Consider the following 144,179-nt stretch of genomic DNA (forward strand, 5'->3'; position numbering starts at 1 on the left):
CTGAAAAAATTCGCTGATCTGCTCCTTCGACCTTTTAAGGTTCATAGCTAGGTACTAGGCTATCGGCCCTTGGGCCTATACAAGCCCAACCAAAAAGGTACCCTGGCTTTTGCCACCCAAGAAAATTATTTTCCTGTGCCACTGTCTAGCAGAGCCACAGAAGTGATCCCCAGGATGAATTTCCTATTTCCCATCCAATCATCAAGATTTTTCTTGAAGAGTGCTAATGAGGAGCTTTGTTTGATATAGATAGGTAGTTTATTCCAGAGTATGGGAAGTCTCTGGGGCAGGAATCTATCCCTCCAGCATGTTCTGTTTATTGTTGTGACAAGGTTTAGGTCCCTAGAGTGTGCAGCTCAGAGGGATTGGGACTTCTTTAAATGGAGCATGTCCAACAGCTCTAGGTTTGACATAGCTTTGTATGTTAGGCAGGGTCTATATTAGAACATCGAAGTTTCAGAACTTCGAATGTTCTAATATTGACCCTTAATAAGCGAAAGCTGAAAATAGCGAAGTTTCAGAAAACCAAATTCTGTCCTAGGGAAAGAATTTGGTTGTCCGTTCCTGTCGCTTCACTATTTTCAGCACTGTGGTGGAAGGTTATGGGTCAGGTTCAGGTAAGTGTGCGATTGTGTGGACGTAAGGGTTAGGGCGGGTTAGGTGAGTTAGGGTTAGTGTGTGGGTCAGGTAAGTGTGCGAATGTGTGGACGTGAGGGTTAGGGCGGGGTAGGTGAGTTAGGGTTAGTGTGCGGGTGAGGTGTGTGTGCAATAGTGACGGACCTTAGGGTTAGGGTTTGGGTTAAGGTAAGTGGGCAGATAGTGGTGTATGTACAGTTTAGTGTAGGGTTAGATGTATGATTTTAGGTGTATGTGTGTAGATTGCTGTTTGCTTAGTGTGTTTGTGTTGTGTGTATGTGTTTTGGAACAGCAAATTTTTTCCCTAGGAATAAATTCGCTGTTCTGAATTTTTGATGTTATTAGTTTTCGGTTGCTAGAGGTCGATATTAGAACATTTGAAGTTCTGAAACTTCGATGTTCTAATATAGACCCATTAGGCAGAGATCACCTCTGAGTGGGCGATATGCGATGGAGTAAAGCTGGAGTTTTTCGAGACGGTCTGCGTAGGGCATCTGTTTGAGGCCAGTAATCCTCTTTGTGAGATATTTCTGCAGACTTTCCAGTTGTTGTAGATGTCTTATGAGGTACATACCAAAAGGGGCATTGTACTCTATAATGGGTCTAATGAGTGATGAGCAGTGGGGAACAATGACCTCTTTTTTTCTGGATAAGAAACATTTTGTCAGGAGGTGTGCCACATAGAAGGATTTCCTGACTACTGTGGTGATGTGAATATCAAAGGAGAGACTACTGTCCACCAGTGTCCCAAGGTCTCTTATCACACTTTCGGTGTTAAGTATACTACTGCCTACATTGTAGTTCATGGGTACAGATATTTTACCAAAGGGGATGACAATGCACTTTTTGGCACTGAGCTTGAGGCCATGGCTTTGACACCAGGCATCTGTCTCAGTGAGGCCCTTTTTGTAGGATGTCCACATCGTTAGGAGTTTCGATTATGGCTCCTAGTTTGCAGTCATCTGCGAACTTCGTTAGCCAAAGACCATCTATGTTAGCCTGTACTTCAGAGAAGTAGATACCAAACAGGAGAGGACCCAGGACTGAACTATGTGGTACTCCACTTGTCACTGGTCTAAAGTCGGATTTGGAGTCTGCTACTTTCATAGTGTGGGTTCTGTCAGTGAGCCAGTTGGCAACCCATCTTGTGACATAGGGATTTATACCTTGTTTAGTGAGTTTATCTATAATTCCAGAGTGGGGGCTGGTGTTGAAAGCCTTGGCAAGATCTAGATAGACTGTGTGAACCACCTTACCCTCGTCTATGGGTTTGGTGACTGCTTCAAAGAAGTCTATCAGGTTTAGGAGACATGATCTGCCTTTTACAAACCCAGACTGGGTGGTGTCCAGAGTTTGGAGATTACCAATTTCTTTGTTTATAAGTTCCATGATGATACATTCCATGGCCTTACAGACCAGGCTCATCAGGCTAATGGGGCAGAGGTTCCTGGGGTCCGTGGTGGCTCTCCCCTTGTGGAGTGGGATAACTGTCGCTGTGCGCCATTCAGCAGGCACAAAGCCTGAGGTGAGGCTATAATTGAACATGGTACTTAGGTGGGGTGCCAGTTCGTTCTGTAGTTCATGAAGATTGCAGCTTGGATGTTGTTTGGTCTCATGGATGCTGTGTTCTTGGCTTTGGAGAGTGTGTTTTTTACCTGTACAGCCATGATTACAGGAACTTTGCATTCTTCTGGTATAGAGATGGGCCCTTTGAGGGTGAGAGGGGGGTAAAGTTAGCACTGAATCTATCTGCCAGGATGTTGGCAATATAAGTTGGGTCTGTATATTTAGTGCCATTGTGCTGTAACTCAGAGCAGATCTGAGTGTTGCCATTGAGATTCTTGACATAGCTATAGAATGCTTTGTGGTTGTCTTTAGAATCAGTGGCGATTTTGTTTTCATAACTAGCTTTGGAGGATTTTATCAGAGATCACAGCTTCTTAATGAAGCTGACCAGGGAGCTCCTCCACTCATGGGATTTTTCTCTCTTTTGCAACAGTTTCTTCCTTCTGTTGTACAGTTTGTTTATGGCAGGGGACCACCAGATTTGCTTCCTTTTTTGGAGGATAGCACCTTGGTTCTGTTTGGGATAACACGATCCATGCACTCATGTAAGTGCTTATAAAGTCCAATTTTGCAGGATTCAGTAGTCGTAACTGTATTGTCCATCTGCATGGGTGTCGTGAAGTTCACCACTTCTGTCTTAAGAAGCATGAAGTTGGCTTTGGAGAAATTTTTTACCATGGTTTCCTTAATGGGGGGGGGGGGGTGGGGGCAGGATGTGGATATCTAGGGCAATTATCTTATGGTCGGATTGGACCAATGAGACGTTGACTTCATGGGTGGAACACCGGTCACTCATGTTGGTAATGACTAGATCTAGGATAATGTTGCCCCTGGTGGGGGTGTGAAGAAGTTGATCCAGGGCATTGGAGTTTATGAATTCCAGAAAGCGTTGAGCGAAGGAGTTGGTACACGAGTAGTTTTCCCAGTTAATGGTGGGGTAGTTGAAATTGCCCATTATTAGGGTGTTTGGTCGAACCCTAATATTTTCCAGTACATCAAGAAAAGAAGAGTGGGAATCCTGGAGCATGGTGGGGGATCTGTAGCAAGCTACAATTTGGATTGCAGTTTTGCCCAGAGTTAGTTGCACTTGGATAACCTCAGATGCATTATGCTGAGCAACTAGCCTGAAAGTGTGGATATCCTTAATGAATATGGACACACCTCCCCCTTTGGTGTTCTGGTCCAGGTTACATGGCCGAAACGTGTGGTATGAGTTATAGCCTGGTAGTGCAGGGGTGCTCTCTGGTGACTTGAACCAGGTCGCAGCCACTGCACAGATATCGATGTTCTCCATTTTAAGGAGTGCCTCGAGTGAGTGCATTTTGAGATTTAGACTTCTAGCATTGAGTAGCATCACCCTCAGTTTTTGCTTGCCTGTTCCTGTTATGGTGGTGAATTTGTCATTTGAACCTTGCCTAAAAAAGGCACTATAGAGGTGGCAAGAACCTTAGCCAGTCTCCAGAATCCCAGGGGTGACAGGTGCAGGCCATCTCTGGCAAAGTATCGTGGTCTGTTGACCATGTCATCCCAGGCAGACAGATACTGGATCCCTTTAGAATGACACCAGAAGCTTAGCCAATTGTTGAAGTCAATCATTTTGTCCTTGCACTATGGTATCATTCTGGGTGATGGCAGAATGCTACTCAGGGCTAGAGTCATACCTGCCTGGGCTACAAGATCGGAGAGCTCTTCCATGTCTCTTTTCATGTAGTCCAGGGAGGTACATCTTAGGTCATTCACACCAACATGGACAATGATAGAGTCATATTTGTACTTGTGGAGTGATGTGAGTGCATGGGTTATGTGGCGGATCCTGGCACCTGACAGGCAGCTGACAGTAACCTTCTCCTTGTTTAGCCTGGTGAGTGGGACATCAGTGAGCCTGACTATAGAGTCACCTATGACTAGTGTGTTGGGTATGTTGTTTTGCCTTATTGGCTGTGGTTGCGTGGCACATGGAGTTTGCGGGCTATGTGTCATTTGGGTTGTGTTGGGGGGGTGGAGGTTGCTTGCATTTCTGCTTTGGAGGTCTCTGTTGCTTGAGCAGATTATTATTGAGAGCCTCCGTGAATGTTTTTGTGTTTCTATGTGTGGATTTTGGTGGTGTAGATTTAGTGAGACTATGTGATGAGTGTGGTGTGTGTGTTTTGTGTTTTTAAGTTCAATAAAAGAGTGTTCGCTATTTTTAGTGTTCGATCTTCTGATATAGACGCCTTGTGACACAGCTGTTTGGAATGTTGCTTTCAATGGTTCCTGTTGAACTAGAGTTTGCACTGTTGTTGGTCTTATTTCACATTCTGCAGATGACATTTCTCAGTGCTGTTTAACCATAGTATGATATCCAGTATTGCAAGTTTTAATGTATTAAAGTGTAACTTTCTGTAACATTCCTTCTCTCTGGAAAGAAATCACACATTATCCCTTTGTACAAAGGAGAAATTCAACAGACATTACTGACTTTAGACCTATAGCAATCTTATTCCCCCTCTCCAAAATACTTGAAAACATGTATTCAAAAACAATTGCTAAATTATCTCCTGCAGGAAAAATTCCTGTCCCCAGTGCAGCATGGCTTCTGTTCTTTCCACAGTACTAACACTGCCCTTCTAACTTGTATAGATACTGTCAATAAAACTAGAGATAATAGCAAACTAGTTTCCTCCTAATTTCTACACTTGTCTAAAGCCTTCCACATGGTTTGTCACAGCAAACTTCTACTTCAAATGTCCTCATTAAGTCTCTCTTAGCCCACCATTCTGTGGTTCAAAAGCTACTTTTCTAATATGTATCAGTCAGTAAAATGGCACTCCTTCCTCTCTCCATACCTCTCAGTCACTTCTGCTGTACCACAAGGCTAAATCCTTAGCTCTCTCCTCTTTAACATGCAGCCTATAGTACTGATTAAACCACAGTAAGAGGCATATGTCAGACTGGATTAATGCACTTGCAACCCAAACTTTGTTAGAAATATGCAAACTGTACCTCAAACTCTATATTTTTTTTAAGAAATAAAAATTGCCTTCTTCATCTTAGTAAAAGTAGTGATTCTAAAAGCCCTGGATGTCTGCTTATTTTTCACTGAATTTGAAGGTCTAAGTCTGAAAAGCTATGGAATTTGATGGTTACATTTCCTCAGTTTAATTTTGATTTAGTATCCTGCCTTGCTTAAACATGTCTGATTTAAGGATTAATATGGTCAGAAACTGAAAAAAACCCCCATACTTTTTAACTTGTAATGTTCTGCATAGTCCAAACCTACCAGTAGCACTGGGACGTCAGGAGGCATACTCACTGTACGCATTTCAGTACAGTGTTTGCATGGAGGGGGTAGCACAAAGGAGACACTATGACCTAGGAGAAAAAGCTAAAGCAGCATCTTCTCCTTTAAGGAGGGTCATGTGTGTGTCATACGCACGCTAACACAGATGTAAGCATATTTTGCACTTGCGTGCGCAATTTAAAATAGCCATTCCATTGAGACAGAAGGTAAGTATGTAAAATGAATGGTGTGTGTGTGTGTGTGTGTGTGTGTGTGTGTGTGTGTGTGTGTATGTACAATTATATTAATTATTCTAGATGTTCCATTTGTTTCTGTATGAAAGAGAAAGTGTGTGTGTGTGTGTGTGTGTGTGTGTGTGTGTGTGTGTGTGTATGTAATTTGAACTAGCCGCTCTGTGTGAATGAGATAAGTGCATGTGTGTGTGTGTTAGTTACTGTGTGAGAGTAGGTGTGTGTGTGTGTGTGTATGTGTGTGTGTGTGTGTGTGTGTGTGTGTGTGTGTGTGTGTGTGTGTGTGTGTGTGTTAGTTACTGTGTGAGAGAGTAGGTGTGTGTTAGTTACTGTGTGAGAGAGTAGGTGTGCATGTGTGTTGTGTGTGTGTATGGAATGTAAACTAGCCGTTTGTTTGAAAGAGAGGGTGACTGTGTTGGTATGTGTGATAAGGTAGGTAGGTATGTGTGTGTGTGTGTGTGTGTGTGTGTGTGTGTGTGTGTGTGTGTGTATGTGTGTGTGTGTGTGTGTGTGTGTGTGTGTGTGTGTGTGTGTGTGTGTGTGTGTATGTGTGCTTAACATAGCTCTCAACTGTCCAGCTTTAGCATCATGGTTTTGGTCTGTTCCTCATAAAATGTGTGGTTTTCTGGCAAATCACAGGGGACTGAAGTCACTAAACAATACCATATATATATATATTCATATTCTTTGGAAAATATATAGTAGCACAGATCTTGTTATTCTATCAACTTTCTTAGTTAAAAGAGCAATATTTAAAATCTATCCCTTCATACCTTTCAACTGTCCAGATTTTCACAGAATGTCCAGATTTTTGCCTCATATTTTTGTTCCATTTCTCCTAAAATGAGTAGTTTTCTTGTAAATTACTGGCTAACCACTGAGAACTGAAGTGAGAAAATAATGGCAGGCATTTGAGTTTCAAACTTCATATGCTTCACAAAATTCATGCTAATGCAAAACCTGCAATTATATCAACTTTCTAAGCCTAAGGGCAATATTTAAAATGTTTCCGTATTTTTGGGCCTTTGTACCCCCATTACTACTGGCTTTGCCCAGATTTCTTGCTTGAAGAGTTTGAGAGGCATGATCCATATTTTGGGCCATTGTATCACCATTATTTCAGGCTTTGTCCAGATTTCTAGCACTAAGAGAATGAAAGATATGTGTACCTCTCAACCGTCTAGATTTTTGCAGAATGCCCTGATTTTTTATTTATAGTTTTGGCCTATTCCTCAATATTTGTGGCTTTCTGGCAAATCACTGATGATTGAAATAAATAAATGTCATACATTTGAGTTTGACTTCATTTTCTTTAGAAAATGCATGCTAAGACAAATGCTGTTATTCCAACAACTTTCTAAGTCTGTAAGAGCAATATTTAAAATCTGTCCATATTTTAGGCTTTGTCCAGATTTCTTATGCTAAGAGATTGAGAGGTATGAAGGTATGGTGTGTAATGCTCCAGTTAATGTGAGGGTAGGTTAGTAAATTAACTTGATCAGGCTTGACCCTGTAACTTGGTTACAGGAGACAGAGACTGAATTCTCCATACCAGCTACCAGACTGCTGAAGGAATGGTGAGCTCCAGTGGCGACAACAGCCTGACAACCAGACTGCCAAAGGAATTGTGAGTTTGAATTTCAATACATTTTCAGGGCATTATGAGTTTCAGTGCATTTTCAAAGAACTGAGTTTCATTTCATTTTCATGGACTTGTGAGTTTCAAGGGAAGATAAATTTACTGTTGCTCATGCTAAGTCTGTTTTCAGTGTACAACTAACTGTTTTGTTTATCAAATGGCAGTCACAGTTGGTGTTGTAGAATTTGAAAGCAGCGTTAGTAGCATAATTGCCTTTGGTGCAGATGGCTGTGGATTCTACTCCACACCATGTAGATGGAGAGCTGGTATTGTAGTGCCGTTTTGATTGTGGATTATTTGATGCATTTTAAGGGGGTATAGGGGTTCTACACTCCTGAGTGTGTCCTCCTTTGTATAAGATGCCTAGTAACTATGAACTTGTTGTTGGTTTCTCAGTCATTCCCTATTGCAATATTACCACCTTCCAATTTTAATGTAACATAGGCAATTAATTCTTCAATGGCAGCAGGCACTGACTGTAGATGAATCATTGAAATGCAAAGTTGTTTACCGGTAGCAACCTTTTCATTAGTTACAGATCTCATTAATGTAGAATTATCTGGATGACATTTACTTCTGCAGAGATTGTGCTTTTTGTGTAATATTGGTGGATTGTAACTACAGAAGTTTGATTGACATTCATGGATGAAATTTTCTGAAATGGGTAGTTTTATCATTATTGTTTCATTGCTTTCGAGAAGAATGTTTATAGCTACAAATTTAAAGCATTCTGACAAATGGTGATGTATTATGCAAGGAATATTTATCATGAGGGTGAATCAAAGAACACATACATGTGTGCATGGCCCTATAAATGTGTGCAAGGATACACTTAATCTTCCACTATCAGATGTATTTATTTTAATGTGGGTTTTCATGCCTTTTCAATGAATGTGAGTTTCAAGGGCAGAGAAGTTTTACTGCTCATGTTAAGTCTGTTTTCATTGCGAGACTGTATTGTTTAGCAAATGGCTCAGTGTTTGTGCTATGATAATTCTTTCCATGGCTTTACATACAAGACCAGTCAGACTTATGGTCTGTGGTTATCCAGGTCAGTAGAAAGCCAAACCTTGTGCTAAGGATTAACTGCTGCAGTCCTCCATTGACTAAGCATGAAGCCAATTAGTAGGCTAATGTTGAACAGTGATTTTAGAGTGCATGATAGCTCATGTTTCATGCTATCCAAGAGGTATCCCAGGATATTATCAAGCCTCATTGAGGTAGTATTCTTTGACTTTGAGAGTGCACAGAAGACTGGTTCGCTAGTGATAGCCAGAGGATTTATGGTTGAGGGTGTCTTCTGAGAGGTATAGTGGGGAAGAAGGGGTGAAACTGGGATTAAATTTATCAGCCAGTAGGTTTGCTATATCCTCTGATTCCTTTTAGGTGGTTCCATTTACAATTTGTTCAGCACACTATCGTGTTACCTTTGAGGTTGTGAACAAAGCTGATGAAGGCCTTGTGGTTATCCTTTCTCTTTGAGGATATTTCTGCCTCAGATGTGGCTTTGGTTGGCTTGATAAGATATCTAAGCTGCTTATTGTCAGTGGCAGTATGACTGAACCCAGCTAAAATGTATTTGCTGTTGGGAATGCAAGGTTTACCATTCCAAAAGGCTTAGTGTGAATGTAGGCCATAGGAGTGAACAGCCATTGCCAGGTGATCCATGCAGGTGGAAGAGAGGTAGATGTTCTTCGTGGTTCACTGTTGCAGTTATGACTGTAGGGTTCTTCCTGCCAGCAGCAGCCCCCGATCGGCCAGAGTCCCAAAGTCTGGATTGGGCGTCAGCTGAGGTTACATTTATCCTGACGTCAATGCACCAGATGGTATAAAGACCTGAGCTGATGCCATTTCCCCAGTCTTTCTTGCCGCGCGGTGCCCTTTGCAGTTCACTGATGCTGGTCGGCCTGTTCCTGTTTGTTTTTGGATTTAATCCAAGGATTTTCATTTTATAAGATAAGTACCCCATTGGGGAGGTCTTTTTCTTGCTCCAGTCAGATGTCAGAAAAAGTTAATAATTGTATTTCTTGTGGGAAACAAATACCTCATAGGGATTTTCACTCTTACTGTATTCCCTGCCTGGGTCCTGACCACGACATTGCTAATTGTGCATTTTGTGCTAGATTTAATCAGCGTACTATTAGGCGTAGATATAACTTTGCCTTTTACTATTTTGTAAAAAGGTTTAATTATAACATGTCTTCTGATTCTTTTCCGGCTTCTGGGGTGTGTAAGAGGTGCAAGGATGCAGACAAGCCTCCGAGGTCCACAGCAAAGGATGTTACTCAGTTATTGCCAGTTGCTGGTTCATCGGTCGTCAGTGAGGTGCCTTTGCAGCCCCTGTCGTCCGCCTCGTTTGAACCAATTGCCTGTACCAACTCCGGTGTGGAGCTGATGGAGTCTTCAGAATTGCCAGGGACTGGACCTTTGGATACTGCTCCCTCAGTTGTGTCCGGAGCCAGTAGGCAGGTACCAGCTTCTGAGGGAGTTCTCAGGCCTTCGCAGCTTCCTGTAAATGTGGATTCAATTTTACATTCAAAGACAAAGTCTAAGGCTCCAGCTAAAGTGAAATGGCAAGCACAGGCACCTTTTGATCAGGGTCCTAGGCCTCAGAGGCAGATGCTTAGGATGGCTGAAGATCTCTTAACTATGATCAGGGGTTCACAACCCCCTCCTGACAAGAAGCCTAGATTACAGTCCGATTATGATTCTTCAGACCAAATTTCTGTTTCTTCTGCTTCTTTCCTTGAGTAGGATTATTCTTTTCCTCCTTATGAGGATTCTGATGCTGAAGATTCCTTTCCTTCAGCTTCTCCTCCTGAGGATTATTCCTTTGGTGAAACTTTGCATGATATGAGGGTGCATTTTCACTGGGAAGGGTAGGAATTCTCTGAATCCAAGAAAAGGCTTAGGGATTTTCTTCTTCTCCCACAGCATAGGCCTCTGGCTATTTCCCCTGTATTGGACATTGTAGATGATGTTTTTTCGGAAGCTTCTCTCTCTCCTGATTCTTTTCCCCCTGCTCTGGTCAAACTGGATAGGTATTATAGGGTTCCAGATTCTCACAAATTTCTTTTTAAGAATCTTTCACCTGATCTGGAAACAATTTCTCAGGGTCCTAAGGGTGTTAAAGTGGCCTCTGCTAAAAATCCTATTGCCTCTGACCGAGAGTCCAGGGCTTTGGAGAGATGGGGTAAAAAAGTTTATACTTCTGCTACATTGTCTATTAGGGCTTTGAACTGTCAATTTCATATGCTGAAGTATCAACAATACCTTTTGTCTGTATTTAAACAAAAGATGTCAGCTGTTTCTATTGGTGCGGATAATCAGGAGTTACAGGATTTATTGCATGCTATTGAACAGGTGGGTAAACATACCCTGCATTGTTGTTTTGATTCTTTGGAAGCTTCTTGTAGGGCTGCAACAACTGGCGCAGTTATTAGAAGACATGCTTGGTTAAAGGAACAAAGCTTGCCGGATCAGGTTAAAGCCAAACTTTTGGATGACCCTTTGCAGCATGATGTTCTGTTTGGGTCCAAAGCTGAAGAGGTATTAAAGAAAATGGAGGACAAAGCCAAATCTATGCAGATGGTTAAGGATTTTCTACAGGTGCAACGTCCTAGATTTAGCAGACACTGGCCAGCTAAACCTTGGTCCTTTCCGGGCTCGGACAGGTCTCAGAGAGGCAGATTCAGGCATTCCAGAGGTAGGGGACAGGCACAGACCCATTTTAGGAAATGGCAGTGGAGTGTCCCCTCTCCCAAGGGAGGTGAAGATAAGTCTCAACCCTACTGAAAACAGTCTTTATGACTCTCCCTTTCTGGTTCCAGGGGCTCCTCTCCTGGAAGCACCTTTGGGAGGAAGGATTTCTCTTTTTTATCAAAATTGGAGCCACATAACCCGGGACAAATGGGTTCTGGACATAGTCTCAAGAGGTTACAGATTTCATTTCCACACCTTGCCAAAACTGAACGGTTGGCCAGATCTGCCAAATCATCAGTGGGCAGAGGTGCAATGGCAGGTTCAGTCCCTCCTGGCTACGAGGGCCATAGAATTGGTACCAAATTTAGAAATAGGGCAAGGTTTTTATTCCAGACTTTTCCTGGTTCCCAGGAAGGAAAATTTGTGGAGACCAATCCTGGACCTTTCTGTACTAAACACCTTCCTAGATATACCAAAATTCAAGATGCTCACTCTGCAGCAGCTGCTGCCTCTGTTGGGCAAGAACACTTGGATGGTGACTTTGGACTTAAAAGAAACTTACCTGCATATTCCTATAAGGCAAGAGTGCAGAAGGTTTCTGTGTTTCAATGCGGGCTCGAAGCATTACCAGTTCTCTGTGCTGCCCTTTGGCTTATCTACTGTGCCCAGGGTCCTTACAAAGTGCCTGGCACCAGTAATGGCGTTTTGCAGATAGAAGAGGATTCAAATATACCCTTATCTGGACGACTGTCTTATTCAAGTGGACGACAAAGACACTCTACTTCGGCATCTAGCTTTTGTGCAGCATCTTCTTCAGTACCTCGGTTTCACAGTGAATCTAAAGAAATCAAATCTGGTACCCACACAACAGATTACTTTCCTGGGTGCTCTTCTGAGTACTACAACCCAGATGGCTTCCTTGACACCAGACAAAAAAGTGCAACTGGCTTCTTCTTTCCGACACCTGGCTTCAATGAAACAGCTGACTGCAAGAAAAATTCTGCAGGCTTTGGGTTACATGGCTTCCTGCATTCTACTAATACCATATGCAAGACTGCATATGAGGAAACTGCAGTGGTACCTCAAGAGTGTATGGTCTCAGCATTACCACAGTTTGGAAACAGTGATCATGATTTTGCCTTGTCTTCAGCAAGAGTTTCTTTGGTGGGCTGAAGCCTGTCTACAGAACAAGGGGAAGCCTTTTTGTCCACCATCGACCAACCAAGTTCTGACAACGGATGCTTCAGATTATGCCTGGGAAGCCCACATGCACGGGAGATGTCTTCAGGGTGTTTGGACAAAGGCACAAACACACCTGCACATAAATTTGAAGGAGATGCTAGCTGTACAGAATGCCCTGATAGCCTTCAGGGACCTTCTTCTACCAGGACAATTGTTGATACAGACAGACAACACTACAGTGATGTGGTACATAAACAGGCAGGGGGGGCTCTCACTCTTACCCCCTGTGCAGATTAGCCATGACTCTATGGTACACTGCTCTGACCTGCAGTGTCGACTTACAAGTGCAATTCGTGCCAGGAAAAGACAACACTGTGGCAGACACATTGAGCAGACACATTTCGGATCCACACGAATGGATGTTGGATGTTCGGATAGTCAGGATGATTATAAAGGCGTGGGGATATCCAGACATAGATCTCTTTGCATCCCCTCAGAATCATCAACTTCCGACATTCTGCACAAGGACCTACCACAAACTAGCATGGAAAGTGGATGCCCTCTCATTCAGTTGGAAACACCTCTCAGTATATGTTTTCCTCCTTTACCTCTTCTACCTCGGGTACTTCTGAAGATAAAACAGGACAGACCGCAAATGGTTTTACTGGCTCCCAACTGGCCTCGGCAATTCTGGTATTCCACTCTGATGAACCTGGTTCAGGAGCCTCCCTGGATTCTGCCTCAAATCCCTCATCTACTGTCTCAACGGGATGGCCGGATACTGCACAGTCATGTCAAAACTCAGAATCTAGCTGCCTGGTGGATCCAGGGTCTGTAAACACCTCTACCCTTTCCAAACAGGTTATGGATGTAATCCTTGAAGCTAGACGGCCCAGCACTAGAAAATCTTATGCGGGTAAATGGAAAAGATTTTGCTCCTGGAATCAAGTCTAGGGTGGTGATTCTGCTGTTCCGAACATTCCTCTGATTTTACAGTATCTGACAGAGTTGTTACATACGGGCCTATCTTTTTCGTCTGTTAAGCTTCATGCCTCTGCTATTTCTGCACATTACAATACGGATCCTCCGATTTTTTTCTCATCCATTACTTAAACAATTTCTTAGAGGGGCTAAAAATATTCGGCCCCCTATGAGGGCTCCTGTTCCCACTTGGGATCTTAACTATGTTTTGGAGAAATTAACCTTTTCTCCTTTTGAACCTGCGGCTTCCACGGATTTGAAATTTTTGTCTTGGAAAACTGATTTTCTTTTAGCTATTACCTCTGCTAGAAGAATTTCGGAATTGCAAGCACTCATGGCTGTGGAACCCTTCCTTATTTTTCATCAGGACAGGGTATCTCTACGGACTAATCCCACCTTTATGCCCAAGGTGGTTTCGGCAGTGGTCTTGAATCAGTCTATTCATTTGCCTACCTTTTATCCTAATCCTCAAAGTGAGGAAGAAAGACTTTTGCACTCTTTAGACGTGCACAGGCAGCTTTGTTTATACCTGGACAGGACCAAGATATTCCGGAAATCTGATCAGTTGTTTGTCGCTTATGCTCCTACTGTTCAGGGGAAAGCAATCACTAAGCAAACTATTTCCAAGTGGATTGCCCATTGCATCAAGTTCTGTTACTCTTATCATGGTAATCCAGTTCCTGTTAATGTTAGGACTTATTCTACCCAGGCTACTGCTACTTCAGCAGCTTTTCTTTGTGGGGTTCCTACCAAGAATATTTTGGAGGCTGCTACTTGGAGTTCTGTACATACTTTTTCTAAGCATTACAACCTCCTTCTCTATTCTAAATCCAGGGCCGGTTTTGCTTCTGCGGTTTTGCAAGGTTTTGTGACCGCTCCCTCTGTTTCTCCTCCTGCCACCCTTTCTTAGCTTTGGGACTCAACCCTACAGTCATGACTGCAACAGTGAACCACAAAGGACATAGTACAGTTGTGTACTCTTACCATAAATGTAGATGTTTGAGTGTGTTCACTGTTGCTGTCTGGGTTACCCTCCCTCCTACCCCCTCTTTTGTTTTTTCTTTGAGTATTATCTGTTATGAGGTATTTTGGCTGATGAGGTTTTGGGCATGGTTTCTTTTTTAGCCTTTTCTTTCTGGGCACCTGACATCTGGGGCAAGAAAAACTGGGGAAATGGCATCAGCTGAGGTCTTTATACCTTCTGGCGCATTGATGTCAGGATAAATGCGACCTCAGCTGACGCCCGATCTAGACTTTGGGACTCTGACCGATCGGGGGCTGCTGCTGGCAGGAAGAACCCTAGAGTCATGACTGCAACAGTGAACACACTCGAACATCTACATTTATGGTAAGAATAAACAACTGTACTTTGTGTCTCACAGCCTGGGTGTTACCTAGGGAGAGCTCTATATTTTGTGCCTACAGACCACAACACTGTGGAGCATGTGCTGCCTAGAGCCTGCCAGTCCTTTAGTCAGCAGCACTACTGGAGCTCTAATGAGCTAATACAGGGGTTAGGAGCTGCAAGGGGAAGAAGAGTAATCTTGGGGGGGGGGGGGTGCAAACTGATCTGTCCTAGTGTAAATGGAAAGGTATTTTGTTTTTTGACTTGCAGAAGATGTACATTTGCAATGAAATGTTCATGCATCATATAAGCAATTACTACCCTGGCATATACATGCAAGTGATCTGTTCAGAGATCAGCAATATGAAGGGGGTGTGGCTTGGTCAGCAATGTTAATGTGGGTGTGGCTTGTTGAGGGGGCAGGAGTCTCGGAGCTGTGAGTACAAATTTGAAAATTTTTGTAGTTAAATATTTCTTTCACATTTGCCTAACAATCTGCTTAAAGGACTTCAGAGAATAGAACCAGTTTTATATATATGTGTGTGTATATATATATATATATATATATATATATATATATATATATATATGTATATATATATGGTTCTACCTCACATAAACGAAACACCAAAACACCGACAACGCAATCACCGAAACCACATAACCGACAGTACAAAAACACGAAATTCCACATGCCCGACAACGAAATAACCGACGGTACACAAACACGAAACCTCATACACTTCACACACCACAATCAACAAACAAAACACATTCCCCGTCCAAAAACCACATACACAACACAAGCACACCAAAATCCCTACAAACCCACACTAAACCTCACATACACAACTACCTACAACCCTAACCCAAACCCTAACCCTAAGGTCCGTCACTACCGCACACTTACCTGACCCGCTCCCTAACCCTAACTCACTTATCCCACCCCTAACCCAAACACAATCACTACCGCACACTTACCTGACCCGCTCCCTAACCCTAACTCACTTATCCCGCCCCTAACCCAAACACAATCACTACCGCACACTTACCTGACCCGCTCCCTAACCCTAACTCACTTAACCCACCCCTATCCACACTTACCTTACTCGCACCCTAACGTCCGTCACTACCGCATACTTACACAGCATTTTCCCATTTCGGCATCCTCGGCGTCGGTGCTTTCATCCGTCGGGTCGGTCTTCTGCTTGTCGATCTTCTAGGTCCCGTCGCATCGGTCTTCTGCACTGTCGATCTTCTGGGGCTCGCGATTTCCCTGTCGATGTTCCGGCGTGTCGTTGAAGTGAGGTAGAACCATATATATATATATATATATATATATATATATATATCACAATTGAAACTTGTCTGCAACCTAATAAGCAGATACTTTATTTATTTATTTTTTTCACACTGAATGTAATTAGGGAGGCAGACTTCTTAATGTGACATTGCTATCTTGGAACTCATTTTGCCAGTAGTATAGAATGAGTGTACAGATGATAAGATTGATTCACCTTAGTCTCCCTGTCAGTTTTTTTATTTATCTATCCTTTGGTGATGGGGCAGATCCTAGTAGGGTATTGGCCTTTTTCCACAGGAGACCTGAGGCAGTATTTATGCCACCAGAGGAAGATTTGCCAGGGAATGAGGAACTTCTTCTAGTCTTTTCAATAGGTGCAATGTGGCCTTTTAGATCTAACTGAACTATCACCAGCTTAAGCAGATGGGTCGTCAGGTTTATGACTGTCGAATGGAAGTAGTGAGAAATACTGTATAGTCTGAAAATCTTTAGTAAAATGTCAGTGTCTACTTTGTATAAAGAGATTGAAGAAATGTAAAGAAATAGCTAAGATAGCATTAAGTGAAACATCATTAGTTTCATGTCCTGCTTTTCTCCACCCATATTCTTTCTCTGAGTCACCTATGGTATAATATTTCTTAACTTGCAAAATTCAGATAATTAGTAAATTTCCTGTATATCGTTAATCAGATTTCATTAGCTTCAGATTACAAAATGCTCAATTGGATTATGACCCCCCCCACAAGGTAGGACAAGAATTGTAACTATTCTGTAGGGAAGAAGTTATACTCTGAGGACATATCTGGTCTTTAAGTATTGTATTCTTTTCCTAGCTGTCCATCTTCCAGGTTATTTCATGTGATATTAAATATAATCTTGTCTCCTTCTTCAAGGTGATTTTCTTCAATGAATTTGATTATTCTTCTATCAAACTGTGATCTTTCCCCATCAACCATTTTCCTTCCCCCCCGGTCTTGCTAATTCCCACCCTCCCTGTCCACTGGCCCTTCTAAAGGATTAAAACCAGACCTTAAACTTGCTGTGATGTAAATATTCAGTACAACTCTGTGGAGGCCTCAGACATAACTGACTCCTTGGACAATCTGATCTCCTCAAAATGCAGGCTCAAACCCTGTTTTCTACTTGTGCCGTATTTTTAACACCAGCCTATTTTCAGGGATGAGTGATTTGGTGTCATAGTTGACAAGCACTCCAGCATACTTGTCATCTGGACATGTACATGATTTTCTTATACCCTCATATATAACTAGCTGCACATTTACTTTGTTTAGTTAGGTGGCCTAGATACTAAACTAGATGCCATGGCTATGTTTATTGCTTTACTGATTTTGTTAAATATTTTTTTTCAGAATGTATGCTTTTTATTTACTTATTTATTTTAATAAAATGTAGGTTGTGCATAAACATGTACTGACAGATGCACATTACAAATGTTGGTGTACAATTTGGTGTACATTTCCAGAAATCTTGGTTACATTCCTGTTGATGTCCAGGACACCTTCAAGTCTATACGGGTAATACTTAGCTTAGGCAATACCACTGAACTTGCCACCAGCCCACTTACCTGCCATCTTCCCTGAGATTTAATACCTGATCTTGCCTCACTGCTTAAACCATTTTACATTGGCTCTGCTAAATGATTGCAATCTTTTTTGGTGACTGCATTTTAAGCTGGCATATATACTAACTTTAGTCTACAACACCATGCCTCACATTTTGGACTACCTCATTAAGTGTCCTCTTACTGCAAGACCTAAGACATATTATCAAAATAAAACATAGTAAAACCCTTGCTTGCCAACATCTCTGACAGGTGAAATAGCCTCAACACCCTTCCAAATTCCTTAAGTGATTGTAGTCCTATTATTTCATTCCTCTGTTGAAACAAAAGATAACACAGACGGCATTCCTTCCCAGAGTGTAATCACATGGTATTTATTTCCCACCTTACTTCTTGTGACTTTTCTTCCATCTGCAACATAACTGACATGATTCATGCCCTACTTTAACAACATGCCTTCCAGTATAGAATACCTTGTACCAGTGGGATAGCTAGGAGGTGTGAGGGGCAGTCCGCCCCGGGCAGCACTTTTCCCATCCATTCACATCAAGTCTGTTGACATCCAAGTCCACCCATGGATGTTTAACATTAACGTTACTTCGCCTGTGCGCCAGGAGTCGAGTGAATGTCTACTTGTTTACATAGTGAGTTCTGTCGATGAGTGTGGATTCAACTGCAGTCAACTGCAACAAGTAAGGAGATTAGTAGTAGTGAGCGTATTTATTTTATTTATGCAGCTTAAGAAGAATCACATATTTATGCTCACACTCACTGACTACAGTACATGTTCATGATTTAGCTGAGTGGATATTTACTTATTTACTTAGCTGAGTTCCTGCAGTTCTCAGCGTAGTAGTGAGAAAATCTTTATGTAGAGAGAGAAGTAAGTGTATATGCAGAGAGAGAAGTGTGTGTGTGTGTGTGTGTGTGTGTGTGTGTGTGTGTGTGTGTGTGTGTAAAATGCCCAGTTAGGTATACCTGGAGGTTAGTGTTACTCAGGGTCAAACCCTGTACCTTGTGTACAAGAAACAAGAGCCTGAATTCTCTACCCATTCAAGGAGTTGAGTCCATGGCTCTCAACTGTCCAGATTTTCACAGAATGTCTAGAAATGTTTGGCTCATAATTTTGGTCTATTCCTCTTAAAAATTGTGGTTTTCTGGCAAATCAATGAGAACTGAATTTACTAAATAATGACATTTAAGTTTCAGTCTTCCTATCTTTCAGGAAATGCATGGTAACACAAAACATTTTATTCTAGCAACTTTCTAAGATTATACAAGCAATGTTTAAAATGTGCCCCTGGTTTTGTGGATCCCCCCCCTTCCAGATTTCTTGTGCTGCAAAGTTGACAGATATAGTTGAGTGTCAAGTGGATTTTACAAAGAGCTGAGAGCTTCAGGGGAAGAAAAGTTTAGTGCTGCTTATAACATCCTGTTTGCATTGTTAATAGCCCAACAGGTAGTATGCAGACTTTTAATACAGAAGGCTGTGGGTTCTACTCCTACAGTTTATAGATGGATTGCTGATACTGTATTGTTTGTACTTTAAAGGGGATGGATGCTGCAGTCCTGAAAATGTCCTCATTTGGAGGAGACACATAGTAACTATAAACCTGTTATCAGTTTGCTATCCATTTCCTATTGGAATATTACTAGCTTATTGTTTTTTAATGTAACATAGGCAGTTTATTCTTCAAGGGCAGAAGGCACTTTATTTGTAGATGAAACAATGAGATATAAAGTTGCTCAATAGCAGCAACCTCTTAATTAGTTACAGATATCTTTGATGTTGAATTATTTAGATTACTTTTACTTCTGCAGAGATTGTGCATATTTACTGATATAGGTGGATTGTAATGACATAAGTTTGAGTAAACTTTTATGATGGAAAGGTTCTGATTTTGGGCAGTTTTGTCATTGTTGGTGCATACATTTTATTTCATTGCTTACTAGAAAAAATGTTCAAAATAATAAATTTAAAATGCTGTCTAACAAGTGTGCTGTATTATACAAGGAGTGTAATTTAATGCAATCAGGAAGGTGAATCAAGGAACACACATATGTTTGCATGGTCTTAAATATGTTTGCAAGGGGCCTATGTTTGAAAACAGCCCAAATATAAACTTGATCAACCACTGGCCAGATACATTTTCTTTGAATGTAGGTTTCAATTCTGTTTCAATAAATATGAGTTTCAAGGATAGAGAAGTTTTAATGCTAAGTTTGTTTTCATTGAGAGGTTGTATTGCTTTGTTTAGCAGATGTCTATCAGTGTTTGTGCTATAACATTTAAAATAAAAGTTTTAAATGAAATCCAAATAATCATTGTAGAAGTAAAGAACAAAGCAGTGCATTACAGTGTTTATGGTAAATGGGGAGAAATAGCCAAGTAATGGGACACTGGAATGGCTGCAGCAGGGGAGGGCTGTGTATGGGGGGAGCTCCATTTGACCATGATTTTGTGAGGGGAAGGGGTGGCAAACTCAAAGACAACCCTGGGCGGCACAAACTCTAGCTACGCCACTGCCTTGTACCAAATCAGGCCTTATATTATTTGCATGAATGTCTGTCCCAAGGTCACCTGTATGTTAAAAAAAAATCTGATGAGATCCAGAGACAGAGATTGGTAACAATGGAATTGCTCACCGACACAAATGTTCTCCAGGAACAACTGACACAGACAAACAGCTGGTGCCAGAACCATGGACTAAAACTAAATACCAAGAAATGCATAATGGTATTCTTTGGGAAGTCATTACCCCCTGGGAACTATCAAATCAACAACACACCCCTAAGAATTGACCCAGTAGTCAGGGATTGGGGACACACACATAGTATTCTAGCCTTTGACCACCACATGTCTACAGTAGTGAGGAAATCTTTCTATGTTGTGCAACTAATAAACAAAGCTATAGCATCTAGGTCCAAGGAAGTCATTGTTCCATTGTATTTGGCATTCATCAGACCTACCATTGAGCACAATACCCCCTTTGGTATGTACCTAACCAGACATATCCAACAATTGGAATGTCCACAGAGATTCCTCACTAAAAGAATACAGGAATACAGGACATAAGTAACATGTCCTATGCAGACCACCTCAAGGCCCCATCCCTGTATTCTGTCTCCTACAGGTTCTTAAGAGGAGATCTATGCCTGGCATACAAGATATTGTCAGACCCCACTTTGATGGACCTCCTGCATATCCACAAAACAAAAAGCACCAGAATTACCCATTCTAAAGATTTAAATCTTGCCTGTGATATAAATAGAATCTGCTGGAGATACAGGTATTTGTCCTAGAGACTACCCACTTCTCTAGAACAGCCTCCCCATCCATGTGAAGCAGAGTTTTTCCCCCAATCCAATTGGATGGGAAACAGGAAATTCATCCCGGTTTGGCACTTATGTCTCTAATGGACGCAGGCAGCCTGTAAATGGTTCAACTCACAGGCTCCATACCTGTCAACTGTACAGATTTTTGCAGAATTTCCGAATTTTTGACTCATGTTTTTGGTCTATTCCTCATAAAATTTTGATTTTCTGGAAAATCAGTGGGATGACCTGAGGATTGAAGTCATTAAATAATAACATACATTTGAGTTTCATACTTCAAAACCTCCAGAAAATGTATGTTAACACAAACCCTGTCACTCTAGCAACTTTCTAAGTTTATAAGAGCAATATTTAAAATCTGTCCCTATTTTTGGTCCTTTGTACTCCCATTTTGTCAGGCTTTGTCCAGATTTCTTGCACTAAGAGGTTGAGAGGTATGCCCCTGCTTGTAAATGTTTCACCTCCCAAGCCCCTGCTTACACTTGTCAGAAAATTGGAATGCATGGCTAGGCTTAAAAAGGCCTTTGTGGTCATTAGCCTAGAACACCTATGAACTATCCTTGCTTCATATTATCAAAACTTTTCTGCTTTTTGGAGTGAAGTATGAAATGTTGATAAAAAGGCCGTATCTGTCAAGGCAAAGAATATTTACTTGGCTACCCAACATCTTACCATTAAAAGATTCCTATGTCTTGCTAAGATCTTAGATCTTCTTATTTAAATATCTTCTGGTCACATGTCCCACAACACTCTCATATGTTGTGTTGCTAGTCTTAAGTGTTTTTTCTTCCACAACATCTGTTTGTTATCCCCATTATTCCCCAATGCTGTCATATTCTTCCTAATCTGGACATTTTTGCTGACTTCCCAAAGTTTGGATAAAGAGCATTATCAGTAATTTCTGTCCTGGACTACCTCTCTGAAATATTGATTGTGGCCCTTTTTCACTCCATTGCTGTTCTGTTATACCCTAAATACATGCACTAGCAGAGATCTGCAATCTTTCTTTGTGTCAGGCATGTAGATACACATAATTGGGTATTAGCTAAAATTGTACTATCTCTAAATATAAACAAATCCTCTACACTTTCAGTCAATAGCCAGAATTCTTTCTTGTTAAAATATTAAAAGGCTTCAATAACAAACAGATGCTAAGAGTTTTGCAGGACTTGATTGTAATACTAATGCTGATGTTTTAGGCCATGCACAAGACCTTTACAAACATGGATAGTGACTTCCTTCTAGGTGCATTGTGTATTATTAGGTCTGTCTTTTATTAGGATGGCCAATATTTTTTTTTTACTCCACGCTATTTCCTGCCAAGTTTTCTAACAAAACTGTTACATTATTTTCAAGTTATTGAATAGACTGGATATTCATTATCCCGTGCAGAAACATCCCCGATCTGGGGTCCCTCCAGGATCTTTACTTACTGTTGTACTTCTTTATTTCTTTAGGCTGACCTGCCTGAAATTAAATGTATTTTCTGTGGGGATGATCAACTCCTACTTAAAAAAGCAAAAGCAATAAAATATCTGGAATTTCTTACAGATTTAGTTCAATAATGTACTCAACTTGTTTCTTGAAAACAGACTTCATTAATTCTACCCAAACCAGTTATGTGCTTGCTGGCTTAGTCTAGCAGCTCTACCCCTTAGGTTCATAGATCAGTACTAGGCTAACTGCTTTTGTGGGCCTTTTTAAGCTTAGCCAATTATTCCATGTGAGGATCAAACCCTGCACCTTGCATCTGTAAGGTAAACAACTTGATCTTGATGCCAAACTCCCACTCCTTCATTTCTATTTGTGTATACCTTGGAGTTATTTCAGGCCCCTTTATAACCTTATCTCAGCAGGCTTAGCACATTGTGAAGAAAGTCCTTTTCCTGCCCATCTAAAAGTTTCTGATAAGAGTATCTCTCCTGTCATGACTAACCCACTTTCCCATCAATAAATACATTTTGATTCCAAAATATAAAGTACACCCTCCCATTCGATACCATCTGTTCCGCTCATCATTCTAGCATAGTTTAAGTGGCACTTACAAAATATATATAGATAGGGAAAGTCTTGCTAATGAAAGCTAACACAATAGCTATGTTCTTAAACATTTTAATTTTCCATCAATTACTGAAAATGCCACTCTTTATTGGCTATTATGATTTATAAACTAATACATTTCAGTTTATATCCCATCACCAGTGAACCAGAAGGCTTACAGTGTCTATGTCACACTAATTCCAAAGACATGTATCTGGAGCATTTCTCCCCGGGCCTCCGCTGAAAACAGGCTCTGTGGAACCTAGTCGGACATTCCCGGTCAACAAATGTTAAATAAAAAAAAAAAAAATAATGCCTTTCTTCCTGGACCGTGGAGATTTTCAGGTTGAAGATCCCTGTTTCTATATGTCTTTAACAGAAAGGACATCCTATATGCTGGCATCTGCAATTTGAAACTCCCTCCCAGATTTACTTTTATTAATCACATCTTAGCTGAGATGCAAATGCTCATAACTAAAACATCTAACTAACTTATTTAACTGCACATCCAAATGAGAGAAAAAAAATCACCAAATACTACAAACAACCATTTTTGCAAGGAATAAGCCTACCTGTACTCTTTAATGTGGAGATCTGTCCTCAGTCTCTCAGCATACATAACCTCTTAGTGCAAGAAATCTGGACAAGGCCTAAAAATAATGTGGGAGAAAGGCTCAAAAAGAGGGACATATTATAAATATTGTTCTTATAAATAGAAAGTTGCTAGAATAACAGGATTGGTGTTAGTATGTAATTTCAGAAGCACTTGAACTCAGAAACTCAAATGTATGTCATTATTAAGTGACTTCAGGGTAATTGGCTAGCCTTAAAATGGCCCACAAGGGCAGTTATGAACCTATGAAAAAGTAGACTGTCATTTCTTAAAGGAGACCTAGCATATGAACTTTCATTAAAAGAATGACAGTTATGTGTAATCCAGGTTTAACTTGTAAAAGTGTAAGTGTTACTCTAATTATTTCATATCGTTCCAATCATAACTTTTATATATGTAAAAATCTATATAGTTTATATTTTGTTTATAATATAGCATGTCTTTCCTGGGTGCTATTGCATGTCAAGTATACTATCTATAGCCCTCTACTGCATCATTTTAAGAACCCAGAATGTAACTTAACATGGGTCTTAAGTGTCATTTGTGGCATCTTGTGTTATTTTTAATAGTACATTACACAGCTATGCCAAGATATCAGAAAGTGTGCCACTTAACATAAGTTTCATCATAATAATGATTAACTTTTAATAAGATGAATAGTTTAGCCTTTTAAACTCTAAATGAAAGTAAGTGTCTTTAATTTCATATATAGCTAAAAGAATCGAACTCTAACATTTAAATGGAGAACTAGTAACTATGTGAAGTAGGGAAAGAAACAAATTATTTACCTTTTAAAAAGTAATATGCAGCACCTGTTCATAAGTAGTCAAGCACTTATTTAAATTAATAAGAATTCAAAACCATGAACTACATTAATTTTATTTTGTCCTTCAGTTTTTTACTGTTTTTTTCTTTTTAACCAACAATCATTATTCTTTAAAGAAGTTGATAGATCCCAGTCCATTTCTTCTGTTTTTCTATGATTTTATTTTTCTGTATAAAGTCCATTACATCTTCCAAGGAGTTAAAAATCTTCTTTACTTCTGGAAGGTGAATCCTTATTTTTGCTGGAAACAAGATTTGTGCTTTAATATTATTTTTCTTTAAACTTGTAACAAATTGCACAAATGCTTTTCTCTTGGACATCACTAATGTAGAATAGTCATTGTTAAATTTTTTAGTATTTCCTGGATAATTAGTCCATGCAGTTTTTAAGACTAAATCTTTACCGTGACTTGAGAAAAATATTATGATCACTGACCTTGGTGAAGGTGATTTTTTTAAGATGAGTTAGAGAATGATCTATGTGCCCTTTTGATGCCAAAGGGAAAAGCTTCAGACAGGTTCAAAGTTTTAGGCAGCCAGGTATTAAGGAACCAAGTCATATTGTCTCCATCCACTTTTTCAGGAATCCCATAAATGCTGATGTTAATCCTTCTAGATCTGTTCTCTAAGTATTCTATTTTGTCCTGGAATAAGTTGTTTTGCTTCAGAAGAAATTCAGTGTTATTATCATTTTCAAGTAATCTTCCATCAAAATCAGACATCGCCTCTTCTCTATACTCGAGATTTGTGATGATTGTTGTTTAAGGGGTTCACTCAGCACTTCAGCTTGTTTTTTACATTCATCTTTGAAATTGTCCATTTTGATTTCTAATTTATCTGTCTTTACAGATAACTCACGGATGTTACTTAGTATAGCCAGTATGTTTTTTTCCATAGTACTGTCCTGTACACTGGCTTAGAGTGGCTCATTCTGAGACAATTAGTTATTTCTAGTTTTCTTGATAGGAAAAAGCACTTAAAAGAGTTTCAAACTTGTTATTTGTTGTAGTAAATGTTTCAGCAGATGTTCAACTATAAATCCATCAGGTTTTGGAATGTTCTATTTGAGTTTTCTAGTAAAAATCATGTCAGAGATGTTAGAATGAAGTAGAGCTAAAAAAACAGTGCTGTTAACTGCTCACCATCTTCCTCTGCAGACTGCAATTTGTCTTCATTGCAATTACTGGCAAAAAATAGTTATGGTCTTTGGAAAAGCATACACTTTCAAGTATCACCCTCTTCCTGTTTACCTACCAGGCAGTTGAACATCTTTGGTATAAAAAGAACAGAGAATATATTGCTTGCTAGTGATACCATTTTAATTACATCTGTCTGATTGCAATGAGGCCTATAAACTTGTCTGTGTAAGTTTGTTAAATAGAATCATGTTATTTACAAACCAATAATTCTGGGCATCTTGTGAGCAAAGCACATGCAGTCTTTTACCAGAAAAAGATGGAAATATGTAAATAACCTTACCTTAATTATGGTAACTGACACACAATGTTTTGCTTCATACTAACCTATAGATACAACTCCTATTTGAAAAGAAAATATTTAAAATGATTTAGTTTAGTTTTGCAGCCACCAGGATCTTTGTTTTAAAGGTTGGGGTTGCCAGTACTATGCATGCAGTCTGTGTCACCACATATGTATGTATGTTACACTCACAAACATTTTAAAATCATAGTTACAGTTTCCCATGAATACAGTAACAATTATTATATCACAACTACACCATAATACACATTTTTTGTTGTGCATTACTCAGTCTGCCACGTGTGACCTTTTACTATGCATTACTTGTCTATTTTCAGTTAGGTACAGCTTGATCTGTGCTAATTCCACTGATGGTGGAATACATTAGTACTACTTTACCCCTACTAATCTGAGACGCATTTTCTGTATAGTCATTTGCAGTGTGTTGTAAATTAATGATGACAATGGATTTTACTACCCAGTCACACTGTAGACAGTGATAGAATTTGAGAGCTTTTGGAGACCTAGCCACAGTTAGAATGTGATGCAGTTGTGACAAGAAAAACCATTAAACTTTGAAGAGGCAAATTGAAGCAGGACTGTTATCGACCAATATTACTAGAACCAGTGAAATACTTTAGAGCGATACAGTAAGTTAAAAAGTAATAAAACTAAGGCCTCTAACAAGAAATGTGAGCAAAAAGGATGTGACTTAACTGCTATTCAGAACCAAGTACTGTAGTTAGAGAATAAAGTTTATATATAAGCTGTGCAACATATAAACTGGGAGAATATTGCAGCTTTATAAATTAATGCCAGTATTGCATTGCTATTTGTGTAAGTTGTACTATCAACTGTAGCAAGCAGCTTGCAACAGTTGCAGCATGTTAGAGCCTTTTTCTTTTGGTCTTCAAATTTTAGAGAGCTTTTTTCATTTGCTCCTCAACTTAAGATTAAGGAAGGAGCACCAGATTATGCTAAAGCTCTGGGATGCTGCCCGAAATAGCCAGGGACATGCCACTGACTAATATTCTGCCTATCATTCACCCCAGTAAATGATGCTATTGCAGCTGACCAGCCTGTTTCACCCCCATCACTTAAGAATTGGCCCTTCAGAGCCAGTTTGTCTTAATGATAAGTTCAGTGGCTGGGCTACTTGTCTATTACAGGCTATCTGGGTCATGGTCAGGGCATTATTGCTGTGCACATTGGAGACAACATATTCATCTTTGTTTCTAATCAGGCTAGGTACTTTATAAGAGTAATAACATTTTAAACTGCATAGAGAGTAAGACCCTAAGCATTGCTCCAGTAAGTCTGGTAGTTGTTTGGCATATGGAGCAAATATATAAATCTGAACATAATTTGTCATTGAGTGTCACCTGAATCTTAAATGTATTCACTTTCCTGACGTCTTCTTTATTTCTGTTATAACTCCCTTTTCATTTTTTTTACCTTGCAAAAGGACACACACTGTATTTTGTTTTCCTAAAAGATAATATGTGTAGACCAACCCAGTCTGCTGCTTAGCTGGAGCTAAACACAAGACAGAGATGTCATCATAACCATTAATTCTTGAACTGGGCCTAAAATAGAAGTAGGGGGTGCAACAAAACTGAAAGTATTCTAGTCATTTAACATATGGTCTGTCTTAATAGTTCATATTCTCACTGACAACCAAACAGCTTCTTAGTCTACCGGAATATGGGAAATATTTACTCTATCCAATTTTCTTAACAAAATGCCATATTGAACATTCTGAAATACTCTCTTAAAGATGACATAAACAACACCAGAATAATCACTTTTTCCATAGCTTGATGACTATACTGCATCTGTCTCAGTTTGACAGAACTGATCGTCTTTTGTACCTTTATTTTATAGTGTTTGTAGACTAAATGCTTAACTGTGTTTGTAGTATAAGCTCATGACTGTGTGGTTGTAAGATATACAAGTAATAGTTGGAGGACCCCACAGTAAATGAGTATAGTAAATGTATGTGCACATACAGTAAAGGACAGATTAACACAAGGAGGCGCCTTGTGTCGAGGGTGGTACCCTCAGGATTGAAAGGTAAGAAGTATGAGAAATGTTTTTATTTTGTCAATATATGAATGTATGAGAGAAAGAAAAGAAAAAAATGAAAAGTTAAAAATAAAGTTAAAACAAGTTCATGAGCCCACTGCATGATTGGGATGTAGACTGTAAAGTTAAAGCAAGTTCATGAGCCCACTGCATGATTGGGACATATACTGTAAAGTGAAAACAAGTTCATGAGCCCCCCCACATGATTGGGACATAGACTGTAAAGTTAAAACAAGTTCATGAGCCCCCCCGCATGATTGGGACATAGACTGTAAAGTTAAAACAAGTTCATGAGACCCCTCACATGATTGGGACATAGAATGTAAAGTTAAAACAAGTTCATGAGCCCACTGCATAATTGGGATGTAGACTGTAAAGTGAAAACAAGTTCATGAGCCCACTGCATGATTGGGACATAGACTTTATAGTTAAAACAAGTTCATGAGCCCAGCGCATGATTGGGACGTAGACTGTAAAGTTAAAACAAGTTCATGAGACCCCCCCCCGAATGATTGGGACATAGACTGTACAGTTAAAACAAGTTCATGAGCCCACTGCATGATTGGGATGTAGACTGTAAAGTTAAAACAAGTTCATGAGCCCAGCGCATGATTGGGATGTAGACTGTAAAGTGAAAACAAGTTCATGAGCCCCCCCTGCATGATTGGGACATAGACTTTAAAGTTAAAACAAGTTCATGAGCCCACTGCATGATTGGGATGTAGACTGTAAAGTTAAAACAAGTTCATGAGCCCCCCGCATGATTGGGACATAGACTGTAAAGTTAAAACAAGTTCATGAGCGCACTGCATGATTGGGATGTAGACTGTAAAGTGAAAACAAGTTTGTGAGCCCCCCCGCATGATTGGGACATAGACTTTAAAGTTAAAACAAGTTCATGAGCCCACTGCATGATTGGGATGTAGACTGTAAAGTTAAAACAAGTTCATGAGCCCCCCCGCATGATTGGGACATAGACTGTAAAGTTAAAACAAGTTTATGAGCCCCTCGCATGATTGGGACATATACTGTAAATTTAAAACAAGTTCATAAGCCCCCCGCATGATTGGGACATATACTGTAAATTTAAAACAAGTTCATGAGCTCACTGCATGATTGGGATGTAGACTGTAAAGTTAAAACAAGTTCATGAGCCCACCGTACCAAGAATAAAATGTGTCATTTGTTCCCCACTTACTTTGCTTTTCTTTTCTTCCAAAATTCCTTTCAATGTCAGCAATTTAGTCTTATAATAAGTTCGATTTAATGGAAATACCCCACCAGCACAATTCATAGTAAGTTGAAACCAGTCATGCATATATTTACAACTTTCCTTCCCATAGTTAAAATACATAAAATATGCAGGTGTTCCCTTTTCAGGGATTTGATCTTGCTTACTTATTTTTGCTCCCAGTTTTCTTATTTTATAAATCAGTAATAATAAAAATGTTAGGCTTACCTTACAACTCCTAGATTCTAGCAATTCAGAAGACAGAAAATAACTGTAGTAATCCACACACCATACAGGGAGGGAAGGGTAGGACGTCTGTCACTGTGCAGCAACAGAGAAGAGGTTTCAATTGGCCTTTTCCCACAGCAACCCCTTGCTTTCTTCCCTGCGCAAGCTCAAAAGTTATAGCTCCAGCAGTGTGGTCGAGATAATGGGTGGATAGGTACTGTGTCCAGAATTGACCACTCTTTCGGACCCTCTAAGGGTACTTTCACACAATCACACTGCTAAGTCCCAACGTGCTTTTGGGCTCATGAATTTATTTTAGCATACTTCTATATCCTATCATGCAATAGGCTCATGAATTTGTTTTAACAGTAATAGTCTATGCCCCAATCATGCTATGGTCTCATGAACTTGTTGTACATTCTACATCCCAATCATGCGGTGGGCTCATGAACCTGTTTTAAGTTTACAATTAATGTCCCAATCATGCCAGTGAAGCACTTAAAAGGGAAAAGGAGTCAGCATTAAGAGGGTTGCAGGATGTTAATAAGAAATTGTTGCAACAAGTAAAAGAGGTTAAAAAGGCAGTACAGACCAATAAAAAGGGATCCCTTTATCCTGTCTTAGCAGGTTTGGAACAAACTGAGGATGGCCAAAAAGCAGAAACTTCTGAAGAGGATGATAATCCTCCAGTAGCTACTGCACCCCCACCCCCATATGCACCAGTACGGGTACTTCCTGTACAAGACTCCGTTGTTTCTCAGACTCCTACCTTTTGGTCTACTGTCCATTGGACACCCAGTTCACGTGATACTGGTACATCTCAGACTGGTTCCCCTGTTCAGTCTTCATCTTTTGAACAGGCATCTGCAGTCAAGGGGGGTTCTTCTTCCTATCTTTCTCAGATAGCTTCTACTACTTCCTCATCAGGGTATTAGTATTTGACTCTCCTGTATCTTACCATACATGCGACTCAACTCCACAGAGAGACAAACTGTTAAAACACAAAAAGAACGCCACCTCCCAGTCTAGTAAAGGCTAGGCTCTAGTCATAAGTCCTGCAAGTTGTTGAAGTAATAAGTCCAGAAGACGTACTAAAAGGAACGCTTTTATTTATGACAAAAAAAGAGCGTTTTCGTAATGTTACTATTGTAGACAATTTAAAAAACTTTGACTCTAATCTTTTAAAGTTAAAAAGACTACAACTTGAAGTTAAATACTTTAGACAATGCCAGTCTGAAAATTTGATCCCTAAGGGGTTGAGATCTTCTTTCTGCCCTACTGGATTATTTTTTGACCTTGATTTTAATAAGGAGCTGGCATTATTGTTTGACGCTCAAGGTTTACAGCTCCTTGATGTTTTGATAAAGCACTACAACATCCAGATTGACAAACTGACTAAGGAAGTGTCTAAATTGGACAAGTATTAAGAAATGACTTAGATTTTGAACGTTACAGGTTTGACTATGCTCGTATTTTTACGAGCATAGATTTGTTTATTGAAAAATCTAAAGTAACTAAGAATAAAAAACTACTGAGGGACAGAGCAGCATATTCTAACAACGCAGCCTATACAAAACTAAGTGTCCCAATTAACACTACTGCCAAAGACTTAATGAATGGGAGACTGGATCAGTATCCCCCTTTGAGTGTGAACAATTCTGATCATGCCCTTGATGATGCAGAAGGTCTAAGTCTGAGACGGAGTAATAGAATACAGGACAATATTAACAAAAATGGGCCCCCTCAGTATGTGAACAATAGACAGTACAACTACAACAACAACTCCAATAATGGCCGTTTTTTAGGGCCACGGAATTCCAAGTTCCAGCAGAAGAAATGGAACAAAACCAGAAATTAACACCTCCAATAACTTGTAGTTTTAGTAGTCCTACTGTAACCTCAGAACCAATGGCTGCACTAACTGACTTAGAAGTAATAACAACAGAAGGCACTTGCAATAATAATTTGAAATTATTGACTAACAAGAAAGGAGATTTTAAAATCTATAATTTTTCAAGTGTGCAACTGGACCCTTGTTTAATTGAACTGCTTGCTTATGGGAACACTTTTGTTCCCACAAGGAAATGTAACATTCCCAAAACTATTATAGACTTAAAATGTTTTGTGAGGAAACTCAACCTGCATATTTTCTTTCATAACACTAATATTATGTATGATTGTAAATTAAAACTAGCTAGCACGTTTAACCCTCTTTTACACACAGCGCTAGCATCTTTTGAGAAAACATGTGAGGTTGACATCAGGAGTTTATGTCAAGAAGATAGGTCATTAAAAAAGTGTGTAGAATATAACACCTCAGTTGAACAAATGGAATGTCTCAAACAACTTTGTGCCTCAGCAACCAGAGTTATTAAGCCAGACAAGGGAGGGGGTTTGGTCATTTTTGATAACCACTCCTACATAGAAAAGATGGAATGTATACTATCTGGTCCAGCTTATATTACATCGTCGATTAATGAGATAAATATTTCAAAGACAAGGATCAGAAGTTATTTTAGAGACATGTTCATTGGGGGCAAAATTGACTTAGACACATTTAACTATATTGACATTAATATGCCCAAGAACCCTGTGATCTTCGGTATTCCGAAAATTCACAAAGATTTACACAATCCACCACTACGTGCATTAATTGATGGCTGTCTATCTATTACTTATCCTTGTGCACAACTAGTAGAAACAATCTTAGCTAAATATTTGAAACTAATTCCTCAAATATGCAAGGATTCATGGTCTTTCCTTAGCAGCATGAACAACATTGACTTTGACAACTCCTAATATTTCCTCACGGTTGACGTGGTTGACCTCTACACATCCATACCACACCTAGAAGCAGTGGAATGGGTTTCTCTTATGCTTAGAGAACTTGGTGCTTCAAAAAATGAGATGGATATTGTCTCTGAACTTTTGGACATCATATTGACATCTAAATATTTTATGTTTAATGAGAAAGTGTACTTACAAACACAGGGTGTAGCAATGGAGTCACTGTGTGGGGCCACGGTCGCCAATTTGTTCATGGCGTACTGGGAAAAGACGTATTTATTTGGGAACACCATTATGGAGAAGATCAAGTTATACACTAGGTATCTTGATGATGTGTTTATTCTTTTTGCCGGGGACACAGCTGAAGCTATGGCACTAGTAGAATATTGCAATAACTCCACCCCCTTTTTAAAATTTACATCCACTTTTTCTACCACTGAAATAGATTACTTAGATGTCAAACTTTCTAAGGATGCTACTAATTTTGAATATATTTCTACAATACATAGAAAACCAACATACTGTAATTCCCTTTTACATTTCAAAAGTTCACATCCTTTTAGACAGAAAAGAGCTATTATTAAAGAACAATTTATAAGAGCAGCCAGGATGTGTAACAGGGACACAGCTTTTTATAATGAATGCAACAATCTTGAAAGTATGTTTACAAGTAGAGACTACCCATTAGATCTGTTTTTAGAACTTCTGAGTGAAGTTGACAACAAACGATCGAATGGTTTGTATGTCCCTCTTCTTAAAAAGAGAACTATTGAAGTGGATGTTTCTACAACAGCCACTGAAATGGGGGAGTTGGTCATTATACCAGAGAATATTAACAGCAGCAGTGACCTTAAGAGAGCTGACCCCCTTAAAATTAGCTTTATTTCTACCTTCAGTAGTAATTCCCCGGACATTCAATTGATCTTAATGAAAAATTGGCATTTCATCCTTAATAAATCAAAAAATAAAAACACAGAACCAATAAATCAGTCACGAATGGCAAAGGCAAAAGTGAATCTGGAGACCTCAGATGCGACAATAAATGCTGAATCCAAAAAATAGCGTACAAATCTCTTTAATACACGCTTTCATCTCACGACTTCATCAGAATACATTCACTTCCACACATCCTATTGTTTAAATACACAACTAATTAAACAATTATCATGCTCATTAAAATTATTAATTTAAAAACAAATTTGTTAAAACAACAGTGCCTAACTACCAAATAAATGGAACACATCACATTTCTTGTTTATTCCTAATTTCCTATATTTTAGAAAACATCTAACATTAATTGCTTCATTTAAACCAGGAAACTTATCAGAATTTAACCTTACTTGCCATATTGTTTCCCTCTGTTCCAAATAATTTTTAAAATCACCAGCTCTATTGTCAGGTTCACATATTTCTAAAACAGAAAATACAAATTTCTTAAAACTAGGACACACTATAGAATGCTTATATAAAGCATTCTTGTCATCCTTACATTTTATGCTATATAAATGTTCTTTGATACGGGTGCCTAAGCTACGTGTCATCATTCCTATATAAAAGGCGGGGCATGCTGTACACATGCCTACATATACTACCCCACATGAATTACAATTTGCAAAACCTGGAACTTCAAGTATTCTTTCACTGTTAGCTAAAGAAATACTAGAACCTACCGAAATAAATCGGCAGATTTTACAGTCTTGACAACAAAACATACCTTTTTTATTAGTAATAACTTTCCTAGATTCATAATTATTATATTCTAACATTTTCTTAAAATTATTAGAATTCCTAAAGACAAAACAAGGTTTATTCCCCAAAATTTGTGTAATGTCATGATTGCCCTGAATAATTTTCCAATTTTTTGTAAGTATCAATGTTATCTCGTCCATATCCCCACTGATGTCAAATGAACACATTACCTCAGTATTTAAACACATAGTTTTAGAATGTTTTATTGTATTTTCATTAACAGAATCATTTAATATGGCTGGGAATTGGGACTGATGTTTACTAAAAATTTCATTCCCATTGGTAATTAAAACATTAACATCATAACCCCTATCTATAAATAAAGAGGTTATAAAATGAAATTCCTTAATTAAATCTTCACTTTTACTAGTCATACGGCTTGCTCTTATAAATTAGCCTCTCGGGATATTTTTGATTATATGTTTAGGATGATTACTATTGTAATGTAAATATCCATTAGTAAAAGTACGTTTCCTATGAATTTTGCTATGAAACCTATTCTCATTAAGATCCCACCACAAACAAATGTCCAGGAAATTCACCATCAGCCCAACATCACCTAATGTGAATTTTAAAAAATCTGAATTTTCATTAATTTTTGATAGAAATGTTTTAACCGTAGAAACATCACCTTCAATTATGAAAATTAAATCGTCGATAAATCTACAATAGAAATCAATATGAAATTCCTCTTTTATCACTGTTAATACCTCTGACTCCCACCATGCCATGATTGTATTAGCAAATGAAGGGGCAGCAGATTGTTCATGGCAATTCCTCTTTTCTGCCTATAATACTGGTTATTAAACATAAAGAAGTTGTTTTCGAACACAATTTCTAGGAATCCACAAACAGTTGAAATGATATCATTAGAAAATAATTTTCTTCCAACTAAGTAACTACGTACTGCTTCAATTCCATCAGCATGTGGAATACATGTATACAGTGATATTACATCCAAAGTAAAAATAATACATTTCTTGGGATCAAAATTCTTATTTTTAGCATAATTTTTCACTTTTTCTAAAAAATGCCAAGAATCTTTTACAAAAGATGGAGTATCACATAACGCAGGTCCTAATAAGGCATCTATAACCAAAGAAATACCTTCGGTAATAGAATGGGGGGACGACACCACAGGTCTAAAAGGGGGGTTTTTGGAATCTTTATGTATTTTTGGGATTCCAAAAATCGCCCCTATTTTAGGTTGCTGTACTGAACAAAAATTATATAGATCTGTATTAATATAACCAGACATGAGTGCATCATATAAATATGAATCAATAAATCTAAATTGTTTATAAATGTCAATTAAACTTATTTGCTGATATTCATCCTGATTGTTTAAAATTTCTAGCATATTAGTCTGATATACTTTTTGCTCCATAACAACTATATTGGAGCCCTTATCACTTTTCATAAACCTTATAGTACTTCTTAAAGTTTTAAGATGCTCCAGGGCCCTTCTTTCTTCTTTACTTAAATTATCATAATTATTCCTTTTACTATTTAACAACTTATTAATATCCTCAATACATACTTGTTCAAACATTTCAATGGTATGATGTAACCTAGGTGAAAAAGTTGAAGGTTTAACTAAAGCCTTATCAGATTGGGGAACATCATGCAATAAGTATGTTAAATTCAGGTTTCTAACAAACTTTTTTACATCTATTACAGTTTTACTGTAATTTGCCTTACAATGGGGAACAAAATTAAAACCATACTTTAACACTTTTAATTCTTCATTAGAAAAAACATGTTCAGTTAAATTAATAACATTAAAACAATCAATATCACTCATCATGCTTCGTCCCCCGACGAATTCGACCCCAAAAAAGTACGGCTACCAGTCAAAACAGTTGACTTATTGCCATTACTAAATTGATTTCTTTTTGTCATTAAAGCTTCATTAATAGTCTTTTGTTTAACACTGTTCACTTGTTGGACATTAGCTGGTGATAACCCAGTTGTAAGTGTTCTTTGCTGTTTAGTAACAGAATCACAGTTACTACTACTTTGACTGTTATCATCTGGAATATCAGTCCTTGCTGTATTTAGGACCATGTTAACTTTTCTTCCTTCATTACTAACTTCTTTGTTCTCAGTGCATAATTTTGCTCCAGCATCAGAAGTAGCAACAAACTCACTAAAAGAACGCTGATTGACTTTTTCATTTACATGCATTTTATTCTCAGTAAAATTATTACCCCTAATATTAAGAGCAAAATTATTGTATGCAGTCTTGTTTTTATATGCAGTCATATCTCGTGCCAACTTGGAATGTTTCCTATTAATAACCTCTATAGCATGTGTGTTCACCTCATGCGATAGAGCCTTGAACAGTGATTCAAATCTTTCAACCGCTAATTTACTTTTAACGTTAGCCTCAATGTCATTAATTTCTGTTCTTATTAGCTCCATTTTTTGTTTGTTATTATCACTTAACAATTTTAAAAAGTTTAGTCCCGCTTGATTGAAAAACGACACCAAAGTCTCAAACATAGGATTCCCCAAGCCAACCCCATTGGGGCACTTGAAGAACCGTAAACCTTTCGGAACAATACCCAGCTCAATGCATTTTAAAAAATAGCAATTTTCAAGCTGCAATGATTTGTACCTTTTCAATAGCTTTAAAAGTTGTTCCCGTTGCGATGCTATCGAACCATAACTGCCATTGTCAGCCACATCCTTTAAATTGTTAAATGGGTTATCATTCCCACCTAACAGCTGTTCACAGCATACCCCTGCTGTGTTACGGACTGGAAACTGCAAACGTTTACTCTTTGCTCCTCGTCCGTTGCTTTCCAATGTTGGACTTCCGAGGTCAATCACGGTGTCCTCCTCATGAAACGATGCTACGGGACTAGACGTACGACCAACTGCCTCGCGTCTGTTACTTTTAGTGATTAAAAATTTTAAAGAAGCTTGTATGTCCATTAATGTTGTTAGAAGAACGTTGTTCACGTTATCCCCCATTGCTGGGGGTGTAGGGTGTATAGACAGATTGAGCAAAGACTCATCTGCAACTTCCGCCATGCCACGCCACAAAATTCACAAATAAATCAAAAAATAAAAACACAGAACCAATAAATCAGTCACGAATGGCAAAGGCAAAAGTGAATCTGGAGACCTCAGATGCGACAATAAATGCTGAATCCAAAAAATAGCGTACAAATCTCTTTAATACACACTTTCATCTCACGACTTCATCAGAATACATTCACTTCCACACATCCTATTGTTTAAATACACAACTAATTAAACAATTATCATGCTCATTAAAATTATTAATTTCATCCTTAATAACGAAGAACTATTTGAAAAACTAGGTGATAGACCTAAATTTGTATATAAAAGAGGGAGTAACTTGAAATCTATTCTTGAAAGTAACAATAGGTCCAACAACAATGTTAAACTTAAGGGGTGTATGCAGTGTGGTCTCTGTAAATATTGTCAATACATTAAAAATTGTAGCACTTTCCAGATAGGTGGTAATAGGTATTATATTAATTGTAAACTCAATTGCATTTCTAGGTCTATAGTTTACCTGGCATTATGTAATTGCTGCAAAGCATACTATGTAGGTAAAACTGACCGTAGATTACGCGACAGGGTATATGAGCATTTGTATGCAATAAGAATGAAAAAATGCGAAAATGCCCTGGCAAAACACTGTGAAAAACATGAGGGACATAGTTTTAGTTTTATGGCCATTGATTCAGTACCACAAACTTTGAGGGGAGGACCTACTAATATTCTTCTAGAGGTCCGCGAGTTGGAATGGCAGCTTCGCTTGAATTCCTTTTGTTTTCCAGGATTAAACGAAAGTTGTAATATTTCTTGTATATTAAGAATGAGGAATTATTTGAGGCAAAAATGTAATAAGGGTCGATTGCTATAACACTTGCTAATTTTAGACCTTGTTCATTATGTGTTAAGGTTTATGAATTAATTGACTATTTTTATTACGTCATAATTTTTCACACATATATGTATAAACACTAGTATATTTATTTATATATTATTTTATTTATTTGGTTTGGCTTTTTGTAAACTGTTGTATTAGTTAAGGTATCTTAATTGGTACCTAGGATAAAATCCTTTAGTTTGCCAGTTACTGAATTTTTTATCAGATAATCTGTAGACTTTCAACGAGGTGTTTTTTGGGCACCATAAATATTTGTATATATTTACTTAATTTCTTGCTTATCTTAGTGACATGTTTTTATACGAATATTTTCTTATATATATTTTTAACAGAGGGCATTTCTAAATGATTTCATTATGAAAATAGTATTATGACTGCAGCTTGTGTGTGCATATTGCGTGGTTTTGGTACAGTGGTTCTTTAAATGTACGATTTCACCTAACCACGTCATGCACCTTGTGTGTATTTAATTGGCGTTTTTTTCAAAAAGTGGTTTTACTCTGAAGAAGCTGTGGTGATACTACGGCGAAAATGCTCTTTTTTTGTCATAAATAAAAGCGTTCCTTTTAGTACGTCTTCTGGACTTATTACTTCAACAACTTGCAGGACTTACGACTAGAGCCTAGCCTTTACTAGACTGGGAGGTGGCGTTCTTTTTGTATCTTACCATACATGCTCACATCACAGAGTACAACAAGAAGTGATTACGACCTCTGGAGGGGATCTTTTGGGACCTCTCAGGGAAATTTTGGGGGCTAACAATAGGGAACTTGTTCATCGTCCTTGGACCCCTGCTGATTTGCATACTATGTCTAAAAATTTTCCAAATATTAGAGAAGATCCATTAAAATTCAAAGAAGAATTAAAATCTATAATGGAATGTTACAATCCTACTTTGACAGATTTAAATCAACTGCTGAGGGTAGTTACTTCAGATGAAATAAGAAAGCAGTTACTGGAAAAGGCTGAAGAAACAGATTTCAGTCTCATAGGAAATGCATTAATAGATAAATGAACAGCATTGTTAAACAACATTACAGATGTGTGTCAAGTTAGGACTGACTGGTCTAAAATACAGGCATGTCAACAAAATAAAGGGGAAGCCCCTGCAGACTATTTGAGTCGCCTTAAAACAGTATTTGCTAGACATTCAGGAATACCAGACCAAGAAGAGCAAGCTAAGCCAGCTATTGCAGTAGCCTTTGTGCAGGGTCTGCAAGCCCCTGTACAAAATCAAATAAAGCAGGTGCTCATAGACTGGCAAGGGAAGGACTTTAGAGTCTTTATTAAGTGTTGCAAATAACTTTAAAGAGTATCAGGAAAAATGAAGGAAAGATACCGAGGATAAGCTGTCAAAGCCATGGCCTCAAGCATTGTCATCCCTTCTAGTAAAAACTCTGTACCCATGAAGTACCACATAGACAGAAGTCTGCTTAACACCGAAAGTGTGATAAGAGACCTTGGGACACAGGTGGATAGTAGTCTCTCCTTTGATAATCACATCACCAAAGTAGTCAGGAAATCCTTCTATGTGGCACACCTCATCACAAAAGGTTTCTCATCCTGGAAAAAAGAGGTAATTGTTCCCCTCTACTCATCACTCATTAAACCAATTATAGAGTACAATGCCCCTTTTGGTATGTACCTCACAAGACACCTACAACAACTGGAAAGGCCACAGAAATACCTCACAAAGAGGATTACTGGCCTCAAACAAATGCCCTACGCAGACCGTCTCAAAAAACTCCAGCTTTACTCTGTTGCATATCGCCTACTCAAATGCGATCTCTGCCTAACATACAAAACTATGTCAAACCCAGAGCTGTTGGACATGCTCCACTTAAAGAAATCCCAATTCCTCTGAGCTACACGCTCTAGGGACCTAAACCTTGTCAGCACAATAAACAGAACATGCTGGAGGGATAGATTCCTGTCCCAGAGACTTCCCATACTCTGGAACAAACTACCTATCTATATCAAACAAAGCTCCTCATTAGCACTCTTCAAAAAAAATCTTGATGATTGGTTGGGAGATAGGAAATTCACCCCAGGGATCACTTCTGTGGCTTTGCTTGACAGGGGCACAGGAGAATAATTTTCTTGGGTGGCAAAAGCCAGGGTACCGTTAGGTTAGGCTTATATAGGCCCTAGGGCCAATAGCCTAGTACCTATCTATGAACCTATGAAGTTTACAAATCAGGCAGCTGGAAATCCCAAGGGGTCAAGGTAGAAGCAGGGGAAGGGGTAGAGGAATTGAGGAGTTAGGAAAAGTGCTGGTCGAGGGGAACAAGGTGCAGCTGGTTGGCAACAATGAGCTGGCAGTGCCCCTCCAGCTTCATCTAATACATCTTGCTTTAACTGTGGAGACGCAGGACATTGGAGAGGGGAGTGCCCACACAGGCAGATGCAGAGAGCCCAAGATACTTGGACTGAGTGGCAATCAAATTATAATAATGCAGTTTTTCCTCCACCACCTCCTCAAACTGGAAGGAGTCAAGAAGCTCCATACTGACTAGGTCAAAAAAATAATACAGAAGTGAATCTTAATCCTCTACTGCCAATAGATCAAAATGGGCCCTATGCTAAGATGAAAACAAATTCAAAGAAAACCCCATTTCTGGTGGACACTGGAGCTACTAGGTCAGTGGTAAAAATTACTTCAGATAATCAAATACCAGTATCAGAAAAGAAAGTAAAGGCAGTTGGAGTAACAAATACTATGGTTAGATATCCTGTTTCAGAACCCATCCCCATTTCTTTAGGTCCAATTGAAGAAAAGCATTCTTTTCTTCTGAGTACTACTGCACCAGTAAACATATTAGGAAGAGATGTGTTATGTAAGCTGGGTTGTACTATTTACTGTACCCCAGAAGGGGTGTATCTAAATGTTCCAACAGAATCAGAGGGGGAAGTATTGGCACTTTTAGCAAAAGCTGAGGAACAGCCTGTTGGAAGCATACAGACCGATGGAGAGTTACAACAGCAGGTACCTGCTAACTTGTGGGCTAAGCATGCAAATGAAGTAGGCATGCAAATGAAGTAGGCATACTGAAATCAGCAGAACCAGTAAAATAAAATTAAATCCATCAAAATCTCTCCCCAGAATCACACTAAAGCCAGAAGTAGAGCAGGGAATCAAACCTGTAATTCAGTCTCTAATACATCAAGGGATAATACTAGCTAAAAGCCCTTGTAATACTATTATTTTTCCAGTGAAAAAGCCAGGAAAGGATACTTATAGATTTGTCCAATACTTAAGGGCTGTAAATAATGCAGTACTACCTACTTTTCCTGTTGTTCCAAATCCAGCAACAATACTGAATTGCATACCACCCACAGCTAGTTACTTTTCTGTAACAGATTAATGTTCAGCATTCTTTTCTATACCTATTCACCCTGACAGTCAGTTTCTGTTTGCTTTCACTTATCAGGGACAGCAATATACCTGGACACAGTTGCACCAATGATATACTGAATCTCCTTCATTATTTTCTCAAATTCTAAAAAAAGATTTGGGGAATGTGACATTTCCGGGTCGGTCTGTGTTGGTACAATATGTAGATGATTTGCTAATAGCAGCAAACTCCTTTCAGCAATGTCAGCAGGATACCTTGCATCTTCTGACTATCCTTGCAGAAAAGGGACACAAAGTGTCTAGAGAAAAACTACAATTGTGGTCACCTCAGGTACGTTATCTTGGTCATTTAATTTCCCAGGGTAGCAGGCAAGTGTTACCATCTATAATTGATGCAATATCTAAGGCCCCACGTCTGACTACTCAGAGACAGCTTAGGTCTTTTTTAGGTATGACAGGATACTGCAGGCAGTGGATCCCTAACTATTCAGAAATTGCCAAACCTTTGACAAATCTTTTAAAGCAGATACACCAGAGCCTCTCCTTTGGAATAGTGAAGAGGAAAATTAATTTCAGAACTTGAAGCAAGCTTTAGCTACCACCCCAGCTTTAGGGTTACCAGATTATAATAAACCTTTTATTTTATTTTGTCATAAAAGAAATGGATTTGCTCAAGCATTACTTGCACAAAAACATGGGGACAGTAGCTTATTACAGCACAGCACTTGACTCTACTGCAAAAAGGTTTTCACCTTGTTTAAGGACAGTTGCTGCCGCTTCCATTCTAGTTAATCTGGCACAATCGTTGGTGATTGGGAATGATCTCGCAGTAGCTGTCCCTCATTCTGTATCATCTCTTTTGCTTAAAATGAAAACTCAACCACTCTCGACTGCACGTCTAACTAGATATGAACTTACACTTCTTTCTGATCCATCTATTTCTCTGATCCGCTGTCCTGTTCTAAATCCTGCATCTGTGTTGCCTACTGCTGAGGATGGTGAAGAGCATGATTGTGTGTGTGTAACTAACTGCTTTCTCCTGGGAAGGACTTAAAGTACACTCCTATACCCAATGCTGACATGCATCTGTTTGTGAATGGCTCCTGTGAAAGAGATCAAACAGGAAAGTTGATCTCAGGAATAGCAGTCTGCACTGAGGAAACAATATTGTTGCAACAAAGATTAGAGGGTGTTCACTCTGCTCAAATAGCTGAGCTAGTGGCTTTGCAAAAAGCCTGTGAGTTAGCCCAATACAATGTGGCCAATATTTTTACATACAGCTGTTATGCTTTCGGGGTGGTACATGACTTTGGGCAAGATTGGAGAGAGAGAGGGTTTTTAACCTCTTCAGGAAATCAAATTAAAAATTCAGGGTACATAAAATCATTGTTTGATGCACTTTTCTTACCTAAAAAGCTGTCTGTAATCAAATGTTGTGCATATCAAAAGCTGATAAATCTTGTTACAAAAGGTAACAACTTAGCAGACCAAGCTGCTAAACAAACTGTAGTGAATTGTTGTAAACATCTTTGTATGTTGACAGCAACAAACTACAAGAGTAATTATGTGTTTGATGTTGCAAAATTGTCAGCCTTTCAAGCTGAAGCATCACAGGGAGAATTTCTGAGGTGGTTCAAGGATGGATGCAGAAAATCCTTTGATGGCATATGGCTACATCCGGACGGCCGACTGGTGGTGCCTGCCACTTTACTACCTTACCTAGTAAGGACATATCATCTACCAGCCTATACAGGTAAGACAGCTTTATTTAATCAAATTACCCAAAGTTGGTTTGCCCCTCATGTCTCCTCTTTGATACTTCAGTATGTACAAAATTGTAGTATTTGTTTGGAATATAACATAAGCAAACATGCCAACATCCAAATGCCTAAGAATAATAATTTACTATTTATTTTTGTGGTAGTGTGTATGTTTTCAGCATGGGTGGAAACTTACCCATGTCACAAAGCTGATGTAGTCACAGTTATTAAAAAATTATCTGATTATATACCGAGATTCGGTATACCCAGCATTGTTAACAGTGACCAGGGAACTCATTTTAATAATAATCTGTTTAAAGAGTTATGTAAAGCTTTTAAGTTGAGTCTTCACTGTCCCAACCATCCCCAGTCATCTGGATTAGTGGAAAGGGTAAACAGGACTCTTAAAAATAAAATTTCAAAGATTTGTGATGAAACCCACTTAAAGTGGCCCGAAGACCTTCCCTTAGCATTGATGAGTATGAGGGCCTCACTGAATCAAACCAGGAAATTGAGTCCATATGAAATATTAATGGGGCAACCCATGGCCCTTCCAGCTACCCCTCCAGTGGGAAATGCCGATTTAACTTTGTCAGATGATGCTATGATTCCTTATAGTAGGAGACTCCTCAAAATTTTACAGCAATATCATCAAACAGTAAGAGCAGCATTACCAAAGCCTCCTGACCAACCCTGTCACCAACTACAAACAGGTGAATGGGTTCATGTTAAAACTTTTTAGAGGAGAAACTGCCTGAGCCCGAGGTGGAAGGGGCCTTTCCAGGTCCTGTTCACCATTGTAACCACAGTTCGCTGTGCAGGACTACCAACGTGGATCCATTCATCTCATTACAAGAAGACCTGCGTGTGGGGACCCCAGATGAATCATCGCAGCTAACAGAGGTAGATTGAGGTGTGACAGATAAATCATCTGCCCAGTGAGAAGGTCAACTTCAGTAGCAGTCCATGATGAATCCAGTGACAACAGGTACTTTTGCTTTGTTTCTGCTGCTGTTCCCTTCTATAAACTGGTCGAGAGAAAACAGTTTCTTGCTGGTCCTTCGACAATATGCCAAAAATCGAAACAAAATGAACTGTTGGGTATGTTCGCATTTACCTTATCATTCCAAGGCAGGGATTCCCATGATTCCCATTCCTACATCACAGGTGTCATTTGAAAAGGACTTTAATGACATCAGGTTAACCTGGCGTAATGTAACTAATTTTTCAAAGGTTGTGTTTCTTCAACTTGCAACCACACATCATGGAGACACATGTTATGCCAGGAATGGGACTGTACTGGTAGGGAAAAGCAAATGTAATGACACCAGGCATGAAAGTTTGTTAGACTCTTTGCACTTAAAAAGCTATGACTGGGGGCATGGCATGGGCATGACAAGTGACCGTTACTACATCTGTGGTGATCGTGCCTACCCCTGGGTGCCTACAAACTGGTCTGGATGTTGCTTTATAGGCTATATTACTCCTACTATTCAACATTTGAAACACACACCAGCAGGTAGACTGAGAAATAAGCAAGCAATCCACTGGACTGAGCAATTATTTTAAATTTTTAATCCTGGGTATGGAGTACAAAGGACAATGCTTGAAATCACCATACTTGCCCAAATTCTGCAAGAGGTGGCCAACAAAACTTCACATCAGGATGGCAAATCGAGAAATGACTGAAATGCGAACTCTAGTGTTACAGAATCAAATGGCACTTGATATAATGCTTGCTGCAAAAGGGGGGTCATGTGCCCTCATAGGGAGCCATTGCTGTTCATATATTAGTGACTATCATGATGAACAGGAAAAACTGGCAAACTTCATGGAACAAAGGGCCAAAGAGTTGGACAGCACATCCAAAAGTTGGACACTTTTTGGATGGCTGGGCAGTATTTTTGGCAACCTGGGAACTAGCATAATCCAGGGTATTGTCATTGTACTTTTTATTATATTTATAATCATTTTAGCATTTTCTATTCTAAAGGCTGTGATTACAAGATGTTTAACCTCACCTGCACATGAAATGCCACTGCATGCACAAATCAATGACAGTTATATTTTGACAAAAAATGATGATGACTACTATGATGCTGAGGCATATTTTATCAAGTTAATAAAAATAAAAATATAATTATATGGTATGACACTGATAGCGTCAGAGGGAGAAAACTGTTATGGGACAAGACCAGCTTATTAAAATGTATATTAATTTCAGTTTATTAATGATCCTATAATATGAATGTTAAAAAGCAAATATAATTTGTATGCAGGGCTGGGAAAAATACAGCTTCATAAGCCCATAGTATTGTTGTTTTTTTTACTGCATTCTTTTAGTATGTAATAAGAGAGAATAGTACGTGTTGCATGAAGTGAGGCATGTAGCTATACAAAAAGGAATTTGTTAGCCTGACTCCTCCAGGCTAAGAGTGCATTGTTGCTAAAGCAGGTTTGAAACAGCCAAGGTCAGAAACAAAACCCTTTGGAAGCAGGTGAATCATGTATAGGAAGGTGTTCACGTGAAGTCTAAGGCGAAAATCACGAGGGATGAGGACATTTGCAAAGTTTTCTATAGGGCATAGTCATTATAACGTCATGAAACTGCATGAGCAGTTTGATAAGAAAATGTATAACATTACAGTTTTTGTATGTAAAGTGAGAATGCTTCATCAAAAATTATGAAGAATAACTCCCAGCGCTGTAAGAATAAAATGTCGGTGGTTTGCACATCCTGAAGTGTTGCTCCTGACTAAAGGCATATAAGGTAAATTATTAATGTTATTTATTTATGACTTTAACAAGATCGAACAACATTGCAGTAGTAGTTTGAGTTATCCAATCATGAAATGGCTTCCATTTCAGAAGAAATACTGGTAATGCTAATGTTTATCACAATAGAGTTTTACTAGCTGACAAAACTTCATTTTTATAATGCCATAGTCTGACACTATCACTGGATATATTCATGGACTGGAACATGATACAGTATTCTTTATGTATGTAACATCTGTATAATCTTGCCCAAGTACCATATTCCACTGAAAATATGTATATTACACATCATTGTGTCTTACTTTCTTTACATCAATAAGCCCAAATACATGCATGCATTTCTCTAAGTGTCTGCAGTCCAGAGACATCGTCTTTATTTCCTACGGTGTTCTAATCTGCAGCTACTTCCATGCATCCTTAATGAAAGGCTATAACCTTTCCCATGACATTCTTTATATCTTGTGTCACTGCTTTTGTTGAAGTATATAGTGCAGCCAGTGTAATTCTTACAGCTTCCAAAATCCTCTCACAGTGATAAATCGTCACTACGTGTCCTTGGTCTGTATTCCTTCTTTATTCCTAACCCATTATAACTAATATTTTATTATTTTTATTTATATTTATTTTATTTTACATTTGTTAACCGGGCTAGTCTGGCTGGATACATGTCCATTTTCAGCAGAGGCCCGAGGAGAAAAGCTCCACTATCAGACTAAGACAATACATGAGGAATACTTTACTAAATATATCAATTTTTTAAAAACAAAAAACAAAAATGTACAGAGACAAAATACAGTTTGCCTGGACTAATTTAAGTAGGCAACAAATAGAGTTCACATTATGTGGCTGAGGAGTTAAGCTCAGGCACAAAAATATAAAGTTGAGTTAAGGATATCTGTAGTCAAGCTAAGTAATTTAATCATCGGTCAGTAGGCTAGAAGACAGATTAGGTAGTTAGCAGAGGGAAAGAAACTGATGGTAACAAGTATTAAAAAAGCAAGTTAGAAGGTAAACAGGTATATAGGTAGTAAAGCTATGGGAAAAAGGGTAGAAAAGATAGATAGAAATTGTGGATAAAATATGGTTACGTAGGGTAAAAGTATTTTAACATAGATAAATGTTATGAAAGTCAAGTTGAAAAGGAGAGTGAGGAAGCAGGATAGAGATGACATGCTATGGTAGTAGGATAAAGATGGTCTAGGTATGGCTGGAAAGAAAATAGAGAGAGGATGGCTATACGGTGAAGTAGGCAATAAGATAGGAGAAAAGAGTGAAGGTCAAGTGAAGGGGCTGAGGATGTTAGTCTAGGTAAGAAAGGGAGTGGAAAGAAGTGCAAGTAGCAGACTGTATATAGTAATGAACAGTACTATGCTCAGTCAGGATTGGAGCAGGGCATAGCCAGTGAATTAGTAGGTGGTTTTTATCTGTTTTTGAAAAGGTGACAAGATGTTAGGGAGGTCAGTTCAATGGGAAGTTTATTCCAGTAAGAACCGATAGTGTTTGCAAATAGGGAATCACCTGATTTGTTATGAGATTTCAAGGTAGTAACTAGTAGCTTGTTGGCTGATCTGAGTGTCTTGAGATTTTTATAAGGTGTGATGAGCTTATTTAGTATGGGTATATTGGAGGGTAATGAAGAATTTTGAAAGTGATGATTAGTTGTTGTAGGAGTATAAGGTTCGGGAGTTCAAGCCAGTTGAGTTTCTTTAAGTTAAGACAGTGGTGAGTTTGGAAAGGTGAGCCAGTGGCAAATCTGGCTATACTGTGGTAGGCAGTATTCAGTTTCTGAAGATTGCTTTTAGATAAGTTGACAAAGGAGGGGAGGCGTAAGTTAGTGTAGAGATAAGGTGAGTTTGGGCCAGGGCTACTCGGGAGGTTGAAGTGAGATAGGGCTTTAGCCTGTATAGGGCACCAATCTTTTTATTGACAGTTTTGATAGTTAAATCAATGTGACAGTCAAAATTTAACTGGTTATCTATGGTGACGCCTAGGAGTTTAGTGCAGTTGTCAGGTTTGATGATAGTGCCATTACAGGATGTTATAGAAAAGAGATAGGGTGGATTTAGAGGTAGGGGTAAAGAGTAGTAGTTTGGTTTTTTTTGGATTAAGGAGGAGACAGATGTGTTGAAACCAATTTTCTGCTGCAGTGAAGACTGCTTGGGTAGTGGAGTGGAGTTCTGCTGGGGTAGAGGCAGAGCAGATGAGAGTGGAATCATCTGCATATTGTATGCATGTGGATATTGGTAGGGAATTGGGCAAATTATTGATGAAAATGGAGAAAAGTAGGGGCCTAGGATAGATCCTTGTGGGACACCAATAGTAACAGGGAGTTGAGTGGATAGATGGCTGTCCCACAGGACAGCTTGTTTTCTATTAGTCAAATACGAGTTGAACCACTGTAATGCTTGAGAATCCAGTGATAGAGATTTTAAGGTATCAAGGAGAAGTTGATGGTTGACCATATCAAATGCTTTTGAGAGGTCCAGAAATAGTGCAGATGAGAATAGGTTTCTATTTCGATTTTTATTTATGGTGTCAGAGAAGGAGAGAAGGGCAGTAGTAGTGCTGTGGTAGGGTCTAAAACCATGTTGAGAGTCTACAAGCAGGTTGTTATTTAAGAGATAGTTTAGTAGTTGATGGTGAATACAGCGTTCCATTATTTTGGATAGAGGCGATAGAAGGGCAATAGGTCTAAAATTGGATAGTTCATTAGAGTTTCCACCTTTATGGAGTGGAATAATGTGGGAGATTTTCCAGCAGGATGGAATTTTGGATTCTGTTATGGTTCTGTTTATTAAGATGGATACTGGGTAGGCTATTTCTTTTGCAGCTAATTGAAGGTATTCAGCTGGAAGTTTGTCAGCTGAGGGGTGCAGGGTTTTAGTTTAGAAAGTAGTTTCTGTATATAGGTAGTTGAGACGGTTTCAAGTTTTAGTGTATAGGTATTATTAGGGATAGGGGTAGTTTGGAGGGAGGGGGGTGGAGTCATGGTGCTTGCAAGTGAGTTTACAGTTTGAGAGAAGAAATTGTTAAAGGTATTGGCTATGATGTTAGGTTGTTTTTGTGCTAAGCTAGCTGGGGTAGGTGTTTTGGTGTTGCCTGGGTGGAGTAGTTTATTAATTCCTGACCAGAATTTTTTGGGTTTTGGTTTTGGTTTTGTTGGTATTGAAAGTTGTAGTTTTTTGTCTAGGATGACAAGTTTCTTTGTTTTGTTTCTTAGATGTTTGAAGGTTTGATGGTCAGTAGGGCTTTTAGTGGATCTCCATTTTGACCATGATTTATTTCTCGCTCTCATAGTTTGTTTAGTTATAACAGAGAGCCAAGGAGCTGCTTTGGATCTGATTCTGACTAACCGGGATGGGGCATGTTGGTTTAGAATTTGTAAGAAGGTGTTGTTGAAATGCGTTACTGCTTCATCTATTGGGAGGTATTTTAGAGTTGACCAGTTATATTCTTTGAGTTCAGTTTGAAAGGATGTTAGATTGAATGCTGTTTTGTTGTATTTAGTTCGATAAGTAGTTTGTTTAGGAATGTTGCATTTTGTTTGGTGATAAAGGTAAGGAGGTGGTCACTAATATTGTCAGGAGTATACCTGTTTTATAGGAGAGGGGATTGTTGTTGGTCAGTATCCAGTCTAGGATCGTTTGTTTGTGGGTGGATTTATGTATTCTCGTAGGGGAGTTAATGGTTTGATGAAAGTTAAAGAGGTTAAGGTGTGTGGTGGGTTTGGGAGATATGCAGGAGTTCCAGTCGATATTAAAATCACCTAGGATTATGGTTTCCTGGGGGAAGGTGCTAGAAATCCAGCTTAGGATATTTTCCAGGGTGTGGATGTTCTTGCCTGGGGGGATGTAGGAACATATTATGTTTATAGCTTTGGTTTTGTTAATTTGGAGTTTAGTGGAAAGAATTTCAGCATTTCCTGGTGTGGGGGGGAAGGAGTTAATTAAAGCCACCTGAAGTTGGGATTTGAACAGGAGGGCCACTCCTCCACCTTTTTTATTAGGACGGTCTTGTCTTAAGGTACTATAGCCTGGGGGGGTGAACTCATTGTCTTTGGTACTAGGTTTAAGCCAGGTTTCTGTGAGACAGATGATATCAAAGGCATAAAAATCAATTAAGGCATGGAGTTGAGTGACTTTGTTGTTAATGCTACGAATATTAAGATGAGCAATAGAGAGGGAGTCAGAGGAAAAGGGTGGGTTAGAATAATTGGTAGTTTGTTTTAGAGGGCTTTGATTTTGGAGGGTATTGGGGCCAGGGTTGGGGTGGATATCTCCATATATAAGTAAAAGAGTTTGGGGTGGTTGCAGGGGTTTTGTATATTTGACTGGTATTAGAATGAGTCTTTTGGAGGTTGTGAGTTGGTAGTGGTGGGCTTTATGGTAGAGAGGGGGGAGGTAAGGACAGGTAGCTAGTATATTAATATGTGATTGTTTGGGTAGGGGAAGTGTAGTTGTAGTATGTTTGGTTAAAGTAGGAGTTTGGTAAAGTTTGAGATTTTCATAGGAGGTAAGGGTGTAGTAGTAAAGTAGGATGTTTAGGAGAAGAAGAGGAAAGAGATATTTAAGGGTTAAGGGCATGTTTTTATAGAGTATGAGGTTAGAGATTATAGGTTTGCAGGAATAGGAGGGTGGTTTCAAGAGAGGGTGTGGTTGAAGGAGTGAGGAATTAATTGGTGGATATGTAGGAGAGAGGTTATAGGTTGCTGTTTAGTTGGGGTGTGTCTAGGGAAGTATAAAGGTAGGACCCTGGGGTGGGTGGGAATTGGGGGTAGGGAGGGAGCGGAGTGAGCCAAGAGGGCTTAACGGAGCGGGTAGAAACAAGGAGAGTAGGAGAAGAGCAGGAACAATCAGCAGATTGTGTAGTTGATGAGAGGTGAGTAGGGAAACATATAGTCAGAAGGACAGAGGTGGTAAAATATGTGAGACAGAATAAACCGGGCAATTTATAGTTTACAGAGAGAATCAGTAGTGAGAGAAGTAGTCAGGATTAGTGGTAAGAGACTGCCATCTAGTGGACAAATGGAGAAATGCAGGTTATAACCCACCTGGGCAGACCCTGGACTGGATAGGCTGAGGGGAGATAGGAGCTAATGTAAATCTGGGATCTGGATGTAGAGGGAGTGCAGAGATACAGTAGAGTAAGGGCTTGGCTGCTGGCTATTCAGGCAGGGGAGCACACTGAACACCTAATTGGGCCTAAAAAGCAATAAAATACACAAATTAGCAGCAGATGTACATACTTCCTTGAGTCCTTCTGGGATAAGCTGGTTCAGTACATAGACTTTACTTGGTTAAGCAGCAGGATGAACAGCTGGTAAAAATGGTTGGGCCAAGTGTTTAGCAGCAGATGTACATACTTCCTAGAGTCCTTCTGTGATAATTTGATTCAGTACAGAGTGATGTACTTGGTTAAGTGGCAGGTTGAACTGCTGGTAACAATGGTTGGGCCAAGTGTCCACCTGGACGTAACAAAGTGGGTAGTTCAGGATGGGACAGGGCAGCTGAAGAGCAGGAGAAAAAAGTTGAGAGAGGAATTGTAGATTAGTGATACAAAAACATAACTTGAATAGTCAAAGTTTACAGTATCAAAGTATATAATGCAACTAGCAATAGTAAAAATCACAGTATCACATGGTTTGAAGACAAAACCTATAGTCCAAAATATATAATGCAACTAACAATAGTACAAGTCACAGTATCACACGGTTTGAAGACAAAACCTATAGGCCAGAAGGTTATACCATCCAAGCAATGTCTGGAGAAGATAGGACAGATATGGCCTTCTTTACAGTTAACTAAAGATACATAAGTATAGTGCTAGGAAAGTAATAGATACAATAATTCTATTACTAGCCTCTGGATTGCAAACTTACAGAGGGACAAAATGGAGAACTGAGCGCTTCCTATAGGCACAATTAAACTAGTCGGCGTGGTAAAATGCAATACAACGCACTTAGTAAGGCATGTGCGAGAGCTAGCATATGCAGAGTGAAAGTAAACCCTTTAAACCCGATAGCGTTTAACAACAGCTAAAGGCTAAGCAAGGGACAGTCTTACACAGCTGATTCTGTGTTAGTATAACAAAATAGTGCAGCCAAACAACTGGGTTGTGTATGCTACATAGATACGAGGCGTTCCAATTAACGCTTGTGCAGACAAAAGGCAGAATGCCAGTTATACGAATTACTGTTTCAATAAGCAACGCTCATGCGGACAAAAGACAGAATACAAATTAAATAAGGATTCCTGTTACAATAAGCAACACATTCTATATAACACGGCACATGCAAGAGCTAGCATTTGGAGAGTAAAAGTAAACCCTCAAACCCGACAGCGTCTAACAACAGAATGAGGCTATGAAAGAGATAATAACCTTACACAACTGATTATGTTAGTATAACATAGTAAAGCAAACCGCTAGTTTGTATATGCATAGATACGAGGCGATCCAATTAACACTTGTGCAACAAAAGGCAGAATCCAAGTTAATAAGGATTACTATTTCTGTAAGCAACACATTACAATAAACGTACAGAAGTCAGAAGGCAGTCATGTTGGATTACTTACATATCATTCGGTATGCAAGGATATCTAGCAGTAGACAACAGTTAAAAGCAGGTAGGAACAAACATTGTACTTACTAAAGGAGTAGACGCTCCGCCAAGAACGCACAGCAGCCGAACGTGAGCAGGGTTTAAAAATGGCGCCCAAAGGTTGGGAGAGTTTTTAAAAGTTTGGGAGGTAGTTGGGGAGAGGGGGAGGAGCAGGGAATAGGGGGAAGCAGGTAGGAACCGGAACAGCTGTCAATCAGTGGCTAAGGGGAGTAGCGAGATTAGCAGAAATCTCAGTAGATGGAAGGGTTCAGAGAATCAGGAAAGAATCCAAGTGGGGCTAGGCAGAGGAGAGTAGTAAATGTGCAGGCTAGAATATAAGATGAAATGGGGAGGAGAGAGATGGAGGAGATACAATACAGTAAATGCAGATTAGTTTATAAAAGGGATGGGGTGGGTGGAGAGCAAAAAAGCAAAGGAGCACAATGTAATAGCAGGAACAGCAGGACCTATGAGAGTAGGAGAAGAGCAGGAACAATCAGCAGATTGTGTAGTTGATGAGAGGTGAGTAGGGAAACATATAGTCAGAAGGACAGAGGTGGTAAAATATGTGAGACAGAATAAACCGGGCAATTTATAGTTTACAGAGAGAATCAGTAGTGAGAGAAGTAGTCAGGATTAGTGGTAAGAGACTGCCATCTAGTGGACAAATGGAGAAATGCAGGTTATAACCCACCTGGGCAGACCCTGGACTGGATAGGCTGAGGGGAGATAGGAGCTAATGTAAATCTGGGATCTGGATGTAGAGGGAGTGCAGAGATACAGTAGAGTAAGGGCTTGGCTGCTGGCTATTCAGGCAGGGGAGCACACTGAACACCTAATTGGGCCTAAAAAGCAATAAAATACACAAATTAGCAGCAGATGTACATACTTCCTTGAGTCCTTCTGGGATAAGCTGGTTCAGTACATAGACTTTACTTGGTTAAGCAGCAGGATGAACAGCTGGTAAAAATGGTTGGGCCAAGTGTTTAGCAGCAGATGTACATACTTCCTAGAGTCCTTCTGTGATAATTTGATTCAGTACAGAGTGATGTACTTGGTTAAGTGGCAGGTTGAACTGCTGGTAACAATGGTTGGGCCAAGTGTCCACCTGGACGTAACAAATATTCTTTCACTATCCATTTTTGTGCCAGAAAAAAAAATCCCCTTCCCACTTTTCTTTACAAAACGTTCATTTTTTTTATGATTCAGGCATTTCCTATAATATTACTGTCTATGTATTACTATTGTAAGTATAAGTCAGCAACTTGTCCTGTTTTTTTTCCTGTCTACCAACTCATTAACACTCCAAATTAATAATTTTTCAATTGTACGACAGTAAAGTCTACATTTTATTCTACTTAACTTACATCCTTTACTTTTGTGTCACAAACTGATCTTTCATAGTCTGCTTCTATCAATTTTTGTGTTACTTTTTATACATTTGTGTAATTTCGTCTCACTGAACATGATGTGTTATTAGAATACACAATTCCCTCAAAAGCAAACAAATAAGCAAGTCACTGAAACCTGGCTAAAGCCTAACATACCAGACTCTGAATTCCTTCCTCCCAATTATAACTTGCTCAGGTCAGATAGAACCCAAAGGAAAGGTGGAGGCTTAACTTTACTCTATACTAATAACCTTAACATCACACCATGCATAAATTATACCCCTGCTTTTTCCTCAGCAGAATTGCTGATATCCTTCATAAACCTTAACAATTCAAAGAGAATCTGCTTAATTGCTCTCTAACATCCACCCAGGTAATAACACCCTTATTCTAGAAGGCATACGTTCTTGGACCTCCCAAACATTTCAACACAAAACCATCAGTTTAGGAGACACCAGTATAGACTGGCAAACTATCACTTCCCAAGTGCCCACTAGCAGGATCAACCTGTATGGCTTTTCTCAACTATTCTCCAGCCCTACTAGGTGCAACAAACTATTCATTCAACATTCCACCTTGTCTGGATCCTGGTATGACACCCTCCTAAATTTACTACAGCTGGTACATATCCAAACACCCTTAGTGACCATCTACCTCCCTTCGCTTCTCAAGTTAACAGCCATCCTCCAAAATCTCACACCCTAAAATCTTTTCATAATCTCTCTAACTTCTCTAATGACAGGTTCAATGACCTACTATGCAAAATAAACTGGACTCCACTAAAGGTACTACTACTAGATGAAGCAGGACACTACTTTAATAACTCCTTCCTTAATCTACTAGGTACCCTAGCTCCAGTTTGAACCCACAGAACAAAAACCAATCACATGCCCTGGCTAACTAAGGAATGTAAAAACCCAATGAAAAAGAGCGATGCAGCCTGAGCTCTATGGAAACAAAGTAATAGAGAACATGATCAAATTACTTTTAAGCAGCTTCAGCTTCTTAACCTGGCTAGAAAATGAGGTAACAAAGACAAACAGCTATACTATAGTTAGCTACAGCAGAAGCACAAAGCCAATCCAAAAACATCTGGTCCACCATCACAACTTTACTCCACCCCATAGCAAAAAAGGAATCCAAGGTTACATTAATGCTCCTCCCACTCAAATTGCTGAAGACTTTAACATCCACTCCATCACTGATCTAATCATTAAAACCTCAAATTCCTGCAACTCTTCCTATTTATTTACCCCTAATACTCCCCTTTCACCTGACCCGGACTCTTCTCACCCCCTTCTTACTCCCATTGCACATGACCACCTTCCAAGTACCATCCCACTTTCACTCTTCAAACAATACCTACAAGCCTCATAAAAAGATTTCTGTGCAAACTCAAACCCTACTCTACCTCGGCTGACAACCTCCCACCTACATACCTAAAAATAGCAGCTGACTCCATAGCATACAGTCCGCATCCTAATCAATCAATCTATCTCTGAGTCCAAAGTACCTAGTATCTGGGAAATGCTCCATATCATCCCATTCACAAAGGAGGTAACTACAGAATTTACAAACTTTCGACCCATAGGAATACTTTCCCTAACTCAAAAATACTGGAAAATGTATTTATCTTCAACTCACGAATTGTCTACAGCATAACAAACTCCTTACAAGAACACAACATGGTTTTTGTCCCAGCCACAGCACAACTACAGCCCTCCTAACCTTCACTGACCTTGTAAACAGAGCTACAGACAGGTTGCTATGTGTCAGCACTATTCCTTGACCTCTCAAAGGCATTTGATACTGTCTCTCACTCCTTACTTTTGCACAAATTCTCTAACCTAGGAATTGCCCTTCCCACATGAATTGGTTCCACACTTATTTACACAATCGAAAACAATCTGTGTTCCACACTTTTTACACAATTGAAAACAATCTGTAAAATAGTCAAATGCAAGCTCCCCCTTTCTAACAAATGCCACTGGAGTCCCACAGGGATCCATCCTAGGACCCCTACTTTTTAATATATTTACTAATGACCTTTGTACAGCATCTACTAGTGGAACATTAATCCAATATGCAGATGATTCCACAATAATCTGTACCTGTCACAGACTGCCCCAGCTTCTCTCTGATACTCAACAAAGTTTCTTTGCTGTTGAATCCTGGCTTACCAACTGCCAGCTATTCCTCAACCCAAGAAAAGTAAATTGCTTCTTTTTCAGCCAAAGAACTGTTCTGCTAATCTAAATAACTTCATAATTCTCTCCACTGATAACACTACCATTGAAATTGTCCACCATACCAAGTTACTGGGTGTAGTCATAGACAATCATGTTCAGTCTGATCTTCGTATTCAACAGAACATAAAGAAAACCCACCAGAAACTTGGCACATTATACAGAAACAAACACATAATAACCCCTTCTTCCAAAACTACCCTTGCCAAAACTTTCCTTCTACCCTCCCTGCTTTATGGCGCTCCAGTTCTTACCAGTTTACAAATCACCTCTAGATCCACAATGGAACAGTACTATAATAAAGAGGCCAAGTTTGCCACCAGATCAAAAAATAGAACCCATCACTTTTGGTCACTAAAAAAACTAAACTGGCTAGAATTACCCAACTATCTACTATATAACCAAATTCTAGCACTCTATAACATGGCCTACAAAACCCTAGCCTGCCCAGTGCTAAAAACATCATTACACCTTACAATCCTCACAGAACTCTTAGGTCAGCAGATAAAAAAGCTTTTCTCTATATACAAAGCCTCTAAATCAGCTGTCCAAAGTCTGTAGTCCCACTACTAAGCATGGAACTCTCTTCCTCTTCCTGTAAGAACTACTACTAACCTACCTGCCTTTAAAACTGCACTGAAACAACAGATGTTCAACTCCTGGCTGTGCCCTTGCTCTCATCCAGGCTAATCTTCTCTATCTATCTGTACTGTCTCTATTTATCCATACTCCAATTACTCTGCATCATTTACTTGCATATCTATATCAGTTTCTTGTACAGCTACCATCTGCCTCATGTCAATGTACCTGCTTACCTGTAACTCAGATAATTTGTTGCTAACCGTTTAAAGTCTTATTTGTGCATCTCTGTATGTTACTTCAAGTCATGCTATTTTAATTTAACCTGTATAAAGCTGGCACATGTCTGTATGTAACTGGAGCTTTTCTCCCTGGGCCTCCACTGAAAATGGGTTCTTATAGACCCAGTCAGACTTTCCTGGTAAACAAACGCCAAATAAATAGATAAATAAATGAATAAATAAATTCTAACTATATACATATTTTCTCAAGGCAGTACAGTTGACACTCAGTATGAACAGCAGTGTAAAGCTTTTTTATTCCTCTCTAATCAGACTCAAACTCAGATTTACTTATTTGGGCTGAAGAACACCTATTGTAAGCCACTGATCTGTTTATTTCACTTAACTGCAGTATTTTATTTCTGAAGCTGTCCCGCTATCCTTGTGTCACTAGATAGCCAAGCTCTATGGATTCTTTTATTTTATGTATTCATTTCTATAAATTGTACATTCCTCTAGCCAATGCCCATTTAATAACACACCCATTATAACTTTCATTAGATATTTCAAAAGTTGTTCCAAGTTTTATAAGGTCAAGCTTAACTAACGAGACACATTGACTCTACCTTCTTACAGCCAAGCGTAGCTTGTCAAGGAAGACAAAGTGCGTTCAAATAAAGTTTTATAAAGTATTGTAGATAGGATAGTCTGTAAAATGTGAATCTCCTACTATCAAGCCTGATAAAGTTGGCTTTAACCAAACAGCATAGAAAATGAAATTAAGCAGTCATTTTCTCACTGGTACTTACTAATTTGAAATTTTTAAAAAATATCTTCCAGTGTTCGTGTTTCATTAAACATCCTTGGCCATACATATATTTCCTTGCTTTTAAACAATGTTCCTCAGACAATATTTTAAGGGTATTATTTTTATAAATCTTGGGCGGCCAAGGTGGGGCAGTGGTGAGCATTATCACCTCACAGCAAGAGGTTCTCTAGTTCGATCCTCGGCTGTGGTGCCTTCTGTGTGGAGTCCGCATGTCCTCCTTGTGGTCACGTGGGTTTCCTCCCACATCCCAAAGACATGCAGTAGGTGGATTGGACACTCTAAATTGGCCCTAGGTGTGAGAGTGTGTGTGTGTGTGTGTGTGTGTGTGTGTGTGTGTGTGTGTGTGTGTGTGTGTGTGTGTGTGTGTGTGTGTGTGTGTGTGCCTTCTATGGAAGGTTGGGTGTCGGGTGGCAACTCAATACTGTAAAACTCCATTGCCAATCATGAGCGGAAAGGTGATCCACTGTGGCGACCCCTAACCAGGAAAAGCCGAAAGAAGAAGATTTTTATAAATCTTGCTCTCTGGTAAACTTTCAGGCAACATAGTTATCTCATTAACTTTGCATGCATTCCTAGACGTAGTGTATGCACTACCAGAACTGTTTTTATATAATATTGTCTACCATCACACAATATTTAATTTCTTGATTCATTCATTTGCATTTTCCCCATCCTTCCCCACTGTCATAGTACCTTTATTAAAAGTGATTTAATGCAGTTTGCAGTGTAAAAACAAGCACTGCCATCAGACAATCAGACAGCATGCAGTACAGCTCCCCCCTTTAATTTGAGATAGACTTTTATTTTAGGTAAATTTGAGTTATAACCCATATCATTATATTTATATTAGTCAAATAGTTATTTCCTTTCTGCTACATACTTACTGATTTCAATGGTTTTAAAGTATCATTCAGCATACAGCTCACATTTGTATTGTATCACATCCTTTTCTATTTCAACATTTACCTGTTTTAAGTGCTATCCTCACTAAAAGTTTCCATTGCATTGTTTTATGAAATATCACAATGTTTTGAAACTGTTTCATCTCCTTTGTTTTATTCATCATTTTCTTCTGCAAAACAAAGAAAGTTCTTTGCAGGAAATCCTTCTCATGAGATATTCAAAGTTTGTTTTTTACAGTAATTAATAGGTTGCTTGTTTCCTTGCTGCTTTCTCCTGCCTCCAAATTTTCTTTTCTTTTAAAAATTAATCTTGTGCCTTTCAAGGGTCTTAACATATTTTAATCCAGTTAGATAAAAGATTTGAAGTAATGTATGCTGCAATGACCTAAGATGATGTTCCATTTCTCTCCAGAGTCTTATGAAGAGTATGATTTTTTATTTGTATTTGTTTGATTTTGTAATGAAAAGTCATTGCCCACATAAATTCATGTGTCCCCAGCCTTTAAGATTGTTCTCTTATTCAACAAAATAGAAGGAACTTCCTTCTTTTGCTGGTCAGTAGTGGTCTCAGCAGTTTCATCTGTCTTAAATTAAGAATATTTACTCCAAGTATTATTTATATTTTAATATCAACAATAGAAAGTCCAGACCATGTGTTGATTCATTTCTCGTAACATAGTTACAACCATTTCCTTCAGTTTATTTTGGTACTACTATAAATCACAAGTTATCTTTGAGTGATCTTTCCTTGTGTTCAGCCATTTTCTATTTCATTTGTTCATATTTAATTGCTGTTTCACCAAGATTTTTCTCCTTTAGCTGCCATTACAATCTATGTTTTCCACATCTGCTCCACTGCATTGCTTTCAGTCTCCTTCTGTGTTTTCACAGCTTCTCTCCCTTTTACTTTACTGTTTCCCTTGCCGGTTGACATTCTGGATGCCACAGACACTTGAGCTACTGATTCATGTCAACAATTTACATCAGTTTTCAAGTTTTTGGTGTTTTAAACTGTTCTCCATCAAAAGCTCTGATTTAGCTCATTACACTATCACCATCACCTTGGAAACATACCTATTACTTTATTTTGCTATTTTTGATATGGGTAATTCTCTTCATATATACTTAGCTGTACCCTGTTTTTCTACCTACATTATGTTATTTATATATGTTATTAGTTATATTGCCTGATCTGTGTGCTCTGTCATATATTTCACAACTAGTCTCCCTGATACTCCAATGAAAGTGAGACTTCTCAAATGAACATGTCTCATTAACAAATACAAATAAAAAAGTAGTCTTATCTTTAAGTGAATTTAACATTCTAACTCATTTATATCTCCCTTCCCTTTCACCACTTCACACTCTGGTAAAAACCTTTTCAATGTCTCAGTGGATTCCTCCACCTGCATTCATTCTGGTGGTCTGTCACTTTACAATATTAATTAGCTTTTTTGCAGTACTAGGTGAAGAGATACTGATATATCCCTTACTTTATTGTCTTATTTTTCTGTCTTCTTTTATAGCTACTTTGTATAGTTCCTACCAAATGTGCATTGTTTTTATTTGTTGTGCTGATGTCTTATTTAGATCATATATTCTGTCAGATGTTCAAAGACTACTAGTCTGTGGAATCTTCTACAAAAATAATATTTTTACCCAGATCCTGAGAGTTACCCATCTTTACAATCTGTTGTGCCTGCTCCTTCTCTATATCAGATCCCCCGTGTCTTTTGGCATCAGATGAGAAGAACTACAGCTCCTCTAGTCTCTCATCATATCCCTTCCACCCTGGCCAGTGGCCTTTTATGCTGGCATTAATATAGATTCCTTCTTGTATGACCCAAAAATAATGCACACAATATTCAAAGTGTGGTTTGGTCAGGGCAGCTAGAGTGAAAGCATTAGTGGTTGGCTCATGGAGTCTATCCACCTGAAGATACATGTAAAATTCTATCTGTTGCCACTGTTTGTCCCCCTCTCCCCCTACTCCTGGTGATCTTGTCCAAGTGTAATCAACAGACACAGATCTCTTCCTGTTTTGTTAGCTTCAGTTCTTTTACTTCAGCTGATCCTTCATACTTGTTTTATTGTGTCTCAAGTTCAGTGTTTTGCAATTGTCTGTAATGAACCTCAACTGCCAGCTTTCTGCTCACTAGATCAAATTTTCCATATCTTTCCTTAAATTTTTACCCCATCATCAACCACTGTACTTATATTTAAAAAAGTAAATAAACTGATATTGTCCTGTATCCTGTGTTATTCCACAGAGGTCTAAATCAAACATATTGACAAGTACTGGACCAAAGACAGCCCCCGCCAGTAGTCTATGAGCCCCCTATTTTATCCGGGTCTATATTAAATCAGCGAACGCTTAAAAAAGTGAATGCTGATTTATCAACCCTATGTAAGTGAAGGCTTACAATCCCGGATACTTAGAACAGTGATTTTTTTCCCCAGGGAAAAAAAAATCGCTGTTCCAAAAAAGAAAAAAAAAGAAAAAAACTTTAAAACATTACATAAAGTGGGATGTGCCCCCCACACCCCCTACTTAAATATACCAACTCCGAGATTGCACTACAGTGACAAAAATGGCAAAATAATGAAGGTGGCCAAGCGATTTTTTTCCCAGGGAAAGAATTTGCTTATATGCCATTTCGGTATTTTGCCGTTTTGTTCTTTCAAGTTCAGTCAAGATGCATTCGAAAGAATGTGTCTTCAATCATATAATAGGGAACCCTTTATTCTTATCATTGTTCCTTTCACCACAGAGCTCCTTATCCAGTCAGTCAGTGATTTATTTTTATTTATTTTTTATTTTACATTTGTTTACTGGGAAGGTCTGACTGGACACAGGTCCATTTTCAGTGGAGGCCTGGGGAGAAAAGCTCCACAGTAAGTGCAATTAAACAATATGATTAACAATATGAAAGAAAGAAACAATATGAGAGACAAAATACAAAACAGTATGAGAAAAAAAACATAAATGAGAAAGAAAAAAATACAGTATAAGCTAAGTGAAAACAATAGATATATATGCAGAAATAAGCATAGTTAAACATAGTTTATTATTCAATAAGTATTCATTTTCCATCAGCAGTAAGGATATTCAAAGTCATGCAACAGTTCAGTTGCTTAATCTCTCTCCTACCCCTTACAACTGCAGTTTTTCAGGTTACTGCCTCTGTAGGGCCAAATGAAAGGCCTTGGTGAAGTCCAGAAAGAACAAAATTCCACCAGGAACCAAGCAACAAACAGATGAAAACGAAGATGCAGCCAGCCAGATGATGGAAAACTGAATTCTTTATTACTTACACAAAAGATTTAGTGCTTTCGTCTGGTATATAACAAACAGACTTCATCCAGAAAGAGCAAGTCTACTGGTAATCCCTTGTTATGTTCTAGTATACTCTAGTCAAAAACTAGCTCAGTGTCAGGCTGTTTTAGGCTTTAAGCCCATATTCGGTTTCGTCTGGAGAGTGTTTCTCAGATTTTTGTCTGTGATTTTCCCTAGTAGTACTATTATGCTTATAGAGTTGTTGCTCCACAAGTTTTACTTTCCTTCCCCATGGACCTTTCCATTTCCTTACTATATATTTCAGTTTACCAATGTGATCCATATTCACCTCTTTAAAGCTTTAAAAATCAGTGGTTACTAGCCTTTTTGAGGGATGTGATAAAGAGGGGATTTATGTCTTAATCATCATGGCTAGACCCGAGTTCTTCCTGAAAGAATGAAGGCATACCAGCCACCCAGGGAATTATAGGCCTAGCTCACTTTTGCCATTAGAGACAAACATTTTAGCTAGTATTTTAAGAGATAGGTTAGGAGGTCATTTCTATTTTGGTTGTACAGACCTAACAAGGTTTCATTAAACAAAAAGAAGGGAGTGTAGATTTACTTTGACTATTCTACAACATACAACATTTAAGTAGTAGATATAGTTCCCTTGTAGGCATTCTGTTACTAAATTCAATAACATGTTTGTTTCCCTTATATGGGACTTGTAGTACTTTACCCTCTCCAGTTTTGGGATTGTCATGACATGTATTACACTTTGCTTATTCTTATGTAATCAGCATCTTGCTTAGGTTATTACAAGTGGATGGGGCTCTGTATCCTTCACCTTGATAAGTGAACTCTGACAATCATGTCCATTGTTCTCCTTAGTTTTATACCTTGCACTGAAAAACATTAACTTATATGTTAATCTATGCTATTTAAATCAATGTTTCAACTTCTGGGGCATAAAGTGGTGTTTGACACTTGATTTGTAGATGAGTGCAGTATTTTGCTACCCAGCTCATTATTATCTCTTAATGAAGATTGCAAATGTGGTACTTATAAATGTGACAGGTGCAAGCAGTGCTGATTTATTAGCAACACTTCTAATGTTTCACATCAAGGCGCTGAATTTAAATCTTTGGGTAAGAAACAGATATAACTGTGATTCAAAAGGAATTGTTTACTTGGCATTTTGTGATTCCTGCTCAGGGTTCTATGTTGGAAAAACTGTGAGAAAGCTGTTGAGAAGAATTTATGAACACAATTTGGATATAAAGAAAAAAGACACTAGTAATTCTTTAGCCAAACACTCACTAATGTGCATTCATTTCAAAAAATTCCATTTTTTGTAGTAGATGCTCTCAGTATTGAAGAATCTGTAGGTAATTGCAATGTCCTACTTCAATGCTGTGAATCCTGGTGGCAGATAAGACTATGGGTAGATAAGTTTCCTGGTCTTAATAAAACAGTAAACATTAAATGTTTTCTGATGGCACAAAGGCTTTCAAAGCTAAATACTGTTGCTCCTAGCAGCCATGATTTTTTATTTACAGAAATATGCTTTCATTTTAGAAAAATTATATTAGAAGTTTTGTCAGCAACACTATACTATTTCAGATAGAGAGTAACATTTCTAATTGGTTAGTACTTGGTTATATTTCTTGAACATGATTTAAAATGAACAGTAATTTTAAGTACAAAAGGAGGAACAGAGACAGGTATTTCATTGGTTATGGATGATCATGTGATTCATTTGATACTTCTATTAAACTTGGATTATGTACTTGGTTTTAACTCTGATGAAGTTCTATTGAAAATAAAAATAACAAAAGCACTTGTAGTTAAAACTTGCGTTTGGGGCTCCTTCCATGCTTGCCTTTGTAGGATTATTCAAAGTTCACTTGGTTTTATAATTCTACTCCACTTTTTGTTGTGCTGGTGTTTTTGTTTGCTGTAAAGTGGCATGCTTGGAAGTTTGTCGCCACAAAATGGGAATTTGGATCTTTCCATATATATATATATATATATATATATATATATATATATATATATATATATAAAATGAAGAAAAACAAATACCTGCTCAGCTGTGAAGCAGTAATACCACTTTATTTGCAATAAAAACAAATAAAAATAGATAAATAAACATGTGAACTAAACACTTTCACCCCTTATAGGGCTTCTTCAGAGTCAATGGGTTAGACAAACATTCATTTTTTATTTCCTATGCAGCGTGACAAGATATCCTGAGAAAACACCCCCTAAAAATACGTTCTTAAAAATCTCATCTAACTGCAGTATATACATGAAATTTACTATCCAACTGATGGTTAATGAAAAGTAAAAAAAAATCACAGACTCTGCACGACTCTCTTTTAAGAAGAAAGTTAGGCAACACACCAAAAACATACAATTTATCATTGGAGGCAAAACTGGCTTTGAAGGAACTTTCAACCAACAAAGAAATACAGTCATAAGAGCTGACAAAGGGAGTATGACAGTAATTATGAATAATGTTGACTACAACATGGCCATTAGAAACCTTCTAGCAGATTTAGATTGTTACAAGGAAACTACAGTTCAAAAAATAAACAGGAGTTTTTCAAACATCGACAAGATTTTGTTGGACCTGTTCTGCCAAGGAAACTTCAACCATGAAGTTTACGCATTTCTGAGAACTGATCAGCCCAAAATGGCTAGACAGTTTGGTATACCTAAAATACACAAAGGCATGTTCAATTCTCCATTTAGACTAGTAGTTTGTTTACTATTTATTTTATATATTTTCTTTTATATTTGTTTACCGGGAGGTCCGATTGGGACAGTGCCCATTTTCAGCTGAGGCCCGGAGAGAAAAGCTCCAGCCTAAGCTTACATACAAAATCATAACATCAAGTAATAGAAATTATAGACAAAAAAGAGTGTTAACACATTTACAAAATAAAAAATGTAGAAAAAAAATATATACATAGTATCAAATAGAACGAGAAGAGGCGGAAGGCATGGTCGAAGGCAGGTAAAGGCTAGGACTGTGATAGTGAGGGCCGGAACTTTGAATGTTGGCAGTATGACTGGTATAGGGAGAGAGCTAGCTGATATGATGGACCGAAGGAAGGTTGGTATATTGTGTGTGCAAGAGACCAGATGGAAGGGGAGCAAGGCTAGGTGTATCGGAGGTGGGTTCAAATTGTTTTATCATGGTGTGGATGGGAGGAGAAATGGCATAGGAATTATCCTGAAGGAACAGTATGCTAAGAGTGTTTTTGAGGTGAAAAGAGTGTCGGATAGAGTGATGTTTATGAAGCTGGAAATTGATGGTGTAATGATGAATGTTGTTAGTGTATATGCTCCACAAGTTGGGTGTGCGATGGATGGGAAAGAAAAATTTTGGAGTGAGTTGGATGAAGTGGTGATGACTGTGCCCAAGGGTGAGAGACTGGTGATTGGAGCAGATTTCAATGGGCATGTTGGTGAAGGGAACAGAGGGGATGAGGAAGTGATGGGTAGGTATGGTGTTAAGCAAAGGAATGCAGAAGGTCAGATGGTAGTGGATTTTGCGAAAAGGATGGACATGGCTGTGTTGAATACATATTTTAACAAGAGGGAGGAGCATAGGGTGACATACAAGAGTGGAAGAAGATGCACACAGGTGGATTATATCTTATGTAGAAGGGCCAGTCTGAAGGAGATTGGAGACTGTAAAGTGGTGGCAGGGGAAAATGTAGTTAGGCAGCATAGGATGGTGGTTTGTAGGATGACATTGGTGATCAAGAAGAGGATGATGAGTGTGAGGGCAGCACCAATGATCAAATGGTGGAAATTGAAAATGGTAATTGTGAGGTGATGTTCAGGGAAGAGTTAAGACAGGCACTGGGTGGCAGTGAAGAGTTACTGAATAGCTGGGTAACTACAGCAGAGCTTGTAAGAGAGATGGCTAGAAAGTTGCTTGGTGTGACATCTGCAAAGAGGAAGGAGGACAAGGAGACCTGGTGGTGGAATGAAGAAGTACAGAAGAGTATACAGAGAAAGAGGTTTGCGAAGAAGAAGTGGGATTGTCAGAGAGATGAAGAAAGTAGACAAGAGTATAAGGAGATGAGGTGCATGGCAAAGAGAGAGGTGGTGAAGGCTAAGGATAAGGGATATGATGAGTTAAAAGTATAAAAGGTTGGACACTAAGGAGGGAGAAAAGGACCTGTACAGATTGTCTAGACAAAGGGACCGAGCTAGTAAAGATGTGCAGCAGGTAAGGGTGATAAAGGATAATGAGGGAAATGTACTCACAAAGCGAGGAGAGTGTGTTGAGCAGATGGAAAGGGTACTTTGAGGGGCTGATGAATGAAGAGAATGAGAGGGAGAGAAGGTTGGATGATGTGAGGATAGTGAATCATGAAGTGCAGTGGATTAGCAAGGAGGAAGTAAGGATAGCTATGAAGAGGATGAAGAACGGAAAGGCTGTTGGTCCAGATCACATACCTGTGGAAGCATGGAGGTGTTTAGGTGAAATGGCAGTGGAGTTTTTAACTAGATTGTTTAATGAAAATCTTGGAAAATGAGAGGATGCCTGAGGAATGGAGAAAAAGTGTTTTGGTACCGATTTTTAAGAATACGGATGATGTGCAGAGCTGTAATAACTACAGAGGGATTAAATTGATCAGTCACAGCATGAAGTTATGGGAAAGAGTAGTGGAAGCTAGGTTAAGAAGGGAGGTGATGATTAGTGATCAGCAGTATGGTTTCATGCCAGGAAAGAGCACTACAGATGCGATGTTTGCTTTGAGAGTGTTGATGGAGAAGTACAGAGAATGTCAGAAGGAGTTGCATTGTGTCTTTGTGGATTTAGAGAAAGCATATGACAGGGTGCCTAGAGAGGAGTTCTGGTATTGTATGAGGAAGTCGGGAGTGACAGAGAAGTATGTAAGAGTGGTACAGGATATGTACAAGGGTAGTGTGACAGCGGTGATGTCTGCGGTGGGGGTGATGGATGTGTTTAAGGTGGAGGTGGGATTACATCAAGGTTCAGCTCTGAGCCCTTTCTTATTTGTAATGGTGATGGACAGGTTGACAGACGAGATCAGACAGGAGTCCCCGTGGACTATGATATTTGCAGATGACATTGTGATCTGTAGTGAGAGTAGGAAACAGGTGGAGGAGACCCTGGAGAGGTGGAGATATGCTCTAGAGAGAAGAGGAATGAAGGTCAGCAGGACTAAAACAGAATTTATATGTGTGAATGAGAGGGAGGATAGAGGAATGGTGAGGATGCAGGGAGTAGAGGTGGTGAAGGTGAATAAGTTTAAATACTTAGGATCAACAGTTCAGAGTAAAGGTGAGTGTGGAAGAGAGGTGAAGAAGAGAGTACAGGCAGGATGGAGTGGGTGGAGAAGAGTGTCAGGAGTGATTTGTGACAGGCGAGTACCAGTAAGAGTGAAAGGGGAAGGTCTGCAAGAAGGTAGTGAGACCAGCTATGTTATATGGGTTGGAGATAGTGGCATTGACAAAAAGGCAGGAGTCAGAGCTTGACGTGGCAGAGTTGAAGATGTTAAGATTTGCACTGGGTGTGATGAGGCTGGACAGGATTAGGAATAAATATATTAGAGGGTCAGCCCAGGTTGGAAGGTATGGAGACAAAGCCAGAGAGGCAAGATTATGTTGGTTTGGACATGTGCTGAGGAGGGATGCAGAGTATATTGGGAAAAAGATGCTAAGGATGAAGCTGCCAGGTAACAGGAAAAGAGGGGGGCCTAAGATAAGGTTTATGAATGTCGTGAGAGAGAACATGCAGGTGGTTGGTGTGATAGAGCAAGATGCAGAGGGCAGGAAGAAATGGAAACAGTTGATCTGCTGTGGCAACCCCTAACGGGAGCAGCCGATAGAAGAAGAAGAAGAAGAAGATCAAATAGAACAAGACTTTAAACACTTGAATAGAGACAAATATATGGTTGAACTTATATATATGGAGGAACCTAACACTAGTTAGGAAATTAAGTAGGGAAAATCACTTAGGCAAAGTAGTGCATAGTTAGTAATGCTTCTGTGATGAGAGTTGCAGCTAGGAATGTCACTAACTATTTGTAGAGAAGTAGTGTTGTCAGAAGGGATATGTTAACAGAATTAGTATGTACAGCCAAATTGTATAAGTAATGTTAAGTTAATAATTAAACTGGAGTGTTACATGTGCAAAGCCAGGATTCAAATGTGTGTTTTGAGAGATATTTTGAAATGATTAAGATTGCTTATGAATCTTGCATTTAGTTGTGGTTGATCACTACAAGACGGAGGCAATATCACTCTTTCTTGACCATCTTCTAAATCCAGTTGTCCAAAAGTCTGAATTTTACTTGAAAGACTCATGGCACTTTTTGGAACTACTAAGTGACATTGGGAACATCCATGCTGATTGTGTATTTGTGTCATTTGATGTATTTTCATTATACACTAGCATTTCAGCAGGATACAGGCATTGACTTTGTTAGTAGTTATCTTACAAAGTTTTCAGGCTTTGACAACAACATGATAAACACTATTTGTGTCTTGTTGGAAGTGGCTTTATAAAATATTTTTTTTAAGTTTCAAGGGAAATACTATAAACTAAAAACAGTAGTTGCTATGAAGGCAAGTTTTGTCCACGTATTTGATAACCTGGAGTGGTAGTGGCTTGGTGGGAGCAGGTATACTTCAAACTTTACCCCTTGTTTGAAAAGGTAGTCTTTTAGAATAAATTTATAGATGGCCTATTTTTTTCTATGGAAAGCAACAGAAGTAGAACTAAATCAATTGTTTGACTTCATTAATTCTAGCACTCCATTTCTGTGGTTCACTATGAGTGACGGAGGAAAGGCCATCAATTATTTGGACATCATGGTTTCCCTAGAGGATGGACCACTTTGCAATTAAGCCATGATAAAGACAGATTATTATCCCAGGGATAAAAAATTCAAAGGGGGATATTCCAGGGTGACTCTCTGACACCATTGTTATTTTGCTTTGCCATTAGCCCATTAAGCAGTTTCCTTAACAGCTTAGGCCATGGCTACAATTTGGCTCCTAGAAAACAAAGTGTAAAGACTTTTCATCTTCTCTTTGTAGATGATTTAAAACTCTATATCTCATCAGATGAGGAACTGAGAGCACAGCTGCAGGTTGTTAAAACTTTTTCAGATGATATAAGAATGCCATTTGGTCTTGATAATTGTACAAAAGAAACCTTTAGTGGAGGAAAACTGCAGCACCAGGAAAACATCAGTTTGAGACAAGATTATGGTATAAAAGAACTTGAGCAAGAGGGAGTATATAAATATTTGGGAACTGATGAAGGATCGACAATAAAAGATGAACAAATGCGAATAAAACTTAGTAAGGAATACTTTAGAAGACTTAAATTAATTCTGAAAACAGCGTTGACATCTAGGAACAAAATTCAAACTATAAACCAATTTGCTCTTCCTGTCCTAACTTACAGTTTTGGAATAATTGACTGGCCCTAAAACATGTTGGATAGATTAGATATGAAAACAAGAAGGATGCTTCATGCTCATCACATGATTTATAAAAATCAGTGCATATCAAGATTATATATTCCCTGTTCTGAAGGAGGGATGGGCCTCCTTGAAATTGATTACATGTACAGATCTGCAATCATGGGATTCCACACATATCTACTGACCTCTCAAAACCCAAATGTAGTGAAAGTTGTAAAACACAAGGAGAATAAATCTAAGATGACTTCTCTGCTTAATCTAGCAGAAGCATTTCGGTGTCAAGCAGGAATGGAAATCAAACCAGCAGTATATAAAAATCAGGCAGCAACTGAATGTGCCAAAAAAACAAAAGAAAGAATATAAGGTGAAAGACCAGATGAGAAGGCAAGAAATGTGGAAATATAGTTGCAAGTATAAAAAACTTCTGGAAGAACCTCATGTTGATCAGGAATGAACACAGGAATGGTTAAGCAGAGGTGAATTTAAACCAAGAGATGAAAGGTTAATATTGGCGGTCCAAGATAGTGGGCTACATACATGTTGGTTTACATAGTCTATTGAACATTTGGAAGAAACAGACAAATGTAGGTTTTGCAAAACAGAATTGGAAACAGTTGCACACCTTGTTGCTGGTTTCAACATACTAATGACAGAAGGACTGTATACTGAAAGGCATAATAATAATAATGTGGCGAGACTGCTGCACTGGGGATTGTGCAAACATTATGGTACTGAAGTGTTTGAAAAACACTGGAAACACGAGCCACAAAGCATCATGGAAAATGATGAAGTTTATATCACACGGGATCATCCATTACCAACAGTTCAAAAAATAGATGCTAAAAAAACAGATATAGTGGTCCAAGAAAAGATGCCAAATGTAACATTGATCATTGAAATCTCCACACCCAGTGTTTACAGTGTCCTGCACACAAAGAGACACAAAGTCATAAAATATCGGGATTTGCAAGCAGAAATGAGAGCAATGTGGAAGAAAGATACTGAAATAGTTCCAATAGTAGTAGGCGTAATGGGTCTTATAAAAAAGAGTCTACAATCATATTTAGATATGCTACCAATACATGTAACTCCATATGAATTACAGAAGGAATCATTACTGGGCACATTGCGGGTGCTGCAAAGAGCAGTTTTGGCTGACATCAAACAGTGAAACAATACTAATTTCATGAACTTTAATAGTAGTTTGACTTAGGAATGGGGTCCATTCCTGTCATGCTATTTAGAAACCCAAAAGATTTGGAGAAATTAAAGAAGGAGCTTCTCAATTTGCAAGTAAAATTTTCAGAAAAAAGATCATTGTTAATCAACACCTGCACATGAAAAGTTCATGTGAAGAAAGGGACGATAAAAGTACAATTCATCAGACTTAGTAGGCTCACCAGTAAATAAACTATTTTTGAGTAAGAAGCAGAATATTTAGAACTCCTTTTCCTCGCAAAAGGCTATGACACTGACTGACTTACAAATATCATCAAGGAAGTATTTCTGTTCAGACCAAATAAAGCCACACCTATTTTGATGAAAAATCAGCCAAAGACTATGGCAAACAGGGAAGATGATTTGACTTCCACAAATACTTTATTGGTTAAATACACCAGGGCTTTTCCATTTCCTATTTCCAGTGACATGCATCTTATCAGAGACATACCCAGAGACAACTGGAAGACTATTTTGGTGAATTAGCCAAAATTATTGGTGACAGCCCTTCATTTACCTACAAAAGAATTCATAACCTGAGATCCTTGTTATAACACCATCAAACTACACCACCAGAAACAAATACATCTGGTACTTACAAACGGTGTAACCAGTGCCGATTTATTAGCACCACTTCTAGAGTTCACATCAAGGCACTACATTTAAATGTTTGGGTGAGAAACAGATATAATTGTGATTCATAATGAGTTGTTTACTTTACACTTTGTGATTCCTGCCCAGGGTTCTATGTTGGAAAAACTGTGAGAAAGCTGTTGAGAAGAATTTATCAACACAATTTGGCTATAAAGAAAAAAGACACCTGCAATTCTTTAGCCAAACACTCACTAATATGCACTAATTTCAAAAATTTCCAGATTTTTGTAGTAGATGCTGTCAGTATGGAAGAATTTGTAGGTAATTGCAATGTCTTACTTCAATGCCATGAATCCTGGTGGCAAATAAGACTGCAGGAAGATACGTTTCCTAGTCTTAATGAAACAGTAAACATTAAATGTTTTCTGATGGCACAAATACTTTAAATGCTAAAATCTGTTGCTCCTAGCAGCCATGATTTTCTTATTTACAGAAATATGTTTTCATTTTAGAAACATATATTAAAAGTTTACTCAGCAGCACTATACCATTTGAGATAGTGATATTTTGGATTAGTTAGTACTTGGTTATATTTCCTGAACATGTTTTAAAATACACTGCAACTTTAAGAAGAAAAAAGGAAAGAGAGACAAGTATTTTATTGGTTATGGATGATCATGTGATTCATTTGATACTTCTATTAAACTTGGATTATGTACTTGGTTTTAACTCTGATGAAGTTCTATTGAAAATAAAAAGAATGAAAGTGCTTAGTAGTTAAAACTTGTGCTTGGGAATCATTTCATGCTTGCCTTTGTAGGACTGTTTAAAGTTTGTGAGGCTTTGAAAGTGTTTGACTGAGTTGGAAACATTCAGGATTGGTATTACAGATGTGGATCTTAAATGGAATCAGTATCATAGGAGTAGTGCAGCTAGAGTGGGGCAAAATGGGAAGCTGACTTAGAAACAAAATGTTAGGAGATGCAGTCAGTCGATCCTAATTGTTCTTCTGTGTATATCAACATTAAAATGGCACTATTGCATTTGTAGTCAAAGGTTAGCCCAGTAACATTTTGTGTGTGGTACTAACTGAAGCAATTCCTTGCTATAAATGTAGCAAGCAGTTTGCTACAGTTTAAAGTGAAGGACATTTTTCACTTCAGCAAACAGTTCAGTTTTTTTTTAATTAAACAAATGAACACTACCAAATTACTACATTAATACATTAGTACATTAAAACACATTACTACGGTTACTACTATTTTTATATATATATTTTTTATTAATAAACCTTTGTCTTTATGTTTATACAAGTTTCCATTGAATAGGATGTTTTTAAGTAGTAACATATTTTAATGTAGTAATGTATTAATGTAGTAATTTGTTTTTTTGGTATTAGCCTTTTAAGAATGTTGACCATGTGATTAATTAGTGCTTTAGGCTTGTATATTTAATGGAGTAGTGTGAAGATGGAGTTATTATAATCTGCTGAAGCAGCAGGAGCTGTGAAAGTGCTTATGATGTGTTAATAAAACTACATTTTATCCTGGAGAACTGTGCCATTTGTGAGTCCATTTGTGTTCTTGAGATTTTTTTTTTATTGTTAATTAGCTACACCTCCACTCCTTTGGATCCTTAATTCATGTAAGCATGACTTCAAACTTTTTAAGGAATTTAGAAAAAGAATTTATATTTGGAAAACTATTCATCTTTCATTTATGAGAAGATGAGCCATCATACTGTTCTAGTTTTCTAAATTCCTTTTTCATTCAATACATTTTAATTGCATTGAAAGGGATAAAATAAATCCTAAATTACATATGTACATTTTCTCGGCTTGTAAGAATAAATGTGGTCAGAAATTTAACTGCACAATATGTAAAATAGATTAAATATGTAAAAGAAGATAGTATGTATGCAGAGATTGTATTGCTTAGCTAGACTGATTCAGGAAAGATATGGATAACAAATAAAAGGCTGGTGGGGGGTATGTGTGCAAAATAACCTGCACAAAATGCATCACTAAATGTAGATAAAAAGACAATACTGCATAGGTAACATTATAGAGAAATAAATGCTGCATACAGTGCAGTGAGGGATAAGCAGTTAATCTTCATAAGTATCAGTAATTACACTGTATATTATCATGATTTATTGGTTGTTCAGAAAATGTCGACAGTAGGATTGTCATATGACAGAATTTTTTTTCCTCACAGGCAATCAGTGTCTCTATCAGGAGGTTTTAATGAATAATTTTCAGGTGTTTTGTGTCATTTTGACAATCAACATATTTCTGAAGAATATTTTTCACAAACTGTTTATTGGTTTAGTTGGATTTCTTGTTTGCATTTAAACTGTGTTGTCAGGATAGTCTTTAGTTTGTTATAACTAATATTCTAGGAAGTATAAAATGTGAAGAATGGCAGGTAATTAGACTGAATCATAGGTTCATAGGTTGGTACTAGGTTATCGGCCCTAGGGTCTATACAAGCCTAGCCATAACAATTCCCTGGCTATTTCTTCACACACTATTTATTTCCCTGGCCCCCTGTCTAGCAGGGTGACTGACGTGATCCCAGGGGTGAATTTCCTTTCTCCCATCCAATTGTCAAGGTTCCTTTTGAAGAGGGCCAAAGAGGCACTCTGCTTGACATGTATGGGCAGTCTATTCCAGTGTCTGGGGAGTCTCTGGGTCAGGAACCTATCCCTCCAGCATATTTTGTTTATTGTGATGACAAGGTTTAGATCCCTGGAGCGTGTGGCTCTGAGGGATTGGGATTTCTTTAAGTGTAGCATGTCCAACAGCTCTGGGTTTGACATGGCCTTGTATGTTAAGCAGAGATTGCCTCTGAGTAGACGATATGTGACAGAGTATAGCTGGAGTTTTTAAGACAGTCAGCATAGGGCATCTGCTTTAGGCCTGTGATTCTTTTAGTGAGGTACTTCTGTGGCCTTTCCAGTTGTTGCAGATATCTTGAGAGGTACATACCAAATGGGGCGTTGTATTCTATAATGGGTTTAATGAGGGATTAGTACAGTGGGAAAATGACCTCCTTTTTTCTGATCAGAAGAATCCTTTTCATGTTGCATGTTGCATCTCAGCAGGCGTACACAAAACCTAAAATATCTGAGCTTTCTTTCTCTTCTTTTTTCATCTTCCTTCTGTTTCGGAAAAGTGAAATAACAGAATGGTCCTTTAGTTGTGCTGTTTCTTCTCTGTGATAAACTTATATATATATACAAACCAAAGAAGGACCAGGAGTAGGCTGTAAATTCCAATATAAAGATTATTTATTGTAGAGCAGACCACAGAATAAAAAACATAAGCACTTTCGTAGGTATGTACACCACTTCATCAGATGTAAATATGTTGCATCTTAACCTTCATTTTATACTCTGAAAGCACTAGTCACATGCTATTAGATAACCACTTGACACATATATTTAAAGCCATACATACATATATCCCTTATATATAATTGTAATCACTCTCTTATAAAAAATAGCAGCAATGTATTCAAAATAATTCATACAAAAATACATATATAAAACTTTACATAAAAAACACATATATAAAAAATACATATATAAAAAACTGACTTTTCCAATAAGAATAAATACATACATAAAATTAATCTAAACAGGGGCCTTTTCTTTAATATGGGCTTCAGGGGTACATAATCATTCAGGCCATGTCCACTATCTGCCTTACGCCTTACAATCCATTTGGCTTCCAAAGCCTCTGTCTTGTTGCGGACATCGCCGCCCCTGATACTTTCATACACCCTCCCTAGTACAAGAAATTTAAAAATGTGTTCATTGTCAGTCTCACTAACATGTTTAGATAGTGCACTTACTCTGTCCTTTCTATTAATGTGGTACTCATGTTCTCTAATCCGATTTTTAAACACTCTGTCAGTTTTACCAACATAAAATTTCAAACATTTCAAACAATGGGCAAGATACACTACGTTTGGTGTTGCATGAATCAGAAACATTAAAATTATACTGTTTTTTTTCATCTGGATGCATAAACTTGGTACTAATGTCCAAGTAGCTACAAAAATTACACTGCCTACACATAGTCAAACCTCCATTTTCTAAGGCATTGGCCTTACTCCTTGGGAAACATAACTTTCTTTTAAGGGAAAGTTCATTCCTGAACAATAATTGAGGTTGTTGTTCTATAATGTTACTGACACCCTTGTCAGACGTCAGAATTCCCCAATTTTTCCTAACTATGCCCGTGTAGGTCTGTACATCAGATGAATAATATAAGGGCATCCTGAGCATCCCTTTATTACAAGTGTTACTAGCTTTCCTAGTGACCTACCTCTTAGAAAAATATGGTTGTGCCACTGAATCTCTGAGTCTGGTTACTTCCTCTACATTATTCTTCACCATCTGCCCATCATAACCCCTCTCCATCAAGTCCATGGTAATACCCTCCGTACATCTCAAGAAGTCAGACTCCCTCCCATTGAGTCTAGAGCTCTAAAAGCCTGGTTCCTTACCACACTCTTGAAAATATATGGGGGGTGCATACTGTCATATGATAGTAAACTATTGACATGACATGGTTTCCTGTATTGTTTCTTGTACAGTCTATTGTTCTCCTCTACCAAAATTGCCACATCCAAAAAATGTATGACCTTGTCTGAGTATGTAAACGTGAACCTTAAAAATGCAGTGCTTTCATTAACATACTTAATAAATTCAGTTAACTGTTGCGTAGTTCCACTCCACACAATAAAAAGGTCATCTACAAACCTTCTGAAAAAAGAGATGTATTTACTGAAAGGACCTCTTAACATATATTCAGATTCCTAGACCAGCATTACAGCATTGGCGTAGCTATTGGCACATGAAGTGCCCATAGCTACGCCATTGTTCTGCCAATAAAACACATCCCCAAATAAAAATGCATTACAACATAACACTATCTCAAGCACATCCTTGATGAGTTTGATCTGTCTGGCTTCAAAACTAGAGTATGTCACAAGAAACCTCTCTATACTATCTATACCTAGATCATTTGGAATTACGGTGAAAAGTGATACTACGTCCATGGTGACCAAGATGTAGCTATCCCTATCACTCAATACTTGCATATGTTCAAATAAGTCAGTTAAAAATATTCAGTATCTCTTAGTACCTGTGGTACCTTATTAAGTAAGGGTCTCAGATTCTGCTCTGTCTCTCTCTCTCTATATATATATCTATATCTATATATATATATCTATATATATCTATATATATATATATATATATATATATATATATATATGTAGAGATGGACTCCATGGACCACCCTCACCCAAAGACTATCAGTCTCATTGGTGGACACATTTTATCTTTGTGAATCTTAGGTAACCCCTGTATACAGGGGATACCAGGATGTTCTATAAGGAAGTAATCATATAATTCCTTAGTTATGGAACCCTCCCTCAATAATACATCCAATTTCAATTTAATCTGATGCACCATTCTATCAATCTTAGTATTTGCTAGCATCCATGATGACAACAGGCCTGCCCTTATCAGCGGGCCTAATCACTATATCTGTATTTTCCTGTAACTGCACTAAGGCCATCCTTTCATTTCTAGTAAGATTGTTTTTCTTAAAGCCATTGTTATGTTCTGTATTTCTAACATTTTGTAATCCATACACATCCTGTATACACATTGTTTCGAAAGCATGTATTAATGGATTCACAGGTGACACATAAGAGCTAGGTTTCTTAAAAGCATTCATCTTTCTGTCAATGCCATTAAACATCATCTTAAGGGTTAAATCCCTGCAGAACTTTTTAATATAAAAAATGACTTCAGTAGTGTCTGAGTACCTACTTGGTATGAAAGAAAGTCCTTTCTGCAAAATATTCATTTCTTCATTTGAAAGTACATAACTCGATAAGTTCCAGACTGACCTTCTTGTGAAAGTGAAATAACAGAATGGTCCTTCAGTTGTGCTGTTTCTTCTCTGTGATAAACTTATATATATGTATTTTATCTTATATATAAATGCTATACTGCTCAGACAAGCTCCACGTGGGTTTACAGAGTGGTCCTAGCAGCAAGGAACTCGAAAAAGCGACTACCTTCTGGATTTAAGTATCTTTGCTTTTTTTTCACTGGAAATAACTTATGTAGCTTACTTTGAAGTAGCCTGAACTGTTTTTTAACTGATTGCTGCATTATTTTAAAATGTGCACTTAAAAGTTACATTTAGTCGAATTTGATCGAAAGTTTGCTTGTTTGTTTGTTTAATTTAACTGTGGAGGCTGCCCACTAAAGTGTGCTAGCCTGTGTAACTAATTTATCACTGTCTCTGCATTTTCTGTGTGTTTCTACCAAAAAAAAAACAAAAATAATCCTTGTTTTCCCGCCTTCCTCGACTAGTTTAGACCAGTTTACAGGCATTGCTGTATTCTGGGCTGTGGTGTAGTTCCTGTGTTGTCCATTACCTTACTTGGATAGAAGGAAGTTTCTTTGCTCACTAGTGGGAGTGGGGAGCCTTGAGCAGCCTACCTGTCCTTGGGGGAAGTGACCTCAGCACAAGAAGCTGTATTAATTGGTTGTTTGGGACCATTCCTAGCTCTTTTGTAGTTCACTGCTTAAAATCCGCCTCTGGGCATTTTTTTCTGGCTATACTGCTCAGACAAGCTCCACGTGGGTTTACAGAGTGGTCCTAGCAGCAAGGAACTCGAAAAAGCGACTACCTTCTGGATTTAAGTATCTTTGCTTTTTTTTCACTGGAAATAGCTTCTGTAGCTTACTTTGAACTAGCCTGAACTGTTTTTTAACTGATTGCTGCATTATTTTAAAATCTGCACTTAAAAGTTACATTTAGTCAAATTTGATCGAAAGTTTGCTTGTTTGTTTGTTTAATTTAACTGTGGAGGCTGCCCACTAAAGTGTGCTAGCCTGTGTAACTAATTTATCACTGTCTCTGCATTTTCTGTGTGTTTCTACCAAAAAAACAAAAAAACAAAAAATAATCCTTGTTTCCCGCCTTCCTCGACTAGTTTAGACCAGTTTACAGGCATTGCTGTATTCTGGGCTGTGGTGTAGGTCCTGTGTTGTCCATTACCTTACTTGGATAGAAGGAAGTTTCTTTGCTCACCAGTGGGAGTGGGGAGCCTTGAGCAGCCTACCTGTCCTTGGGGAAGTGACCTCAGCACAGGAAGCTGTAGTAATTGGTTGTTTGGGACCATTCCTAGCTCTTTTGTAGTTCACTGCTTAAAATCCGCCTCTGGGCGTATTTTTCTGGCTATACTGCTCAGACAAGCTCCATGTGGGTTTACAGAGTGGACCTAGCAGCAAGGAACTCGAAAAAGCGACTACCTTCTGGATTCAAGTATCTTTGCTTTTTTTTCACTGGAAATAGCTTCTGTAGCTTACTTTGAACTAGCCTGAACTGTTTTTTAACTTATTGCTGCATTATTTTAAAATCTGCACTTAAAAGTTACATTTAGTCGAATTTGATCGAATGTTTGCTTGTTTGTTTGTTTAATTTAACTGTGGAGGCTGCCCACTAAAGTGTGCTAGCCTGTGTAACTAATTTATCACTGTCTCTGCATTTCCTGTGTGTTTCTACCAAAAAAACAAAAAAACAAAAAAATAATCCTTGTTTTCCCGCCTTCCTCGACTAGTTTAGACCAGTTTACAGGCATTGCTGTATTCTGGGCTGTGGTGTAGTTCCTGTGTTGTCCATTACCTTACTTGGATAGAAGGAAGTTTCTTTGCTCACCAGTGGGAGTGGGGAGCCTTGATCAGCCTACCTGTCCTTGGGGGAAGTGACCTCAGCACAAGAAGCTGTAGTAATTGGTTGTTTGGGACCATTCCTAGCTCTTTTGTAGTTCACTGCTTAAAATCCGTGTTTGCACGGCTTTGCGCGGTCGTGCGGTTAAACAAGATTAAACTTTTTCTGGCTCCGCCAAGTCTGTTCTTCAAATTTTCCCTTAAGGAAGCTCTACTCTTAGTAAAACCAGACTACTCACTGTATTATAAGCCTAGCACTTGTTCTCAATACTTCTCTACTAAGTAAGCACTCTCGTACTAAGTAAAGCACTACATCTACTTACCACCCCTGTGAATACCCACCTCCCTTAAAGGTATACCACCCCCTTATACTGTTCTAGCATGTCGAATGGTAGATTACTGGCGTCATCTCCAGTTCAGCTGGTCAATCTGGGCATTTTGAGACAATGCTACAATTGTCTCATGTACACAGACAACCCTCTCCTCCTCCCAACAAACACAATTACATGTGAGCGATGCAACTATATAGCCAAACTGGAGGCTAAACTCTCTCAACTCAGGGCTGGCATGACCAGACAAGAGGAGATGGCAACCACACACACAACAATCCCAGTCCTACATAGACCTACCACAACTGCAAACCAAACACATAAAAACACAAAGACATACTTGGAGGCTCTAATAAAAAACTTACCAAAACAACAGAGGCTCCCAAAGCAGACATCCAAAAATCCACCACCTCAAAACAAAACACATGCAGCACATACTTCAATAAATCAGTGTGTCGACCAATCGCAGCCCTTAAAGCCAAACACCTTGCCTGATACACTAGTAATAGGTGACTCCATAGTCAGACACACTGATGTCCCACTGACCAGGCTGAACAAGGAGAAGGTGACTGTGAGCTGTCTATCGGGGGCTAGGATCCGCCACATAACACACGCACTCAGGTCACTCCAAAGCAAGTACAAATATGACTCCGTCATTGTCCATGCTGGTGTGAATGACCTGAGATGTACCTCCCTGGACTACATGAAAAGAGACATAGAGGAGCTCTCCGATTATGTAGCCCAGGCTGGTATGACCCTGACCCTGAGCAGCATCTTGCCCTCACCAAGAATGATACCACAATACAAAGACAAGATGATCAGCTTTAACAATTGGCTCGAGTACTGGTGTCATTCTAAGGGGATCCAATATCTGTCTGCCTGGGATGATATGTTGGACAAGCCACGCTGCTTCGCAAGGGATGGCTTACACCTGTCACCACTGGGCTTCCGGATATTGGGTAAGGCTCTTGCCACCCCCATAATGCCTTTTTTAGGCAAGGCTCAAAAGACAAACCCACCTCCTTAGAAAACGAAAATGGAAAAAAACTAAGGGTAATGCTGCTCAATGCCAGAAGTCTAAATCTCAAGATGCAGGCACTTGATGCACTCCTCAACATGGAGAACATCGACGTCTGTGCAGTAACTGAAACCTGGTTCAAGGCTCCTGAGAGCACCCCAGCACTACCAGGCTATACCTCGTATCATGCTTTTCGGCCCCAAAACCCGGGCCGAACCACAAAGGGAGGGGGAGTGTCCATATTCATAAAGGACACCCACACCTCCAGGTTAGTAGCAACACATGAAGAAACAAAGACCATACAGGTGCAACTAACCATAGGCAAAACTGCTATACAACTGGTAGCATGTTACAGACCACCCTCCCAATCTCAAGAACCCCACTCAGCCCTCCTGAAGACATTGGAGGATATGAATGTATCACAAAATACCATCATACTGGGAGACTTCAACTACCCAAACATAGATTGGGTACATTATTCTAGCACTGGAACGACTAGTCACCTCTCCCACTAGGGGAGAAAATATACTAGATCTGATCATCACAAACATGGGGACAAAATGCTCCACACCGGAAATATACCCCTCACTAGTGAGATCTGACCACAAACTAATCACCCTGGATATACATATCCCACCTCCACCCCCAGCACAAAAGACCACAGTGAAAAATTTCTCAAAAGCAGACTTCACTCTTCTTAAGAAGGAGATGGTATCCTTTAAGCCCACTGTGCCAGTAGATACCACATCCCGCAATGCCGAATCCTTCACAAATGCTTTCTATGGACATATCCAGGAATGCATGGATCATGCAATCCCAAACAAATCCAAGTACCTCTCCACCAAATGTAAGTGTCCTGTCTGGTGGACCTCAGCCATAAACAAATTGTATAACAAAAGAAGGAAGCTACTGCACGTCAGAGCGAAATCCCATGAAGGGAAGACGTCTCTGATCAACATTAGCAGAAAACTACGTTCTCTCATAAAAACATCCAAGGCAAACTTTGAGAGAAAAATAGCTAAGGACACTAAAGATAACCACAAAGCCTTCTTCAGCTATGTTAGAAACCTGGGCGGAAACCCTCAGATATGCTCTGAGTTGGTTCACAACAACAAAAAATACACTGAACCCACAGATATTGCTAACATTCTGGCTGACAGGTTCAGTGCAAACTTCTCGCCTCCTTCACCCCCAAAAGAAGAAATACTTATCCCAGCTGAATGTAATCTCCCTGTCATCTCAGATGTCCAAGTGATAACTGCCCTAAACAAAGCAAAAAACACAGCATCAATGGGACCTGAAGGTATCCCGGGGTGCGTGTTACGAGAACTCCAAGAGGAGCTAAACCCACACATAAAAATGCTATTTAATCTTAGCCTTACTTCGGGTTATGTACCTGTACACTGGCGTACAGCAACAGTGGTCCCACTCCACAAGGGGGGTGCCTCTACAGACCCTGGAAACTACCGCCCCATAAGCTTAACTAGCCTGGTCTGCAAGGCTATGGAAAGAATCATTATGGAACTCATAAACAGAGACATAGGGGACCTACAGACACTTGACCCCACCCAGTTCGGCTTTGTGAAGGGCAGATCCTGCCTTTTAAACCTGGTTGACTTTTTCGAAACAGTCACTAGAGCCATTGATGAGGGCAAAGCAGTCCATACAGCATACCTGGACTTGGCTAAGGCCGACACAATACCCCACTCAGGCATCATAGATAAGCTAAACAGCTTAAAAGTAAACCCCTATGTCACTAGATGGGTTGCAAACTGGCTAAAGGACAGAACCAATAACGTTAAAATCGCTGGAGCAATGTCAGACTCAAAGCCAGTCACAAGTGGTGTCCCACAGGGATCTGTCCTGGGACCCCTCTTGTTCGGCATTTATTTCTCAGATGTTAAAGCAAACATGGGAGGGCTGTGGCTGACAAAGTTCGCAGATGACTGCAAACTAGGCGCCATAGTCGATACACCAGCTGACACACACATCCTACAAAAAGGCCTCACTGAAACGGACAACTGGTGCCGTAGTCATGGCCTTAAACTAAATGCCAAAAAATGTATAGTCATCCCTTTTGGAAAAAACAAAGTACCCACAAATTATCACATAGACAGCAACCCACTGAGTATGGAAAAAGTAATCAGAGACATGGGGACCCAAGTAGACAGCGACCTCTCATTTGACACCCACGTTGCCAAAGTTGTTAGAAAAACATTCTACCTTGCACACCTCATCATGAAGGGATTCGCATCCAGATCCAAAGATGTCATTGTACCCTTATATTCCTCCCTCATCAGACCCATGATTGAGTACAATGCCCCATTTGGTATGTACCTCACCCGGCACTTGCAACAGCTGGAGAGACCACAGAAGTACCTCACCAAAAGGATCAAGGGTCTCCAACATATGTATTATTCCGCCAGACTAAAGAAACTTCAGCTCTATTCAGTGGCATACCGCCTGCTCAGGGGTGATCTCTGCCTGACGTACAAGGCCATGTCCAATCAGGATTTGATGGACATGCTCCACCTCAAAAAATCCAAATCCATCAGGATCACGAGAGCTAAAGACTTAAACCTCGGCACAAGTATGAATAGGACATGCTGGAGGGATAGATTCATAACCCAAAGGCTTCCCATGCTTTGGAATAGGATCCCAGTTCATATTAGGCAGAGCCCCTCACTGACTCTCTTCAAGAGAAATCTTGATGAGTGGATGGGAGATCGAAAATTTACCCCAGGGGTCACATCTGGGTCACTGCTAGACAGGGGCACAGTAAACTAATTCTATTATATAAGGGGACCTTCATTGTGTCACTACTAGACAGAGGCACAGTATTCTAGATTTATTCTGTACATTTTTGTACCATTTCATGGGGTGGCAAAAGCCACATCACTATGGCTAGGCTTACAAATGCCCCAGGGCAGATAGCCTAGTACTATACTATGAAACTACTAAGATAGGAAAACAAGTATTCAGGAAAATTGCAATGTATTACATTGGGGTAAATTTATGCATTTTTTGTCTTTTGTATAAATGATATTTTATATATGAAAAAAACTTATTGGAGGAAATTGTAAAATTCTGATTGCAGGAAATAGTATACAAATATTGTTTTTTCATCATGTTGTTTCCTCAGTATGATTATGCTTAATTGGTGTAAAAGCAGTGACACATCAAATGCCAAAACAATAAGAAGGCTATAAAATATATTTTAACATGCAGAATGTTCATATAGTTGTTAATCTGTTGAATGAACATTTTTTACTGAGTACTGCTAACATGGTTATTAACTTTGAATGAGAAACAATGCACATTTGCTTACTGAGACTGATAAGTGAGCAGGGCATTTGTCAGGTTTTTGCCTGTTCCAAAGGTGACAATTGTAATTGGCAGCAGAAAATTAGTTGGTTAAACAATTAGTTATTTGGGCTGTGTATGTGTGCCTATATGAACATTTGTACAGATTTATAACAATTATGTATAAACTGTCATTTCTTCTTTTCATCCTATTCATACTATAATAAGTTTAATAAAAATGTGTATGTCTATGAACATACACGTGTACTATATATAGTTGTGTAAATGCTTATGCAACGTTAAAGCTTGGATAAACTGAAAGCACTGCATGTAACAAAAATTCAGACTAACAGGCTAACAAGCCTTCCCTACTTAGCACATAGGCATGCTATTTCTGCATAACAACTCATGCGTGTACTCAGAGTAACTTTTTAAGAACCAGAGGTACTGACACCCCTTTGAAACTAGTGACAGCAAGAAAATTTGTCCTGCACTGCTTTCAGCATCACAGCACAAAAATAGTGTTAAACATTTAGGATATAAAACTCTCCTGTTTTTTTTTTAAATCTCTCTTGTCAAAGAATTAGATTCCACCTTATAAAAGTCTGTCTAAGCAGCCACGCATATGCAAACAAAGTGAAATAATCTGTTTGACACATAATAACAGTACAGCAAATACATATTTTACTGTGTAAAGATCTGAAACATTTAGAGTAAAAAATCTAATAAGAAATTATAGAAGCACATTAGCTTTACTAAGAAAAAAATAATTTCATCCTTTAGTTGTAGAATGCAGTAATGTAAGCTGGACAAAAAAGTCAAATCTGCCAGCATTGGGCTAAGCGTAATTTTTAAAGTGTTAATTGCCTCTTTGTTAGTGCTAGTTTGGTGACTAAGTAACAGAGACATTGTCTGTAGTAAACCTTGTGTGGTTAGCTCTTCTTTCTTGCAATACTCCAAACCTGCAATGCAAGGAATCTTCATTTCATCTTCTGGTTTCAGTTTTCAGCCTGCACTTATTTACAGTTGCAGCAATGGGCATATTCACGATAAAACAGAAAGTTAATACTTTCCAATTGCAAGGAATAATAAGGTATATCTCATTTAATAGAATAAGTTGGAACTGACATCTTGTGTTAACTCAGGGCACATCCAGTTCTGATGTAATCAACAAACAATGCTCTATATATTAAAATGACATTTCATCAACAAATAATACACTGCAACTGATTTTAGAGGAAGACGCGGCCTAGCATGAATACAACACACTATTTTATTCATATTTTTGTTTGCATGAAAAAAGGAAGCAGGAAAGTGCTTCAGTTATGCCAGACAATTAGTTATGAAAACTACCAGCCCTGCCACTTAAGGCATTGAAAAGAAGAATGTGCCTCAACCTGGAAGTGTAACTTAGCAAATTAATTGAGAAGAAACATGCTGAATATCAGTCTTTCAGTAACAAAGATTCCCATTTACTCATTAAATAAACAGGATGAAAGAGGAAAAGCTATGGCACAAGGGCAGCAGGAAAGCTTAATATGGTTTCTAAATGATGGTGAGAGGGACAGCTCTGTATCAGGCGAAGACCTTGCACACTGATAGTGTTCCTGTGATATTTCATATATATTGTGTTGCTCTTCATGCTGTATAAATCCACCAGAAAACAGTGCACTAGCATACATACATTAAATTCATTAAAACTTCTGTTTCTTATAGGTTACTTTGAAGTGACCTCTGCTTGGTCTATTAGGCAATGGCTGACCTGGCTGTATTTGATACACTCTCTACCTGGATCCGACTACTGTGGAGGGAGGTAGCACCATATCAGGGAACATAATACTAAAATAAATATCAATAATGGAAAAAAGGCATGACAACAGACAATTACATTATGCCATTATACAAACACTCCAAGATTATGAACTAACCCTCTCCTTACAATCAGGGCTAATAATTCATTAACAATTTAATTCAAAATGAGTTTATATATATTTATAAAAAAATGAGTTTAGATTTATTTATTGCATTTATTGACTGGGAAAGTCTGACTGGGTATAAAACCTACCTCTTTTCACTGGAGGGCCTGGGAGAAGAGCTCCAACAGTACATCATGATATTATCAATACAGTAAAATAAATCATCTTGAATGAGTCATACCATATAAATTATTCAAAGTAAGAAAACATCTTGTGCAACTAACAAGCAGAGTATATGTCAAAACACACACTTGCATTACAGATCACAAGTAAAGCTGAGTCAGTGGCAGTCAGAGATTAGTACATAAGTAAAATAAAGGATTAGTGAAAGATAAGTATATATAATTATATAGATACTAGAGAGGTGATTACAGAAAGTAGGTAATCAGGAAAAAATTAGAAGATATTTTGAAATATATTGGAATTGGCAGACCTAACATTTAATAAAATGCTTCATGGTTGGAGTCTGAAATAAAGAGAAAATCTGACATGTAATGAGGTTGCTTATAGGTAGAGATAAGTTACCATAAGTTACCTCTACGTAAGTTAACCTCTACAATTAACAAATGCAAGCTAGAAGTCACACAGACATTTATGTCTCACTGCAAAGGGAATAAAGAGAGATGCAAGTGAGGGTCTGGCCCACAGGAGGCTAATACCAAGGCAAGGGCCTGTACAAAAATAAAATTACAGAGGTAGGCACATGATACCCAATCAATGAACTGTTCAACAGAGATCGACAAGTATTATCCTGCAGTTCTATCAAGGGCATGATCAAAAAAGGAACTTCACAGATTTAAAAAGAGAGGGTATTGATACAGGGTTGGGCTGGAACACCAAAAAGGCCATTGGGACTGAAGGAAGATGACCTGAAACAAGGTCAGAGATATATACAAGGAAGACATTATAAATGAAGTTGAAGAGAAATGTGAGTTGTAGAACTAAAGAGAACCTATTAAGTTTGAGAATTAGTACATATCTGAAAGCATTTCAAAGAGTTCTCAAACATTTGTATTGATGCCACAGGTTGACCTTAGTAAAGACATTATTTAATTTGCGAATACAGCCTTCCATTTTCTGTGAAAGTCAAAGATTGGTAATACATGTACTCTAAGCAATAAAATGAAATCAGTGATGGATGGAAAATGCATGCCTTTAAGTTAAATTCCCTAATGAGTAGCTTGGGTGTGTGCGCATCAAGCCATGATTATGAAATAACCTTTCTCTTACAATCAGGGCTAATAATTCCATGAAACAGATGAATGATAACTATTGGCATCTACCTTTTGAAGAGAGAGAGAAAAACTGCTTAGCTACAGCTACCACAATTAATACATTTGCTCATTTTAAGAATGTACAGTAACTGTGACCTTGATGTGGCAGATTAGTATGGCTGCTGGCAGTGAACTGCTATAAAATGAGAAGAAGGTAGTGACACACAAAATGGTATTATTAGCCCCTTCAGGAAATCTTATGTGTGAGAGTAAAATTGTTTTTGACAAGATAAACTGCTTATAAGACAGCACTGAAGGGCAACATGCTGTGAAGTGGATGAATCCCTGAGAAGGCACTCTTCATGCCATTGCTCTTCAGTTGTATAGTGTAAAGCCCATTTCAGTGTGGCCAGGGCTGGTGATAGGCCCATGCAGCAGTATTTATTTGTCATATGCTCTTAAGGATGATCATCTTAGGCATATTGTTGTCAGTGCTATAGTCTTTAGGATTCTTCCTACCAAAGGGTATAACTAGCATTAATATTTGCATGTGAAAATAATGACATAAATTAGTTTCACCTACAGTTATTAGGATTTTAGTGAAATGGACAAATTGTACATAATGTTGTACTCTGGAGGACATGATGCTCAGGTGGTGAGATTTTGAATGTCCATTAATAAGTAAATTAATATTTCATTCTTGCAGTCTTGTCACATTCCAGAATGATGCTTTCTGTTTCTACATGCAGTTTGCAAAAAGTGTATGGTTATAATTCTGAAATGTTGCAGTAGCACATATCTTACTTTTATATATATTTTTAATTTTATTTATTTATTTAACATGTGTTGACTGGGAAAGTCCATCTAGAACAGAGATTATTTTTAGTGGAGGCTGGGGAGAAACTCTCTGGACACATGTCTTTGGAAATGTGTGTGGGTGACAAAAATATAGTGAGATATTACTATTTTTGGTCTGGTTTAACATTATTAAATTTATTGGACTAAAACATTTTCTTTAGAGGATTCTATTCAAGATGACATTCTGACTGTATTACCTCTAAAGTGCTCTCCAGAATTAGGCAGAAAAAACAAGAAAAGTTTACCATCCTAAGATTTTGAAATCCTCTGAATTTTCTGGAATTCAAGAATATATTATCATAACATCAAACTTGGACTTTTCATTACAAACTATATATCAGCTTACCTGAGGATATGTTGATCAAAATCTTCTCAGCAGTTTTCTTCTCTTAAGGAGGACATTCTACAATTGATGGCTTTCTTCCAAGAACTCTCCTTGAAAATTGACACCTTTCAATGAAGAATGGACAATAATCAAGAAAACAGCCTGAAACAAATTGATTTACTTAAAGATATGCTACAGAAACAAAGTTTAAAAATCCAGGGCATTGAAACATCATTATCTAATGTTGATGGAAGACTTCAAGATAATTAAATGCACTGATTTTATTCTTATACAAAATAACTAGCTCTTAATTATAATGGAGCATTTAGAAAATTAAGAAAAAAGAAATAACAAGAAATTTTTATCTTCCAGAGAAATCCTAAATTTCTTAACCTTGAAGAAGGTCTACCATATGGAATAGAGAGAGCTCATCAGTTATTAGGAAATCCTCTCTACTCTTCCAAAGGTCAACACCCAAGATCCATTATTGCTAAATTCATGTCATTTACTGACAAATCACCCATTAAACCTGGTGAAAATCAGATTTGGCAATAGCTATGATATCAAAACTCTTAAAAGAAAGAAATACTGGACACTGGTTAAATCTCTAAAACAATATAATATTAAAACTCATATTCTCTTCCACCAAGAATAAAACTCTTCCTTCAATCTAGTCCAAGAATCTTTAATACTATTAATGAGGCTAATACTTTTATTCAAAAATAACATAATTCCTATATTAGAAGAATTGGATGGGGCTTCAGCATCTCTTAAAATATCTTCAGAGAAACAACAATGGTCAGAGTTTAATTACAAAAAAAAATTATAACTCAACATCCTTTTCATTCAATTAAAGAGTGACTTTCTTTTACTATACGTGTTTTGGTAACATATAAACTACAGTTTTATTTGAACATTATATTATATTGCTCCTCATTTAACTATGTATCAAAACTCTTAGATTTTATATTTTGAATAGTAAATATTTTCACAGTCTAGTTTATTGCCTACTACATTTGTTGTTAATAACATAAGCTTTTAAGAGATTTTGCTTTTCCATTTTGCAATAGATAGGATGTTTTAAAGAAAACTTCTATCTATGATTTTCTATCTATACAAATGTTTTCTGTGCTTATTTTAACTCATAGCCTTCATTTTATTTATCATATTTTATTTATTTATTACTTCTTTCAGTTAAAGGTATCTTTAATTTGTTTTACTAATTTCCATGAAAACTAATGTTCTTTAGAATGTTAGTTACTTCAAACAACTGGATCATTCACTGTAACTGCCACCTCTATAGTAAAGCTTTTCCTGCTGGTTTTGTTAATTACATGAAAAAGTTGTCTTCAGACTCCCTTTCCAAACTCCATTGAATTATATTTACTTTTGAATACATTCACCTTCCTGGAGAGTGCTCAGAGAAATAATTTTGGAGTGCTGACAATCTTTTTGTCAGCTTTCCTTTGGTTGGTGTTGGAGGTGCTTTTTGGGCAGAATATTAGATTCATTTTTCCTTCCTCCCATTACCTTTTTACATTAATATAATGAAAATCATTTATATAATTTATGTTAGTACTAATGCTATCTGCTATTAATATAGCCATAATGTTTACAAGCAGCAGACTGATGTAATATAAATGAAAACCATGAATGCAGGTTTCTAGGTTATGATGAAACACAACTGTGTGTTCTTACTAACAGCATAATATAATTATAAAATGTTAGCTGCTGTTGTATTAGGAAAGTACAATTCCAATGGTTTGAAATGTAATACATAAGCTTTGATTTTCCATAAGGACATCATATTTGTATGTATTAATACAGTTACTGTTTAGATGAAAATATATGATTGATTGCTACTGAACACATCTGAAGGTATTTTATTTTGTTAAATCTGAATTGTGAAATTTGGATTTAATGTATAGTCTATTTATTAGTAAACCTTTTGATGACAGGAATGAAACAATATCTAAAAAGAAGAAAAAATACTGATTTTAGCTCTCTTTTGTTATATTTTACAGTGAAGACTAATGAAAGTATCTTTAACAGCATTTCTTACCCTAAGTCTTTTAAAGTGCTAAAGTCATAAACATTTATATGGATTGTAAGAACTGTTAGATAAAAGTACTTTTTGAATTGTGTTACTATCACTAGTACTTAATAAGCATGACTACCAGCTTATCACTTGTAAACTAAAATTAATAATATGATTAAATAATTATTTATTTTTGATTATATTTTGAATATAGTAAATATCTCCAAGTCTCACCTTATTTATCAACTCATTTATAAGTGCACATTTTTCATAAGCATTGTAAATAGAAAATGTTATCTTCGATTTGTAGTAGGTAAAATAATAGTTATATTTATGACCACAAGAAAGAATAAGTATTATATGTTAAATATATTGTATAAATAGCAAATAATCTAAATAAGAAAATAGTGAAAGTTGTAATATATTAATATTCCATATTATTAATCAAATTAATATAATCAATCATTAACAATAATACAGCAAACAATACAACTAAATATATAAGAAAATAATTGAATATGAGTTTGAAAAATACAAAATATAATTACATTTATAAGAATTAAATATGAATAATTTAAAGAATTTTGAATATCTTTCAGTAACATAGCTATGGAATAATAATAATAAAAAGAAACCACAGACGTATTTAATTTAAACCTTTGTACCTATATACAAATGGGGTCTATATCATAATAACGAAAGCACATATGTGCTACTACATAAAAGTTGATACATAATACGTGAAATCTAAAAATAGCAAATGGCCACAAGATCAAAATTTTTCCTAGTGTAAAAATTCATGTGGCCTTTTGGAAAAAAAAATGAAAAAACATTATCAGGTGGAGGGGCTTCGCCCCTACACTCCCCAACATGGGGGGGCTGTGCCTCCCCCACACCCCTAGCTAAATATACCAACTCCGAAACTGCACTATAGCAAAGGAAAGGGTAACTCCGTAGTAGTTGGCCAACTACCTTCTTGCCCTGTGACATATTCATCAAATCACTTAAATGTGGTTCAATAAATATGTGTCGCTCTTTATGTATTCGCTCAAAAATACTTTCATGCTTCTAATATAGACCCATAAAAATATATTCTTTTCCTTAATGGTTACTGGTTAGTTTCTTTCTGCAGAGTTCTTTAACTTTATTTCCTAGCAGTTTATTCTCAAGTAGTTAATTGAATTGGAAGATAATTTGATAAAATTCATTTAATCAAACACATTTTTTAAAATTACATGATTTGTTTTTTAAGTCAAATTTTCATAATGTAATCATTACATTTTAATGCCTTTTTACATGTCAATGAGACATTCTTCATTATACATAAATATGATTGTAATCAGTTATTCAGCAAATAGCTAATTTAACAGACTTAATTTACATTGATGGAGACCTAAGTTTAATCAATAATAGACCATCTTTTCTTAATTTATTAACTTTAAATTTTAATTAATTGCTGGATTTATCACTTATTCCCTTAAATATTAATGGTATAAATAATACAATAAAGAAAAGTTTGGTTTTAAAGTATTGTGAAATATTTAAACCAAATACTTTATTTCCCTAAGAGTCACATTTGAACTATAATGATAAATATTTATGAAAAAATAACAAATATGAAATTTGTGCACACTGCTTTTCCAGTAAATGAAGAGGAGTAATGATTTTATGGTGGAAAACACAATAATGCCAAGAACTGTATATAAATTTGGAGTTAAACATGGTCTTTTAGCCCTTGTGGCACTTTCTTTTAAAAATAAACACTAGACTTTAACTAATACCTATTGGTTTCTAGGGATGGGAAAGAAACTTGCTAAAATATAGTGGGTCTTATTAATAACTTAAAATGTTCATTGATTCTTAATGGTGACTTTAATTGCTTATTAAATGAAAATGCAATACATTTGAAAGCACTTGAAACTTATTAATATTGTTAAAACAGTAAAAATGTAGGTTGAATTATCAGTTTTAAAATATACTTTCTTGTGGGAAAAAACAGATTTTCTTTGATCTCACATTATTTCTATATTTATGAAACTCAAACTAGAATTGAAAAACTATTTATTTCTCATGATCTCACTTCTAAATTAATTTGCTTTAAAATCAGCCCCTGTCCCTTGTCACACCACAATTCTTTAATTTTAAATATCTCTGCAAATTAAAATATCTTCTAATTATTAACTGATTCCCATTTTATATGACTGGACAGAAAGATTTTAAATAATGGTTTAACATTGAAATAGATTTTTTTATGAAAATCAATACTACTGATAATTTAAATTAATTAATAATGTAAGATTTTTTAAAGCCTATGTGTGTGTGTATATATATATATATATATATATATATATATATATATATATATATGGAGAGAGAGAGACAGGGATACAGATATATATGGATCTACTTTATATAATTGTATAACCACTTACTCGAAAGTCAGACTGTAGAGACAACTTTCGTGAAATTAAATATTATCTAACACCTGGAGCATCACAATTTCACTCAGGGAAACAAACCACTTGCCCGCCAATACAGAAAAAACAAACCAAAGCAAATCAAACCCATCCATGTGGGAGGATATGCCCCTCACACAAACTTGAATAAATATACCAACAATGAGATTGCACTATAGTGGAGGAAAGGGCAAAGTTCACCATGATGGCCTAATGGTTAGTTTCTGGAGTGAAATTGTGATGTTCCAGGTGTTCAATAATATTCCATTTCAAGAAAATGATCTTGATGTTTTGACTTTCGAGTAAGTAGTTTTATGGTTATATAAAGAATATATATATATATATATATATATATATATATATATATATATATATATATATATATATATATATATTAATATTAAAATTAATTTTGCATTTAAACTATGCCAAAGATTTGCCGTATATATATATATATATATATATATATATATATATATATATATATATATATATATATATAAAACAGGTTAGAGGAGGAAGAGAAGAGATATGGGTAATCTGATGCCTGCACCATTTTGCATAGACAGGGAGTTTTCTAACACTGTCATCCCACAATATGCTTATTTAACTTGGTAAACTGGGTCATACCTGCAACTCAAACTAGGGTGACCATGCCTCCTTGGCCATCTCACATGCCTTCCTGGAGACTGCCAGCATGGATTCTCCCTGCAGGATAGGCATATCCATTCTTCTTCCAGTTCTATGAGATGCCTGATCCCTTAATTGAACTTTGGTCGCAATGGCCAGAGTCAGGCATTAGTCATCCTTCTGTGGCTGGTAATTTTGTGAAGAATATCAGTTTTATCATCCTATAAATTCCTGATCACAAGCTATTTCCAATGCACATGGAGGTAGGAAGCCTCAGTAGTCCTGCATTTTAAGCACATGGAATAACCCAAGAAGCACCTTAAAAATCAGACTAAAACCACATCACCTAACTTTAGACTTTTAAAGGAAATTTGCATGCGTTATGTAACTGAAGTTTTGCTTTTGTTCATTAAAGGAATCCTTCAGCACTTTGAAAGCTCCAAGAAAATATGACAAATAATAATATAATGATTACCCAAACAGCTTATAATGATAATAGTAAAAATTGTTAATATTGTTTACTGAATGGAATGGAAGAATTTTGTAATAACATGATAACCATACACACTGCATAATAATAGACAAAGGGGCAGATTCAATAAAGCCTATACAGTCTGCTAAGACTGTATGTGCATTGTGGCATGACACACCCATGCTAGTGCACTGATTTGGATTCAGTAAATAGATCTACATACCATGTAGAGCCGTGCAAGCATGGTAAACACTGTGGTATGCTAATTACAGTATAAGCAGCTGAAATTTATGCTAATCAACCAATCCAAGATGGAGGAGTTATTCAACAAGCTATAAAGCAACTGTCTGGACTCAGTTCTGGTTTTCTCTGTGAATTCCAAAACCTATTGGAATATAGCCATTTAAAGGATTCTACATTGAAAGAATGTCAGGGGCTGCTGTTGCTTTAATTCATGTGTATGTGCAACAGACTGAAGTCTATGCTGCTGTTGTTGCTAATAGACCATTGTTAAGAAGGAGAGGAGTGTTTAGACTCTGTTTAACTTATCACAATCTGAATGAGGTGGAAATTGTAGAGCACTACATGATGGGTAGAGACACACTACAGGAATTCTGCAACATCTGTTGTTCTCAACTCTGATCAAGGGCAAATGGAGGGGAGCAAATACCAGTGGAGACAACGATATGTGTTGCATTTAGAATTTTAGCCATAGAAACTTTTCAGAGACCAACAGGGGACATGCTGGGGGTGTCACAGGCATCAGCATTCAGGATCATCAACTAATTCCTGAATGCTATGCTTCCACATGCCAGTGAGTACATACATTTTTCCCTACACCTGAGGACCGGGCCACATATATGCAGGAATTCTACCCTGTAGCACATTACCCTGAACTATTGGGTGCCATAGTCTGTACCCATATAGAAATCAAAGCACCACCTGAGGAACAGGGAAGGGTCTACATAAATAGAAATGGTTTCCGCTCCATTAACTGCTAAGTTGTGTGTAACACTAAGGGAATCATCTTGAATGTGTATGCTGGCAACCCAGATAGTTACCACGACTCACATATCTGGTACAACTTCCAACTGTATGAGATGTTTACTAGAGGTGATATCCCACAGGGTAATTTACTGGGGGATGCATATTATGCATTGGAACAGTGGCTGATAATGCCCATCAGAAATGCACACACACCAACTGAAGAATGCTATAACAAGGCACACGCTGAAACCAGAGATATCATAGATTGTGTTTTGGGCAGCTGAAGTCATGGTTCCAGTGCCTAGATACATCTGGGGCAGCCCTGCAGTACAATCCATGTACATGTACTGAAAACTTCACCATCTGTGCCATGCTTCACAACGTCATCTTGAGAAAACAGCTTCAGCAGGATCAACAAAGGGAAGGGGCACACATCCCACCACCACTGGCAAGGTATCTACAGGCACATGCAGGTGAGGAGTTAGAGGGAGAACCAATAGCTGCTGGGTGTAAGCAGATATAGGCATGCTCAATATGTCCTCGCATTGGCTAAGAGGCAATGCATAGCACACTCGCTCATCACTTCATGGGCTAAAACCTTCATCCTACACACATATATACAGTAATATTGATGCCAGGCAATGCTTACAACCTTTATCTACCCATGTAATGGCTGTGTACTCCTGTGACAGACTCAGCCATGAACTAAAACTATAGTGCTGAACCTGGAATATTAAAAAAAATTGTAATAATACAAATGAATGGCACATCCTTGCATTCTGTTACTTGGTCATGTAAGTAAATAAGTAGAAGGTAGCTGATTTTTTACAGCAATAATTTCAACAGGTGACAGCAGTTACAATTGTTATTATATGTGTCCTCTATCAAGTAATAGGACTCAGGAATCAAAAGCTGCCAAATTCATACCTCTCAAAAGTACTGATGATCACTGGATATCCTTAGTTTGGCCTCTTACTTTTGTACTCGCAAATCATTAAAGAGAGAAGTTAGAAATTAATGACACACATTTCAGTTCAGACTTCATATCCTTCAGAAAAATCTTAAAAATTGTGATGCAAAAACTGTTTGATTCTATCAACTAACTTTCTAAGACCAAAATATTTAAAAAGTCTCCCTATTGTTCAGCCTTTGTCCTACTTTTATTTATGGCTTGATCTAGCTTTGTTGCTGTAAGAATGTGGGAGGCATGTAAACATCACAAAAATCTGTAAGAAAGCAGTACAATTAACAAAACAGCATCACAAACATAGATATACTAAGCACTAAGCCAGCTATGCACCCAAGCATCAGACACAAAGTTTATGTATCCCTGAATCCAAAAGATAGAAAACACGGATATGGGACAAATATCATCACTTGCACATGGTTTTGTGTGGGGGCAGCAGGAAGCTTAGGCTGACCTAAAAGGTAAGTATGTTCATGTGAGTACAAAAGGGAAACAGGCAAATATTTGGATAAAGTATCAAATGGCCAGTGAGACAGAACTAGCTTTAAGCCTCATGACTGAACCATGTAACTGTTGTTTGTGTGTCTGTATGGACACTCCAGGTGAAATTGGTGTGCGAGTGTCTGCAAGTACACAGCCAAGCTCTGTGCTAGCTCTGCATCTTGGTATGTCAGACAAGTGTGAGCTGTGCATGGTAGAGGTGGCAGTTCATTGCCGTCATAACTGACCATGACAACTGGCTATGCCAGGAGTTGCATTGGCATATTTACCCTCACAGTCAGATGCATTGCAGCTACCTTAATTTGACTGAAGTCGGCTGGTGAGCTCTCCTCATAAGTAAGCCCAGGACCATGACTCCATGAGCTGCCATGTCTGGGTGTGAACACCTCAAGCACTGATGTAGCAGTGGAAGTAGTGCCATAATGAGAGCATGAATAGGCATGGCCACATTGGCTAAAATCAGATGATGTGGCTGGCCTATGCCCATGTGGATGCCGTCCCCCTCCCAGCAGACATTCCTTCATAGACACCACCTATTCCAATGTGTCATTCAGCTGATGCACTGAATCAGCAACACTGTCGAGGCAGTCACGCATGCCATCCTGTGCTATCTTTATAACTCTAAGAATTTCCTTGGAGGCCATTTTTGAATGTGCTTCACCTCCATGACAGCCCTAAACATACATCAAGTGGCATGGAAAGACACACCTATATCAGGTGAAGGATGGACAGCAGGTCTCCTTCGAGCACCCCAATAACCTACCTGCATGGGACCTCAGCCATACTTTGGCCACAGACAGGCTCAACAGGCACTGAAGCCACAGTAACCACATTACCCTGATTAAGTGTCTCATCCTCCATCTATCCAATATTTGAAGGCTCACTGCAATGTGTTGACAAAGGCCTAATGGCTGTGCTGGATGGAATTACAGGTGATGGTTAAATGTCAACCTCGATGTCAGATTCAACCTCTGCACCTCCTGACTGTGCTTCTGTTTTCCCACCATCATCATCAGAGTCTGCTGATACTCTGACATCAGGTGGTAAGATTTCTATACTTTACTGTCAGGATCACCTGTGATAATAAGCAACAAACACAAGAAAGAAATTAAAAGCTATGCTATTGCAGTTCAATATATGCTAACAAACTAACAGTGGTGCCACTATTACAGACAGTACTACAATACACACACAGTCCTGACACCCACATCACACATACAGATAAAATAAATATTTCTTTGAACTGCTCATCAGTACAAAAATAAAAATGTCTGGCTTACCATGTTCATAGGTTCATAGGTTCATAGATTAGTACTAGGCTAACTGTCCTTGTGGACCACTTTAAGCCTAGCCAGTTACCCCATGTGAGAATCAAACCCTGCACATTTTGTTTGTAAGGTAAACAGCTTAACCATTATGCCATCCTCCCACCCGTCCCAATGTGCAGAAGATGTCCTATGGAGGATGGTCCTAGAAGAAGTTAAGTGAAAGATAAGGACACCATCACACAAAATACAGGGGTGAAAAACCTTTCGCCCTTTATATGTCATTAACAATACATTTAACATAAACTTGGCTGACACGTTTACCCCAAGCCCATGAGTAATGAACCAGAATGTGCTGTTAACTGTATCAATCTATAACTAGTCCCCCCCAAAAAAGAACTTTGTTAAACAAATTTAAATATTGCTATCAATATTTTACTATGCAAGAAAAACAACCTGGAAGCTCCTCCTGGGACATACTTGTCTGCCCTGAAACAGCAGCACCAACATCAATCACATGTTCTTGTACACTTTCCACTGAGCTCTCTGGATCCCTGACAGTGGATAGGAACTCTTCATTTGGTTTCAGTGGTGGCTCTTTAGCAGGCCTCCACGGTAGTCATCTGTTCATAGGCCACTGCAGCTGCTCTCCTCCAGGCTGATGAAATCATGTCAGTGGCCCTATAACACATCTGTTCATATGTCCTACTGTATCCCCCAACAGTGTTTACATTAGCCACTATCTGCTGCCAAATTTTCATTCTTCCAGACATATCTTCAAGGCCTCTCTCAAGCAGAAACCCACCATGCTGCTTAAATGCTTGGACAATGACATAATTCTCAGGGTCATTGAAGGTGGGTTTGTGGGAATTGGAACACTTGGGTGCCATGCTCTTAGGTGACATAAAACACAAAAGAAGGATACTACACATAAATATAACATAAATAAAAGTTCTGCTTAGATATAACACAAACGTAGCTTTTCAATATTACCCACTAGAGAAACAAAAGACTTTCAAGATATTCAAATATATAAAAAAAGGATTTATGTGGTTGTAAAATATCACAGTCACATAACAAAGCAATGTTGGATCCAAAATAAGGGGAGTAACAATAGCAAAGTAAACCTCTGTACAAACAATTTGGTTTGTACCAGCACAGAAATGGGACTTGGCTGCCCACCCCCAAAACAATAGGCAAATGACATTTTGCTACGAAACAAAGAAATGGAACACCAGTGAATTGTTATAATGCTATCCAAGAACCTTCCCCAAAAACATGTGCATGCATTTACCACAGAACATTCATCTTTATGCAATTGTAAGTTACCTCTACCTATAGCCAGCACACCCATAGAGGTGTCTATGGGCCATCCTAGAAGGCTAACACCACTGTGTCATTGACAATATAGAATATTTGCATTTCACTAAAATAACAATAGAAGAGTGTAAAGAGAAACAGTTTTAACATTAACACTTGTGATAAAAGTTAATAAGGATGTGCATCTGAGAAAGTAAAATGCCCTGACAAAAAACCCTATGCTATCAGTATACTTCTAAGAAGTGCATACAGATAAAAGTAGCATTTGCTAATGCATATATTAAAATATTTTTGTAAGTGACATCTGAGCATATCCAGCATATAACTGAAAAATCCAATCATACCTTATCAAGATCAGTTGTCTACTGTACAGATAAATCCAAAGTAATAGCAATCTTCTTCTGTGTTATCCACATAAACAAATCTCCTCACCTTCAGGTTCCCTAGCTACATGGATCCCTTTTTATAGTGTATATTCAGACCTGTGAACATGAAGATGTAAATGAGGTGTGAACTCATTAAAATTGCTGAATTCCAAATTCTTGCCTCTGTGTAGCAGATGTAGACAATACCAAACACTCCCTCAGTGTTTATTGCTAATGGATTGCAACCGTGAATGATTACTTGTAGGGAGAAGGTAAACAGAACAGCAATTCAGACACCCTTACCGCCAGTGGTTGTGTCAGCCAGGTTAGACTTACAAAGTGTAGACAAAATAGTATCAAGCTTTTAAATGTAAGTAAGCAGTACACATTCCATAGTTTCTGTTCAGTAACATCCAACCTCCCCTGCATTTGTTGAAAATGGCATTTTATTGCCATGTAATATTCTCAGTCATTTTAAGGACAATGATACAAAATGCCTTACTGAGTGCATGTCTCAGATTACTGCTCAGATAAGAGAAGCATGAACACCATACATAGATAAGACAGAGCTGCATTTTGGCAAACAATAGTCATAAATGGTTGTGTGATAATGCATTGCACTACATCTGAAATTAATACATGTACAAACAAATCAGAAGTGTTTAAGTGCCATATGCCTTCTTGATATTGTGGATGATTTTAGACTTGCTTGTATGCACAATGAATTTCATTCTCTGTTGCAAAGCTGTTTCTGTGGCAATGAGGGATAAGATACTCTTACTGTGTTTTGAAGGTTCATTGGTGTAACAGTTCAAATCCAGACTTTTGTAAAAAAAATTTCATGTGTACTAACATATATTTTGCGGTGTTGTTTATTTTATAGATTTATTTTCTTTTTTTTTTATGCCAGTATTTGCATGGTGCATGGCTTAGTGCAAACACTAGAAATAGATAAACTCAATTAATGTCATGTAGAGTACTTCTTTGATAACCAACACATCAACTACATGACATTAATTGAGTTTATCTATTTCTAGTGTTTGCACTAAGCCATGCACCATGCAAATACTGGCATTAAAAAAAAGAAAATAAATCTATAAAATAAACAACACTGCAAAATATATGTTAGTACACATGAATTTTTTTTTTACAAAAGTCTGGATTTGAACTGTTACACCAATGAACCTTCAAAAACATAGTAAGAGTATCATATCCCTCATTGCCACAGAAACAGCTTTGCAACAGAGAATGAAATTCATTGTGCATACAAGCAAGTCTAAAATCATCCACAATATCAAGAAGGCATATGGCACTTAAACACTTCTGATTTGTTTGTACATGTATTAAAAAATACATGAATCACTTGTGTGTGTAGCATATCTACTAAACATGTTGATGCCCGCAGGATTTACTATCTGTAGATCAGTGTTTAAGTCCCACCTTTGTCTTTTAAGGATGAAACCTAATAAACACTACTCACAAGGCTAAAACAAGTGTATCTTTGCTTGTCTTATTCGTGCAACACTTACCATTGTGTAAATTTGGAGTAATGGTCCACACAAGAAGCAGACAGAACACCTGTAAACAGGATGCAGTCATTCTTAATTTCAAAAAGGATACATTGTTGAATTTTTTGCTTTCCACTGCTTAGCAAAATTGCATGGTATTAAGCAGCTTTCTCCAACACCTGCAGGTCTAGAACACCTGCAGAGAGAAGCAGACAGTCAACAATTTCAGCACAGGTACATTCTATTAAGTATGTTGGGAATTGCTCAAACATGGTAAGTGATGTTGTGAGGTAGGTAACACACAAAAGTTAAAAATGAATAGGCAAATATCTGTTACTTAACTATTCCTGTGGCAGCAGGTGTAAGTGCAGGGCTGTAATACAGATGATCCTTGGTTCTAATACAGGAAATTCCAAATATTGTTACTGTTGTTCCATTTCCCTTTATATTAAATGTTTTGAGATCAGTGTTTAAGTCCCACCTTTGTCTTTTAAGGATGAAACCTAATAAACACTACTCACAAGGCTAAAAAAGGAAGCCAATCCGGTGGTCCCCCGCCATAAACAAACTCTACAACAGAAGGAGGAAACTGATGCAGAATAAGGTGAAGTCCCAAGACTGGAAAAACTCCCTTATCAGCCTCAACAAAAGGTTGAGATCCCTCATCAAATCCTCTAAAGAAAGCTATGAAAACAAAATTGCAGCCGATAGTAAAGACAACCAAAAGGCCTTCTATAGTTATGTAAAAAATCTCCATGCAAATACCCAGATTTACTATGAGCTACTGCACAATGGTACCTCTTATACCAAGCCAACAGATATTGCCAATATACTGGCCAACAGATTCAGTGCCGACTTTACTGCTCCCCCCCAAAGGACCAATCACAATACCAGTAGATTGCCAGGCACCCAGAATTACTGCTGCACAGGTTAAAACAGCACTGTCTAAGGCCAGGAATACAGCTTCTGTGGGACCTGACAATATCCCTGGCTGTGTTCTACATGAACTACAGAGTGAACTGGCACCTCACCTGTGTGCCCTGTTTAATCATAGCCTCACCTCAGCCTTTGTCTCTACCAAATGGTGCACTGCTACAGTCATCCCTTTCCACAAAGGAGGAGCAACTGCAGACCCTGGAAACTATTGCCCCATTAGCCTGATGAGTCTGATATGCAAAGCCATGGAATACATCATCATGGACCTAATAAACAAGGATATAGAGAATCTCCAAACTCTGAATCCTACACAGTTTGGTTTTGTAAAGGGTTGATCATGCCTGCTCAACTTGGTCAACTTATTTGAGTCAGTCACCAGAGCTGTGGATGAAGGCAAGGTGGTTCATATAGCCTACCCTGATCTGGTCAAGGCCTTTGATATCATTCCCCACTCAAGAATCATAGAAAAACTCACTAAGCTAGGCATCAACCCCTATATCACTAGGTGGGTTGCAAATTGGCTCACAGATAGAACCCACAGTGTGAAAGTAGCTGACTTCAAGTCAGACTGCTGACCAGTCATGAGTGGAGTCCCACAGGGTTTGGTCCTGGGTCCTCTCCTGTTTGGTATCTACTGCTCTGAAGTTCAGGCCAACACAATGGGACTCTGGCTGACAAAGTTTGCAGATGATTTTCAAGTTGGGAGCTATTATTAATTCCCCAAGTGATGTTGACATCCTACAGAAAGACCTCACTGAGACCAATGACTGGTGTCAGAACCATGGCCTTAAGCTCAATGCCAAAAGATGCATCATCCCCCTTGGGAAAAACCCAGTTCCCTCAAATTACCACATCGATCGTAGTCCACTGAACACAGAAGACGTTATGAGATCTTTGAACACAGGTTGACGGCAGCCTCTCTTTTGACCACCACATTGCCACTGTGGTCAGAAAGTCTTTTTATGTGACACATGTCATTGCTAAGGGTTTTGCATCCAGGAAGAAAAAGGCCATTGTCTCCCTCTACTCTTCCCTCATTAGGCCAGTCATCAAGTACAATGCCCCATTTGCATGTACCTCACTAGACACCTGCGATAACAGGAGGGGCCACAAAAGTACCTCACAAAGAGGATCCTAGGCCTTAAACACTTGTCCTATATGGACAGAATCAAAAAACTCCAACTATTCTCTGTCTCATATTGCCTACTTCAAGGCGATTTACTTGACTTACAAAGCCATGTTTGACCCAGATCTGTTAGAAATGCTACATCTAAAGAAATCCCAATCCCTCCACACTATACACTCCAGAGACCTCAACCTCATTACCACAATCAACAGAACATACTGGAGGGACAGATTCATAAGCCAGAGGCTGCCCGTGCTATGGAGTATACTTCCTATACATGTCAAGCAGAGCACCTCACTGGCCCTCTTCAAGAGAAATCTTGATGAGTGGATGGGAAATAGAAAATTCACCCTGGGGATCACTCCAGTGACTCTACTTGACAGAGGCACTAGGAACTAAGGTCGGGTGGCATGATGCTAGGGTAATCCTATGGACTATGCTTGTAAAGGCTACAGGGCCATTAGCCTAGTACACACCTATGAACATAATTATAAATAACAATAAGCATGTATAGTAGTGGAGCTCATATGAATTATATCTATGGCTGAGGGTATACAGACTACTATCTTTCTATAATTATAATTGTGCTATCTGGCATTGGATGGCCTTCATACTTCAATGAGATGCATACACATATGAATGTATAAACCAGGACCTTGTCAGGTCACATACACACATGGTTAATACCTCAATTTCTCATGTGTATTTATATATAATTTATGACTATATCTTGGAAGCATGTCTTCTGTGGCAAATATATAAAATCACTGCTGTGGAAGAAATGCTTTGTCTATTATGCATAGGTTTGAATTCCACATTGTAAAAATCAATTTTATCACTGTATAAAGCCAAAGCAACAATGTATCAGGTCATGAAATGTATACCCCAATACATGTCTGCAAAGTGAAATCACCTAACAATTCCAGCAGCAAACAACCCTCAAACTGTTGCCTACTGTCATATTAACCTTCCCATTTAAAAAACTGCTTTCTTCTCTGTTTGGCATTGTGGCTCATCACTTAACATCATGCAAATGTCGTTGGCCTTGTTGCTCTGGTTTGCACTCTACCAGTAAAAGTGAAAACAGGTATTGGTGAAAAATCATTATTAGCTATTTCTGTTCTGTCTGGTTAGACATGTCAGGTGGTAAAAGGGAAGGTGCCCAATTTAGGGCACAGATGTGGGGTGTTGAGGATTCCAGAATCTTTATTGGACTCCTTGTAAAGCACCACAGCCAAAGGCTTTTGCAGAGGGACTATACCTGCTCCCAGTACAAGTCTGAGGCTTGTAATAGTCTGGCCAAGGCTGTCTCCAGTGTGACTTGCATTTAACACACTGGAGAACAGTGTACATATCACTTAATGACCCAAAAAGGTGCAAGCATGATACACTCAACCAGTGGATGGATGAGTTCGGAACTAGTAACATCCCACGGTAGTGTAGTAGTCTTCTTTTGGTTTTTCCAGGTTAGGTGTCGCTACAGCAGAACTCCGGTCCGCTAATGATTGGTAGTTGATTTTTACGTGCCGAGTTACCAGCCCTGACGCACAACCTTCAACAAAGGTACTCCCATTCACCCATGTCTCCATGCAGAAGACGCTCTAGCTGAGAATCGAACCAGACAGTGTCTTACTGTGAGGCGACAATGCTACCGCAGCACCACCTACTAATAAAGACAATTTATGGTAGATAGAAAGCTACATATAGGCAGGACTGGAATACATACTCTTCTCTTCTGTTCTCTTCATTCTACAGCTAATGCAGACATTGTGAATAGAAAAGACCATGCTGAGTGCCTATAGAGACTGAGAGAAGCAAGGGGCGTGGATGCAGCACAACAGAAGTATTATTGTAGTTTTTAAATAAAAAGATTTATTTTTTATACAGTTGTAGCAAAGTAACCATGCGTATCCTAACCATAAAAGCAAGCATGCATGATTCAGTCTGTAACACAAACCAACTGTAGGAGCCAAGTGTAAGACTCTAGTCAGAGATTGTGGGTTCAAATTCCACAAGTAACAAGTATAAAATAGTGCAATCCTTTAAAAATATTTCATAAATTAATTTCTCCACAACTGGCATAAATGCTCTGAAGTTAACTTAATCTGTATAATTGGACCACGCATATTTGCAATATCTGAACATTGCAAGGATTATTTTAAGCAATCCTTAATTATAGATTGCAGTTTTTAAGAAATATATTTAAATACTTTTATTATTGTGATAATGCATTGGATGTGACATATGATGGTACTAATTTCATTTTTTTTTTGTCTCACCCCAACCCTTATCTCTTTTGTTTTCCATGTGTCATCAACACATTTCCATGCTTTTCATCTCTAACAAATCACAAAATGTTTTACAGCAGAGGGAGGTAGGCCAACCCCAGTGGCTTAGCCTGCTCCACTCCACTGGCAAACAGGACTGGCACACAGCACATCTAGGACCAAACCTGGCAGTACTGTCTCTGGTACCCCTGCACTACCTGCACCTCAGGTAGCACTAACCCAGCTGCTGGTGCTGTGGTACCATCCAGGAGTACTGGTAGAGGTGGAGATTTTATCACCCATGAAGAGGTGCTAGGGTTGGTGCATAGGGTTGTGCACAGCACCACTGGTGCATGCCTACGCCAGATGGAGAGACTGCTCTCCCTTATGGTCCATTGGAGGAGACATCAAGCACTCCAACAGCCAGCAGAGTAGAGGAATGGTGATGACAGTCCAGGAGGTGAGGACTAGATTCTCACTGTCCCCATTGTCCCCATGTTTGACAGGCATGAGTTTCTGTTGTTCCTTCTCTAACCCCAATAATGGTGTCCCCCAACCTTTTGTGTCCCTCATTGTCCCTGTATCTTGTCTTGTTTGTCCTGTTTGCATCTGCTTCCTCACACACCCTACTTACCTGACCCACAAATACCTATGTCCCTCACCCAACATTCTTCTCTTACTGAACTTAAAAAAAGGTCACCTGTGCCACAAAAAAAATTGTCTCATACATAGCTGTCCACTTTACACACGTGTATTTTTGGCACACTTGATTAGGTCCAGTTGGATAAACAACATGTTTGTGTTGTTGTCACTCCTCTTTGTTGAGGTGACAGTCCAAATTCAGCTAATATTCTGTACATATTTTCATTTTACACTGTTGAAGAAGTGGATAGCTATGATTATTTCCCACCACCCTAATCCACATTCTTATATTGCTTTCCCTTTTGTTCTTCACCCCGCTTGCCCCAATTTCACCACTTTCCTATCTACCCCATTTTAGCATCTTTAATCTGGTCAAAAAATGGAATCACACACAACACATATAAGTAAAAAAAAAAAAAAAAAAAAAAAAGAATGGAACCCTTCATTTTTTGGCCTCTGTATTTGCATGGAGTTTGGCATTGTGCACCAATGCCAAGTGAAGGTGAACAGCTCTTCAGTGGTGGAGTTACCACTATGCAATGCTGCCTAAGCATGTTGCACTATGGTAACACAGAACAGCACACAGTGAATGTCGTATAAAGAATTATATCATTGCATTATCAGTACTTATGTCAAACTATTACATACTTTTGGATTCGAACCATATGTCATCTAGGATCCAAAAGAAATATGTTAATGCATTTATACCTGCTGCCACAGAGCCAGCTAAGTAGCAGGTGTGTTTTACATACTCAGTACTCAAAGATCTTAAAATTGTAGCAATGAGGGTCACATTGGATCACCACTTAACTATGTGTAAAACAAGGGAAGCAGTAGAAATGTGTGTCTTGCATGCGCAAACACTTTGCCATCGATTGTGCAAACAAGATGCTCAGTGGTGCACTATGGATAGTCGACAATTGCATGTATTACTTATGTTTACTATCCATTTATTCATCATACTAGGATAGTACAGGCAAAAACACAAACAAAGGTAAGGCACTTTTAAGAAAAGAACAAATATTTACACTGCAGTAATCTCTTACCTCCACCCATGCACTTCAAACGTGCATTCTCAGTACTTGTTCACAAATATATCAACTACACTACAAAAATAAACAACAAATGCTTTCTTATATATCATGCACAGCACATCTTTATAATGACAATACACATTCAGATTTTCCAGTATTTACAGTAATGCAGACAGCTGTTTGCATATAGCTTGTAAAGCTGTCTCTTAAAGTATACTTGCACATTGAAAACACAACAGCAAATAGTATACATTGTGCACTCATAAATCCGGTAACATGCAGAACTTTAATGTCATGACAGTTGGACATGGCTAGCTATCTATTTCATGCAGGCCTCACAACATCTTCTCTCCAACATCCATCACTGATGTCATCCACTATACATTATCCATCCACCTTGTAATAGTTAGACTTGTGTCATGGTACTTGCTTAACTTACTGAGTTCTCTAGTCTGTGTACTTAGGCAGGGGTTCTAATCTCAGTGCAGTCAACTGGTTCATGTGTATTTGTACATGTTTGTCTCTCCGTCTGGTCAGAAGAGTATAATTGTGTATCCTGCATTTACCATTACAATCTCATAGAGTACCAAGAGGTGGACATACCTACACATCTTTTTCATGCAGGCCTCACAAAGTCTTCTCTCCATCATCCAATGCTTATGTCATCCACTATAAATTCTCCTGCAGCCTCACAATAATCAGACTTGTGCCATGGCACTTGCGTAAATTTCTGAGTTTTCTAGTCTGTGTACTTAGGTAGGGATTCTAGTCTCACTGCATTCAACTGGTGTGTCCGTGTGTGTGCGTGCATGTGCATTCATGTGTGTGTGTGTGTGTGTGTGTGTGTGTGTGTGTGTGTGTGTGTGTGTGTGTGTGTGTGTCTGTGTGTGAGTGTGTGTGTGTGTGTGTGCATGTGTGTGTGCGTGTGCATGTGCGTGTGCGTGTGTGTGTGTGTGTGTGTGTGTGTGTGTGTGTGTGTGTGTGTGTGTGTGTGTGTGTGTGTGTGTATGTGTGTGTGTGCGTGTGTGTGTCTAGTCAGAAATGCATAATTGTGTATACTGGAGTTACCAATACAGTCCCATAGAGTACTAATATTTTGACAGTTTGATGTGCCTACGCATCCATTTTATGCAGGCCTCACAACATCTTCTTTCCAACAACCACTGCTGATATCATTCAAATATAAATTGTCCTGCAGCCTTGTAAACATCAGTCTTGTGCCATGGCACTTGTGCAAATTATTGAGTTTTATAGTTCATGTACTTAGGTATGGGCATACCCCTCAACCTGGAATCATCAAAAATCTGGACAAGGCCCATAAAAATAGGTACAAATCTGTATGCTGATTAACATAAAAATTTGTATACATAATTATGTAACCATGCCCACTCCAATTAAATTGTGGGATACCAACTTTCAAACACAAACTGAAGAACAGACAACCAAAATATGGCCTCCCAAACCCTGTAGTAAATGGTGACCATTTTTTAAAATGTGTAGCAATGATTTTATTTTTGGTGGCTTGCAATATGTATGTTTTGTGGTAATAGTAGGGAATTTACTGGTAGGCAATATTCTTATCTTAGCAAAGGAATATTATAGTTTGCTAGGACCTCCAAAGTCATTTTCCATCTCCATGGCCTACTGGTCAGTGGCATAGGTAGAATTTGTGCCGCCCTGGGTTGTCTGAGTTTGCTGCCCTTCCCCCCTCACAAAATCATGGTCAAATGGGGCCACCCAATACACAGCCCCTCCTTGCAGCCATTCCAATGTCCCATTACTTGGCTATTATGCCTCATTTGCCATAAACACTGTAATGTGCATATTGCTTTACTTCTACAATGGTTATTTGGATTTCAGTTAAAACTTTTATTTTACATTTTATAGCACAAACACTAATAGACAGCTGTTAAACAAAGCAATACAGTCTCAAAGTGAAAATAGACTTAGCATTAAAACTTCTCTGCCCTTGAAACTCACATTCATTAAAATAGCATTAAAACCCACATTCAAAGAAAATGCATCTGGCCAGTGGCGGATAAAGATTGCTTTTGAGCTGTTTTCAAATCATAGGCCCCATGCACATAAAGCATACAGGTGTTCTTTTATACACCTTTATGATTGTATTAAATTACATTCCTTGTATAATACAGCACAGTTGTTAGAGTGTGTTTTAAATCTATTGTTTTGAACCTTTTTTCAGTAAGCAATGAAACAAAATGCATGAACAAATAATGACAAAACTGTCCAATTCAGAACATTTTCATCATAAAAGTCTACTCGAACTTCTACAATCCACCAGTATCAGTAATATGCACAATCTCTGCAGAAGTAAAAGTCATCTAAATAATTCCACATTCAAGAGATCTGTAAGATCTGTAACTAATGAAGAGATTGCGGCTAGCAAACAACTTAATATTTCTTTGTTTCATCTACAAATAAACTGCCTTTTGCCCTTGAGGAATCCATAAGTACCTCCGCCAAAGTGGACATTCTCAGGACTGCAACATCCACCTCCTTTAAAAGTACAACACAATGGAGTATCAGCAATCCATCTACATACTGTGGGAGTAGAACCACAGCCTTCTGCACCAAAAGCAAGCATTCTACCTGTTGTGCTACTAACAACACAAAAAGACTTGGCATAAGTAGCACTAAACTTCTCTCCTACTGAAGAACTACGCAGCGCAAAACATCTGGAAAAAGCCAATTTTTATTTAGGGGGGGCCCAAACCAGGGAGGGACACATTTTAAACATTGCTTGTATAATCTTAGAAAAGCTGCTAGAATAAAATGTTTTGTGTTACTATGCATTTCCTGAAAGATGGGAAGGCTAAAACTTAAATGTCTATATTATTTAATGAATTCAGTTCTCACTGATTTGCCCGAAAACCACAAATTTTAAGAGGAATAGACTAAAGGTATGAACCAAACATTCCAGACATACACACTTCAGTAAACTGTAATCACATTCTCCTGCAGTAAACAAAAGTAATGTAAGGACACATATGTTCATTTCTCCTGCTTTCACATTCTCTGCAGCTGTTAAGTAGGTAAATAAAAGAAGCTGCATCACATAAACATTAAGCACACACAGCTGTTAAGTAGTAAATAAATAAAAGAAGCTGTTGCTATGTTCTGCTAATCACACAAACATTAAGTGCACGCAGGGAATAAAAGAAGAAGCTGCTGTAAGCACACACACGTATATTTCTCCTGCTGTTAGGTAAAAGTAAAAGTTAAGCTAGTAAATAAATAAAACTATAACACCTATATTTGTAGCCACTGTTAAGTAAAAGTATGCAGCCCTTATTATTTAATGATTTTGGTCCTCAGAGATATCCAGAAAACCAAAGATTTATGAGGAACAGACCAAACATATAAAGAAAAAAATCTGAACAATGCATATTTGACCATGCATAGCTTTAATTAGCTGTATATGAACTTCACTGGTACTAAAATAAATAAAATATACTGCACCATACAGGATCCTTTTATAAAACTATCAAACAGCTGAACCATCAGGGCTCACACACAAAAAAAACCTGTAAATAATAGAAATAGGTTCTTTTTGAGCCTATCCTTATCCAGTCATTCCTCACCTAGGGTTCTTTCTTTGATAACTAATTTTATTACTTTTATTATTTTCCAAACTCCAATCTCCAACAGAAAAATGCTAAATAGCAGTACGAAAATAAGAACTCTACTGTTTGTTTTCATGCAGAAAGTACAATCTAGACATATAGTAAGGAGCCTTAACAAGAGAGACACAAATAAATCCACTGTGTAAAGAAAAAAACATTGCTGCAGAGTATCTGTTTCACTAATGCAAAAGTAGCACAATCAAAGCTTAGTGATGCGATATCTGTAATTTAAATGCCAGTTTCTGATATTATACCCTTTAGCTGTCAAATTAGAATTGGTATAAAACCATCTTGAGCGCTTTTTAGTCTTCAGTTCACATCTATTACAACTTTCAACGGTCTTTCTGATTCCATGAAAGAGAATCAAAATCAATCATAAGCATACCTGCAAAGAGCAGAAAGTTTAGCATGTCGCATCCATTCCAGCAGCATTCATAAATCAAATTACCTGGATTTGCCAGACAACTAAGTAAATAAAACAAGCACACATCACACCACAAGTACATTTGTAGCCGCCGAAAGTATCACATTTTAAATGGAAGCTGCTGCTAATGCTAAGCATGCAGCCATTAAGTACATACGTTTGTAGCTGCTAAAAGTAATCAGTTATCACATTTTAAATAGAAGAAGCTGCTGCTAAAGCTAAGCAAGCCTGCAGCCGTTAAGTAAATAAAATAAGCACACAATACTTACGTTTGTTTTGTAGCTGCCTGCCAGTGCCAAAAGTAATCACATTTTACACAGAAGCTGCTAAAGCTAAGTCTGCAGCTAAGTAAATAAAATAAGCACATGATACGTACATTTGTTTTGTAGCTGCCTACCATTGCCAAAAGTAATTGCATTTTACATAGAAGCTGCTAAACCTAAGCCTGCAGCCATTAAGTAAATAAAATAAGTGCACAACATGTACGTTTCTTTTGTAGCCACTAAAAGTAATCACACGAAGCTGCTAAAGCTAAGCCTGTAGCCGTTAAGTGAATAAATAAATAAAATAAGCTAAAGCTGGTGTTTGGCTTAGGTTTTTTACCTGGAAAGAGGGGGAGCCGAGACGGGGAAGAAATATGTGCTGTGCACCGGTCTGCAGAAGCTGACGTCATGCACGCCTTGCACGCGAGAACATCAAAATGAGTAAAAAAAAAAAAAACAGGAAAATTGGAAATTAAAGGGGCCACATGAGAATTCATGGCACCCTAATATTTTGCCCTCAAAATCGGGATTTACCAAGGAATTCAGTACAGTTGAGAGGTATGGGTATGGGTTCTAATCTCACTGCAGTCAACTGGGATGTGTGTGCTTGTGTATGTTTGTATTTGTGCACTTGCTTGACATTAGAGAAAGCATTTTTACACCAGCATGTAGGCCACTGCTATTACCATTTTCTCCTCACTAGATACTTGGAGACCTATGCTGACATTACAGTCAAATTCAGACAACTCATTTTGCACAGCTTCACAATATGCACCTAACCCCTATTGTATATAATATCCCTGATAGATGTCCTCTCCATTTTTCATGTCAGGATGCTTGTACTACAAACACATCTTCTCCATTGCTATGTGACCTTGTGTGACAGTACATAATATACATCTTCACTGTATAGCCATACTGTATCATGTTGATTGTGATTACAACTATCTTCATTTACATGCCCTCATCTGCTGTACATTAAGATTTATATCTGTCCTCTTTCCTTGTGTTCATTCCTAGAGTTCATCTGTGTGTCCCTGTTCAATGCACACACCTCCCTTTACTGTTTAGTTTAAATAGCAGTCCATTTACTGTTATACATCATTTACACAACCTTTGTACAGAGTACCTGAAATAGGACTCTACAATATCTGGTTCATAGGTTCATAGGTTCATAGGTTGGTACTAGGCTATTGGCCCTAGGGCCTATATAAGCCTAGCCATAACAGTTCCCTGGATATTTCTTCCCACAATATTTACTTTTATGGATCCCTGTCTAGCAGAGTGACTAACATGATCCCCGGGGTGAATTTCCTATCTTCCATCCAATCATCAAGGTTCCTTTTGAAGAGGGCCAAGGAGGCACTCTGCTTGACATGTATGGGCAGTCTATTCCAGAGTATGGGGAGTCTCTGGGTCAGGAACCTATCCCTCCAGCATGTTTTGTTCATTGTGATGACAAGGTTTAGATCCCTGGAGTGTGTGGCTCTGAGGGATTGGGATTTCTTTAAGTGGAGCATGTCCAACAGCTCAGGGTTTGACATGGCCTTGTATGTTAAGCAGAGATTGCCTCTAAGTAGACGATATGCCACAGAGTATAGCTGGAGTTTTTTTAGATTGTCAGCATATGGCATCTGCTTTAGGACTATGATTCTTTTAATGTGTTATTTCTGCGGCCTTTCCAGCTGTTGCAGATATCTTGTGAGGTACATACCAAACGGGGTATTATACTCTATAATGGGTCTTATGAGGGATGAGCAGAGTGGGACAATGACGTCCTTTTTTCTGGATGAAAAACCCTTAGTGATGAGGTGTGCCACATTGAAGGATTTCCTGACTGTTGTGGTGATGTGGTTATCGAAAGTGAGACCTCTGTCCATCTGTGTCCCCAAGTCTCTCATCACACTTTTGATGTTTAGCGTACTGCCACCTATGTGGTAATTCATGGGTACATGTTTTTTTCCATAGGGGATAACTATACATTTCTTGGCATTAAGCCTGAGCCCATGGCTCTGACAACAGGCATCTGTTTATGTAAGGCCCTTTTGTAGAATATCCACATCATTTGGGGATTCAATAATGGCTCCCAGTTTGCAGTCATCTGCAAACTTTGTTAACCAGAGTCCCTTAGTGTTAGCCTGTATGCAGTGGCGGCTGGTGACTTCAAATCACAGGGGGGCTGCAGGAAACAGCTGAATGGGTGAGGTCAAGGGGAAGGGGTGTGGTCAACCATAAAGGGGAGGAGCTATGCACAAAACCACAAAAAACTAACTTTAATTAAATACGCTGCCCTGGATGGCAAACCATCATTATGAAAGTCCAATCAAGACAAAAATAAGTGTAGAAGAATAAAAATATTTCAATGCATTGGCTGCATGACAGCTTACTTAATATCTAGATGGAAACAAAAGGTTGTGAGGCATGAAAAAATAAATTACTTTTTAAATACATTACTGGAATGCCAGTCAAAATCAAGTATAAGAAAACCAGAAGCACTCAACTCAAACCACTTCTCCTTGCACTGCAGTTCTAATTATAATATATTCAGCTTTATTAAAGTACCAAGTAACATGCTGAAAGTAGAAATCTATGTGATGCCCCCACTTGTAAAAATGTTTCTTATCCAAAAAGACCTGCTGCCTGACAACTTGTTTCATGGGGAAAACATGATAAAAGCAAAAAATGAAAAGCAAACAAGAAACAAGCTCAAGATACATTGCTTAAAGGATTACTGTACAGGTTATGGACCACACATGATTGGCATTCTGTTTAGTTTACGGGTAAAGTCTGTAGAGATGACTGGAAGTCTCCAACAAGTGTAATGAGCTTTTTAAAATAATGGAATCCTATCCTTTAATACCCAAGGCTTATACATTATCTAGTCAAGTATTCTCTGCATGGCAACAACAGAAAGGTTTTCAATGTTGGCAATTCTTTAACAGTATGCTTATTAAAGCTTACTTGCATCTTACGATGTCAGACAAGCTTACCTTATGGTTATTAAAGCATTGCTACTTAAACACAGAGCAACAGGCACTTTGAGTAATAAGCATAAATCTGAGTAATAAGCATAAATCAACAGTACAAAAATATGACAGAAAACAGACCATTCTGCAAAATCAAGGACAGATGAAAAGCCACTGTAGTACTTATGCAGTGTGTCCTCCCCATCCAAGGTAGATACAACTACTCCTTGCCTTGCTTGGACACATCCAGAGTCACTACATGGGGGAGTGGGGTGCAACAAGCATGTCACAATTTGAAATCTCTCTGGCTGACTGTGATGGCCCTGACACATTTGGCATACCTCTCAACCTCAAGAGCAAGAAATCTGGACAAAGCCATACACAGAAGTGGGACAAAGGCCCAACAATAAGGACAATTTTTAAATATTGCTCTAATAAACTTAGAAATATAATAGAATAGGTCTTGCATTAGTATGAATTTTTTGAAGGGTATAAAATCTGAAACTCAAATGTCTGTCATTTTCTAACTTCAGTCTTTAGTGATTTGTCACTAATTTGCCAAAAAACACAATTTTATGAAAAATGGACCAAAAATGTGATGCAAAAATATAAAATAGACACACAATACAGCTGCTACCTGTCAAAGAAGGGACATTTTAATATTAGTACTGCTACCTTGAGCAGCTGACAAAATAAAAGAATCTACATGCATTTCAAGTAATCTATAACTTTGATTATTACAGGTATTTCTTAATTGTAAACCCTCCATGTTTTCTTCCAAAATTGCTATTTTGTGGAGGGATTATTAGGGGGAAGAGCAACATTTTGAGCCAAAAATTGGGGACAGTTGAGAGGTTGGCTATGCCTAATTCTATAAAGCAATTTATTTGCATGTACCTCTCAACCTGTTAATGCAGTAAATCTGAACAAGGCCAAATATACTGGGGGCACATATAAACAGTACTAAAAATTGCTCTTGTATAAATTGAGACAGTTGATAGAACAGCTCTTACTTTAACATGCATTTTTCTGAAGGTTATGAAGTCTGAAACTTATTATTTAGTGACTTCTGGCAAATCATTTAGGAATTAAAACTACAAATTTTATGAACAACAAACCAAAAATAAGAAGCAAAAATCTATTCATTCTTTGAAAATCTGGACAGTTGGGAGGTATAGTTCAGCTGGGCCTGTCTGAGTTTGCTGCCCTTCCCCCCTGACAAAATAATGGTTGAATGGAGCCTCTGCAGCCATTCCAATGAACCATTACTTGGCTATTTCACTCCATTTACCATAAACACTAATGTGCATACTGCTTTACTTCTATGATGAGTTGGACTTCATTTGAAAGTTTTATTTTGTATTTTACAGCACAAACACTAGTCATCTGTTAAACAAAGCAATGCAGTCTCACAATGAAAACGTAGCATTAAAACTTCTCTGCCCTTGAAACTCACATTCATTGAAACAGCATTGAAACCCACATTCAAAGAAAATACATTTTGCCAGTGGCAGATAAAGATTAATTTTGGGCTGTTTTCGAATCATAGGCCCCTTGCATATGAAACATACATGTGCTCTTTGATACACCTTCCTCAATGTACTAAAATTATATTCCTTGTACAATACAGTACACTTGTTAGAGGGTGTTTTAAATTTGTTTTGAACATTTTTCCAGTAAGCAATGAAACAAACCATATGCACCCATAATGGCAAAACTGTCCAGTTGAGAACATTTATCATAAAAAAGTCTACTCAGACTTCCACAGTCCACCATTATTAGTAAATATACATAATTCTACAGTCCACCATTATTAGTAAATATGCACAATTCCACAGTCCACCATTATTAGTAAATATGCACAATTCTGCAGTCCACCTTTATCAGTAAATATGCACAATTCTACAGTCCATTATCAGTAAATATGCACAATCTCTGAAGTAAGTCATCTAAATAATTCCACATTAAAGAAATCTGTAACTAATGAAGCGGTTGCTGCTAGCAATCACCTTTATATTTCATGGTTTCATCGAAAAATAAAGTGTCTGTTGCCCCTCAGGAATAAATTGCCTATATTACATTAAAAAAATGATAAGCTAGTAATAATATTGCAAGAGGAAATGGATGGCAAACTGATAACAAACTCATAGTTACTATCTTCACCAAGGAGAACATTCTCAGTACGGCAGCATCCACCCCTTGTGGGAGTAGAACCCACAGCCTTCTGCATCAAAAGCAAGTACACAACCTGTTGTGCTATAGTATTAACTAGGCAAAGCATTAAACTTCTATTCCCCTGCAGGTCTCAGCTCCTTGTAAAATCTACTCAATACTCAACTGCATCTCAACTTCGCAGCTAAAGAAAACTGGAAAAAGCCAAAATGTATTGGGGGGTGGGTCAAAAGCCCAAAAACCAGGGACACATTAAACATCGCTTGTATAATCTTGGAAAGTTGCTAGAATAAAATGTTGTGTTGCCACCATATATTTTACTGCCAAGGTCCCTGAGCAAAAATCAGTCAGAGTAACATACCACTACGCCACATCAGCTGCTTTGTAAAAGAGAGGAAGACTGAAACTTAAATGGCTATCATTTAGTGAATTCAGTTCTCACCATAGCTGTCAACCTCTTAGTACAAAACACCTGGACAAACCCAGTAATGAGGGAATACAGCCCTCAAACATATTCAGTGAATTCAGTTCTTGCCATAGCTGTCAACCTTAGCACAAAAACCTGGACGAAGCCAATAATGGGGGAATACAGTCCCAAAAATAGGGACAAATTTAAAATATTCATCTTATAAACTTAGAAAATTGCTAGAAAAAAAGGTTGTGCTACTATGTATTCTGAAGAACATGAAGTTTGAAATTCAAATGCCGGTCAATTTTACTGCGGACAGAACAAAAACAATTTTCAGCAGAGACGCAGGGATTAATACTGCAGACACGTCTTTGTAAAATGGCAGGGCACCAGAGCAAATCCACATAAACACAGGGAGGAGATGCAGACTCCACACAGAAGCCACCCCAACCAAGAATCAAACCAGAAAACCTATAGCTGTGAGGCAACAATACTATCACTGCACCATCAATTATGCAAGGAATTAAACATTCAGAAACCTGAAGTCTGAAATTCAAATGCCCGTCAATTTTACTGCGGACAGAACAAAAACAATTTTCAGCAGAGACGCAGGGATTAAAACTGCAGACACGTCTTTGTAAAATGGCAGGGCACCAGAGCAAATCCACACAAACACAGAGGGGAGATGCAGACTCCACACAGAAGCCACCCCAACCAAGAATCAAACCAGAAAACCTATAGCTGTGAGGCAACAATACTACCACTGCACCATCAATTATGCAAGGAATTAAACATTCAGAAACCTGAAGTCTGAAATTCAAATGCCCGTCAATTTTACTGCGGACAGAACAAAAACAATTTTCAGCAGAGACGCAGGGATTAAAACTGCAGACACGTCTTTGTAAAATGGCAGGGCACCAGAACAAATCCACACAAACACAGGGAGGAGATGCAGACTCCACACAGAAGCCACTCCAACCAAGAATCAAACCAGAAAACCTATAGCTGCGAGGCAACAATACAACCACTGCACCATCAATTGTGCAAGGACTTAAACATTCAGAAACCTGAAGTCTGAAATTCAAATGCCTGTCAATTTTACTGCGGACAGAGCAAAAACAATTTTCAGCAGAGATGCAGGGATTAATACTGCAGTCACGTCTTTGTAAAATGGCAGGGCAGCAGAGCAAATCCACACAAACACAGGGAGGAGATGCAGACTCCACACAGAAGCCACCCCAACCAAGAACCTATAGGTGTGAGGCAACAATACTACCACTGCACCATCAATTATGCAAGGCATTAAACATTCAGAAACCTGAAGTCTGAAATTCAAATGCCTGTCAATTTTACTGTGGACAGAACAAAAACAATTTTCAGCAGAGCTGCAGGGATTAAAACTGCAGACACGTCTTTGTAAAATGGCAGGGCACCAGAACAAATCCACACAAACACAGGGAGGAGATGCAGACTCCACACAGAAGCCACCCCAACCAAGAATCAAACCAGAAAACCTATAGCTGTGAGGCAACAATACTACCACTGCACCATCAATTATGCAAGGGATTAAACATTCAGAAACCTGAAGTCTGAAATTCAAATGCCTGTCAATTTTACTGCGGACAGAACAAAAACAATTTTCAGCAGAGCTGCAGGGATTAAAACTGCAGACACGTCTTTGTAAAATGGCAGGGCACCAGAACAAATCCACACAAACACAGGGAGGAGATGCAGACTCCACACAGAAGCCACCCCAACCAAGAATCAAACCAGAAAACCTATAGCTGTGAGGCAACAATACTACCACTGAACCATCAATTATGCAAGGAGCTAAACGTTCAGAAACCTGAAGTCTGAAATTCAAATGCCTGTCAATTTTGCTGCGGACAGAACAAAAACAATTTTCAGCAGAGACGCAGGGATTAAAACTGCAGACACGTCTTTGTAAAATGGCAGGGCACCAGAACAAATCCACACAAACACAGGGAGGAGATGCAGACTCCACACAGAAGCCACCCGAACCAAGAATCAAACCAGAAAACCTATAGCTGTGAGGCAACAATACTACCACTGCACCATCAATTATGCAAGGAGTTAAACATTCAGAAACCTGAAGTCTGAAATTCAAATGCCTGTCAATTTTATTTAACATTTGTTAATCAGGACAGTCTGACTTGGAACAAAAAAATAATTTTCAGCATAGGCCCAGGAAGAAATAATGCAGACATGTCTTTGTAACATGGGAGGACACAAAAGCAAACCCACACAAACACAGGGAGAAGATACAGATCCCACAAAGAAGGAACCCCGGCCAAGAATCAAACCTGAGAATCTGCAGCTGTGAGGCAACAATGCTACTACTACACCATCAAATATCAAGCATTAAAATATTTACAAACCACAGATATTATGAGGAACAGATCAGATCAAATATGAGGCAAAAATCTGCAATTTTTTTACAAATGGTGGTGGGTAGGGAACTCAAGTCTTTAACACCTGCATACAGGGTACAGGGTTCAAGCCTGAGGTATTCCCTACCACACAACCATGAGCACCTGGGGCATTTTCACACACACACACACACACACCCCCCCCCCCCACACCCCATATATTCCATCAATACACTTACCTGTTCTGTCCGTTCTCCATAATATCCATCCAGCTAACGTCCGGCCTGCGCAATACTCCCAAGATCCGCGAGATCCCTGCTGCATTCAAAAACCAAAAACTCCTTCCCGAGATCGGCGAGACTGTCCCTACATCCTGACTGCTGCTGTTGCAGTCCGGCCCCGACATATTCTCCCAGCGAGTCTGTGCACGTTTAACGTGCACAGACGTCTCCTTGTATCCCCCTATGGGGACTGCCGGACTGCCAGGAGCATGCACATAGACGCGCAGTAGTTGGGACTACTGCGCATGAGCGAAGTCCGCGAAATTTAAAAAAACATTTTTTTTTTCTATTTTTTATTTTCTTTTTGATTTGAGGGGGCTGCAGTCCAGCAGTCCGATAGCACGGGCCGCCCCTGCCTGTACGTCAGAGAAGTAGATGCCAAATAAGAGTGGTCCCAGGACTGAACCCTGAGGTACTCCACTTGTCACTTGTCTGGAGCTGGATTTGGAGTCGACTACATTTACAGTCTGGGTTCTGTCAATAAGCCAGTTGACAACCCATTAAGTGACATAGGGATTTATGCCCAACTTAGTAAGTTTATCTATAATTCCAGAGTGGGGGATGGCATCAAAGGCCATGGCGAGGTCCAGATAGGCTGTGTGGAATGCTTTACCCTCGTCCACAGCTCTGGAGACTGATTCAAATAAGTCAATCAGGTTCAGGAGACAAGATCAGCCCTTTACAATCCCAAACTGGGTGGGTTCCAGTGTTTGAAGGTTGCCAATGTCTTTGTTTATAAGTTCCATGATAATGCATTCCATGCCCTTGCAGATCAGGCTCGTCAGACTGATGCAACAGTAGTTCCCAGGAAACAAGGTGGATCCCCCCTTGTGGAGTGGGATAACTGTAGCTGTGCACCACTCAGTGGGCAGGAAGCCTAAGGTGAGGCTATGATTAAACATGACACTTAGGTGAGGTGCCAGTTCATTTTTTAGTTCATGTAGTACACAGCCTGGGATGTCATCTGGTGCCATGGATGCTGTATTCTTAGCTTTGGAGAGTGTGGCTCCTACCTGTGTGGCCGTGATTACCGGAATTTGGAAATCTTTTGGTATTGAGATGGGCCCTTTAGGGGGTGAGAGGGGGGTGAAGTTGGCACTAAATCAATCTGCCAGGATATTGGCAATATCCTTGGGATCAGTATATTTAATGCCATTCTGTTGAAGCTCAGAGCAGATCTGAGTATTGCCATTTAGATTCTTGACATAACTATAGAATGCCTTGTGGTTGTCTTTGGAATCTTTGGCAATTTTATTTTCGTAACTAGCTTTTGAGGATTTTATGAGGGATCTGCACTGTACACACTGTCCTGTAATGTGTTTGGACCATATAGATTGCTATATTATTAACCCTAGTAATCATTGTGGCATCCAGCGCAATCCTACAGACCTAGTTTGCCCGAAGGTAAACACGTCTACACGTTTGCTGCTATCCGTGTTACTTTACATGGTTTCCTGGATGGCCACACTGTTGCTAGCTAAGAAACCATGCTTGTTTATGTGTATATGTAATGCACGGTATGAATATGTAATTAGCTCTGCTGCTCACCGCGCGGACATGTAAACTCCATGTAGGCTTCGCACAAAACCTATACGGAGTTTATTGAATCCCCAGGCAACACTTCACAGAGCACTGACCACAGACAGGTAAGGAAACTGAAAACCATTATTACAGCTCTTTTAGACTTGTAGTAGCACATACCACACCCACTGCTTTCAGAACACTGTCTTCTTGGATGTCTTACACTGCATTTACACTATTAGGTACCCTATTAGAAAAGCTAAAGTGAAGTATATTTTCTTGTTTTCCTAAGTGCTATCATCATATGCCATCATTAAACATCACTTGTATTTCATTCTTGTAGATGACGAGGTATTGCTTGCTGAAAGCATTTTCAAAAGTCAACCCCTGTATTCCACATAATACTCCCTTTCTCTATCTCAGTGTCTAAACATAAAAGTCCTCTAATATGCTTTTAATGGGCAGCTGCAAGCTTCAGACTACACTTTTGTATGTTAAACATCATTAACAATTTACTGCATTGATTTTTTAATTTTAATTTAGTTCAGATAAATGCAGGCATCATAACCTCTTCAGTGTAGACATTTATAACATCTCAAGCTCTAACAGAATGTACTAAGAAGGAGCAGTAAGTTGGGGGTGAATTAAAAGAATGATTATTCATCTGTTGCTGATGATGTGGTTATATTTCACAAAAGAAACTATATGTCAAGGCAACTCTACTCACATGTTATTACACTGAGGGATAGCTTGTTCCTAACAGTGTAAAGTAATTGTAAAAATGATAGTGAATAAATTTTCTTTTGAGACACTTTGCCCCTGCTGCCTACTGATCATCAGCCCTGGATCCAGCCATTCACCTCATTTGTTTCCCATTACCAGGGTGAGAGTCAATAAGAATATCCTTCATTAAGACAGCCATCAGAAGTGGTTTCTGTTTTTAATGTGTTTGCCCTGTCATCTTCTTGCACACTTGGCTAGTGTGAGAGAAGAGGAAATGCAATGGGCTGATCACAAAGGATGTTCATCCTCACTTCTGCAAGGGACATTTTTTCTTGCAGCCCAACTCACAAGCCTCAAAGCACAGAGTGGAATTTCCTTGGTCTCTGCTAAGGAATTCATACCTACACAGTGTGGCCTGAGTGCATGCAACCCTCTCTACCCTGAGTGAAAGGCAAGTGGGGCACACTCCTTCATTCCTCTCCCTCCCTGCCTTGTTCCTCCAGTGTCAATGCCACTGTGGTTCCCCAGTTGCCTGGGTCACAATCAGTATTGAATCCTTTTGTACCATTGAGCCATGTGACAATTGATCATATTACATTACTATTGCCAGACTGCAACAATTCTGTTGCTAGAAGTGTACTTCATACCACTATCACATGCAGAGTTTTGTCTCTTAAATTTTACAAAGGGGACCTGACCAACCGGTTGTTATAAAACATACATCTTCATATTATGCCATGGGTCAGTATATCACATACATCATTGGTTTGCCTTTCCTTCCTTCCATCCTTCTTCTCTGCCTTCCTCCTTCCCTTGCTCCATTCCCTCCTGGTTGCTGATGCCCAAGAATAACTATGATCAGATATATCTGCCCAAGTGAAGACCTGTGGTGCCAGGTGTAGGAATCTAATTAACTTGATATGGCCCATCCCTGCTTCTTCTTCACTGCAGTGCACAGAGTGGAACCCTCTGAATATTAACAGGATTTACACAGCAGTGGATACTAGAACCGTTCATTGTTTAGTAACCTTATCATAGATCACATGACCTTCTTCACGCTCTTCAGGAGCTCTCATCCAATCATTTCTTCAAAAAAAAAAAAAAAAAAAGTTACGAATTCTTATACCATGTCCAGCATCTACCATTATTTTTTCTGGACATGGGATACCACCAGCATTGTGTATCTTGTCTGCAGTCTAACATTTATTGGTGTCGTGTTGGTTACGTATGTTTAATGAAAAATATTACCTTTGGTGATGTGTACTGTTCTTATATGCTAACAATTTACATTTGCAGTATCCGTATCTCAGCAGGCTGCAAACTTGCCTTAAATGTCAGAAAATCTGTAGGTTGTGGGTTCTATCCCCATATTAGTTGGATTTATGTTTTGGTATGGAATAAAAAAAAATGACCTCACTGAAATTAAATTTATTAAATTGTATAAAATTTTACCCCGTATTATGTGCACTATCCAATGTAAAAGTCTCCCAAGTATTGGTCATTAATGCATGAAAAACATCCAGTGAAAAAATAATCAATAAATGAAACACACAAAATGATTTTTTATTTCTTTTCTCCATTAAAAAAGCCTCATGGGCTCAGGGAATGTTACCAGCTGTAAAGTAAATATATATTTTATGTGCTCCACACTACATATAGTTGTTATGACAATAATAACAGGTCACTTTGATCAGATGTTTGCCCCTGTACTCCAGGTTAGACACTTTTTCTGTTGTACCTTTTGTCTGCTTATCAGTTTTCATAGGTTCTGTTTTGATATCTTAAATATAAATCTTCAACTCTGCATTTTCAGTAGTGAGGCAAATCTTTTTGTATACTAGGTGTGTGTGTGTGTGTGTGTGTGTGTGTGTGTGTGTGTGTGTGTGTGTGTGTGTGTGTGTGTGTGTGTACACATGTAGGCATGTGTGCGTTTTTTTTGGGGGGGGGGGGATTTTTCCTCCTGCTCTTCCCTTACCAAATGTAAAAAACTCAGAGTGTGTTGCATTTAGGGATACAGAATGTCTCTCCATTCACTGAAGGACACATTGCAACTTTTACACGTTGGGAAAGACAGTAGTTTTCAGTTTTCATAGCTATCATTGCTATTATCACTTGCTGGTTAAAAAAGGCTGTTAACATTACAGTGGCCATTTATTTTTCTGTAAGTTTATGTGTTTATTCAATCTCTTTCTTGGATAGTGCCACTCTATTCCTTCTGTTTGCACTGGTGACCAATAAGGGCTGGAGAAAAGCAGATGAGCTTGACATAAAATAAAAACAATACTGTGTAAATTGTCCATATAAGAATATTTACTGTATAAACAAAAATAAACCATAAAATAATATGTAACACAGAAACAAGTAGCCATCAAAAGTCTTAGGGACCATGATATTGCAGCCACTGCTCACATTTTCTGTTCTCCATTCCACGTCACTTCGTCTTCCATTTCCTTAATTTATTACCTTGACACCAAGTAATTCTTGGAACCCCCCAGCCTCATTCCCCACCTTTTCTAAAAAAGTAATATTTCAATAAATTTGACTTGAACATTCCCCTTTTAAGTTGGCACCTGATCCATTCCTACTCCATATTTATTTTTTATTGCAAATTACCTCTCTCACCTTGTGTTGCATAATTAGATTAATAGGGTTCTAAGTTTCTACTATGCAGGTAATCCAGTAGATCATTGGTGTCCTAGTCACTGTGTACCTTTTATTAGTTTTATGTCTATTTGGGCCATAGGCTCCAGATGAGGGGTAAATTTATGGAGCCACATCCATTCACTAAGGTGTGGTTTGAGGGGGAAAGGAAGCAGCTTTGCTTAGCATATAGTGAGAATCTATTTCATAAGTACAGATCCTTTGAGTGAGCTATCAGTCCTGCCATCAAGTTCAGTTTGATACAGCAGTAGAAATTTAAATCCCATGATCAGGTATTGGTAGTGTTAACAGTTTTATAAACATGTAGGAAGTCAACTTGTATGGAGTCTTTCATAGCTTTAAAAGTCAAGCAAAGATTACTGAGCAGGAGTCTGTAAGACATTAAGAATAATAAAGGAGGACATACAAAAGTATTTTTTTTACTCAAATGAGCACACCAAAGATTTTCATTGTTAGAAGATGTTTGGTTCTTTCATGTTGGACTATATGCTTGATAGGAATATGCCAAAGGGGACATTATTTATATATTCTATTATAGGCCTAATCATGGGCCTCACGGCTGAGTAGAGAGAGATAGTTACTTCCTTGGATCTAGAGAACATACACCTAGTGATTAGTAACACTAAGTAAAAGTTTTTCTAGATGATAGTTAACAAATGCTGGTCAAATAAAAGCTCATTTTAAATTGAGTGCTATCAATGAAATGGTTTCAGGGAAATTCTTATTTCTCAAAGAGCATTACTCTGGATTTTTTTTTTGCATTACATTTTACAGGTGGTCTTGACACCAGGAAATAGAATAGCTAAAAATGTCTTGTGGGATATGGGTATACATTGGAGAATTAATGAAAATGCCAAGTTTACAGTCATTGGTTTAATTCCTCAGCTAGAGGCCCTTGACGTCAACCTGGACTTTAGAGAAGTATAATGTGAACAGGAGTGATCCCAGCATGGAACACTGTGGTATACTACTTGTGACCGGTCTCTGAGAATAGCATGCCACCAATCCTCACCATATACAGATAAAAAAGAGATGCAGAAAGACAGGTAGATAGATAGATAGATAGATAGATAGATAGATAGATAGATAGATAGATAGATAGATAGATAGATAGATAGATAGATTGATTGATAGATACTGACACAAATGTATGTGCTTTATGTCAACAAAAACATGATGACATGCTACAGTGCATGGTCCAAGGCCAATCTTCAGAAGATGCAAATACAAAAAGTGTTATTTTTACTTGGGGCAAGCTCTTCTACACCCTCCACACCCCTGTTAATTTTATATACTTACTCTGAGATTGCACAGTCCCTTGGGAAAGGGCATATCCCTGTATCCCAAGGAATGTTGATCACACACAGCAGTTGACCATTAACATATGTTGACTAGCTGGGTTAATAATACACAGGGTGATATCCAAATTTCAACTAACCCCAGCCATCCCATATGGCTCAGGGGGAAGAATTAGCTCCAATGGCAGAGCGCTTGCTTAGCTTGCGAGATGTAGCAGGATCGATGCCTGCATTCTCCATGCTGTTATTTTGTCATGTCTACCAGAAGTAAGCCCAAATCTAACACAAAAACAAACACTACCAGTAGAATGCTTACCTTAACAGAACATATAACAAAAGAAAAAATGTTATGACCAATACCAGAAACAGCAACTCTCATAGAAACATGAGTTCTCTGATCCAACTAAACAAGAAACTAAGTCCAACAATTACAAAGTCAGGATAGCCTTCCAGGCTAAAGACAATCACAAAACCTTCTTCAGCTATATTAGGAACCTTAAATGTAACACTCACTGAGCAGGGTACATAATGAATCTACAGCTGATAAATTTAGCTCTAACCTCACCCTCCACCCCCCCACCATCTCCTTGCGAAATCTCTTCTACCATATCCTCCTTGAACTATCAACAGGGAACAGGTCCTTGCAGCATTCACAAAGGCCAAAACACTGCTTTAGTGAACCCAGACAATATTCCCGGTTGCCTTCAAATAGCCTAAAATGTGGCCTAGCAGGACTACTTGTAGCACTGTTCAGCTACAGTCTTAAAGTAGGTTATGTGCCAGGTAAATGGATGGCTGCAACAGTTATCTTCATAAGGGGGATCCATCAACTGACCCTGGGAAGTACAGACCCATTAGTCTGACAAGTCTAATATGCAAAGCCATGGAATGAATTATCATGAAAATGATCAAAAAGGATATTGGTAACCTACAGACACTGGACCCATCCCAGTTTGGTTTTGTTAATAGAAGGTCTTGCCTACTCAACCTGGTAGAAGTCTTTGACAGGGTCATCAACAATATAGATGAGGGGAAAAGGGTGCATACCACCTATCTTGACCTGACCAAGGCATTCGATACAATACCCCATTCAAGTATATTAATGAACTCTCAGAACTAGGCATAAACTCCTACAAAGTTCACTGGATTGCTGGCTGACTCAGAGATAAGACCCAAGAAGTCAAGATCATTGAGACTACCTCCACCAGGAGACTGGACACCAGTGGAGTGCTCCAGGCTCCTTGTTGGGCCTACTTCTGTTTGACATCTACTTCCCAGTAGTCAAGGCTAATGTCAAAGGCCTCTGGGTCATGAAGTTCAGAGACAACTGTAAATTGGGAGCTATCATAGATTGCCACTATGACACCAGCATCCTACAAGATGGTCTAACACAAACAAATGACTGGTGCCAAAGCCATGGATTAAAACTCAACGTGAAGAAATGCATTATAGTGCTCTTTGGGAAATCAGCTACCCAAGCTAATTACTCCATCGATAAAAGACTTGTAAGAGCTCACCTAGTAGTTAGAGATCTGGGAATATATGTAGATATTAGTCCCCTTTGATCAATATGCAGCCAGGATATTAAGAAAACCATTCTATGTCACCCAATTCATAAACAAGGGTATGGCATCCAGGTGCAAAGAAGCTATAATAGCACTCTACTCAGCCCTTATCAGACCCATCATTGAGTACAATGCCCCCTTTGGCATGCATCTAACCAGGCACTTGCAACAGTTTGAATGCCCCCAAAGGCTCCTTAAAAGGATAATCCACAGTACAAATATATCCTGTTCCACACAGATTGCCTTAAGGCCCTATATGTATACTTAGTCTGCTACAGGTTACTGAGAGGTGATCTTTGCTTGGCATATAAGGCATTCTCAGATCCACCTGTGATGGAACTCTTGCACATCCACAAAACAAATAGCACCAGAAACATTAGATCCAAGGACCTGAACTTTACCTGTGGCATAAATAGAGCATGATGGAGAGACCGATTTGTGTCTCAAAGGATCCCCGCACTATGGAATAATTTCCCCAACCATGTGAAGCAGAGTTCATCCGCAACCCTATTCACCTATTCTGACAAACTTGATCGTTGGATGGGAAATCACATATTCATCCCTAGTCTTGCCTTCACTCCTCTGATGTGCAGAGTTTGTCAATAAATAAATTTATCCCCAACTAGCATACCACCATATAACCCTTAGCTACATCCTAACTAACATACCCCACCACATAGGCTTCCAATATACTCGGGCACAAAACTGGGTTGTGTTGCATGGCTAGTATTATAAAGACTCTTGTGGTCATTAGACTAGTACAAACCTATAAACATATCTATCTATCTATAAATATATATGTATATATAGACAGAATTGTTGTTGGGGGGACAGGGTGATGGGGCAGAGGATGTTATTAACTAAAGAAAAGTTCTACATCTGGAGGTAATGCATCAGCAGTGTTTACATACACTCTGCATCCTACATGTTCACAGACTATAGATGCCTTGTGTTACATCCTCACACTACCCATCTGCACTAACAGTACTGGAAGATCATTCTGCTATAAAGGATTATTGCTCTACACTACCCATCTGCACTAACAGTACTGCAAGATCATTCCGCTATAAAGGATCATTGCTCTACACTACCCATCTGCACTAACAGTACTGGAAGATCATTCCACTATAAAGGATCATTGCTCTACACTACCCATCTACACTAACAGTACTGCAAGATCATTCCGCTATAAAGGATCATGGCTCTACACAACACATCTGCACTAACAGTACTGGAAGATCATTCCGCTATAAAGGATCATTGCTCTACACTACCCATCTGCACTAACAGCACTGGAAGATCATTCCGCTATAAAGGATCATTGCTCTACACTACTCATCTGCACTAACAGTACTGGAAGATCATGCCGCTACAAAGGATCATTGCTCTACACTACCCATCTGCACTAACAGTACTGGAAGATCATTCCACTATAAAGGATCATTGCTCTACACTACCCATCTGCACTAACAGTACTGGAAGCTCATTCCGCTCTAAAGGATCATTGCTCTACACTACCCATCTGCACTAACAGCACTGGAAGATCATTCCACTATAAAGGATCATTGCTCTACACTACCCATCTGCACTAACAGCACTGGAAGATCATTCCGCTATAAAGGATCATTGCTCTACACTACCCATCTGCACTAACAGTACTGGAAGATCATTCCGCTACAAAGGATCATTGCTCTATACTACCCATCTGCACTAACAGTACTGGAAGATCATTCCACTATAAAGGATCATTTGTCTACACTACCCATCTGCACAAACAGTACTGGAAGATTATTCCGCTATAAAGGATCATTGCTCTACACTACCCATCTGCACTAACAGTGCTGGAAGGTCATTCTGCTATAAAGGATCATTGCTCTACACTACCCATCTGCACTAACAGTGCTGGAAGATCATTCCGCTATAAAGAATCATTGCTCTACACTACCCATCTGCACTAACAGTACTGGAAGATCATTCCGCTATAAAGGATCATTGCTCTACACTACCCATCTGCACTAACAGCACTGGAAGATCATTCCGCTATAAAGGATCATTGCTCTACACTACCCATCTGCACTAACAGTACTGGAAGATCATTCCACTACAAAGGATCATTGCTCTACACTACCCATCTGCACTAACAGTACTGGAAGATCATTCCGCTATAAAGGATCATTGCTCTACACTACCCATCTGCACTAACAGTACTGGAAGATCATTCCGCTATAAAGGATCATTGCTCTACACTACCCATCTGCACTAACAGCACTGGAAGATCATTCCGCTATAAAGGATCAGTGCTCTGCACTACCCATCTGCACTAACAGTACTGGAAGATCATTCCACTATAAAGGATCATTGCTCTACACTACCCATGTGCACTAACAGTACTGGAAGATCATTTCGCTATAAAGGATCATTTGTCTACACTGCCCATCTGCACAAACAGTACTGGAAGATTATTCCGCTATAAAGGATTATTGCTCTACACTACCCATCTGCACTAACAGTACTGGAAGATCATTCCGCTATAAAGGATCATTGCTCTACACTACCCCTCTGCACTAACAGTACTGGAAGATCATTCCACTATAAAGGATCATTGCTCTTCACTACCCATCTGCACTAACAGTACTGCAAGATCATTCTGCTATAAAGGATCATTGCTCTACACTACACATCTGCACTAACAGTACTAGAAGATCATTCCGCTATAAGGGATCATTGCTCTACACTACCCCTCTGCACTAACAGCACTGGAAGATCATTCCGCTATAAAGGATCATTGCTCTACACTACTCATCTGCACTAACAGTACTGGAAGATCATTCCGCTACAAAGGATCATTGCTCTACACTACCCATCTGCACTAACAGTACTGGAAGATCATTCCGCTATAAAGGATCATTGCTCTACACTACCCATCTGCACTAACAGTACTGGAAGATCATTCCACTATAAAGGATCATTGCTCTACACTACCCATCTGCACTAACAGTACAGAAAGATCATTCCGCTATAAAGGATCATTTGTCTACACTACCCATCTGCACAAACAGTGCTGGAAGATTATTCGCTATAAAGGATCATTGCTCTACACTACCCATCTGCACTAACAGTGCTGGAAGATCATTCCGCTATAAAGGATCATTGCTCTACACTACCCATCTGCACTAACAGCACTGGAAGATCATTCTGCTATAAAGGATCATTGCTCTACACTACCCATCTGCACTAACAGTACTGGAAGATCATTCCGCTACAAAGGATCATTGCTCTACACTACCCATCTGCACTAACAGTACGGGAAGATCATTCCACTATAAAGGATCATTGCTCTACCCTACCCATCTGCACTAACAGTACTGGAAGATCATTCCACTATAAAGGATCATTGCTCTACACTACCCATATGCACTAACAGCACTGGAAGATCATTCCACTATAAAGGATCATTGCTCTATTCTACCCATCTGCACTAACAGTACTGGAAGATCATTCCGCTATAAAGGATCATTGCTCTACACTACCCATCTGCACTAACAGTACTGGAAGATCATTCCACTATAAAGGATCATTGTTCTACCCTACCCTACCCATCTGCACTAACAGTACTGGAAGATCATTCCACTATAAAGGATCATTGCTCTACACTACCCATATGCACTAACAGCACTGGAAGATCATTCCACTATAAAGGATTATTGCTCTACACTACCCATCTGCACTAACAGTACTGGAAGATCATTCCGCTATAAAGGATCATTGCTCTACACTACCCCTCTGCACTAACAGTACTGGAAGATCATTCCACTATAAAGGATCATTGCTCTTCACTACCCATCTGCACTAACAGTACTGCAAGATCATTCCGCTATAAAGGATCATTGCTCTACACTACACATCTGCACTAACAGTACTAGAAGATCATTCCGCTATAAAGGATCATTGCTCTACACTACCCCTCTGCACTAACAGCACTGGAAGATCATTCCGCTATAAAGGATCATTGCTCTACACTACTCATCTGCACTAACAGTACTGGAAGATCATTCCGCTACAAAGGATCATTGCTCTACACTACCCATCTGCACTAACAGTACTGGAAGATCATTCCGCTATAAAGGATCATTGCTCTACACTACCCATCTGCACTAACAGTACTGGAAGATCATTCCGCTATAAAGGATCATTGCTCTACACTACCCATCTGCACTAACAGTACAGAAAGATCATTCCGCTATAAAGGATCATTTGTCTACACTACCCATCTGCACAAACAGTGCTGGAAGATTATTCCGCTATAAAGGATCATTGCTCTACACTACCCATCTGCACTAACAGTGCTGGAAGATCATTCCGCTATAAAGGATCATTGCTCTACACTACCCATCTGCACTAACAGCACTGGAAGATCATTCTGCTATAAAGGATCATTGCTCTACACTACCCATCTGCACTAACAGTACTGGAAGATCATTCCGCTACAAAGGATCATTGCTCTACACTACCCATCTGCACTAACAGTACTGGAAGATCATTCCACTATAAAGGATCATTGCTCTACCCTACCCATCTGCACTAACAGTACTGGAAGATCATTCCACTATAAAGGATCATTGCTCTACACTACCCATATGCACTAACAGCACTGGAAGATCATTCCACTATAAAGGATCATTGCTCTATACTACCCATCTGCACTAACAGTACTGGAAGATCATTCCACTATAAAGGATCATTGCTCTACACTACCCATCTGCACTAACAGTACTGGAAGATTATTCCGCTATAAAGGATCATTGCTCTACACTACCCATCTACACTAACAGTGTTGGAAGATCATTCCACTATAAAGGATCATTGCTCTACACTACCCATCTGCACTAACAGTACTAGAAGATTATTCCGCTATAAAGGATCATTGCTCTACACTGCCCATCTGCACTAACAGTACTGGAAGATCATTCCGCTATAAAGGATCATTGCTCTACACTACCCATCTGCACTAACAGCACTGGAAGATCATTCTGCTATAAAGGATCATTGCTCTACACTACCCATCTGCACTAACAGTACTGGAAGATCATTCCGCTACAAAGGATCATTGCTCTACACTACCCATCTGCACTAACAGTACTGGAAGATCATTCCACTATAAAGGATCATTGCTCTACCCTACCCATCTGCACTAACAGTACTGGAAGATCATTCCACTATAAAGGATCATTGCTCTACACTACCCATATGCACTAACAGCACTGGAAGATCATTCCACTATAAAGGATCATTGCTCTATACTACCCATCTGCACTAACAGTACTGGAAGATCATTCCGCTATAAAGGATCATTGCTCTACACTACCCATCTGCACTAACAGTACTGGAAGATCATTCCACTATAAAGGATCATTGCTCTACCCTACCCTACCCATCTGCACTAACAGTACTGGAAGATCATTCCACTATAAAGGATCATTGCTCTACACTACCCATATGCACTAACAGCACTGGAAGATCATTCCACTATAAAGGATTATTGCTCTACACTACCCATCTGCACTAACAGTACTGGAAGATCATTCCGCTATAAAGGATCATTGCTCTACACTACCCCTCTGCACTAACAGTACTGGAAGATCATTCCACTATAAAGGATCATTGCTCTTCACTACCCATCTGCACTAACAGTACTGCAAGATCATTCTGCTATAAAGGATCATTGCTCTACACTACACATCTGCACTAACAGTACTAGAAGATCATTCCGCTATAAAGGATCATTGCTCTACACTACCCTCTGCACTAACAGCACTGGAAGATCATTCCGCTATAAAGGATCATTGCTCTACACTACTCATCTGCACTAACAGTACTGGAAGATCATTCCGCTACAAAGGATCATTGCTCTACACTACCCATCTGCACTAACAGTACTGGAAGATCATTCCGCTATAAAGGATCATTGCTCTACACTACCCATCTGCACTAACAGTACTGGAAGATCATTCGCTATAAAGGATCATTGCTCTACACTACCCATCTGCACTAACAGTACAGAAAGATCATTCCGCTATAAAGGATCATTTGTCTACACTACCCATCTGCACAAACAGTGCTGGAAGATTATTCCGCTATAAAGGATCATTGCTCTACACTACCCATCTGCACTAACAGTGCTGGAAGATCATTCCGCTATAAAGGATCATTGCTCTACACTACCCATCTGCACTAACAGCACTGGAAGATCATTCTGCTATAAAGGATCATTGCTCTGCACTACCCATCTGCACTAACAGTACTGGAAGATCATTCCGCTACAAAGGATCATTGCTCTACCCTACCCATCTGCACTAACAGTACTGGAAGATCATTCCACTATAAAGGATCATTGCTCTACCCTACCCATCTGCACTAACAGTACTGGAAGATCATTCCACTATAAAGGATCATTGCTCTACACTACCCATATGCACTAACAGCACTGGAAGATCATTCCACTATAAAGGATCATTGCTCTATACTACCCATCTGCACTAACAGTACTGGAAGATCATTCCACTATAAAGGATCATTGCTCTACACTACCCATCTGCACTAACAGTACTGGAAGATTATTCCGCTATAAAGGATCATTGCTCTACACTACCCATCTACACTAACAGTGTTGGAAGATCATTCCGCTATAAAGGATCATTGCTCTACACTACCCATCTGCACTAACAGTACTGGAAGATTATTCCGCTATAAAGGATCATTGCTCTACACTGCCCATCTGCACTAACAGTACTGGAAGATCATTCCGCTATAAAGGATCATTGCTCTACCCTACCCATCTGCACTAACAGTACTGGAAGATCATTCCGCTATAAAGGATCATTACTCTTTACATTTCTGAACAAGATTGTATGTTCAGCCATGCAGAGGCTCACTTTTAGCTTACCAGGCTTATTTATTTATGTATTTATTTATTTATTGACATTTGTTAACTGGGAAAGTCCACAGGGCCAATGACCCATGTTCAGTGGAGGCCCGGGAAGAAAAGCTCCATACAATTACAAAAATTTTTATGCCCAAGTTAGTAAGTTTATCTATGATTCCAGAGTGGGGGATGGTGTCAAAGGCCATGGTGAGGTCCAGATAGGCTGTGTGGAATGCCTTACCCTCATCCACAGCTCTGGAGACTGATTCAAAGTCAAGAAAGTTTTTACACAATACAAATCGAAGTAGATATACAAGACAAATACATATTTAGGAGTATACAATACAAGAAAAATAAACCCAGTGTGTTAGATTTTTAGTAATTCTGTTTGTATATTCTCATAAGTAAGAATACTGTTTAATCAATTCTGTTTATTCAGCCACAGAAATAAAGGCTATAAATAAAGACGGCTTGTACCATTATTTTTGTTTTCCTTTGTAATCTTCCTTAAAACATAGATCTGTTTAGCCCATACTATTTAACATTTCTGAAGGGTGTGCAGCAGGTCTGCCTAGGCATAAAATTGTATCTCACGTGTGTGAATATCAATCAGACCAATCTTTGTAACTGATAGCAGCTAAAAACAGTAACAAACTCAATAACATAACGAAACAAATAACTACTATTTACACAAGCGTCTGTATCAGTTATTGCTATATACATTGCTAAAATTCATTAAACAGCTGAACAGTCTAAACTGATCATAGGACATAGTTTACTATTTTTCTGTTAATGAGTTCAGTTTTCTCCAGTATTCTGATCGATCTCCATTAGTATTTGTTATTTTCACATATACCATATCAAATGGCTTAAAAGACTATAAACTAATCTTGGGCAAATGCACACAACTTCATAAAAATGGAAATAACAACCCACCCCCAAAAAAGTAAAAAAAAAATCATATTTCACCATATCTAGATATGTTTTCTAAATTACTCTTTCTCCTAATCCCAGAAATATTGGAAGTCTTATTAAAAAGAAACAGGTGTAAACGGTTGGAATTTACTTTTAATCAGATAAGAGAAAATGAGTGAAAACAACTGAATAACATAAAAGGAGTGCATGCTGGAAAACATTTAGATGTTATAGTGATAAGACAGTTCAGAGTATATGTTATGCTGGTATTTACTCACGTGTGGGCTGCTTGAGTTTTCCTCCATGTCACAGCAGCCAAACATCATTCACAACCATGGTATAAAACAATATGTGCCACATAATGTGTTGAATTCATACCACACAACTGTTCAGAATTTTACATAATGAACAGATTTTTGCTTCATATTTTTGTTCTGTTCCCTTTAAAATTTATGGCTTTCTGGCAAATCATTGAGAAATTATGTCACTAAATAATAAAAGACAGTAGAATTTCAAACTTCATATCTGCCAAAAAATCATGCTGATGCAGAAGCTGCTATTCTACTAGCTTTCTAAGCTTATAAGAGCAATATTTAAAATCTGCCCATCATTTTGAACCTCTGTACCCCATTACTCTGGTTTTGTCCCAATTTCTTGCACTAAGAGGTTAAAAGATATGGTTGAATTACTTCTTGATTTATTGACATCACATGATTCATACATTCCCTTCACCTTATTCATTGTCCTGCACACTGATGGACAATTGCTGAACCCTGCTTTTACTGCTGAAGTCAATTTCTTTATCTGCATCAATCCATTTCACATTGCTGTGTTACATCTCTGGGGTCTGCTGTCAATGGCTTTGTCCTCTGGCTCCACCCCAGCTTGGAAAGATCAAGAAACCTTTTAGCAACACATAAAAATTCTGTAGCTTGAAACCTAATTAAAATTGCAAGATCGGAGTGGCATGCAAGTAGTCCTTTGTCGAAAGTATGTTTTTATGAGGGATTTGCCAGAAGATTTGTGACCCTCACAAGTTTGTTGCAGTTACATCACTTACTTTACATCAAGCTGAAATTGCAAAGACAAATGCACACACACACACACACACACACACACACACACACACACACACACACACACACACACACACACACACACACATAAATCCCTCTATTTTAGCACTACTAGAATCACAGAAATGAAAATATAGTTATCCTTAACAATCTACTTCTATTTGACATTGTGTCCCTTTGTCCACACTGCGAACTGAAGGTCAGCTTTTGGTGCCTACATTTTGTTTTGTCAATAATGGACACTGTAGTTTAGTCTCGCTACTTATTTGCTGTTAATTGCTCATGCATATCTTTCTTGTTTCTGATTACTTAATTCCCGTATACACATCTGTAACATGTGGAGTGCAAATAAGGTATTTCTGTACTGCAGTAGCTGTACTTAGCCTTTCTGCTATGAGATGCAAGACCCACTTAATGTGTTATTAAATACTGCATGTGATATGCTATTAAATAGCTGTGTAGTGTGGACTGTTTTGTAATTATACATTAAAATGGTCATGTTATGTATTAGTATAAAGTCTACATATATAAAGTAGAAATATAATACAAGGAACCATATTTTAATGAGAAAAGAAATGAAAGAATTTGGTGTTATTTATTTAGTTTAGCAATAGTTTTTTAAAGTGGTCTTAAGTTTATGAGGGTGAGGTGAGAATGGTGCTTGTTTTTCAGTAACATGGTGGTGAAGGTGTGATGGCATTTGATGCTATCTAGGATGACAGAACTGTAGTGACTGACAGCAAGGCAGAATATGTCTGTTGATGTTTAATGTTCGCCCACACCAGTTTCCATCTTGAACAATTACAGGTGTTGGTTGCTGAAATATGCAGAGAAGGGCGAGAAGTGCTTGTGGCCTCTTCATTTACTATTGTTTCAAGGGTGTGACATCTGAAAATGGAAACTTATGGTCAACTGCACTTGCAGTTAAGTAAGGTACAACTGCTGATCTTTCTATCTTGTGGAAACATCTTTATTTCTGAAGCTGTGACAATGTTTACATGGTATAAAGGCCCGAACTGGTATGGTGATGTGCATGAGTACTATGTGTAGATGTGGATAGGAGTGCCTTGTAGTGGCACTTTAATATTGTATAACTCCTGTGGTCATCTGAGCCTTGGTCATACAGAGTAATGTGACTGTTTTTTTTTACAGCAGCATTTACTCCTCTATAACTTCTGTTTTTTATATTGTTATGACAGAAAAAAATAGAGTGTAATGTCAAGAGGTTAAGAGCTTCCTATAACAAACATTGTTCACTGAGGAAGTTATTTTATTTCAAAAAGGAATAAGCCTCTATCATCTAAGGATATAATTGTAAAAACCTGGATTTGTTAAATGTACTGCTGGTAACTGGGTTGTAGTGTCTGGCTAAAATAATCTGATCAGATGGGCTAAGAGGAGGTAGATCTGTTTTACTACAGTACATTGTTGAATAGAACATTCTTTACAGTGGGAGTAAGTTGCTTGGCCAAACAAAATCCATCTCAATTTTTATTATGGCAAATCAGAATAAAATGTGATTGAATTTGAAAGACAGGGTTCACTGTCAAAGAATTCTCTCTACCCAGAGGTGGAGTGAACCTGGAATAAAAAATAATATGTAACAGATCACTGGGAGACCAGTCCCTGCATTAGGAAATGAAGTCCTTTGCAGGAGAAACACTTTTATGCCAAAGCTTTTTGTATGGACATTTGACAGATGCCCATCTTTTCTGTTACCGCCTCCATAAAACCTTCACTTCCACATACCTCATCGAACGTATATCACCTTATTCTTCTTCCTTTCAGCTGATTATATCAGTATCTGTTAACTACCATTCTACTGTACTTTGCAATCCTCTTTTCTATCTTACAACTCAATAGCCCACCATCTGCTTGCCACCATTGTTCTAAACCTCATAAACTACTCCTTGTATCTCTCTTTCCCCACCTACAATGGTTAAGTCACTCATTTCTGAATGCTGCATATAAGCCTTAACCTAGAAACCAGTGTTAATAATGGACACTTTACTGTAGCTGCTCTACTTTATTGCTGTTAATTGTTCACACATCTCATTCTCTTGTTTCTGATTACTCAATGCCTTTAGCCATGTTTGTAATATGTACATTGTAAATAAAGTTTTTCTGCACTGCAATAGCCCTACTTAGCAGTTCTTACAGTTCTTAATGTTAAAAGATTTTTTATTTCTTTTCTCAGTTAGTATAATAGTTAAGACTGGTTATTTGTTGCTGCAACATGCACCTGTTTTTCCTTCAACCATTAGCTGATAGCTGTTTGTAATGTTTTTAACAGAATTGTACTTCTCTTTCTTACTGTAACCTTTTGGTAAACAATGTATGTATCTTGCCTGGAGCTTTTCTCCCCAGGCCTCCTTTGAAAAGAGGTCTATACAGGCAAATAAATATGATAAATAAATACATAAATAAATAAATAAAGAAAGAAATACATTCACACATAAATAAATAAATAAATAAATAAACAAACAAATAAATAAATAAAAACATAAATAAATAAATACATTCATTTCTGGCTACTTTGCCTTCTAAGGAAACTAGTCTTAACCAAATATATAAAACCTCTTAATTGTCGCTATTTTTGTGTCATTTTATAATAAAATAGCCTTAAGCACCTTTGCTGAAGGACAAAATAAATAAATAAATAAATAAATAAATAAATAAGCAAACATAATTTTCATCACCTGATACACCTCTTCTACTACTGTATAAAAAGGGGTATTTTGGATAAATAATATAATTTTTTGCCCAACAAAATAGTGACATTGACATATTCTGAAGAGCATGCCTTTTAGGAATTAATCTCAAATGGCAAATATGTTTGAACAGGTATGGTACATTTTGACTCCAGATGTTTTGACCCCTGCATTAACACATTCCATGTCTAGATCTGTAACACTACGAATACAATTCGATACTAAGTTACGACCTACTTAACAAGGCTTTATAATAGTTTATAACACTCATGAAGAATAGCAAAAACATGACAATCATACACAAATGCGCAGAAAATAATCTGTCATTAAACAGAACAAACTATTATTCACATTAGTGGTCTGTAACCTGGTACAATCATACAGAACTCACATTAGCAAAGTAAAAAAAAAACAGAACACTGTCTGAAGAATAAAATCAACTTTAACAACAATTAAATGCATAAAATTGAATAAAACTTAAGATATACTGAATAAATCTTCAAATACGCTACACGTTAACTTCCCATGCAAAATTCATGATTGATTTAATTATATTTAGATATTAAATAATATGTTAAATAAATTAACATTTACATATTAAAATGCAAAATAATATAGTACATTTTTATCTACAATTTCTAATTAAAATATTAAGTATTAAAATGCTTTTATTAAATTTAATTGGGATCAAATAGTCCAGGGTCAAAACATCTGGCGTCAAACTGTCCAATAAATATTATAAATATTCTAATAGACAATAAATGTGAATTTTAATATGAAAGTGTATCCAATTGCATTGGGGTCAAACTGTCCAGGGTCTTCTGGTGTCAAACTGTCCCGCTTCCATTTGAACTTACAAGACAAGCCAATCCCAGACATTCATTAGCAAGCATCTACATGCCACGTCAAAGGCTGCAAGATTGGCTGTCTGTACACAATGAGCAGCATTGTTCATTGAATATGCAAGATGCTAAGCGACCCGAAATGTTGAGCAGCACCTACTCATGGCCACAACACAAGGTAGGAGTCATCCTGAATTTTAGCAGTGCTCATGTACACATTATAAACAAAGAAGGGTAAACATGGTTAAATTCAGTAAGGGAGCAAGTGCAAATGACACAATTACATATAGGGCAAGTTGGAATACATAAATAAAAGGCAGAGGGAGGCTAACAAGAAATTGCAAGAAGAATTATAATCTATAATTAGATTTATGTGCAAACCTCCCTTAGCAGAATTAGGGAGAAAGCCAGAAATAATCAGGGCTACTCAGGGATACCTTTATATGACTTTAAAACTGAAATGTTGACAGAAGGAGATGAGTGTGACTTTACCTGTAAATATTGTGAACTGCTATTAGGTTAAAATTCACCATTTTTCCACAAGGTCACCAAGAATTAAAACAGACAGAGCTACAATGTAACATAATCAAAGAAGTGTGTTAATAATTGGGACAGCTAAAAGGTATGATAACAGTTTACAAATAATGTTGATACAGTAGGGAACATTGCATATATTAAAGGTACCTCACAACCATTATTATGCATTCTGAGGAAATTAAAAATAAAGGCAGTTTTTACATACAAATGGACTGATGTCTAATCAAACATACATGCTAAACAAATTTAACCTTTTCTTGCCTTATATGTATTAAAGAAATAATGAAGGTGTAATGACAAATTATCCTTTTCTATTAATGGGGGCATATTTTGAATATTAATGAACACCTGTGAAATCCTTCCCATACAAGTAGTCATTGTTTAAACAATCAGTATAATGCATGCTAGGAAGGTAGGAAGTGAGACTATTAATATATCCCAAGTAGTTATGTAATGCAATCCACAAGGACTTGCCAAAGAAAAAGAACTGTTACTTTGAACAGCACATTAATAGAGGACTATACTATAATGCATTGCTACAGAGGTCTACTTACAACAGACAAGATGTACTAAGTCAAGAGATGAGGAACATGGTCATGTAACATGTATTAATATATAAGCTCTTCTGTCATGTGGAAGCAGTTCATTTACATCAAGGTTGTGCCTGCAGAAAGGTCAGTATATGCCTATGTACATGATGTAGGTATGTGTGAAAAGAAGACCTCACAAACAAAGTTAGCTAATAGAAGAAGTAAGCCAAAAAACTATACCTGCTGCCAGGATTGTATAATGACATCTGCTACATGAACCATTTCACTTTGTACTTCATTACAATTGGAGTATAAAGCAGTTTTGGTAGTGTAACCACCATATTATGTGGGTACTTTCTGCTGAAGCCGCCACACATACACATTTAAATTCAGTCTGACAAAGTACACCTCTGGATGCAATATAGCACAATATTGTAAATAACAACATGCCCTGAATTGAGCCTTGTGCAACACATATGTAATACCTGCATGACAGTAACAATCTTAACTCACACGCAGATGCAACATTAACTTCAACTATTAAACAAACTGTTGAAAACTTAGATTTCACATACAACAGCTGTACACTGCCCTGCAACAATCTCAGTATTCTCTGTGCATAGCTCACTACCTCCATTGTACGGATGTTGATAGACACAAGCTGCCATAAGCAAATTCTAAGAAGTTTTGACAAACAACAACAAATGACAACAACTACCTGTTATCACTGATTACTTCATATGATTTGTGCTTGATGGTGCACACCTAAAATCTTATTATAGTTGGCATAATCATAAGGAATTACAGTAATAAAGGCATTGACTTCACCTACACACAACAAACCCATAACAAAGTATCATAACACAGGTCCTTTCACACTTTGTGACCACTTTGCAGCATGGCACACTGCACATCAAAATCAGCTGAATAAGCTATTCTTGCCTTTATCCACTATATTGTGCACAGGAGTCAAACATATGCAATGCACGTCAAATTCCTGTTGTCCTGTGCACTAACTGATGACAGGAATTCGCAACACAGTTGTCATACAGCACACACTTGAAGGGATAACCTCAGCATTGTGTTTCAATGTATATGCCTTTCATTAAATACAGTACAAAAGTTGCCCTTTCTCTACACAATTGTAAATGTTTCCAGTAAATCATATTGTAGCTATCATTCATTTTGTATAAGCAAATCCTACCTGGAAGCAATCTCTTGCACACCCAGTAGTAACAGCTTGTCACACTCGAACACTTACCTGAGATCATATTTCATAGAAATGTATATCAACCACTAGCGCCACAGAAATAATTGCATTTGATGAGTCATAAGCACACATTCAAAGGGATTACATCAACAGTGTGTTGGAATAGGTGTGGATCCCCTAAAGTGTAGCCTGAGGCCTCAAAAAAACCTTAGGATCATATGATCATAGGAAGTTACTAGGATAATGGCCCTAGGGCCCTTACAAGCCTAGCCAAGTTCTGCCATTGTTTCCACAATCAGCACCTATTGCCCCTATTCAAGATAGACACAGGTGGAACCCCCGGGGTGAATTTACATTTATCCATCCAGTCATACAGATTGCATTTAAAAGGGGCCAAACAGGTGCTCAGCTTGACATGCATTGGGAGTCTGTTCCAAAGGTGCAATAACCTCTGGGAGACAAACCTATCCCTCAAGCAGGTTCTATTAATGTCACATACCAGGTTAAGGTCTTTAGAATGAATAACCCATGAGGCATTGGACTTACGGATATGCATTTCAAATAAAGCAGAGTCAGAGTTGCCTTATGCTCAAGGTAGAGATCACCTCTGAGTAGTCTGTATGAAACTGAGTAAAGTGACAGTGATTTCAGCCAATCCACATAGGGCAGATGCTGAATAACTTGAATTCTCCTTGTGAGGAACTTTTATGGTCTCTAGAATTGCTGCAGGTACCTGTAAAGGTACATACCAAAAGGGGTGTTGTACTCAATTATTGGCTTGATGATGGAAGAGTACAGGGAGGTTATAACTTTTTTCTATTTATCTGGAGACAATGCTCTTGCTTATAAGAGGATCAATATAGAATGCCTTTCTTACCACTGTGGAGATATGGTGATCAACAATAAATTTGCTGTCAAACTATGTACCCAGATTTCTAACCACTGAGTGCATGCTTAGGGTGTTTCTATTGATGTGGCAGTTAGCAGAAACAGCACTCTTAGTGAAAGGGATGATAATACATTTTTTGCATTGAGTTTAAGGCCATGACTTTGGCACCAATCACTTGTTTGTGTTAAGACCATCTTGTAGGATGTTGACATTGTTTAGGGATTCTATAACTGCTCCCAGTTTTCAGTCATCAGCAAACTTTGTCGGCCACAGACCTTTAGTTTTTGCTTGTACTTCTGAGAAATAGATTCCAAATAGTAGAGGTCCCAGGACTGATCCCTGTGGAACACCACTGGTTATGGCTCTGCTGTTGGAGGTGGATTCCCTAATTTTGACTGTATGGGTTCTATTGGTGAGCCAGTTATTGACCCACCAAATGATATAAGGGTTGATACCTAGCTGGGTGAGTTTTTTAATAATGCCTTAGAGGGGAATAGTGTCAAAAGCCTTGGCCAAGTCCAGGTAGGCTGTATGCACAACTTTCCCCTCGTCCAGGGCTCTAAGTACCCATGAAGTGGTAAGGGGACTGAGATCCCAAGTAAACTGCAACCTTAACTTCGACCACCATGTGTCTACTGTAGTAAGGAAAGCTTTCTACATAGCACACTTGATTAGTAAAGGCATCACCTCAAGAGCAAAGTTATAAGTTATAATCCCCCTATACTCGGCACTTATCCAGCCCATAATTGAGTATAATGCCCTGTTTTTACAATACTAAGCACCTGCAGCAACTAGAGAGACCTCAGATGTTTCTAACAAAGAAGATCAAGGAGCTCCATCATGTGCCTTACACAGACTGACTAAAGTCCCTGTCACTTTACTCCATATCATATAGACTTCTTAGGAGAGACTTATGCCTTCTCTACAGAACAATCCAAGACCCAAACCTAATGAACATGCTGCATATTTGTAAATCAAATGGGACTAGGGCTACCCATTCCAGGGACCTAAATATGGCCTGCAACTTAAATAAGGCATGCTGGAGGGACAGATTTATCTCCCAGTGACTGCTGCATTTTTGGAACAGGCTAACAATTCTTGTGAAACAGAGCAACTCTATGACACTGTTCAAGAGAAACCTGGATGAGTGGCTGGGGCACAGTAAATTTGTACAGGGGCTAGAGCCCATGACCCTCCTCGACATGGGCAATTATTACTAAATGCAATCTTGAGTATGGGCTAGCATTTCTATGGTATTACATTGGGATGAAATGGCTAAGTATAAACTGACCTCTGGGTCAATACCTAGTACTCTGCTATGATCCTATGATCCTTTGGAGACTGTCTCAAAGAAGTCCACCAGGTTTAACAGGAATGATCTCCCTTTGACAAATTCAAACTGAGTAGGGTCAAGTGTTTGGAGATTACCTATATCTTTGTCGATAAGGTCCATGATGATTTGCTCCATGGACTTGCAGGTAAGGCTAGTCAGGCTAATAGGTCTATAATTCCTGGAGTCAGTGGAAGCACCATCCTTTTGCAAGGGGATAATTGTTCTCATATAATGTTCCATTCAGCTGGGATGAAGCTGGTGCATAGATTATGATTGAAAAGAGTACCCAATGGTGTTGCTAATTCTTGTTGGTACCCATGTAGGACCCAGCCTGGGATGATATCAGTTCCCATAGATGTTGTGTTTTTGGCCTTAGAGAGGGCATTTATGATCTACTGTCTAGATATACAAGGTGGGGGACAGGTGGAAGGAATGTCAAGAGGTATTTGTGGTGTGGACAGGGGAGTGAAATTTTCACAGAATTTGTCAGCTAACAGGTTTGCTATGTCCACAGATGCAGTGTATGTGGCTTCATTAACTACCAGTTCAGTGCAGATCTGGGTCTTACCTTTTAGGTTATGGATGTAACTAAAAATGCCTTATGGTTGTCC

The sequence above is a fragment of the Protopterus annectens genome, chromosome 4.part0, assembly GCF_019279795.1.
Source record: "Protopterus annectens isolate FY-2018-M chromosome 4.part0, PAN1.0, whole genome shotgun sequence".
Taxonomy (NCBI): domain Eukaryota; kingdom Metazoa; phylum Chordata; order Ceratodontiformes; family Protopteridae; genus Protopterus; species Protopterus annectens.